The 144,179-nt window shown below is 43.2% G+C and overlaps 1 protein-coding gene across 1 annotated transcript; it reads left to right on the forward strand.

Annotated features, from left to right (window-relative positions):
* Window positions 1–13,579: 13,579 nt before the first annotated feature.
* LOC126235012 (protein Wnt-8b-like) lies at window positions 13,580–105,820 on the forward strand. The gene is made up of 7 exons (XM_049943747.1): window positions 13,580–13,833; window positions 45,406–45,573; window positions 59,376–59,533; window positions 79,201–79,400; window positions 85,513–85,652; window positions 102,563–102,696; window positions 105,606–105,820. Exons 1-7 carry the CDS (start codon window positions 13,580–13,582, stop codon window positions 105,818–105,820), a joined length of 1,269 nt encoding a protein of 422 aa, XP_049799704.1.
* Window positions 105,821–144,179: the final 38,359 nt, after the last annotated feature.

The following is a 144,179-nucleotide window of genomic DNA, read 5'->3' on the forward strand; positions in this document are numbered from 1 at the left end:
TCTTCAGGCCTCTATGCACTTCATGTATAGATGCCTGAAGATGACATTAACGAGGCGTCGAAAGTGCAGTCTATATAAAATTACATCTGAAAACATACGACAGTTTGACGATTTTTCTTTGGTAAATATTTGACCGCTCGCTATCCCGTATTCACGATGGATCAGCAGAGGTTGGGTTTCTTATTGTGGACCGAGTAAATGCAAAGGAATATCAGAACGATATTTTGAAAAAGATATAAACGATGCTTTCCTTTGTTCATAAAAAGGGTAAACTTGTCCGCAAACCGAAGATTGGTTTGATGACCACAGTGCTTTATCCTGCTGGAGGTAATGTGTCCTTGCCGTTCTCCGACGTGTGAAATCACTTTTCCAGCAAGCAACTGTTCTACATGTACTCCGAATCATGCCGAACTTTCCAGTTTGCACATACAGCAATCACTGGCAGAGATGACAGAATTGGTAACTGACAAAAAAAAGTTCCAGGACTGACTGGGAATCGACACCGACCTTTTTTTTTTTTTTTGCCAAAATTACCTCTTTCATTGATTACATGGAAGAGTCAAAACACTACTTTGTAGAAACGGAACACATCATGATATTCACTAGAAGAAAGACAAATCATACAAAAATTTAGCACTGTCTCTATTTTCATAATCAGTTCACCTTCGATCTATCCAAATCTTTTATTTTGTCTTTATTTATTTTTTACCAAAGGTAAAAATTTTTCTTTTGCGCTCCTGTATTACATCACAGTGAACTGATACGGTAACCCTACTATCGGGCGAAGTTTTTTTGGTATTTATTAATCTACCTTTATTCATCGAAGGATCATCTCACAATAGTGTAGAATTTTTCAAGGCAATACAGTGGAAATCAATAAGCCAAAATATACAGCAGATAGCATACGTAACACGCTTTGTGAAGATACGACAGGTAGTCTGTAGGAATATGACAGTCAAAAAGATTTATCCTTCTCGATTACCTTACAAAGAATAAGACAGTAACTGGAGAATATTTTTAAAGTCACCTGGACCAACCGGATGAAAAAATACGTGCTTCTTTGACAACGGAAAATTGATGGATTTGAAATACAAGAAACAGATATAACATACTATCAATACCGCAATTTCCAAATATGAAGAAAAAATGTGTGTGATAAACGTTTTCAGTCGATTGAATAAAGCGAGCGAAGTTGTGCAGTAAATTGCACAGATCCTCGCTTTCGAGAGGACTGCGGTTCATGATCCTATTCAGCCATCTTGAGTTAAGTTATTTGTATTATCCGTAAATCACTAAACGCAAATGCTTGGATGGGTCCATTGAACATGACACGGCCAATTTTCGTCCCCTTCATTTCGTAATACGAGACTGTTCTTCGCCGCTACTGATCTCAACGTCATCGGTACTTTATCACCTCACTTTTTTCTTCCAATGGCGAATTTACGGCAATTATGGGTGAATGTCTTGCAGACCTTCCAGTCACGTACCTGTAGTGTAGAATTAAGTCACTGGACAAACTTTAGGCAATGTTGGAAAATAATTATAATTTTCTACAGCCAAAGCGAGAAAATTTCACTCTGTGTTCGAAATTTGTTTTTACCTAGTTGCTTGTATTTACGTTGCGAAAGCTTTTTATTTTGTGCACTCGTGGTTAGTTTTTCGTCTGCTTCGTGTCATGTTTTCCTTTGTTAAAAGTGCTACAAATAACTCGGTTTGAATTTAGTTTCGCCGTTGACGAGATGTTGGTCCTCACTACGTAGGCCCTCCCACAGTCTGTTATTGGCCGTCGAGAAGAGTCGGGACCCACTCCCGTTATTCCTGCGACCGCCCGTAACAGATGTGTTGTTTCTCAACAGTTTGCAGTCCCTAGGCCTCCTCTTGTCCCGTGTCCTTTTGTTGCTGCTGGATCCCAGGTGTTGTTATCTAAACAAGGTCCCCGGCGCAGAATACAAAGGCTCTCTGTTGATGCCTGCCGAGGCGGGAGTCAGAAGACTCGAGCGCTATCTGCTCAATCGCCGCTGGGTGGCTTCCGAAACCAGCCAGGTAGGGCTAAGCGTTCTTCTAAATGGTTGTCCCGGTTGCTAAAAGCAGGGAATTCCGTTCTAGCACTTGAGACAAACTTAAACCTGCTGCTCGGCTCTAAGGTTTGCTGCGGTGATCCTTCCAAATCTCCAAGCGTAATTCCGCTTATCCTGATATCGAAGGACTGCTCATCTGCAGACGCAAGTTCCTCTCCTATTGGGTCGATCCAACTGTCAGCAATCATCGCCGAAATACTTCTCAAGGCAGTGACGTCTGTTCCTTATTTAATCAAGTACAAGAAAACCTTATTTGAAACAAAACAGCAACCAACAACTTTTTATACAGCTTAATCAATGCAAAGACGCCTTTCTGGTTTCCACCTATATTCAGGTGGTGTAATAGATCTGTATCTTCACTAGTATCACGTTTACGTTGACTGCATTTTGAACCCTGCAGGTGACATTTTTTCTATTACTTGCGGCTCCTTGTTCCACATTTATATGCATAACTTACTGTAATTCGCTCTATCGGTATATCAGTAACTCTAAACATGTGTGTGGTACACACACACACACACACACACACACACACACACACATATATATATATATATATATATATATATATATATATATATATATATCCATTGATCGTGACCGGGCCAAATATCGCACGAAATAAGCGCCAAACGAAAGAACTACAAAGAACTAAACTTGTCTAACATGAAGGGGGAAACCAGATGGCGCTATGGTAGGCCCGCTAGATGGCGCTGCCATAGGTCAAACGGATATCAACTGCGTTTTTTTAAATAGGAACCCCCATTTTTTATTACGTATACGTGTAGTGCGTAAAGAAACATGAATGTTCTAGTTGGACCACATTTTTCGCTTTGTGATAGATGGCGCTGTAATAGTCACAAACGTATAGGTACGTGGTATCACGTAACATTCCGCCAGTGCGGACGGTATTTGCTTCGTGATACATTACCCGTGTTAAAATGGACCGTTTACCAATTGCGGAAAAAGTAGATATCGTGTTGATGTATGGCTATTGTGATCAAAATGCCCAACAGGCGTGCGCTATGAATGCTGTTCGGTATCCTGGACGACATCATCCAAGTGTCCGGACCGTTCGCCGGATAGTTACGTTATTTAAGGAAACAGTAAGTGTTCAGTCACATGTGGAACGTCAACCACGACCTGCAACAAATGAATATGCCCAAGTAGGTGTTTTAGCTGCTGTCGCGGCTAATCCGCAATCAGTAGCAAACAAATTGCGCCAGGATCGGGAATCTCAAAAACGTCGGTGTTGAGAATGCTACATCAACATCGATTGCACCCATACCATATTTCTATGCACCAGGAATTGCATGGTGGCGACTTTGAACCTCGTGTACAGTTTTGCCACTGGGCACAAGAGAAATTACGGGTCGATGGCAGATTTTTTTACGCGTTCCATTTAGCGGCGAAGCGTCATTCACCAATAGCGGTAACGTAAACCGGCATAATATGCACTATTGGGCAACGAAAAATCCACGATGGCTGCGACAAGTGGAACATCAGCGACCTTGGCGGGCTAATGTATGGTGTGGCATTATGGGAGGAAGGATAATTGGACCCCATTTTATCGATGGCAATCTAAATGGTGCAATGTATGCTGATTTCCTACGTAATGTTCTACCGATGTTACTACAAGATGTTTCACTGCATGACAGAATGGCGATGTACTTCCAACATGGTGGATGTCCGGCACATAGCTCGGTTGAAGCGGTATTGAATAACATATTTCATGACAGGTGGATTGGTCGTCGTTCACCAGATCTGACGTCCGCGGATTTCTTTCTGTGGGGAAAGTTGAAGGATATTTGCTATCGTGATCCACCGACAACGCCTGACAACATGCGTCAGCGCATTGTCAATGCATGTGCGAATGTTACGGAAGGCGAACTACTCGCTGTTTAGAGGAATGTCGTTACACGTATTGCCAAATGCACTGAGGTTCACGGACATCATTTTGAGCATTTATTGCATTAATGTGTTATTTACAGGTAATCACGCCCTAACAGCATGCGTTATCAGAAATGATAAATTCACAAAGTTACATGTATCACATTGGAACAACCGAAATAAAATGTTCAAACGTACCTACGTTCTGTATTTTAATTTAAAAAACCTACCTATTACCAACTGTTCGTCTAAAATTGTGAGCTATATGTTTGTGACTATCACAAAGCGAAAAAAGTGGTCCAACTAAATCATTCATATTTCTTTACGTACTACACGAATATGTAATAAAAAATGGGGGTTCCTATTTTAAAAAACGCAGTTGACATCCGTTTGACCTATGGTAGCGCCATCTAGCGGGCCAACCATGGCGCTATCTGGTTTCCCCCTTCAAGCTAGACAAGTTTCGTTCTTTGTAGTTTTTTCATTTGACGCTTATTTCGTGAGATATTTGGCCCGGTCACGATCAATGGACAACCCTGCATATATATAGACCACCAAAACTAATGCCCCCGAATATTTTATGTAACAACTCTTAAAGCTTTTTAAATAAACATTCCACATTCTTAATCTTCATTCCTACATATTTACAGCTCTCTGCCGCTAGAGGACTCAGAACTGTAGCATGTAGCATTGCGGTGTGCAACGTAACTATTTAGTTGCGTGAGTGTGCTGTAATTGAGTTTCGGATTCGGAAAGTTCATCCACATGTGGAGCACCCTCCGCTTCAGCATGACAATGCCAGACCACACACCAGCACTGCGACATCTGCAATCATGCGATGCCTCGGCTTCACTGTAATCGATCATCCTCTATACAGTCCCGTCTTGGTCTCTTCCCTCTTTCCATTTGTCTCCAAAATTTAAAGAACACTTCGAGGGCTTCACTTTGATTGTGATGGAACAGTGTAAGCGGAGATGAGGTTGTGGCTCCGTCAACGAAGTCAAACGTTCTACAATGACGGCATCAACAAACTGGTCTCTCGTTGGAAGAAATGTGTTCGTCGTCAGGGTGACTACGCTGAGAAACAAATATGTAGACATGAATAATAAAGATGTGGAATTTTAATAATGTTTGTTCTATTTAAAAAGCTTCAATAGTTTTCACATAAAGAAGTCTGAGGCATTATTTTTCAGCGTGCCTTCGCACATGCGACAGACGGGGAGCAGTTTTCGAAAACGTTTTAGAGAACACATGGGTGCTTTTAGACTGAGTCGTTTAGACTAATGATCTGTGGTTTCTTGAAATTACTGCAGCCAGTCGCCTTTTGTTTTGTTCTTCGATTTTTATCATCATCATCATCATCATTAGCGAATCATCATCAGATAAATATTTAGTAATTTCAAGAAACCTTTATTCATCACCGTCGAAGTGATAATAATAATGAGCGTATGGCATTGGTAGCCGGGAGTCCCCTCGCGGGGCGGTTCGGCCGCCGCTCCACAAATTCTTTAACGCCACTACAGCGACTTGCGAGTGAATGAGGATGAAATGATGATGAAATACACACAACATTCAGTCATCTCGGGACAGAGAAAATCCCTGACCCCGCCGGGAATCGAACCCGGGACCCGTGCGCGGGAAGCGAGAACGCTACCGCAAGACCACGAGCGGTGGACTGTCGAAGTGATAATCATCGATAATGGATAAAAGCTTTAATTATCTGTGCACAGTCATGCTGGATACCGGAGACAACATGCGTAAAGTAAATAACGAAGCGAAAGGTAAAACAGTTCATTTACCAGAGAAACTCGAAATTTAGTTACATTCAGATAGACGAATGACAGCATTAACAACGAAACGTATTTTACCAGCCGCAGTTTCTCTGCGACTTTGTCCAACGTCCTACTGGTAGTACCATCATCTGCGTGAGCATGTTTATAGTCTCTGAGGTCATAGTAATCACTAAATGCCGTGTATGTCTTTGACGTGTTTACGTTGCACTTATGTATCGGTGTGGACTGAATTATGGTTACTTCATGAACACGATGTACAACAAAGTACAGAAACCTACACGGCGTGAAGTGGTGGTGATTATTTATATACTATTTTCACATGTTCTTGTGAATTATTTTATTATTATATACTTTGATTCACAAAAGCTCCTTTTCAGATGGGCCCACAGTATTTATTAGGTCAGTGAGTAATATACCGAATATTTTCTCGTTTTGTGCTGCACAATTTGATTAGCTCGTTATTTGTATACGACAAGTCTCGTTTCGGCACTTTGTCATTTTCAAGTAATCGTTTTTATGCATCGAAGTATAGTGTCTTGGAGTGTCTATGGAGACTGATTCCCAGTTTCCGTGCTGTTGAGGCTTGACAAAACATGAAACGTTCGCAGTGAAATGAAGCTGTGCTCACGGGGCTCGAAATGTCACAATGCGTAAGAAAATATTAAAGAGCAGTTGGAACAGCACTTGCCCGCGAAAGACAAGGATCCCGAGTTCGAATCTCGGTCCGGCACACAGTTTTAATCTGCCAGGAAGTTTCATACGTATCCACGTTGCTTTTACATGTTCTGTAATGACATCTACGCATTTTACATTGGGAAGTAAACTTTGTTTGTTCTTATCTCTTGGAATCCCACGAAGAACTTCCTTGAGCCGTCTATCATCCATTCGCCAAGCCGCATGTCCCGCCCATCACCATTGCATACATTTTCATTACAGCCATAATTATTCCATTCTAGTTTGTTCGCTGACCAGTTGTTCATTTTCCTGTCTCGCCTAGTAATTGCCCGCATCTCGTGGTCGTGCGGTAGCGTTCTCGCTTCTCACGCCCGGGTTCCCGGGTTCGAGTCCCGGCGGGGTCAGGGATTTTCTCTGCCTCGTGATGGCTGGGTGTTGTGCGCTGTCCTTAGGTTAGTTAGGTTTACGTAGTTCTAAGTTCTAGGGGACTGATGACCATAGATGTTAAGTCCCATAGTGCTCAGAGCCAACCAACCTAGTAATTCCCGCACGCATCTGCCCACTGCTCGCTGAGCAACGTGAGTTTTTGAATAAACTGTAACACACACTGACTGTAAACTTTCCTTTTCAGTCACGTTGGAAGCTTCATTTTGAAAACTCTGTTTAACAAAAGCACTCCAACCCATTTTTATTCTTTTTGTTTTGATGTCCAGCCTGTCGAAGTCCTCAACTGCCGGAAATATAAGAACTGACGAACTCTTTTTATGAGTTCATTGTTGACTTATACTATTTCCGTTTCAATTACGTTCGATGTTCATTATTTTCGCGTCATTATAACCGATTGTCAAGCCTTCTCTCAGATTTACTCTTTGCGTTCTTTCATTCGTTTTCTGAAAGTATTTATGTGGAGTGTAGACTTGTACAGAAGCGTAAATACAGCATGGGAAAATAAAACTGACCCACAAAATATGTCACGCACCTTAAGACGGGCGACAGCCTAACTTACACCATCCATCCCGAATGCACATGATGTTAGTTGGGTTGCCAGTCTTAAGGCACATGAAATACACCAAAAAAAAAAAGAGACCCACCTCGAAGAAAATATTCTATTGGGACGGAAATCGGCAGATGTGACCTACAGCCGGCCGGGGTGGTCGAGCGGTTCTAGGCGCTACAGTCTGGAACTGCCCGACCGCTACGGTCGCAGGTTCGAATCCTGCCTCGGGCATGGATGTGTGTGATGTCCTTAGGTTAAGTTAGGTTTAAGTAGTTCTAAGTTCTAGGGGACTGATGACCTTAGAAGTTAAGTCCCATAGTGCTCAGAGCCATTTGAACCATTTTTTTTATGTGACCTACATGTACAGAAAAACAAGTCTTCCTGAGCGACATCGTGCCAAATTCTGTAGGGTTTGGCAAGCACCAAGACAAGCCGTAGAAACTCTTGCCTTTTGTGGCCGGGCGTTGTCTTGCTGAAACGTATCCCAAAATGTCTTGCGATGAAGGGAAAGAAAACTGGGCAGAGAATATCGTCCACGTGCTGCTGTGCTGCAAGGCTGCCACGGATGACAAACAAAGGGGTCCGGCTATAAAAAGAAACGGAACCCCAGAAGATCGCTTCTGCTTGTCAGGCTGTATGGCAGGCGACAGTCAGGTTGGTTTCTCACCGCTGTGCGGGGCTACTCCAGACGTCTTCGTTGGTCACCGGGGCTCAGTTCGAAGGCGGACTCACCACTGAAGACAATTCTACTCCAGTCAATGAGATTCCAGTCTGAATGTGCCCGTCACCACTGCAAATTGGTTTGTTGGTGTACAGAGTTCAGTGGTAGAAGGCGCAAGGAGTGCCGTCAGCACAGCCCCCTTTCTGGTAGCCGCCTACTAATGGTCCTTATGGTCACTGAAGCACCAGCTGCACATCGGATCGATGATAATGATGAATCCGGGGCTCTGAGGGACTCTGTGACGACTGCTCGGTCCTCGCGTTCTATCGTCTCTCTAGGTCGACCGCTTCCTTTTTGGCGCTGTCAACATTATCGAATAGCAGCAACGCTCCTATTCAAATGTCGAGCGATTCGCCGATTACTCCGGTCGTCTTCTTGAACCCAACTACACGTCCTCTCTCAAATGCTGATATCTGCATAGTATATTGTTCACGAGCCTGTCTGCAAGGCGTAACTACTGTTCAGCCGAGTGAAGGCTTTATGTCGTGGTATCGACATGTCTCCTCTTTACTAGTGAAATTGAGCTGCAGCGTCACAGATTCATCCATCGACCGCCAAGATTGACAGTTTTGCGTCGATACAGGTATGAATATCAATTTGCAACCAGTTTGCATAACTCCTTCGTGGTAAGTCGTTTTTGTGTGTGTGTGTATCTCAGAGCGTATTTTCTGAGCCAGTTTTATTTGCCCGCCACATACATTATTACAGCTTAGCTGAGTGGTAATGTACTTGCCTTCCATGCAGCGGGCCCGGGTTCGATTCCCTACCGTGTTCTCCGCTCGTGGACTGAGTGCTGTGTTGTCCTCATCCCATCCTCATCACCTGCACACAAGTCGCCCGATGTGGTGTCGACTGAAATAAGAAGTGCATTCGGCGACCGAACTTCTCCGGATGGGGCCTCCTGGCCAACAATGCTATACGCTCATTTCATTTTTTTCTCAAAGCAAAAAGCTCTCTCTAAATCTTCTGCATGCTGGTAAAGTGGTTCTTCATCTCATTGTTCTATTATATTAATTCATTCATCGTTTGAGAATAGTTTGTTCTGCTGTATCCGCATGAAAGCTAGCTTGTTCTTTTGACCTGTTGATGATAATTTTAGAGTAAGTCTTGCACATTAATGAAATGAGGCTGATATGTCCGCAGTTTTGAGTCTTGTCTGTCTCCTTCGTTGTGAAGTAGAACACGTTGTTGTTATTTGCAATGTTATTGGTAGAGGGAATCGGTGAACACATTACTTTTACTACAAAATTTATTTTAGTCAAATGCTTACGTAAACTGTTTAATGCTTAAACTGGTTTCGGCTGACTAGTCGTTATCAATAGTTCATAAATGCTTCTTGTCCGATAGCTGCGTCAGAGCATGCTAAGAATCAACATATCAATGAAATTCCTTCTTGAAGACTGAAGTAGGTGTGCTAGTGAGGGGGAAGCAAAGAACACGTCTACAAGAAGAATAGCGGAAGTGGTCCAGAAAACTGCCGTTCATTCTCACTGACGTCCATCTGTTGTAGAATGCTGGGAGATATTTTGGTTTCGAACATAATGAGGTACCACGAACGGAATTACCTCAGCCATGCCAAACAACGTGGATTCCGAAAACATCGATTATCCGAAATTCAACTTGCGTTTTTCTCAAATGCCATCCTGAAAGTAATTAGATGGATGCAGTACGTCTGTTCCGGAAAGCATTTAGCTCGGTATCACTCCAACATTTAGTAACATCATATGGGGTATCGAAGAAGATAGGCAACTCGACTCAGGATTTAGTGGTAGGTGATGATGACGATGATGTTTGGTTTGTGGGGAGCTCAACTGCGCGGTAATCAGCGCCCGTACAAAGTCCCAATTTTTTCACAGTCCAGTTTTTTTCACAGTCCAGTCTAGCCACTGTCACGAATGATGAGAATCATGATGAAATGATGTGGACAACACAAACACCCAGTCCCCGCGCAGTGAAAAATCCCCAACCTGGCCGGGTATCGAAGCCGGGACCCCGTGATCCAGAGGTAGAAGCGCTAGCCACTAGACCACGTGCTGCGGACTTTCTTGCTAGGGAGGACGTGGAATGTTATCTTGCATGCAGAATCATTGACAGAAGTAGAAGTAACTTCATGCTTGCTCCAGGGAAATGTATTACAACCCGTGCTGTTTATGTTGTACATTATTGATTTGGAAGATAGTATTAATAGTATCCTCAAACGCCGGCCGGTGTGGCCGAGCGGTTCTAGGCGCTTCATTCTGGAACCGCGGTTCCAGGTTCGAATCCTGCCTCGGGCATGGATGTGTGTGATGCCCTTAGGTTAGTTAGGTTTAAGTAGTTCTAAGTTCTAGTGGACTGATGACCTCAGATGTCTCATAGTGCTCAGAGCCATTTGAACCATTTATCCTCAAACTGTTAGCAGATGATGCAGTTATCTATAGTGAAATACCACTGTACTAAACGAATAAAAGTTGCACAAGCATCAAGTGATATGTTTATTTTATTTTTTTTATTTCACGTACTCCGTTACTAACATTACATTTTACTCAGAAATATCACATATTGCAGAGATAGCCAACTTGCTTTAAATGGTTAGAAACGTGAAATACTGCGCTTCACAAAACGCAATAAATTGTATGCTTGACTACAACGGCAGTGCGTCACCAGCAGATTCAGTCAGCTCGTACAGACACCCGGGTGTAACAGTTTGTGAGCAATCACATAGGCTGAGTCGCAGGCAGAGCAGGTGGAAGAGGTTGCCTTATAGGCAGGATACTGCGAAAATGGAGTCAGTCTGGAAAGAAGGCTACAAACAGATCAATTGTACGCCTCAAGTTTGTGGTACCCTTACCAAATAGGACTAACACGATATCTTATAACTAAATAAAGAAGGATGACACGAATGGCCACACGTTGTTTGGCAGACGCTTGAGGATGCATCTTCATCTATGTGGCTACTCCGCAATTTACGCTTAAGTGCTTGGCGGTGAGTTCATCGAATCGCTTTCAGACTATTTCTCTGTCGTTCCAGTCTCTAACAGCAGGTGGGAAAAACGAAACTTAAATCTTTCTGTGAGCGCTCTGATTTCTCTTATTTTATTGGGATGCAATTGTCTCTGTGTAGGTGGGAGTCAACATTGTTAAATATTTCCGCTTTCGGTGGAGAAAGTCGGTGATCAAAATTTCGTAAAAAGATCTCGCCACAACCAAAAACGCCTTTGTTTTAATGATTGCCACCCCGACTCGCGTATCATATCTGACGCACTCTCTCACCTTTTTCGCGATAATGCAGAAGGGTTTGCTCCTTTTTGAACTTTTTCGAAAATCTCTGTGAATGCTATCTGGTAAGGAACTCATACAGCACAGCAGTAGTGAAGAAGGGGACGGACATGTGTAGAGTAAGCAGTTTCTTTTAAGTGTTCCATCAATTAAAGGCAGCCTTTGGTTCGCCTTCCGCAGAATATTTTCCAAGCAACTATCCCAATTCAAGTTGTTCGTAATTGTAATCCCTAGATGTTTAGTAGGATTTACAGCCTTAAAATGTGCGTGATTTATCGTGTAATCAAAATCTGCAGGCCGTTTATCCCGTGAAAACCTAGTTATAAAGTTCCAAGAACCAGTATTAAGTGGAGAATCTAGAGATGTTACTCTGTTCTCTACCTATAGTTTCCGTGGGGACCGGGAAGATAAAATCACACTAACCACAGCATCCGCAGAGACATTTAAGTAGTCATCAGTCCCGCGTTCCGAACGCTATTGGAAGGGAAAGAAACCGTAACATGTGGTACCATGCTAAGAAGCCTCTGACATGCACTTCACAGTGGTGTGCGGAGTGTGTACGCACATGTAGATATAGATGGGTTGTTGTTGTTGTGGTCTTCAGTCCATACACTGGTTTGATGCAGCTCTCCGTGCTACTCTGTCCCGTGCAAGCTTCTTCAATTCCCAGTACCTAATGCAACCTACATCCTTCTGAATCTGCTTAGTGTATTCATCTCTTGGTCTCCCTCTACGATTTTTACCCTCCATGCTGCCCTGCAATTCTAAATTGCTGATCCCTTGATGCCTCAGAACATGTCCTACCAACCGATCCATTTTCTAGTCAAGTTGTGCCACAAACTCCTCTACTCCCCTATTCTATTCAATACTTCCTCATTAGTTATGTGATCTATCCATTTAATCTCCAGCATTCTTCTGTAGCACCACATTTCGAAAGCTTCTACTCTCTTCTTGTCTAAACTATTTATCGTCCATGATTCACTTCCATACATCGCTACTCTCTATACAAATACTTTTCAGAAAAGACTTCCTAACACCTAAATCTATACTCGATGTTAACAAATTTCTCTTCTTCAGAAACGCTTTCCTTGCCATTGCCAGTCTACATTTTATATCTTCTCTACTTCGACCATCATGAGTTATTCTGCTCCCCAAATAGCAAAACTCCTTTACCACTTTAAGTGTCTCATTTCCTAATCTAATTTCCTCAGCATCACCCGACTTAATTCAACTACATTCCATTATCCTCGTTTTTCTTTTGTTGATGTTCATCTTATATCCTCCTTTCAAGACACTATTCATTCCGTTCAACTGCTCTTCCAAGTCCTGTGCTCTCTCTGACAGAATTACAATGCCATCGGCGAACCTCAAAGTTTTTATTTCTTCTCCGTGGATTTTAATACCTACTCCGAATTTTTCTTTTGTTTCCTTCACTGCTTGCTCAATATGCAGACTGAATAAAATCAGGGATAGGCTACAACCCTGTCTCACTCCCTTCCCAACCACTGCTTCTCTTTCAAGGCCCTCGACTCTTATAGCTGCCGTCTAGTTTCTGTAGAAGTTGTAAATAGCCTTTCGCTCCCTATATTTGACCCCTGCCACCTTCAGAGTTTGAAAGAGAGTATTACAGTCAACATTGTCAAAAGCTTTCTCTAAGTCTACGAATGCTAGGAACGTAGGTTTACCTTTCCTTTGTCTAAGATAAGTCGTAGCATCAGTATTGCCTCACGAGTTCCAATATTTCTACGGAATCGAAACTGATATTCTCCGCGGTCGGATTCTACCAGTTTTTCCATTCGTCTGTAAAGAATTCGTGTTAGTATTTTTCAGTCGTGACTTATTAAACTGATAGTTCGTTAATTTTCAGATCTGTCAACACCTGCTGTCTTTGGGATTGGAATTATTATATTCTCCTTGAAGTCTGAGGGTATTTCGCCCGTCTTATACATCTTGTTCACCAGATGGTAGAGTTTTGTGAGGGCTGGCTCTCCCAAGGCTATCAGTAGCTCTAATGGTTGTTGTCTACTCCCGGGTATTCCACTGAAATTAAATTACTTAGGAGGAAAAATGCGTACTCACACGTGTTATAGCAAAAGTCAGATTTAAAACGTGCACGTGTCAGACATGCGTAGTAGGACCAGGCTGTAAACAGGCAGAGGGTGTTGGTATGGCAGCTCGAGTGCGCGCCCTGAAGAGTTCACGGGCGCGCTTGTCGGCCTGGTCATCAAAGGCGGGGCTGCGTGGCGTGTCGGCGCGGCCGTCGGGGCCTTCACGTTTATGGTGGGCAGTGGGACGGCGCCGGAACTGCCGCGGCTCCCTGGTCTTCCCGGAAGTCGCTGTTTACAGCTCTCCTGCAGGAAGGCCGCTCGGGACGGGCGCTGCGGGCAGTCCGGACAAAGGAAGACTCCACGAAGGCCAAGAGTGATGCAAGGCTTCACGCCTCTTCCGACAAATAACAAAAACCAGCGGAAAGTATTTGTTGTCGTTGTGGTCGTCGGATCGAAGACAAGATTTGATGCTGCTCTCCACATTACTCTATCCTGAGGAAGTCTCTTCATCTCTGAAAAACAAAAATAAATAAATAAATAAAAAAATGGAAATTTGTGGTAAGTTCTATGGGACCAAACTGCTGAGGTATTGGTCCCTAGGCTTACGCACTAAATATTCTAACTAACTTACTAACTTACGCTTACACACCCATGCCCAAAGGAGGACCTGAACCTCCGACGGGAGAGAGAGGTGGGGGGGGGGGGGGGCGCGCGAACCGTGTGGAGGCGTCCCTGACCGCACGGCTACCCCGCGCGGCCTTCATCTCTGCATAACTACTGCAACCTACGTACATTTCAATTTGCTTACCGTATTTAAGCCTTAACCTCCCTCCACACTTTTTACACCGCCTTCCCCCCCTCCCCTCCCCCCCCCCCTCCCACACACACACAAACACACACTTCCTTCCATTACCAAATTGACAAGTTCTTGATGCCTCAGCAATTGTTGTCAACCGATCCCTTGTTTTAATCAATTTGTGCCATACATTTCGTTCTTCTCCAGTTTGATTCAGTACCTCCTCCTCTGTTATTCGATCTACCTATGTAATCTTCTGCATCCTTCTACAGCACCGCCGGCCGGAGTGGCCGAGCTGTTCTAGGCGCTGCAGTCTGGAACCGCGTGACCAGTACGGTCGCAGGTTCGAATCCTACCTCGGGCATGGATGAGTGTGATAGGTTAGTTAGGTTTAAATAGTTCTAAGTCCTAGGGGACTCATGACCTCAGACGTTAAGTCCCATAGTGCTCAGAACCATTTTTCTATAGCACCACATTTCAAAAGCTCCTTTTTACCCATTGTCTGAACTGCTTATCGTCCACGATTCACTTCCACACAATGTTACAATTTGATGAAATACCTTCAGAAAAGACTTAATAACACATAGATTTATATTCGATGTTAACAAATTCCACTTTCTCAGAAACGCTGTTCTTAACATTGCCAGTCTACATTTTACATCCTCTCCGCTTCGGCGATAATCTGTTATTTTACTACACAAGAAGTTTGAATAAAAACGACTCCAATCACAATTTCTTCGTGTTTTATTAAACTGCACGGTGCTTTGCGGAACCTGTGGATCCATCTTCGGTACAAATCATTTATATGTGATTTACATTTGCTCTTGTGTGAGGTGAAATGTATTTTGCTGTTATGAGAGAACTAGATTTTAGGTATGGTATTTCGCGAATCGAGTGCGGAAGTATATGAGAAACAGCGGGAAAAGCGTGAAAGACTTATCGAACAAACAAAGAAGAACGTTTTTGACCTTTTGTGGTCGGCATACGTTCGTTTATTCATTATACTGTGAAGAAATCAACGTATCGCGATTTCAGGCATAGGACTAGTCGTTAAGATTCCGATCAATCGCATCTGACCACCACAAGGGAGCATCTGCGTACTGGGGCCAGCATGCTTTGATTCATTCATTGTATGTTGAATAAACCAACGCCTTGCTGACCTCAAAGTGTTAAAAATGTTCTTCCTCGTTCGTTCGGTAAGTTTTTCTCTGTTGTTTTTTCCCACTGTTTCTCACATATTTCAGCACTCTGTTTACGAAATAAAAAACCTAACATCTAACTTTTTCAAAACGGGACAATGCATTTTGTCTCACTCAAGAGAAAATGTAAATCATGTATTAGACGTTTGCAAGTGAAGGTCGACCCACAGATTCCGAAACGCACTGTATATTTTAGTAAAACACGAAAAAATTGTCGCTGGAGGCGTTTTTATTCAAACGTCCTGTTTGTTGAATACGCTCACGTTCACAGCTGCAGAAAATGAATAAAATTAAATTTTTATTTTACTGCCCAAGTAGCAGTACTAATGTACTACTCTTAGTGTCTGATTTCCTAATCTGATTCCTTCAGCATCGCTTGATTTAACTCGACTACATTCAATTATCATTGTTGTGCTTTAGTTGCTGTTCATCTTACATCCTTCTTTCAAAGCACTATTCATGTCATGCAACTCCTTTTCTAAATCCTTTGGCCTTTGGTGTCACTGGCGGAATTAGAACATCAGCACAAAACATCAAATTTGTGTTTCTCCAACCTGTACGTCATTAATTCCACCTCTTTTTTTAAAATTTCGGTTACTGCTTGCTTAATGTACTGGAAGTCCTGCGACAGTATTATAATGAGGTCTCTCATTGTATGAGCACTCCTCATACGTTTTAAAAAGTAAAAGTTCCAATCACTTTCGGTGCTATCACATTTTTTTAGTCTTTATGTTTAACATTTTCCCTTGTATTCTGTATCTCTTAGGATTTTCCGTGATTGTATTCAGTATATGATAAACAGTCATAGTACTTTTCCTTTCGATTGTACATCATGTGTGACGCTGTTCGCTGAAGTATCTATACTCGAAGTGCACGTTTAAATGTAGATTTGCCTGTAACTGGCTGGTTACGTCAGTTCACAGGTCGAAGGAAGCCGGGGGGGGGGGGGGGGGGGGGAGGAGGGAAATAACTCGAAATGGACGACGCTAAGTGAAGCACTATAGCTCTCACACTAACCTTCGAGTTGAGGACAGCTTTACTTTTTTCATTTTTGGAGTCTTACTAATAATGCTACCTCTATATTGTTTGATATCATTCTATTAATCATTGTTAATTGTCGGCGAAGAGATGTTCAGATGTCGTTTGTGCTTCAGTGTGTAAATCTGTGGATTACAGTGCCGTGACAGAAGCATGGACAGGTCTTGTTCTGATGGATCTCGGACAATTTTTCATTTGTCGGTAATTTCTCGGTGACCGTGACATACCATTAAGATTTAACAGAAGAAGCTGGAATAACATTTTTAAAGTTTCTCTAGATCGTGTTCTACTTGAGTCTTTGATATTTCTTTTCGGTGTAGTTACTTCCAGCGTTTGCAGTCAAAATATTGTAAATTTCGCTTTCTGTGACCTGCCTCATTACGTCTATCGTTAATCGGTGAACCCTTGTTAAATTGCCTGATATACCTATATAAAATGTTTATCAGTGGTGTAATAGATCCTGGGGATAATGTCAGATATTAGAATTTTTTTTTTGCCTTAGCGTTCTAAAATCTTTTCTTATGCGGTTTCGGAGCAGTATTCAAGATTCCCATATTTTTGAGGTACAGTTAGCTATTTGCCAGCTGTTCATAAATGTGCAAGACCACCCATATTACTTACCATGCTTGCGACTGACATCTCTATGGTATTTACTTTGAACACTAATTTCAATTTTCTGTACGCAATGATTTTCAAAGAGGGCCTTATTTGGTTTGGTATTTCTTTCCACATGCAAGTTATCATCTAATCTAGAAAAGGCGTTAAGGTATACGCAGAGTAATCCTTACACTAATCCATGATGTGGGTTTCAACGATATCTTCTCTGCCGACTGAAACGTCGAAACGGATCTCACGACTCGCATTCACACCTTATATTCCGCTCTTATGTTTCTCCTACATTCCAAACTTTTCCTGCGCGCCTTGTTGGACTACAGACCTGTATTCCTGTGTCACTTTTGAGGTATAATTTTAGCCTGGAAATAACCGCGTCCATGCTTGATTCGGCAAGAAGTGGTCTTGTAAACATCGATCGAACGCCGTGAAAGGTATGCTTTCGGACGAGGTAATGTCTATATGTGTGGCGTGGTGTATCTTCAGGTGGTTCAAATGGCTCTGAGCACTATGGGACTTAACATCTATGGTCATTAGTCCCCTAGAACTTAGAACTACTTAAACCTAACTAACCTAAGGACATCACACAACACCCAGTCATCACGAGGCAGAGAAAATCCCTGACCCATCTTCAGGTGGATGTAAAAGCTTCGTATCTACCCATATGGAACTCTGACAATGCTGAACTATTGAGAACGACACGCTTGACACTTATGCTCTGCTTTACACCAATGAAGTACAAGATCATCTCACTCTACACAAAGATATCTTTCACCAGTACTGGGCTCAGCTGCCGGACGAATGTATTCAACGTGAACAATTTAGCGCATTGAATAATCAGTTCCTGAATGAAACAGAACATTTTTTAAATACTAATGGGAGGCGCCCGCTACTCTCAATCGTTGACTCTTGCCCACCTGCGGGCAGATTTGCAGCAATAATAACATCAAATTTGCATGAAGTTTGGAAACAGTCTAACTAAAAGAAATCATTTCGCTTGTATGCTGAATTATTTATCATCTTTATCAGCTCCTTAATGACATTACTCATGCTATGCTTGGTTGGTATGTCCATTTAATAGACATATAGACCAAATTCTTTGTGTGGGAGACTGTTTCCTTGTTTTTCTTGTATGCAGTCGTTTCTTTTTGATGATTGTTTTTCTTTTTGATGATTTTCCTTTGAGTTTGAAAATCATTATATGAGGTGACTTATACAGTGTCCTTAATATTATCAACACTATATCTCCTTCTACTTGTCACATAATTTTTTTCATTTATCTGTCCTACAAGTTCATTAGTCGGCGCCAGAATCGCACTTCCGCACAACTATTCTTTATTTCCCATATTCACTTGCAGTTCAGGAAAAACTTATCTCACCAATTCTTTTTTAATGTGAACAATGTTAGCGAATTCACGTAACTCGTGCCATTACTCAGTGGCTTAAGCTGCTTCGCTGTATCGAAGCATCTTAAAATCACTTAATAATGCCAAGACCTCCGGTCAAGATTGCATAGCAGTCAGGTTCTTTTCAGAGGCTGCTGACACAATAGCTCCATACTTAGCAATCAATACAACCGCTCGCTGTAAAAAGATCCGTACCCGAAGACGGAAAGTTCCACAAGTCATACCAATACCCTTAGAAAGGAAACAGGAGTAATCCGCTGGATTACAGACGCAGGTATCTAAAGTCGATTTGTAGTAGGATTTTGGAACGTATACTGTGTTCGAACATTATGAGTTACACCGAAGAAAACGGTTTACTGACAAACAGCCAACACGGATTGTAAAAGTACCGTTCTTGTGAAACACAAGTAATTCATTACTCTCACGACGTTATGAGTGCTATCTTTAGGGGATGTTAGACGGATTCCATATTTTTAGTTTTCCAGAAGTGTTCTAACATCGTTCCTCACAACCGACTTCTAATCAAATTGCATGCGTCTCAGTTGTGCGACTGGCCTCGTGATTTCCTGTCAGAGAGGTCACAGTACGTAGTAATCGACGGTAAATCATGGAGTAAACCAGAAGTGATATGCGGCGTTCTCCAAGGAAGTGTTACAGTCCCTCTGCTATTCTTGATGTACATAAATGATTAGGAGACAATCTGATCAGCCCTCTTAGGTTGTCTGCAGATGATGCCGTCTTTTTCCGCCTTGTAAAGTCGTCAGTCATCAAAAACAATATCAAAATGATTTAGAAAAAATATCTGTATGGTGTGAAAAGTGGCAGTTGACTCTAAATAGTGAAAAGTGTGAAGTCATCCATATGAGTAAGGAATCGGCTAAGTTTCGGTTACACGATAAATCACACAAATCTAAAAGCTGTAAATTCAACTAAATGCTTAAGGATTACAATTACGAATAACTTAAACTGGAACGATCAGATAGATAATGTTGCGAGTAAAACAAACCGAAGATTGCGATTTATTGCCGGCCGCGGTGGCCGCGCGGTTCTAGGCGCTTCAGTTCGGAACTACGCGGCTGCGACGGTCGCAGGTTCGCATGCTGCCTCGGTCATGGCTGTGTGTGATGTCCTTAGGTTAGTTAGGTTTAAGTAGTTCTAAGTCTAGGGGACTGATGACCTTATCTGTTAAGTTCCACAGTGCGTAGAGCCATTTGAACCATTTTTGCGATTTATTGGCGGAAAGAAAGTGCGTCTGGTCTACTAAAGAGACTGCTTACCCCACGCTTGTCCGCCCTATTCTGGAGTATTGCTGTACAGTATGGAATCCGCATCAGACAGGATTGACGTAGGACGTCGAAAAAGTTCAAGGAAGGGTAGTTCGTTTGGTACTATGAGGAAATAGGGGAGAGAGTGCCACGGATGTGATACGCGAGTTGGGGTAGCAATCAGTAAAACAAAGGTGTTTTTCGTTGCGGCAGGATCTTCTCGTGAAATTTCAATCACCAATTTTCTGCTCAGAGTGCGAAGATATTTTGTTTGCGGTCACCTACATAGCAAGGAATGATCATCATAAAAAGTATGGGAAATCAGAGCTCGCATGGAAAGATTAAAAGTGTTCGTTTTTTCCTCTCGCTATTCGAGAGTGGAACGGTAGAGAAAGAGCTTGAAGGTCATTCCATGAACCCTCTGCCAGGCACTTAATGGTAAATTGCAGACTAATCACGTCGATGTATACATAATATAATCATGCAGTTAACATCCCTATCAATACCATCTTCACCGATTTTGAGAAGACCATCCGCATATTGTTTTGATTCTCTGTCTCTGTGAAGTTGTATGCACATATTTGTTGTTAAACTAAATTTTTTAACATGCTGCCATAAGGTTGACTTCTTTAAACATGCATTTACTTTAACTGCCGGTGTGCATTAGTTATTATGGGCAGAGTCTGTCTAAAACCGTCGGCCAATAATTGCACAACCAAAAAATATTTGTAGCGAGAAGAATCACAAAGAAAACACAACAAATTGTTAAATAACTGCTTAGTTTGTGACTATACTATCAAAACTAAATTAAATAGGAGGCAGAAAATTACAAAATATCTACTACCTACTACAAAAAGGATGTCTGTTTCAAGAAATTAATTTGGGCACTAAAATAAAATGTAGATTTTCTGAAAAATCAAAGTAACAATTGCAGATAGTATTCTTATATTTTTTGGCGTGTTTTGAATTCCACGTATTCTAATAAATTATAGAATTGGCCACTGAGATATCTTTTACTTTATTTCTGAAAATTTTTGAATTTTCGGTTCCCTGTGAGACGTCCGCTAGCGACCTATTACAAACTTTGGCACCAGAATATAATACTCCATTCTGAACTCTAGACATGGATTGATGTCTACAGTGTTTTCAGAAACAGTCCGAAACCCTTGTTAGACTGTCGCAGGTTAGGTTGTGCTGAGGAATAATTGTTAAGAAAAAAAATTATATAATTTGTGCCTTTTCCGTGTTAATTAGCATTGAAGGCAGCCAATCTGGCCCGTTGTGTGCGCAGGTTCAAGTGACCTGCCAGCCTTAAGTAATGTCAGTTGTTCTCATAGCGTAGATGATAGCGCACGAGACTGATCAGCCTTTCGCTAGAGTTCGATCCTCGATACCGTTCCATGTCCCATTTTTGTACCGCTCTGTTGTTCGGTTTTAGTAAACCGAACGAAGCACACCTTTGGCGACACCGCCTCAGATGGGAGCTTGAATTTGCGTGCCCAACGGCCTTGTTGGCTAACTTCAATGCTAATTAACTTGGAAACGGCTCAACGTATCGAATTTTTTTCTTAACAATTATTCCTCAGCACAACCTGACCTGCTACACTCTTACAAGTTTTTCGGACTGTCTCTGATCACCTTGTACGTGAAAAGTTTTTCTTTCAGTAATATGGTAGAGAACTGTACAGTTTACCTTGAATTCACTCTTGTTGTGAATCACATATTCTATTAGGAAGTAAATGTATTACCAGACACGTATGAGAATCCCTACATCCCCGAAGACATTGCTGCAAGATATTCCTTTTCAGCTTAAAGTACACTACCAAAAAAGACTATGTCGCAGTACAATATTGAGAGAAAGTACGCTAGCGTTTCCTTATTCAGGTCAAAATGACAGCTTTCTAAGTACAAAGAGGCAGAACTAATAATTTTGGTTTAAGCCTGCAACTACTTTTTTTACATACTTCATAATATGGGCAGCTACAGCCGTTGAAATTCATGGTAAATTGAACTTGAATAAAACCGCGAACAGCTGTTAACTGATGATTAATTCAGGACCGGTTTCATTGCGTGAAAGAAGCATCTTCAGGTGGTTCTACACTGAGAGGAAAGCGTCCTTATAATCTATGTACTTAAAAAATTAATTATAACAGCCAATAAAGTACACCTAAATAAAAATACTTAGATTAGTGTCACATAGATTAGTAGATGGAGACGCCCACAACGGTTGTTAGTCACAGAATCCAACCCCATGAAGAGGGAAAGTAATCAATAAATATCAATCGGCAGAGAATTGGAGCGAATAGTGCAGGAGATGAGGCAATATGGCAAAAATAACCTCAGTTACTGTAATAAATATGATTATAATGTAATACAAGAAGCATAAAACATAGCATCAGTGGAGCGTCTGTCTGAGAAACGTAACCCATTAACCAGCCCCATTACTACAAAGATAACCCCCACCCCACCCCAAGAAGGAAAAACCTATATGACTAAGAATCGGGAAGAGAGAAGTTAATTAAGCTGACGGACCTACATGTGCAAATTGAATGCAGATGAAGGACTGAAGGTATTAAATACCTTACAAAGTTGTAAACCTTGTTTTACCAATAACGGGGACCCCATTCATAATGGCAGACCTAGGAACCAGAAGAACAGATTAATGAACTGTGGTGTCACCGCTAGACACCACACTTGCTAGGTGGTAACTTAAATCGGCCGCGGTCCTGTAGTACATGTCGGACCCGCGTGTCGCCACTGTGTATTCGCAAACCTAGCGCCACCACATGGCAGGTCAGAAGACACGGACTTGACCTCGCCCCAGTTGTACGGACGACATAGCTTGCGACTAGACCTACCAAGTATTCCTCTCATTTGCCGAGAGACAGATTAAATAGCCTTCAGCTAGTCCATCGCTACTACCTAGCAAGGCGCCATGTGTATCATTGCTAATTGCTTACTACTATGCAAGAGATGTATTTCAACAAGAACAAGACTACATTAAAGTTAAGTATATTAAAATCTCTCTTCTTTTCTTTATAGTTTTCATCCAGTCTCCTGTTTCAGAATTTACGCCCGTCTGCGTTAGTTTCGCGTGCACCTAGCCACTCATTGTGTCGAGACCTTAGGGAATCGACACAACATGAACCGTCTAACATAACTAGAATGTTCAAATAGTCAAGTACACGAAATTTACGTACCCTGAATTTTTCTTCAGAATTATAGTTTCCCTGTTTGCTGTACGTTGAACTGCTCCTGTTTTTCCCATTAGAGAACTATAAGCATCTGCCTTCTTATCTCTGTTATTGTAATCATTGGTCTCAAGTTTCGACGAGCAAGTGTGACTCCTATATGTATCAATAAATTCAGTAATGAACTCCCACAAGCACTGACTGGTATGAAAGATTTTATAATTTAAGGAGTACACTAAGAGAAACATTATAGTGAACAAACAGCTGACTCAGACACATTTCAGACGCCAGCTTTCTGGCGACCTCGTGTCCACACACCATGCTTTGTCTGCCACAGACATGATTTGCACCCACAGATTTGAGCAGTTTTGCTCAAACCTTGAACTGCCGGGTTTGCGCAATCTCATATCTGCTCATATCTCCTGTCCACACAATACGATCTATGTGCGCAGATGCGAGTGCATAGGCAGATCGTTGTGTGTGGACTTCTCTTTTGGGGGAAAAACGTAGTTGTCTTTTGATTTTTTTGCTGTCACGTGCACTCAAAACTAGTGACTAAGAGGCAAAATTTTTTCTGTTCTGGTACAGGTCGCCTGTGATGAACCGCTTCCGCAGCGCTTTCGAGCACGCACACCCACAACCGCGAAATGCCGACACATCATCTCGGGAGGTAAGTACTGTGGCCACCGCAGCAACAGGCTCTCTGCCAGCCTACTTCATTTGTTTCTAAACAGCAGCAACGTTGACATTATTAAATACCTTTAAGTTTTTAGAAAGTGCAGTAATCTGAAAGAATGGCCCAAATAACCGTAAACCTATACAGCAGTAAGTGATAAAGATAACAGAAGACGCTGGACTCGCCAACTTGTGGGTTTTATGGCTGCAACATGGGGCATTCACCTCCTTATCGGCATACTCGAGTCGAAATTATTGTTGCTTCGAAACTGGGATACTGCAATAGTTGTGCACCAGACTGTGTTGGCAGCTCAAGGCCGCCTGATCAAGGATGGACTAGTGGCATTCATGTAATTCCCACATATTGAACTCAATATGGGACCTTCCGCAGCTCAAGATACTGACCACAAGGAGGGAGAATGGAGTGTGACGCCGGCGAGAGTGGCCGGGCGGTTCTAGGCGCTACAGTCTGGAACCGCGCGACCGCTACGGTCGCAGGTTCGAATCCTGCCTCGGGCATGGATGTGTGTGATATCCTTAGGTTAGTTAGGTTTAAGTAGTTCTAAGTTCTAGGGGATTGATGACCTCAGCAGTTAAGTCCCTTAGTGCTCAGAGCCATTTGAACCATTTTTTGGGGTGTGACGTCGTATTGCTAACGAGCCTAAATCTGCACACTGGTGTGCAAAACTTGAGGGCGAAAGTAACTTTCGAATGATGTGTCGCCCCCAACTAAACCCGACGAAATTTCAAATATACGTAGAAAGAACTGCTTCGGTATAGTACATAAGGTAAGTAAAAGAAATACGCAATGAGACGAACAGAAATGACACTTTTATTCAACGATAATAATTACACTGAACTAACTGCGATTTATGGTGTTCCCCCGGGCATTAAGAAAGGCGGGAAATCGTTCTTAATAGGATGTGTGAACACCACGGGTAGCAGTGCTCCCTTGCTGAACACAAGGTTGATAAGAAGTTCTAGTGATAGGGCGTTCCATTCCTCGTCCTGCGCGGTTGGTCGTTGGAGCATGTGGAAGTGCTGCAATACATCTGCCCAACATATTCCACACGTTCTCAATTGGATTTAGGTGGGGGAATGGACAGGCCAGTCCATTCGCCGAATATCCTCTCGATCCAAGAGTTACTCCACCTGTGCTGTTCGAAGCGGACGCACATTCCCAACCATAAGAATCCGGATAACTGCGAGTGGGACTCGCGCACCGAGGATTCTGTACAAACCAAATTATGTATGCACGGTGAATATTAATAAAACCGACAAACTGCAGGGACGGGTTCTTGACTGGAAATGGAGGAAGAAAGGTCCTACGAACATGTGTCTGGAAATGCATCGTCGCCACAGTAGATGGCGCTGACGAATGAAAGATCCTCTGATCACGAGCCATGTGTTTCTTGTGTCTTCCAGGACTTGTGTTTGATGCAGCCTGTTGTAAACAGCAGAATGGTCCACTTTTCACGTTGGGAACAAGCTGAGACGGTGTTTGTGTATGGTCAAGCAGAGAGAAACGGTCGAGAGGCAGCACGGCTATACCCAAAACAAGTACCCTCACGGACACCAACAACATCACACGACATTTCAAGCTCTTTTTGGGCGCTTGTGTCAACATGGGTCCTTTCAGACAGACGAACGTGCAGGGAGTCTGTGGACTGTGCGTACACCAGATATGGACGATCGGGTTCTACAGGATATTGAGACGAACCCTAGTACAAGCTCTAGGCAAGTGACCCGCCAACATGCTTTAAACCAAAGTACTATTACGTGTACTATCGCTATCACCTACATCCTATGGAGGCCATCTTGGACATCTGTTGTAACGATGCAATGCAGCTCTGTGCTGTGTTCCAGGACGATCTGTCCATTTCGGACGCATGTTCAGAGGACCTTTTTTTCTCCACTTACAGTCATGTATCCGACCATGTGGCATTATTAATGTTCACGCTGTGTAGATACTTCATCCATCCTGCTAATCAAGAATCTCGACGATTTTTGCCTATCATCGATATCTATATTTTCAGGATATCGAGACGCGCGGGGTAGCCGCACAGTCCACGGCGCCTTGTCACGGTTCGTGCGGCTCCCCCCGTTGGAAGTTCGAGTCCGCCGTCGGGCATGGGTGTTTGTTTTGTCCATAGCGTAAGTTAGCTTAAGTTAGATTAAATAGTGTGCAAGCTTAGGGACCGATGACCCTAGCAGTTTGGTCCCATAAGACCTTACCACAAATTTCCGAAATTTTCTAGGATATCGCACCGGGGAACAAGACTTAGAATAACAAAAAAATTTTCGTTTGATATGATTACAAAATCTTTTTGGATTTTTTTCCCTTTACTTTTGCTGTGAAACATAGCTTCTTGCCAAAATTCATGATTCTAGGCCAACGAGAAGTACCCTTTGAGTTTTGATGTGTGTGTTTGCGATGATAAAAACGTGTGAGATAAGTGGCTGTATCTTTTGATTGCATTGACGTAGAAGTTTACATTTATATACCGCCAAGAGAACATAGTTCCTAGATGTGATAAAAATTTCAACATGATACGTCCATCCGGTCCCGAGAAAAAGGGGTCTTACCAGACGCTCGAACAGACAGGCAGTCGGATAACAAATGACGAAAAAAATTTTTTTCGTATGATATAATTTTAGATTGACCATTTTCGGATTTTTTTCCTTTAGTTCTACTATGAAACCTTGCTTCTTGCCGAATTTCGTGATTATAGGTCAACTAGAAGTACTCTATAGGTTTTGATGAGTGTGTTTGTGAATATTAAAATATGTGAACTAAATGGCGGTGGCTTTTGACTGCGTTGGCATAGAAGCTTCAATATTTTACAGCGCCAATGGACCGTAGACCTTACTAATACAGCTTGATACCTCAACCGAGTATTACAATTGTGAGCATTAAGATATGTGACCTAAATGGCCGTTCTTTTTGACTGCGTTGGCTTAGAAGCTTCAATATTCTACAGCGCCAAAGGACCGTAGACCTTAGTGATATAAAACTTGATACCTCGACCGGCTCTTGAGGAAAAAGGTTTTTAACAGTCTGACAGACAGACAGACGGACGACGAAGTATTTATCAGTATTTATCGATTGAGGTACGGAATCCTAAAAATGCAGTCAGGGACGAATGGAACCCTGGAAAGACGCACATGGGAAAGGAGTACAGTGCCACTATAACGTTGGCGGCGACTGTGCCGCGTTCAAAGATTTGGAGGGCAGTACGCCCATGCAACATTATGCCTCCCCACACCATAACACATGGACTACCAAAACGATCATGATCGACAATGGTGGACGTACCTTCATATGGCGAGAGGTAGAAACACGTAATGCACCCGGGAACATTGTCGAACATGGTTGTTTTGGTGGTCCAGTAGTAGACATAATGTTGCATGGGCTTACTGGTCTCCAACTCTTCGAGCACAAATGCCAAAGGAAAAGATATATGGTCGATAGAAATTTGACGAAGCACTCAAAGATCCTACTGGGAACCTGAGAAAGACAATAAGTTCATTGGATGCTTGCATCAGACGCGAAATGAGTGAATTGGAACAAATAAATCCACTAAGTTTCCTAAGTGCTATCTATCTAGCTGCAGAAACGCGAAGCAATCGCTAACGTAAATCTGTCCTGTAGCCAGCGTGTAGCCCCCCTTCAGCTTATATTGGTCACCGGTAATTAGGGTTCTGCTTTTAAATTCCCTCCTCAGCTGCAATGAGAAGCTAGCAAAAGCTTCAGTCGACATATGTGCAAAGTTTTGGACTTATGCTAAGGAAAGCTGGAGCTGCAGTTCAATGTTTAGTGTACTAACTCCACACACTTCACGTTTACGTACAAATTGAGTGAGGCGTGGTAAAAATTGCTGTTTTGAAGAACGCGCCGCAGCGCGTGATGTGAAGCAGTCGCCCTCCGTTTCTGGCGGTGGCGCCGCGGTGGCAATCGCAGCTTTGGTGTCTCCCTCTGGTGGGAAAGGGGAAAGGTTGGCTGTTCACATGCATTTAAGGGGCGCTATGAGCTCGCCAGTCGGTCAGTCTGGTTCAAAATGGCTCTGAGCACTATGGGACTTACCTGCTGTGGTCATCAGTCGCCTAGAACTTAGAACTACTTAAATCTAACTAACCTAAGGACATCACACACATCCATGCCCGAGGCAGGATTCGAACCTGCGACGTACCGGTCGCGCAGTTCCAGACTGTAGCGCCTAGAACTGCTCGGCCACTCCGGCCAGGGGTCAGTCTCTCGTCCCCAGTTTGCTAGTCTGTCTCTCGTCCGCATTTGTTAGGCAGTTAGTGTCTGTCTGTCGTTCGGGGTGCTAGTATGTCTGTCGGTCGGATCAACCTTTAAAGCTGGCAAAATGAGAGTCTTTCCACTCCACCAGCAAGAGAACTCAGCGAGTGGTCGCCCGGTTGTGTTGGGGGAGGAGACCAAACTGCGAGGTCATCGGTCTCATCGGATTAGGGAGGAAGTCGGCCGTGCCCTTCTCAAAGGAACCAGCCCGCCATTTGCCTGAAAAGATTTAGGGAAATCACGGAAAACCTAAATCAGGATGGCCGGACGCGGGATTGAACCGTCGTCCTTCCGAATGCGAGTCCAGTGTGCTAACCACTGCGCCACCTCGCTCGGTTGGTCACCCGGTCGGGGCTTAGTTCCTGCATCTGAGTCTGCGTGTTAGGCCGCCAGTCTGCTCGAGTTTGCTCAGGCAATGGTCATTGGCGGTTGGATCGATCGGTTGGCCGGTCGCGCACTGAGACACAAGATGACTTGTCCGTCTTGAGCGTCGGCGCATGTGAGGTCGCCACGTGAGTCCAGTGGGCCGCGGCGTATAGCGAGGGGTAGTGACTTCACGGTCGACACGAGAGCAACAGGAGTCAACCCACATCAGTCTGGCCGGTGCGAGCTGCGACGCCGTGAGACGGGAGATCGGCGCGCCTTCCTGCGTCCGTTGAAGCGGCTGGCAGCGGACGGTTCGGGAGAGCGATTTGGGGGTACTGCGCCAGGTCTTCTAGAGAAATCGCAGTTTATTAGAAGTTAAGTGATTGGTGATATCTTGTTTGATTTACTCTTGTTAAATTCTACTTGTTTGATTGGCGACACCATGGAGTGCTGTGTGCACTACGACCATATATGTTAAAATAAAAGGAAGGTCAGCGTTGGCCGTAATACTGATGTTTTATTGATAGCAGAATCGAATTTCGGTCACATAGTGATCATCTTCAGTGCTGTACAAATTAAACTCAGACACTGGTATCAAGTTATCAATAACCAAAACTGAGAAGCGATCTCAATTACTGATCAGTTACTCAAAGAGTAGTAGCAAGAACGCTAACCATGCTCTGCTACCAGTTATGAACCCTGATTTATTTTCAAAGAATATTCTTAAGAATTTATTTTATTTACTAGCGATTCATCAAGAACATTAACACATTTAATCACACTACGTAAGCATGGAAGTAGTTGCCAGGGAGTAACTGATGAAATCATAACCAAATGCCTTTTAACAAATGGGAATTTTATTCACTTTAATAGTGCCTAAAACATTTTTTAAAAGAAACAGATTTAAAATTATAATCAGAAAGCACCCTCTAAATATCAAAGTTACAATTTATTCAGAGGCAGAAAGAAACAAGTTTTGACTGTATGAGCTTTCGGGCAGAGAACCTTGCCGCTCCCTTTTGACGCGGCCATAGTTAAGACCGGTCACAACAGCCTCTGAAAGACTACACTGGTGCAAATCTGCAACACACCAGATAACTTTAAACTAAGAGTTTTAACAAGTTACACAAGTACACAAACTATGCTAACCCCCCCCCCCCCCCGTAGGAGGGATGGAAATGATACAAAACACTAACAATTAAAATATTAACCTTGCCACCGAAGGTGCAACAGATTTTAATTTCTAAGAAAAGTGTTACAGTGAAAGGGTGGCAACTTCATATACTAAAATGATCATTTAAATAAAAGCCCATGAAATGCAATCTTTTATAAAATTCTACAAGGTTGGCCAAACAATAGTTAAGATGCTCTACAGTACACAGATACCGCCTCTCAAGATCATAGGCAATAATATCAAAGTTTCCAAAGATTAAAACATATTTCAGGTTTTAGGCCGTTACACTCCAAGCAATAAATTCGTTAACACACCAAATCCGACAAACATGACAGAGGCAGCTACTAACGTACGGTAGATTGATAGGGAGATTACCGAACAACCCGAACCGCAGGTTGCTCTAACCCGCCCCTACTCCACAAGGGAAAAACGGACCACCTAATTTATAAACAACCACCTTCCTGCGGGTGAGCAAACGGAGAAGAATGGTGGGACGACCCCAAAGCAAAACGGCTGGTGACCTCACCAAGAAAACAAGTAGAATTTAACAAGAGTAAATCAAACAAGATATCACCAATTACTTAACTTCTAATAAACTGCGATTTCTCTAGAAGACCTGGCGCAGCACCCCCAAATCGCTCTCCCGAACCGTCCGCTGCCAGCCGCTTCAACGGACGCAGGAAGGCGCGCCGATCTCCCGTCTCACGGCGTCGCAGCTCGCACCGGCAGACTGATGTCGTGGGTTGACTCCTGTTGCTCTCGTGTCGACCGCGAAGTCACTACCCCTCGCTATACGCCGCGGCCCACTGGACTCACGTGGCGACCTCACATGCGCCGATGCTCAAGACGGACAAGTCATCTTGTGTCTCAGACCGCGACCGGCCAACCGATCGATCCAACCGCCAATGACCATTGCCTGAGCAAACTCGAGCAGACTGGCGGCCTAACACGCAGACTCAGATGCAGGAACTAAGCCCCGACCGGCCGACCACTCGCTGAGTTCTCTTACTGGTGGAGTGGAAAGACTCTCATTTTGATCCGAACGACAGACATACTAGCACTCCGAACGACAGACAGACACTAATTGCCTAACAAATGCGGACGAGAGACAGACTAGCAAGCTGGGGACGAGAGACTGACCCAGACTGACTGACTGGCGAGTTTTTTTTTTTTTTTCCTTTATTGTAATTTTAATCACCTATACAGGCGGGCTGGCAGCAGCACATTACGCTGCTCTTCAGCCTTAAGTGGAAACAATAACATGACATAGAGGTGATACAGACAATACAAAAAACGGCGGGCAAAAAATGGAGATACAAAAAAAAAACAATAAACATGAAGCCGTTCACGTTGGACGATAAAAACACTAACACTTGTGGACACGGCGCACAAAACACGGAGAACGGCGATGGCACATGTGAACAGTGGAGTCGTAACTGCACGAAACACAAAACGAAGCACACACACGAGATACTGATGTCGATGATCTCCGGCGCGCGAATGTTCACTATGCGTGTGCGAGTCCGGGGACCTGCCAAGAGAGGAGGAGGAGGAAGGGGAGTGGGAGAGCGAGAGGGGAGAGCAGAGATGCCACGGGCAGGGGAGAAAGGGGGGAGGGAGGAAGGGGGAGGGGAAACCCGGGGGAAGAGGGGTGGAGGGAGGGGGCGTGGGAAAAGGAAAGAGAAGGGAAGGGAAGGGAAGAGAAGGGAGGGAGGGTGCCCAAAGGAAAGGACACCGGAAGTGGGGGGTGGGGCAGGGTCAAAGTTGATAGGAGGGGTAGATGGAGGGGAGGAGGACATCATCAGGGAGGGGGAGCTGGGGGAAGCCACCTTGGGAGAGGGTAAGGAGGGTGGAGAGATGGAGACCGGGTGGGACATGCAAAAGAATGGCCCTGACTAACATTAAACTATACCTTTCACAAATCACTTACCTCACAAAAATCTTCGCTGCTCAAGCTACTGCAATACAGCGAGCGCCACTACTGCCAGCTAAATAAAAGATTCAAACTACGGAAGGCACTAACTACTGATAGGGATAGTTAGCAAATGAAAGATATTAATAGAGAAAAAACAATGTATTTACCTTGATATCATCATATATAAAGCAGTTCATGACAAATTTCAAAACTCCGCCATCTCTCTCCCCACATCCACCACTGCTGGCGGCTCACCTCCAACTGCCCAACGCTACGCGCTGCTCACAGCCAGCTGCCTAACACTACAATGGCGAGTATTACAACAATGCAAAGCAGCCACAGACTGCACACAGCACAGCCAGTGATTTTCATACAGAGGTGGCGTTACTAATAAAAAAACCTAAACAGCCTACTTACATAGCCCCCATGCTCCCCACAAAAAATTTTACAAATTTTGTTGGGCACTGGCCAATACATATTTGTTAAAATTTTTTTTCACAATTACAATAGCAAAGAAATCAAATGCACACACTTATTGATACAATGTTGGTCAAAAGCTAAAATTTTCTCACAGTCCATAAAGACAGTCCTGATCGTTGATCACACTAAAATTGCCGTGTTTTTCTCAAAGTCTGAGCAGTAAAAGACAATGCACACAGACGTAGTGGATTTCCATGCAGTCTTGAAGAAGTAGTGTTGTCCTTCCAACGGAAAGACAGTGCTGACTCGACATGCAGACAGGTAATGGGCCACAACAGAGCAAACCCACAGCGGAGTCAGTCGAAGTTTTGAAGAGTATTGGTGGGTAGGTCATCACAGAGCAGACCCACTGCAGTCCTGGTAGAGATTATGGTATTGGTGGGCCACCAGAGGTGCAGACCCACTGCAGTCCTTGTAGAAATAATGGTCCTGGTGAGTTAGCAAAGACGCAGACCCACTGTAGTCCTTGTAGAGATAAAGGTACTGGTGGGTCATCAAAGATGCAGACCCACTGTAGTCCTTGTAGAGATGGCCAGCAGCCATCTGCTGCGACTGTGCAGGTGCACAATCACCATCGAAGAGTCTTGCGGATAATGTAGCAAGTCCATAACCACCACTTGTGCACTCACAAAGTTTTTGAATTGTCCTGAGAACCAGCAATGCTGTTAACCAGTCCCTTGCTGAATTATTAACACACGTGCAAACACTAACAGTCCCTACTTTTCACATATTGTCCATATACTATGACCAATAGAAACGTGTGCAGTGAAATGTAACTTACAAGTTACCCAATTTGACGAACCGGTGTCAATTACAATTTTATAACATAAGAATACAATTACAAAGATATAAAATACATCATTAAGGAACATAACAATACAGATAACACTTGCAGTAATACAGGCTTTACAAAAGAATAAAAATGTATACATCAGTGTTACATAAATAATGACATAAGCACATACATAAAAGATCAGAATAACCCTCGAAACATCAACTTCACACATGAGCAACAAAACAGAACAGATAAATAATGTCTAACATCTCTACAAAGAAAATAACACATTATTAATGCCAATTATATTTGAGGATAACAGCATTCCTCATCATAGTGAATGTAGCTTAGTATTAGAAGAAGAAAAAAATTCTATGAAACTACACAGAGACAGGAAGAAAACAAATACACAAGGGTACACAAACACATAGTGGGATAACACAAAAGGAAAGGACAGGGTTTGTTTTCAGTGTATCATTTGGTACTGCAGTCCAACGCAAAACTTCATTCTGTAGACCTTTCGTCTTATTTCAACCTTTGCTTCCACCAAAAAAAATCCTATTCAAGCATGCTTTCTGTATATATATGTTCACATATTTCTTACCTCATTATTTATTTTCCATTATCTTACTTCATCATTTATTTCCAAGAAAATCCTACCTAAACCTCTTGTCCCTAAAACCTACTTTTTTGTTCATATCGTCTTTCAAAATACTGTTTTGGCCAAACCATTTTCTTATAGATTTTCAATGTATTTCTTCCAATTCATCACAACTTGTTCTCTTATATAGTCTACCCCCTCTTAAGCTAACTTAAATCTACTGAGCTCAGATATATATACCAAGGGACGAGGCAATGCAGCATCACATAAAACAATTAATATAAACAGCAATAAAAAAAACGCAGATTTGCGAAGCAAGCAGCATTAAGAAATTAGCAAAGCAGTTGTAATATTACAACTAATCTAAGGCAATGTGCAGCAAACAATAAAAATAAATCATTAGTAAAACTGGCTTAACAGCGTAATACAAAGTCAAATTCAGTAACATTATGCCTGGCAAACAGCAGAAGCAAAAGCAATAAATTATATCTAAACATGACAACGCTCAAGCAGAAAAATACTACAGTAAAGACAACAATGCAGATAAGGGAAATGTATAATCACATCTTAATGTCTAAGTAATTAAAGTGGTGCACCACAAGAAGTTATTCTACCAAAAAAAATTACCCAGTAGTTGAAAAGAAAATTCCGTATGCAATTCCTGTGAAGGGAAATATCTTTTTATGCTCCTTCGTTTTTTTGAATAGATCATAAAATTATTTACTGGATCTGGAGACAGAAAATATTTATATTAGTACATCTATAAAATTTTATTTTAACCAGTGCTGCAGTGCAGCTAGAAACTAGATATTAAACAAAATGAGTAAATAAATACATAAACCAAGCCATATGGCATTTCTCTCAATTCTCGTAGATAGACACTTGTCCTAATCAGGTGTGCAGATGTAAGAATGTTTCCAAGTTATTATTAGCGTCTCGTATTTACGATGCTTTCTACAAAGGAACGTCAATAGCGAGGATAATGGCCTCCCCTTTTTTTTTCTACCTGTGCCACTGGAAGGCTAATGGCTTTTTTTTTTTTTTTCGGGCCGCTGTCGCCCAGGTGGGTGCCCGCGACACATAACTTTCGTACGGAAATATTTACGACAGCAGTTTCCGTTACAGTGGCAGTCTTATATAAAAAAAAATTCACAGGTTGAGAATTTGCGTTACCAATCTGTAGAAACAAAATCCTATAAATATAAGTGTCCAAAAAAAATATTCGTCAGCATTGTGATACAGTCACGCATTTACACAAATTTCATAACTCTTAAAGTACGATTCTTGGTTTCCAACATACTTCTTCACAAGTCAGAGGCCCTAAATCACTATTCATTACTCCTTACCTTATTACACATATACAAATTCGTCGACGCTTCTTCAATACTTCATCATAAGATACATAGCATAATCAAATTCCTCATATAGCATCAGCTTCTTTATCATAAACATACCGCAACAGCGTAATACACATCGTCATCATAACATCATAAAACCTCAGCCAAATCTCAAAATCGTCGTAGCTTCCTGGAATAATTTCAAAACCCTAAAAAATATTCTCTGCTCATTTCAATAGTGTCATCTACCTCAAACGTACCTTAAAAATCATGATCTCATACCAAATACATCATTCAAAGCTCTCATAGTATCACAATGGTTCCGAAAAAATATGAACAGTTTACAAAGTACAGACAAAATACAATTTCATAAGTGTGAAGGTATCCAACTGTGTAATTGCGTAAACATCTGTCACTGACGTAGTAAGAAAAAATGTTTGTCTCTCAGTTAAATGATCTGATAGCTGTGTAATTCTGTGTTAGAGAAATATGGTACCGATGTGTAAAGTTGTATAAGCAAATACCATATTAGCTAGGGCTCCTTGTGCGTGCCAAACACATGGTACACAAAGTAAGCGTGTACCCCCCTGAGGATTAATGTAATTATACCTTCAGGTGTTACAGATTACAGCAATGGGGTATTGTAGCGCTAAACTGTGCGTCATGTTGTAAGATAATCTCTGTGGAACTGTCATAGTTATCGTTCTCTGTAAGCAAAGTTCTGCAGAAGTCAATGTACTTACCTCATGATAAACAAAAGTGAAATGCTTTGCGTATAGATATCTTAGTTATTACGTTTATTGTTGTGATGAAGAAAGTACTGTGCTGTGACGTATTGTTGTGCCACGGACAAGGCTGTCTCATTGTAGCTATACCACAAAAGTTAAATACTAAAACATGTTTTTCTTTCCATAAGAATTCAGACAGCTGTGCAGATATAAAACAGATACACCGCAAAAGCAACATTGTAAAGTGTCACTCATTAGTAGCGTCGTGATAAAACCGTGTAGTTGTCACATAAACTAACCACTGTGTCGTCTGGTATCTCACAGAAAGTACTTTAAATCCCGAATGTATTTTCAAGTAAACCAAAATTAAAATCTCATTAGTAGTACTGGTAAATGTTCTAAGTATGTGAGCCCTATAGTCGTTACGTAATCGTGCAACTAACAAGCAAGAATGTACAAATACAACAACACTGTGTCGTCTATTCACAATAACAATGCATTCGTAATTTTTGTTGAAATAAGTTCTGTTGGTTCTTGACTGGATATTTAACTTCAAACATTGTTGCATGTTAACAGTTTCTTAAGTCTGACAAAGCATACTAGAAATGTGAAGTGAAAAGTTTTATGGCAAAGACAAAGTTAAAAAGCAGATTATTTTTCAATAAACGGTTTTACATGTGATATGTGGTGTAAACCTTTACTCTTCCTAGTGCACAGAGTTTCAACTTCAAAGCAATTATCATGTTGTATACATCGGTAAAGAATGCTAAAATTTTTCTCAAGGCTAGCGTCTTATATTATTTTTCTCGGAGCCAGCGGGCGCACGCGGCTGCCTGCTGTGCGAGTCATTGTCTGTCTCTTTGTTGGCGCGCGTCGTTATTGGGGTTTGGAGACCTAACTTCTACAAATTCACCGTGACGAGAGGGCCCTGCCCTGTTTAAATCCCGCCAGTTCTGATGCAATTCAGGTCTGTCGTTACGATCACATCGTCTGTCGTCATGTCGGTAGTTTACATAGTTTCTTTCTTGTCGGTCATGTGGTGGAGAATTTCTTCCTGAATCGTACCTGCGCTCTGAACTGTTGCGTCTGAAGTTATTCTGTCTCCCTTGATAATAATAATTGTTTTGGTTCCCATATTGTCTGTTTCTCTGATTGTCTCTGTGATAGTCATTACCGCGGAGAGGTGATCTTTCCCTGTAATTATTACTACTCTGCCAACGGTTGTTATACGGGTGGTGTCTGTTTCGGTCACGATTTGTGTTGTGAGAATAGCCTTGTCGCGTCCAGTTATTATTTCTTTCATCGCGGAATTGCGACGGATGTGATCTGTAATTGTTGTGCTCCTGCGTTCCGCGATTGTCAGTGTCAATTTCCAGTTCTTGTAACAGTCCCTGAAAAGCTTCAATGTCGTCTTTGCAACGTCCTGCTAAAATAATATGCCGTAAATGTTCAGGTAATTTGATTAAGCAAATTCGGATGAGTTCTGAGGGGCTGTATGGGTCTGAAAGATACTGATTCTTACGCAACATGTCTTCAAAATATTTCATAATACTGGAAAATTCAGATTGTTCGAAACGTTTCATCATTATGATGCTATGTTTTACTCGGTCTTGTGTGGCTTGAGACCAATATGCTGAGAGGAAGGCATGATAAAAATCTCCTTCACTGTGACAATCATGAATGACCGATCGCATTCTTACAGCTGGTTCATTCTCTAAGTAGCCACACATAAATTCTAATCTGTGCTCTAACGACCAGTTGGGAGGAAAACAATGAGAGAATTGATGGAGCCATGCTTGTGGATGAATGTCATTGCCAGAATTCTTAAATGTTTTGAATTTACGTGTAGTAATGAACAGCTTATAGTCAAAATCCTCGTGTCGACGAGTCGCATATCGGTCATTGTTACGTTGTTTCTGTGATTCCATCTCAAAATTCGGTGTGCCTTGCCAATTTCTTTCATAATTTCCGAAATGCGCTGTGTTATTATTTTGTGGTTGTTCCATATTTCTAAGTCCCTCTTCCTGTATTGGAGCGTGAGTGTCCTCTGAAATACGTAATTCTTGTATTACCTGTGTCAGCTGATCTTGTACTTCCCGGATTTCTACTTGGTGTTGCGTATTAATTTGATTCAGATTTTGTTTCAGTTTCCTAATTTGTTCGCTCTCTTCTGTGTCATTAAAGACTACCGGTTTTGTGTCATTCAGATTATCATTTACCTTCGTAGATAAATTATTTAGCTGATCCGAAAGTTCAACTACTTTCTCTGATAATGTACTAATTTCCTCCATGTGTCTTTCTACTGTGTCCTTTAAGTTTTCCTGGGTTTTTGCAAGTTGCATAACCGAATTGGTAGATGCAACTGAGTCAATTTTTGCTTGCAAGGTCTCATGATTTTCATGAACAATAATTTGCAGTTCTTTTATGGCTGCTTCGTGATTCTGTAATGCATTTTCATGCCGCGAAAAAATAGGTTGAAAATGCTCACAAATTTGTGTTTTTACATCATTACAGACTTTTTGACATTTCGATTCAATGTTATGTAACTCGGTAGTTAAATCTTCACGTGTTTGTTCAAGCTTATTTTCCACTAACTTTTGAAGCTTTTGTTCCATTGCGTCTAACTGTTGCTGTGTTTGTCTCTGGTGTTGTTCCATTGTGTCTAATTTTTCAAGCTTTTGCTGTGTTTGTCTCTGATTTTGTTCCATTGTGTCTAATTTTCGAAGATTTTGTCCCATTGCGTCTAACTGTTGCTGTGTTTGACTCTGATTTTGTTTCATTTGCTGCATTAATTGCAATAATAATGTGTTAGTGTCTGGAATCTGTTCCTCTACACTTTTCGGCAGTGCATTTGCACCGGCAACATTCACATTTTGACAAGCAGAAAATGTGTCTTGACTCATTTGAGAAAACGGTGAGGACCCAAAACCTGAATCTACAGTATTTGCAAAATTGTGTCCTGTCATTCCCGATTCCTGAGGCGAGCTGTTGCCGACCGATCGATCGATAATGCTTCCCTCTACACTAATTGTTTCACTGTCCACGCCATTGTTTGCTGCCCGCTCCATTTCCCTATGCACAATTACCAAATTATTACTTTGAACATCAGTTAATTCATTACTCGGTGGCGCTAACACACTGCTTTCGTTTTCGCTGTCATTTCTCAATTTACTTTGGAGCCTAGTGTTACGTTTTTCACACGCCATTATTGTCACAATATTTCACACGACAACACAGAAAAACACAATTTGAAGAGCAAAAATAGGGGAACACATTAACATAGCACTGAAAATAATATTTAGTTAATTGCAAGCGCAGCTGCGAAATACTTGCTACAAATCTACATGCATGCCACAACTGTTTTACTGTACAACAATGAAAGACTGCAACTACAAAGGAAATTCTCTACAATTACGCGCTAGCAATGAACAAAAGCTACACTAATTACACAAACTACAAGAAAAAATCAGAAGATTCCAGTGAGGTATCCTCGGCTAAGTGTCGACATATGAAACGTCCCCTTTGAAGAATTATACACGACTGTGCTTAAACTGACACACAGTATTTTTAGCGCAACGCAATCTGACTTTCAAAATTCCCTACAAAAGAATGGCCCTGACTAACATTAAACTATACCTTTCACAAATCACTTACCTCACAAAAATCTTCGCTGCTCAAGCTACTGCAATACAGCGAGCGCCACTACTGCCAGCTAAATAAAAGATTCAAACTATGGAAGGCACTAACTACTGATAGGGATAGTTAGCAAATGAAAGATATTAATAGAGAACAAACAATGTATTTACCTTGATATCATCATATATAAAGCAGTTCATGACAAATTTCAAAACTCCGCCATCTCTCTCCCCACATCCACCACTGCTGGCGGCTCACCTCCAACTGCCCAACGCTACGCGCTGTTCACAACCAGCTGCCTAACACTACAATGGCGAGTATTACAACAATGCAAAGCAGCCACAGACTGCACACAGCACAGCCAGTGATTTTCATACAGAGGTGGCGTTACTAATAAAAAAACCTAAACAGCCTACTTACAAAGTGTTGCTTGACTGAGAGTGCTACTCATACATTCATTTACCAAGTATTTCTAGCCTTAAATAATAAAATATCGCCAGCTGGTATTTCTTGTGACCTTTCCCGAAGTCTTTAGATTGCGTGGATCATATTATACTCTTGGGAAACCTAAGTTTTATGAAATTGATGGCTTTAGACACAGCTTGTTTGAATCATACCTATGAAACAAAATGCAAAGCATCGCGGTGAATAAGTCAAACAATATTGGAAAGGTAGAAAATTTTATTGGCTGAGGAGAAATCACTTAAGGAGGTCCCAAAGGTTTCGATTTTGGGTCCACTCCTATTCTTTATATACGTGAAAGACCTCCCACTTCACATTCAAAAACCGGAATTGGTAATTATTGCAGGCGACGCTAGTGTTATAATAAATCCCATTAGACAGAAAGCAACAGAAGAGATCGTTAATGATGTTTTTGAACTAGTTGTTAAGTGGACTTCTGAAAGTGGATTCTCTCTAAATTTTGAGAAAATAGACTATACTCAGTTCTGTAAAGCAAATAGTCGTACCAACAATTGATGTAGCACATGAACAGAAGTCAGTAAATAGGGTAGAATGCTCCAAATTGTTATATTAGTGAAAACTTGAAAAGGAGGAATCATACTACTGAGCTTCTCAAACAATTAGGTTTATCTACTTTTGTTCGTTGTGTAATCGCTTTTCTTGGGAACAAACTAATCAACCTCCTCACATATTTTGCAATTGTCCTGTTGTTTAGCTGCACAGTCAGAAGAGATACACTGTCGGAAAAAAATCGCAACACGAAGAAGATTTGTGCGGCATAAACGAAAATTGGTTGGTGTGTTTCCACAACTTAAAGATGATATGTACTCAAATTTCACGTCAGTCATATACGACTGGCCCTGTCACTATGACGGTTCAAATCAGGTTTGCCGTAAATACTCGCTGTAACGGTCGGGAGGGTTAGTTACCTTTGAGATTGGACGCGGTGAGCTGTACTTAGTCAAGAACGCCTTTAAGACGACAAAGACACCATTATCAACACCTCACTGAATTAAAACGAGGTCGTGTAAGAAGTAGTATGATCCTTCTGCGATGCTGAAGAGACACTTGGCAGGAATGTAGCCACTGTACATGATTGCTGGCAGCAGTGGTCACGAGAATGTACGGTCACAAGAAGACTGGGCTCGAACGGGCCGGTGGCACTGCCGAGAGGGAAGACCATCCTGATAGGCTTATGGCTCTGGCGCATCGCACTGCATCTGCAGCAGCAATCTGACAAGGGAACCTCCCCATCGCAACCCCCTCAGATTTGGTTATAAGTTGGCACAGTGGATAGGCCTTGAAAAACTGAACACAGATCAATCGAGAAAACAGGAAGAAGTTGTGTGGAACTATGAAAAAAATAAGCAAAATATGCATACTGAGTAGTCCAAGGCAAGATAGGCAATTTCAACGACGGTATGAGCTTAGGAGCGCCGTGGTCCCGTGGTTAGCGTGAGCAGCTGCGGAGCGAGAGGTCCTTGGTTCAAATCTTCCCTCGAGAGAAAAGTTTAATTTTTTATTTTCAGACAATTATTATCTGACAAACTCTTATGTTTCCATCACTTTTTGGGAGTGATTATCACATACACAAGAAAAACTAAATCGGGCAAGGTAGAAGAATCTTTTTACCCATTCGCCAAGTGCGCAAGCTAGGTGGGTCGACAACATATTCCTGTCATGTGATGCACAGGCCGTCACCAGTGTCGTATAGAATATATCAGACGTGTTTTCCTGTGGAGGAATCGGTTGACCCATGACCTTGCGATCAAATGTTTTCGGTTCCCATTGGAGAGGCACGTCCTTTCGTCTACTAATCGCACGGTTTTGCGGTGCTGTCGCAAAACAGACACTAAACTTATTACAGTGAACAGAGACGTCAATGAACGAACGGACAGATCATAATTTCGCGATTATAAAAAAATTAAAATTTTCACTCAAGGGAAGACTTGGACCGAGGACCCCTCGTTCCGCAGCTGCTCACTCTAACCACGGGACTACGGCGCTCCTGTGCACACATCATCCTTGATGTTACCTATCTTGCGCATGGACTACTCAGTTTGTATATTTTGCATATTTTTTTCATAGTTCCACACAACTTCTTCCTGTTCTGTCGATTGATCTGTGTTCAGTTTTTCAAGGCCTATCCACTGTGCCAACTTATAACTAAATCTGAGGGGGGTGCGATGGGGAGGTTCCCTTGTGAGTAGCAGTTGCCAGCACAGTGACACGACGAAAGTGACACAACGAACTGTTACAAATCGGTTACTTCAAGGACAGCTCCGAGCCAGACGCCCTGCAGCGTGCATTACGGCGACCCCAAACCACCGGCATTTGGAACTTCAGTGATGCCAGGCGAGGCTTCACTTGAGGGCACGATGGAGGTCTGTTGTGTTTTCTCATGAAAGCCGGTTCAGTCTCGGTGCCATTGATGGCTGTGTGTTGGTTAGAAGGAGACAAATTTAGGGCCTACGACGAACCTGTCAGCATGCTAGACACACTGGACCAACCCCTGGAGTTATGGTCTGGGGTGGTTATCCCAGACACCCTGACTACAAATTTTAACGTCAGTCTGGTGAATCGACCTGTTGTGCTGCCATTCGTGAGCTGCCATTTATTCAAGGCAAACGCGATGTTTATCATTTATTCTGAACATTTCCACAAAGAACGATAAACCATTTTATTCGACAATGAACTCGAAGTTTTCACCAATCGGAGATATAATGTCTTTACTTAGGAGTGCTGTATTTTGGCAAACCGCTATGAAGTAGTCACGCTCCAGTCTCCCTTCACCCTCTAAGGTAATTTTACACACTTCTTCTTTCAGTCCGATTTTGAGCCGAGGAAGTGATCGGGAGTGGACGAGCGCTAATTTTTTGGGACGCCATGATTATTACTGAAAGAGCTTTGGGAATAATAGATCTCTTTTCAACAGAAAAGCTAGAACAATTTTTGCTGGTTAAAATTCAAAGCATGTGGAATTGTTAAACACTACACTTTCCCAAATTTCCTCTTTTAAGTATGCATCTGTCACTTCTTGCATTGTAAGAAAGATCGTTTTCAGTATTGGTTCAAATGGCTCTGAGCACTATGGGACTCAACTGCTGAGGTCATAAGTCCCCTAGAACTTAGAACTACTTAAACCTAACTAACCTAAGGACATCACACACATCCATGCCCGAGGCAGGATTCGAACCTGCGACCGTAGCAGTCACGCGGCTCCGGATTGAGCGCCTAGAACCGCTAGACCACCGCGGCCGGCGTTTTCAGTATTAAAGAATGTCTTCACATGCCAAATGCATGTGCTTAAATGAGGAGAATTTGGGTTGTTAATAATTTACCAAATGGCGTTTAGTGCCTGTAGTCTCCAGAGAGATGTTCGTCTCGTCTTTGATGCAGCTCTTTTCATTTAAGCAGAGGGGCTGCGTCTTTAAGGGATTGGAATCTGTCAGGAAAAGAAGGTATTCAGGAGGAATGGGCTGTTGGGTATAGTAGGGGGCCAGCCACAGCATTTGCCTGATTGAAAGTAGGTAGCCACAGGAAACCATTTTCAAGATTGCAAGCGAATGGATTAAAACTACCTCGCCTCCCGAATCCAGGGACTACCAGTTCAGCGGCTCTACATGCAGAGCTACCCGAAGTCGATGGAGAATTCGGGAAGCCGTTGTGGCCGTGCGGTTCTAGGCGCTTCAGTCTGGAACCGCGTGACCGCTACGGTCGCAAGTTCGAATCCTGCCTCGGGCAGCAGCTCGTGGTCGTGCGGTAGCGTTCTCGCTTCCCGCGCCCGGGTTCCCGGGTTCGATTCCCGGCGGGGTCAGGGATTTTCTCTGCCTCGTGATGATTGGGTGTTGTGTGATGTCCTTAGGTTAGTTAGGTTTAAGTAGTTCTAGTTCTAGGAGACTGATGACCATAGATGTTAAGTCCCATAGTGCTCAGAGCCATTTGAACCAACCTGCCTCGGGCATGGATGTATGTGATGTCCTTAGGTTAGTTAGGTTTAAGTAGTTCTAAGTTCTAGGGGAGTGATGACCAAAGATGTTAAGTCCCATAGTGCTCAGAGCCAGCCAATTCGGAAAACCTGGTTGTTGTAAGTTGTTTTAAAGCAACAAAAAATGCATTACAACAGAAGATTGATTTCTGACATTTCATGTCTTTCCTTTAATTGTGTATTATTTTGGCTTCAGTTATTATAGTATTACAAGAGCGTAAATAGATATTGGACGAAAGTGGGAGAGAGGGACGCAGAGCGCAGTTGGCTCGGACGAATTCAGGGAGCCAGCCGAAAAAAAAACTTTTAGACACGAACTATAGAATGTGCTTCCATCACAGACCCCTTCCATTACCCACAATCTCTTCTCCACCATTATTTCATAACTGAGTACCGACCGGGTGACCAGATTGGACAATATTTTGTCATTTGGGCTACTAAGGATAGGATATCGAGCAATTTTTTTTTTAATGGAACCGTCGCAGTTTGGGCGATGTTTTTGTTCATTAACGCGATTTTTGAGCTACAGAGACAAATCCCAGCGGATTTCTATGCCCTGATTTTAGTTTAATCTTATTTGTAATTATGATATTTACCGCTTCGCAGCCTTGGTAAATACTAAAATATTGCAACCCCAAATAACGACTCACGTAACTAACGAGAAGGTACTGAACGGAATTGGGGAGAAGAGGAATTTGTGGCACAACTTGACTAGAAGAAGGGATAGGTTGGTAGGACATGTTCTGAGGCATCAAGGGATCACCAATTATTAGTATTGGAGGGCAGGGTGAAGGGTAAAAATCGTAGAGGGAGACCAAGAGATGAATACACTAAGCAGATTCAGAAGGACGTATATTGCAGTAGGTACTTTGAGATGAAGAAGCTTGCGCAGGATAGGGTAGCATGGAGAGCTGAATCAAACCAGTCTCTGGACTGAAGACCACAACAACAACAACAACAGATAGTTAATTAGGCTGTTATAGTAGAACGTACATATTTTTAATTTACCATAACGCTAGCGGACGAATCAAAGTCAGTTTTTCTCTTCTTCTTGGCAGAAAGTTATCCAAAGTTGGAAACTATCACAATCGGAAAGAGCACAAAAAAATAAACGGTATCAAATTCAAAAATGGTTCAAATGGCTCTGAGCGCTAAGGGACTTAACATCTGAGGTCATCAGTCCCCTAGACTTAGAAACTACTTAAAACTAAGTAACCTAAGGACATCACACACATCCATGCCCGAGGCAGATTCGAACCTGTGACCGTAGCGGTCGAGCGGTTCTGGACTGAAGCGCCTAGAACCGCTCGGCCACAATGAACGGTAGAACTTATATTAAATTGAACAGCAAGAGAGAACTGAACTGATTAAGAAAACAATAGCTGAACTCAAGCAAGGCCAACAAATGGTCTTCGCTAAAACGTGATTGGGCGATAGCCCATCACTTTTACGTTGTATGATTGAAAATCAAAATATCTTTCAATTTGACAACACGGCAGTTAGGTCACCCGTAATTTCATTTCGGTGATACGACGTCTCGTATGCATCTTCAGGGCATCTTGGCATCTTTAGGGTCCAAATTCTTTGACATGTTTCGAATTGTGTTCGAAAATTTGTTGTGTCAAAATGTTCCTGAAAATGTGCATTTTAGCATAAACTGTGTATTTGTACATAAACATGCTCCAGAACCACACACCCAGTACTGGAAACAGTAAGCTACTTTTCGATTTATCACAGTTTTATAAACTTATGTTTCATGATGTGGCATTTTGTGATATAACAATGTGATTTTGCACGGCCCAGCATTAAACGAAATGAAAAGTTGATGTAGAGCGTCAAAGCACCTGAATATGAGCCCCTGGAGCTCGAAGAGCATTATACATTTGAATCAAAACAGTTTTTCTTGCTTTTTTACGGGATTTATCAAACCACCTTCTCACTGTCTCGGCCTTCTGCAGTCACAGTGCGTACGGGTGTGAGCACGCTGTTGTGCTGCAGGCGAGACGCCTTTACAGCAGTGCGTGTGTTTGTGTGTGTGCAGGAGCGGCCGCCGCTGAGCCTGCAGCTGGCGGAGAGCGTGTCTCTGGGGGCGCGGCTCGCGCTCTCACACTGCCAGCAGCTGTTCCGCTGGAGGCCCTGGAACTGCCCGGCCGCCGACTTCAGCCTGTGAGTAGCGCACGCCCACGACGCCCTCTCACTCACCCTCGCTATCTGTAATATCTCAGTAGTACCTGCGTAATAGGTATTTAAGAATATCGCGTTGTACCAAATAGTGTTACGCAACTAAATCAGCACCTGAAGAACTGAAACTTATGAACACAAAGACGGAAGGGACTATTTTGATGAAAGAGAAATAACGTCAGCCACATGACAGCACTGAAATAATTCGATGGTGACAAATGAAAATTTGTTCTGGACTGGGGATCGACCTCGGATTTCCCACTTTACGCAGGTGCTCGCCTTTACCGTTTGGCTATCCAAGCTTATTTTCCATCAAACTCATATTCCCAAAGCTGTGAGGCGCCTGTCGTGAAGCGCCGGGGGCCAAATGTCTGCCGGCCGCATATTTCAAACGCCCGCGGATACTCTCGAAACGCGGCAGGGCCAAGAGGTCAGCAAGCAAACCATCAGAGGGCGCCGCCAGTGGCCACGCCAAAATGGCAATCGTTGTGCACAGCTAGAGCATCGGCGTGCGCCGATCGGGAGTATGTTCTGCTTCCGCGACCTAGTAAGTTCAAATGGTCCAAATGGCTCTGAGAACTACGGGACCACATCTGAGGTCATCAGTCCCCCGCGACCTAGCCAAGCAGGCAGTCGGAAACATGTAGTACTCCACATATCGAGGATTTAAGCTCGTGCCGCCGGCCGTGGTGGCCGAGCGGTTCTAGGCGCTTCAGTCCGGAACCGTGCGACTGCTACGGTCACAGGTTCGAATCCTGCCTCGGGCAGATGTGTGTGATGTCCTTAGCTTAGTTAGGCTTAAGTAGTTCTAAGTTCTAGGGGACTGATGACCTCAGATGTTAAGTCCCATAGTGCTCAGAGCCGTTCGTCTAAGCTCGTGCAGGAGCAGCAGAAAGAGTGACATCACCAGCGCGCAACCGATGAACTTCGCCAGAGTCGCCGTCACTGTCGCATTCAGTCCGCTATCCTCCTCTGCTCCGCAACCAGGACTCTGCCGGCTCAGTGCGTCTGGACTTTGTCATCGATTCGGTGATTGTAACAAGGAACATAAACTTTTTCATGACTCATGCTCTGCACAGAGCGTTCACGACGAGTGTGCTTCACAGTGGCTTGTCGGAACTTTACCTTTTGTTCTAACAATTATATCATCCAGCAAGGGATTTCATTATTTGTTTTCCAATAATTGACGTTTTGAAAGACTGCGTTGTTTACTACAGTGTTCAAGAATAGTTCTGCTTGCTACAGTAAATTTCTGAAAAAATGTTTAATTTCTATGATGTTTATTGATTAATTTTGAAAGACACTTAAAGAAGCATTTTTTGTGGTGTTGTTAATATTTAGCTAAAGGCTCAGAGCTGTGGGCATTTAGCGTAGCTGATACCTCACAACAAGAGTTGGGATAATTTTAAGGAAAAACACATGGAAGGTGGACCCACATATTTCGTCATTTGTTGTTTCATGGAATACACTTTATTGCCTAACAACAATCATTATGATAACAAATTAAAAACCTTGTCAAAAAAATAACAGTGCTCACAAGAACAGGATCAATTAATTAATAAGAAACTGTAACAATTTACACCAGTAAGAACAAGGCTTGGAAACAGGAACATACATTCCCCAAATACAAGTAAGAAGTCACACCAACTAGGTGTGGCTGCAAATGGATTCCACAAACTGAATTTTACCAGTAAAATTAATTAGAAATGAGTGCCACTAAATGTTCTAACAATTCCCGTGCATGGATAACACCTTAAACAAATAGTCAACGCCCACCCAAAATACGGAAAGGATGACAAGTCACACCACTGATTGTGGCTGTTTGAAAGCCCTTAACAATCTATAACACTTAATAAAATCCGTTAAGCAATAAAATATACCATATCCCAAAATACAAGATAAGCTGTGAAGGCATACAATTTAAAATGTGACTCCCAGCTGGTTCACACCAGCAGAAAAATTGACAATTACTCTTAAATAAATATACAGTTCCCCCAAAATACAAGAAAAGCTGGCAAATACAGCAGGCGGCTATCACATCCGACAGGCAACAAGCAGGCAAATTTTACAATGAATGGCGTTAGCTAATGGCTGTGGATAGAAGGGAAAAACTCAACAGTTCATACTCGTAACTAAAAGGCTTTAAAACCTAACAGGCTCCGGAACTAGCAACAATATTGGAAGGTTTAAACGAATAGATAAAACGTAGGTATAGTGTTGAGGAATTTCGGGCTTGCAGGACACTCTTCAAAGCTTATGTGCTTGCTGAATTCACAATATTGAATAGATCAGGAGTTCTGGATTAACTGGCGACACTCCCTGTGCCACGTATCAAACGATCAAATTTACTTAACTTGAGCCAACACGAGGCAGCTGGTAGAGAAGTCAAATTGCGGGCCAACCTGGACGTTGTGCAGCGATGGAAGTGTCGCCGCAGTAGAAAGAAAACACGTCTCTGCTCCAGGCTCAGTGAACAGGAACGCTTAGTCCACTGCTAAACCTACCCTGCCAACATACATCAGAAGGGAACAGGAATCTTCCCAAATAAGGCTACAGACGAGAATGTCTAGGATGTAGGTAATATTAACTTCCTCCAAAAGCGACTATACATACAAGTTGCAAGGTTAACAATCCTTAAAATTAATTGAAAATTAACTAACTGAAATATCAGCGCCTGCAAGTCTGGTTACCAGGGCATACTCATCTATAAAAGGGTGCCTTGCCTTCGACACAGACTATGTTACAATTTCAATTCCATCAACCCAATTTGTAATAGAGAACACTCATACACTTGCACGGAATATAGCCTGGTGCAACAAACCGTCATCAGTTACACTGACCGATGACCACGCGCACAATCACTCGGAGACGCGTTAATAAGACAGGTCAAGTTCCACATTAACACAGACGTGGCCTTAGGATTCCAAGCAGGGTCGTTATTGCCTCCAATCCGTACAGGCGGTCTTCGAGGTGCGGTAAAATTTAAGCTTGGAGAATTGGCCGGGAACTTGCCGACCAGGTTGCACGTGGCGTCCACTGCTCTTCCCGCAACTCACCGCTATCGATCCTTAATCCAGCCAGCAAGGCTGGCCTTCAACCGATTTAACCACTCACAGCCTCTGGGAATCCATACTCGACAGCCGGAGTCCCCAAACCAACAACTTGCCAGCCACGCGCCCTCCAGCTAACTGCCAGTATCAGGGCCCGCCAAAAACCCGTAACACACGCCTTGACCAAAGACCCTAGCTCCCGACATATGATCAGGTTCGATATCTGCAGCACAAATAATCAGTGGTGCCAGCAGAACTCCGTGCCCGCCAAGATTAAAGCCACTACGGCTCAATAGTGGTGTCAATAAAGATTTTTTCAGTTTAGATTCCATGTATCAGTTACGTCGGACATGTATCCGACTTGTCTCCCACTGATTCCGTAGCGTACACCCTCCCTCCGTCCCCCCGCCCCCCCCCCCTCCCCGCAATCCACCATTATCATCGTTCATATTACTTAACATGATTCCTGCAGTGACGTGCCATTAAGGTGTATGTATGCTACGGAAGTGTACTATGAACCACTTCGGATAGTGGCCTTTGAATTGCTTCATTGCCCTCGTGCGGCCGGAGTCGGTATTTCCCTTTCATCATATATAGATGATACGTGTATACTGTGTACACCTGCAGAATCATGAATGTGTGGTATCTGTTCTTTCAGATACATCCGAAAGAACACGTACCACACTATTTTTTAACCCTGCTGTTGTCTTTGGGTTCTTATGACTTAGAAAGGAGTTTGTTCTTCCATAACGTTTTTATGTGTGAACTTTAGCCCTCCAAAGTTGATGGCTATGTTTTCCTATACATTCTACATAGCTTGAGCATCAAATAGAAATATCCGTTCTTCTCCTGAATTGTTATACTTGTGTCCCTTACGTTTACATGACACGTCTGTTTAGAATTTCACAGCATGTACAAACATTCGTATAAAATTTTATATCTGTGTCTGAGATATATGCATAATGGTTTTTTTTGTAACAATGCTGCTCTTTGCTTGCTTATTGTTGAAATGTATGACGTTACACAACAATGTAGGTCGGTTATTACGTTCACATTGTCAAAGCAGTATCGCTACCAGTGATGTTTCTTCAACTGTTTGGTGCGGACGCAGTTCAGGTATCTAGCTTTCTAATTCCTGTGCGGCTACCATGACAGAACGATTTCCTTCTGACGAGCAGTTGGAAGTATTAGTAAATGCATCTGGCTGTGAGGAAAATGTTTCTCGAGAAGAAAATCACACCAGTAACGACAGCTTCTGAATCATAAGTCAGTTCAGATACTGATACCTGACGTGACAGTGTGCAAGCGGTGCAGGTGGCTCAGACAAAAGACAAACATACTGTAGCATGCGGAACTCATAACTTTTTCCAGAACTTGGTCCAGTGTAACTGATATAAAATCGTCTTTTCAAGCCCTTTTGAGCGATAATATTCAGAATACTATGATGGAAATGACTAATATTGAGACTCAAAAAGTTCATATTGATAGCTGGGAAGAATTAAATCAAAGTATGCTTGCAGCCTGCATTATTTTGTTATTACTGAGTCGTGCATGTACACTGAAGCTCCAAAGAAACTGGTAAAGGCATGCGTATTCAAATACAGAGATATTTAAAGGGCAGATACGGCACTGCGGTCGCCAGCGCCTATATAAGACAAAAAGTGTCTGTCGCAGTTGTTAGATCGGTTACTGCTGCTACATTGGCAGGTTATCAAGATGTAAGTGAGTTTGAACGTGGTGTTACAGTCAGCGCACGAGCGATGGCACACAGTATCTCCGACGTAGCGATGAGTTGGGCATTTTCCCGCACGACCATTTCACGAGTGTTCTGTGAATATAAGGAATCAGCAAAACTTCAAATCTCCGACATTGCTGCAGTCGGAAACAGATCCTGCAAGAACGGGGCCAACGACGACTGAAGAGAATCGTTCAACCTGACAGAAGTGAAACCCTTCCGCAAATTGCTGCAGATTTCAGTGCTGGGCCATCAGCAAGTGTCAGCGTGCGAATCATCCGAAGAAACATTATAGGTATGGAGTTTCGGAGCCGAAGGCCCGCTCGTGTACCCTTGATGACTGCACGACACCAAGCTTTACGCCTCTCCTAGGCCAGTCAAGACAAGCATTGGACTGTTGATGACTGGAAACATATTGCCTGGTCAGACATGGACTGACCAAAAAAGTGAAGCACCCAGAACACATGGTCGGATGTCAATGTGACTCTGTATATGTACATACCTTTGGTGAGACCATAAATAAATGATTAGAGTTGCAATTGAGAGGTAGAATAGCTTGTTTAGTGTTGTTACCGGGCCTGGTACGGTATATAAAGGCCATGTCCAGCATCGTATATTGAGTGACCACTGTGTTACAACCCCCCGAGCTCAGGGGTTGAAATAAGTCAGAACGTTCGAGAGGTATAGTTTGGGAGAGAGGGATGACTCACGCTGAAGCCTGCAGAGAAACACAGGCAAGAGTGTAACGACTTTATTGCATCGAAGGAAGCCGGCTTGCGTTGAACTCGGCGATGGCGCTACGCAATGTACGTGGGCCAGCGCCAACGCATATGCCAGAATCTGCAGCGACAGCATCTGGTTGCCCAGCCTTGCGGATGTAGCGTTCCTGCTCTCGCCACGGCTTAAGTGGCCCGGAACACAGCTGACTGCTCCCTCAAGCAGACTCGTGGACCCCATGTAGAGCGCGAGAGGGAAGCAACTGATCGCTGTCTTTCTGGTGAGCATTAGCAGAGCAGCTCGGTCAGTGTCCGCAGACAGCTCTGCACCCGAGAGGCCGCGAGTTCACGCCACAGCCCCACCCCTGCGGATGGCAGCTTGCAGTCCACCGGACGATGTCACCCAGAGAGCGGAGGCCAGCAGCCCTCTCGCTCCTCGTGCCGGTGCAGCTCGAAGGTACGACGCGCTCCGCCACAGCAATGAAGCGTCCGTGCAGTGGAGGTTGGAGGTAGCTTCAGTGGACCGGTTGGCTGGTGATATCCATCACCAAAATGTCGTCGTGCTTGGCCTGTAACTTACATAATCGTCATTCTCTCTAGTTCTAGGCGTGGCCAAAATGGAGACATGGCTGCCTCCGGGCTCACTTATTTACACGCCTTATCCCTAAGCCTCTGACGAAGTTCCTCTGGAGGGAACAAGTGGAGTGCCCTTTAATAATTCCAACGTCATTAATTCCTCAGCTCGCTTCGGCCCCTACTCACTCAGATGTTTAGGACGGATGGAAGGGACGGAGCATCTAGTGACATTATACTGAGTGCACTATCCGAAAATTACCCCGAGCAATTAAACAGAGAACCGACACGTGGAGATAACATCTTGGACCTACTGATAACAAACAGACCCGAACTTTTCGACTCTGTAAGTGCAGAACAGGGAATCAGTGATCATAAGGCCGTTGCAGCATTCCTGAATATGGAAGTTAATAGGAATATAAAAAAAAGGGAGGAAGGTTTATCTCTTTAGCATGAGTAATAGAAGGCAGATTTCAGACTACCTAACAGATCAAAACGAAAATTTCTGTTCCGACACTGACAATGTTGAGTGTTTATGGAAAAAGTTTAAGGCAATCGTAAAATGCGTTTTAGACAGGTACGTGCCGAGTAAAACTGTGAGGGACGGGAAAAACCCACCGTGGTTCAACAACAAAGTTAGGAAAATACTGCGAAAGTAAAGAGATCTTCACTCCAAGTTTAAACGCAGCCAAAACCTCTCAGACAAACAGAAGCTAAACGATGTCAAAGTTAGCGTAAGGAGGGCTATGCGTGAAGCGTTCAGTGAATTCGAAAGTAAAATTCTGTGTACCGACTTGACAGAAAATCCTAGGAAGTTCTGGTCTTACGTTAAATCAGTAAGTGGCTCGAAACAGCATATCCAGACACTCCGGGATGATGATGGCATTGAAACAGAGGATGACACGCGTAAAGCTGAAATACTAAACACCTTTTTCCAAAGCTGTTTCACAGAGGAAGACCGCACTGCAGTTCCTTCTCTACATCCTCGCACAATCGAAAAAATGACTGACATCGAAATAAGTGTCCAAGGAATAGAAAAGCAACTGGAATCACTCAACAGAGGAAAGTCCACTGGACCTGACGGGATACCAATTCGATTCTACACAGAGTATGCGAAAGAACTTGCCCCCCTTCTAACAGCCGTGTACCGCAAGTCTCTAGAGGAACGGAAGGTTCCAAATGATTGGAACAGAGCACAGGTAGTCCCAGTCTTCAAGAAGGGTCGTCGAGCAGATGCGCAGAACTATTGACCTATATCTCTGACGTCGAACTGTTGTAGAATTTTAGAACATGTTTTTTGCTCGAGTATCATGTCGTTTTTGGAAACCCAGAATCTACTATGTAGGAATCAACATGGATTCCAGAAACAGCGATCGTGTGAGACCCAACTCGCTTTATTTGTTCATGAGACCTAGAAAATATTAGATACAGGCTCCCAGGTAGATGCTATTTTCCTTGACTTCCGGAAGGCGTTCGATACAGTTCCGCACTGTCGCCTGATAAACAAAGTAAGAGCCTACGGAATATCAGACCAGCTGTGTGGCTGGATTGAAGAGTTTTTAGCAAACAGAACACAGCATGTTGTTATCAGTGGAGAGACGTCTACAGACGTTAAGGTAACCTCTGGCGTGCCACAGGGGAGTGTTATGGGACCATTGCTTTTCACAATATATATAAATGACCTAGTAGATAGTGTCGGAAGTTCCATGCGACTTTTCGCGGATGATGCTGTAGTATACAGAGAAGTTGCAGCATTAGAAAATTGTAGCGAAATGCAGGAAGATCTGCAGCGGATAGGCACTTGGTGCAGGGAGTGGCAACTGACCCTTAACATAGACAAATGTAATGTATTGCGAATACATAGAAAGAAGGATCCTTTATCGTATGATTATATGATAGCGGAACAAACACTCGTAGCAGTTACTTCCGTAAAATATCTGGGAGTATGCGTGCGGAACGATTTGAAGTGGAATGATCATATAAAATTAATGGTTGGTAAGGCGGGTACCAGGTTGAGATTCATTGGGAGAGTCCTTAGAAAATGTAGTCCATTAACATAGGAGGTGGCTTACAAAACACTCGTTCGACCTATACTTGAGTATTGCTCATCAGTGTGGGATCCGTACCAGATCAGGTTGACGGAGGAGATAGAGAAGATCCAAAGAAGAGCGGCGCGTTTCGTCACAGGGTTATTTGGTAACCGTGATAGCGTTACGGAGATGTTTAGCAAACTCAAGTGGCAGACTCTGCAAGAGAGGCGCTCTGCATCGCGGTGTAGCTTGCTGTCCAGGTTTCGAGAGGGTGCGTTTCTGAATGAGGTATCGAATATATTGCTTCCCCCTACTTATACCTCCCGAGGAGATCACGAATATAAAATTAGAGAGATTCGAGCGCGCACGGAGGCTTTCAGACAGTCGTTCTTCCCCGCGAACCATACGCGACTGGAACAGAAAAGGGAGGTAATGACAGTGGCACGTAAAGTGCCCTCCGCCACACACCGTTGGGTGGCTTGCGGAGTATAAATGTAGATGTAGATGTAGATGTCAGCAGGTACTGTTGTAACTTTAACAGATAGGTTCTTCACAGCATGTCTGTACCATGCACTGCCCTGTTCATTTCACATCATGTGACCGCAGGGCCATGCCTTCTACCCTGCAAGCGATGTCGTAAACCTGCCTCGTAGAATCGTTTGCAAAATATCAACATCGCCCGCACCTGCGATCCGATGTGCTAGCTATAGCTGGAAGCCAATACCTGTACGAAATTGACAAGAATTCCCCCAAATCCACGCCTGTACTTATTCGTGGTGCAACAACTGTGAAGGAAATGAAGATGTCAATGAGACAGCGTTATCAGCAGTTGTCAGAGTTTGATATGAGCCTTATTGTGGGCTCCATTGAGATGCCTAGTCGAATTGTGCAACATCCAAATTTGTTGGGTGTTTGGATGTAGCAGTGGTCTGATGTTGGATGGCATGGGAATTTGAGGGCAGGCACACTCGTCGTCGAGGTTCTGCTCGACCACACGTGACCACCCTACAAGACGATTGCCGCACTGTACACCAAACACATCGTAACCTTGGCAGCTGCCCCTGCCAGCCGAGAACAACAAATGGACTCCCTGCAGTAATTAGACTGTCGTTAACAGCAAACACAAATGGCTGCGTTTGGAATAATGCCATGACCAGGAAGTATGGACTGCTGATGAACAGCGTTAGATTGCGTAGAGCAATGAATCGTGTTTCTGCACTACCATCGTTTACCACCATTGGGGAGTATGGTAGCGATATGGGGAGAAGTCGCATTTTTGCTGCGTTTTGGAGGGAGACAACGGTGCTACTGCAAACAGCATGGTCTGGAGAGCCATTGGGTGTGCCTTCATATGACGGTTGGTACTGATTAAGGGTACTTTGACAGCACCCGTGGTACATCACGAATATCCTGCAGCCTCATGTGTTATCTCTCATGCAACAGTATCGTGGCGAAATTTTTCAACAGGACATTGCTCCTGTACATATGGCACTTATCTCCACGAACTGCTTGCGTGATACAACGGAAAAACAGCCAAAGTTGCACGTTTTACTTTTAATTACTTGATGAGTAGTTTTGGGTTGGTACCCATTTTCAAATTATCCACATAGTCAAAATGGTATTTCCCAATATATAAAAACCGCGCCAAGACAACAAACATGTACGTATAAAAGAGTGCGAATCGACAGTTACAGATATGAGATGTTGAGGTGCTCCCAGGATCAGCAAGATCCCCAGATCTCTCTCCAATAGAACAAGTATGGCACAAACTGTTCCAGTGGCTGTGGCCAGGATCTCAGGGACTAGTTGAGGCAGCTGTGGGCCAGTTTGCTTCAGGAGTGGATCCAATGGCTTTGTGATACACCACACTTCCCAACTGAGTGAGTGCTTGCATCAAGGCCAAAGGAAGTGCAATGTCATACTGAGAAATGGGATCATACTGCCAAGTTCTTCGTAGATTTGACTCGATTTTGTAATAAGTAGAAAATAACGTCACATACCTCCTCAACCTGTGAAGTTTCGTTTCCGACTGCCCTTCAAGAAGCTTCATTCTTTTTGCCAGGCGGTGTGCTATGCTTGCTGTCATTCCTCTCTGGGTCTGTGTCCTACAGTTGTCCAGATGTTTTTCTTTTTTCCTGACGTTGCGTCATCAAAAGAGAAGGTCATACTGTTGTGTCGGCTACTGTGGGAGTTAGAACTGACACAAACAAGGAAGGAGAGAAGTTGCGATTGCTGGTGGCTGGAATCCAAAATGATCTGTGCATAATACTGCCTGTTTTTATTTCTAAAAAGGAAAGACACATCAGTTAATTTCTTGTTATAAGGTGACAATATGTGCTTCCTGTGCCTCCTACATGCAATTACTTTTACACACTATTACTACTCGTAGAACGCAGGCTAAGTATCATCTTCCTATTACTCAGTACTGATGCTCTCGAAGTCTGCGACCGAACTGGTCCCGACCAACGATGGGCGGTTGGTTAACTCAGTGTTGACAGAGGGTGCAGAACTCTGTCATCCTGGAGATGTGGTGCTGACCGCTCTTTCCATTAGCGCGCGGCTTTATATATATAGGCTGAAGAGATCAACCTTGATGACTTATTCTTCTAGGATGGGATGTAAGGATAAAAGGAGAATACTTTATTTATTACACATTCAGTTAGGCTTGGGCACTCAATGGGTCCATTAGCCTGCTGTCTTTGGTGATGTCTATCTCCTGTGGAGGGTGAGATGTGTCTAGGCTGTTATGTGTGACTGCTTCCTCGTGTTATGACAGATTGCCTGTGGGGGGTGAAACGTTATGGACTTCAGTACTCGATACTTGTGCCATCTTGCATGGTTTACCGTTCCTACCGATTCTAATTGTCGAACTTCGTCCCTAAGGGCATAGATTTTGTCAAAAACCCATAGAGCCTTTTCATGGACCTTCTCTTGTATAGTGGTCTCGTGGAGTGCGGTGCGGATGTCGACGTTTCGTGTCCGCCATGGAGCTCCTGTGATCCATCGGTAGCTAATGTTTTGCAGCGTTTGGAGTTTGTTGTAGTTGGAGACGCACGTAGTTCCCCACGAGGTGGAGCCATATAACATTGTGGGTTCCACCGTTGCCTTATACAATTGGAGTTTAGTCTTAGGGTTCAGATCCTTACTGTTCAGGAACGGAATCAATGACCTGGCCATCTTCTGGGCTGCCGTCTTCTTGTCGTCAATATGCTGCGTAAAGAGTAATTTTTTGTCAAGGAGACACCGAGGTACTTCACTCCCGGCGACCATGGGATAAATTGATCAGCTATGTGGAGTCTGTCGTTCAGAACTGGTTTCCTCCGTGTGAACATAACGGCTGCCATCTTCGTCGGGTTGATCGTTATTTTGGAACGCCCGGCGTTCCATTACAGCAAGTAGCCGTTGCATCCTAGCGATTAGCTGGTCCAAGTCTCTGATCTACCGCATAAAAACTCGCCGTAACAAGGGGGAGTGATGTGATGTCATTTATATATATAAGTTGAAAAGCAGAGGCGAAATGACAGAGCCCTGCGGAATTCCTGCGGAGATCGGTTTCATTCCGGAGTTTTTATAGTCGACTCGGACATATAGTTTCCTGTCCTGCAGAAAGCTGCCTATGAGTCCAATGTAACAATCCGCAATATGGGTAGTGCGCGCGCGGCTCAGCTCCTCCCTGATGCCGTTTCGCGGCGCTGCGCTGCGCGGTGTGCAGTCGACGCTTCAGGATCGCATGTTGTTGTTGTGGTCTTCAGTCCTGAGACTGGTTTGATGCAGCTCTCCATGCTACTCTATTCTGTGCAAGCTTCTTCATCTCCCAGTACCTACTGCAGCCTACATCCTTCTGAATCTGCTTCGTGTATTAATCTCTTGGTCTCCCTCTACGATTTTTACCCTCCACGCTGCCCTCCAGTACTAAATTGGTGATCCCTCGATGTCTCAGAACATGTCCTACCAACCGATCCCTTCTTCTAGTCAAGTTGTGCCACAAGCTCCTCTTCTCCCCAATTCTATTCAATACCTCCTCATTAGTTATGTGATCTACCCATCTAATCTTCAGCACTCTTCTGTAGCACCACATTTCGAAAGCTTCTATTCTCTTCTTGTCTAAACTATTTATCGTCCACGTTTCACTTCCATACATGGCTACACTCCATACAAATACTTTCAGAAACTGCTTCCTGACATTTAAATCTAACCTCGATGTTAACAAATTTTTCTTCTTCAGAAATGCTTTCCTTGCCATTGCCAGTCAACATTTTATGTCCTCTCTACTTCGACCATCATCAGTTATTTTGCTCCCTAAATAGCAGAACTCCTTTACTACTTTAAGTATCTCATTTCCTAATCTAATTCCCTCAGCATCACCAGACCTCATTCGACTACATTCCATTATCCCCGTTTATCTTTTGTTGATGTTCATCTTATATCCTCCTTTTAAGACACTGTTCATTCCGTTCAACTGCTCTTCCAAGTCCTTTGCTGTCTCTGACAGAATTACAATGTCATCGGCGAAACTCAAAGTTTTTATTTCTTCTCCATGGATTTTAATACCTACTCCGAACTTTTCTTTTGTTTCCTTTATTGCTTGCTCAATATACAGATTGAATAACATCGGGGATAGGCTACAACCCTGTCTCACTCCCTTCCCAACCACTGCTTCCCTTTCATACCCCTCGACTCGTATGACTGCCATCTGGTTTCTGTACAAATTTTAAATAGCTTTTCGCTCCCTATATTTTACCCCTGCCACCTTCAGAATTTGAAAGAGAGTATTCCAGTTAACATTGCCAAAAGCTTTCTCTAAGTCTACAAATGCTAGAAACGTAGGTTTGCCTGTCCTTACTCTTTCTTCTAAGATAAGTCGTAGGGTCAGTATTGCCTCACGTGTTCCAACATTTCTACGGAATCCAAACTGATCTTCCCCGAGGTCAGCTTCTACCAGTTTTTCCATTCGTCTGTAAACAATTCGCGTTAGTATTTTGGATCCGTGACTTATTATAGTTCGGTAATTTTCACACCTGTCAACATCTGCTTTCTTTGGGATTGGAATTATTATATTCTTCTTGAAGTCTGAGGGAATTTCGCCTGTCTCATACATCTTGCTCACCAGATGGTAGAGTTTTGTCAGGACTGGCTCTCCCAAGGCTGTCAGTAGTTCTAATGGAATGTTGTCTACTCCAGGGGCCTTGTTTCGACTCGGGACTTTCAGTGCTATGTCAGACTCTTCACGCAGTATCAAATCTCCCACTTCATCTTCATCTACATCCTCTTCCATTTCCATAATATTGTCCTCAAGTACATCGCCCTTGTATAGACGCTCTATATACTCCTTCCACCTTTCTGCTTTCCCTTCTCTGCTTAGAACTGGGTTTCCATCAAAGCTCTTGATATTTATGCAAGTGGTTCTCCTTTCTCCAAAGGTCTCTTTAATTTTCCTGTAGGCGGTATCTATCTTACCCCTAGTGAGATAAGCCTCTGCATCCTTACATTTGTCCTCTAGCCATCCCTGCTTAGCCATTTTGTACTTCCTGTCGATCTCATTTTCATAGTCCAATACTGACCCAACATTCCGAGTTGTGTACTTGGCAATGCCGTATAGTTGAGAAGCAGGAGTGAGGGTTTCTTTTTCCTCTTCGGTGTATTTGGCGGCTTGCTGTGAGCTGTGTGTGGTGTTCGGTCCCAGGAGGGCGCAGCGGCGCGTGACGCGGGAGGCGGCGCTGGTGTCGGCGCTGACGGCGGCCGGCGTGGCGCACAGCGTCACCAGGAACTGCTCGCGCGGCGAGGTGCCGGGCTGCGGCTGCGACGACCGCCTGCCGCAGGGGCTCTCCTACCGCCACACAGGTACTTTTTTTTCCTTTATTGTTATTTTGAAACCTCATACATGGCAGGCCGGCAGCGGCAAAAACCACGCCGCTCTTCGGCCACAGACAGTACAATCAATACAAGTGGAGACATCAAAAAACAAAACAACACGGTGGTTAGACAAGCGTAGACACACAAATTTAAAAGACATGAAGTCGTTCACAGGTGCAGCGTCCAAATAAAAACGTTCAGCACTCGGACACTAACAGAGATGACAGAAATTGCACACGTGAACGAAGGAGCACAAATGACGAAACACTGAATCACTAACACGATGGCACACACAAAACACTGGCGACGATCTCCGGCGAGCGAATGTTCTCTTTATGTGTACGAGTCCGGGGACCTGACAAAATGGAAAAAGGTGGGGGAGGAGGGAGAGGGGAGGGTGTAGATGCCAGTGGCGGAAGAGATGGGAGGGGGAGGAAAGAAGGTAGGGAGGTAGGGAAAGCCTAGGGGGAGGAGGGGGGGGGCGGAAGGGGGAAAAGGGAGAGAGGGTACCCTAAGGAAAAAACACAGGGTGTGGAAGGGGAGGATCAAAGTTGGTAGGAGGGGTAGATGGAAGGTTCAAATGGTTCAAATGGCTCTGAGCACTATGGGACTTAACATCTTAGGTCATCAGTCCCCTAGAATTTAGAACTACTTAAACCTAACTAACCTAAGCACATCAGACACATCCATGCCCGAGGCAGGATTCGAACCTACGACCGTAGCAGTCACGCGGTTCCGGACTGAAGCGCCTAGAACCGCACGCCCACTGCAGCCGGCTAGATGGAAGGGATGGGATCATCAGGGAGGGGGAGTTGGTGGAAGCCACCTTGAGCGAGGGTATGGAGAGTGGAGAGATGGGGGGAGCAGGCGGGAATACGGGCGCGGCAGCAGACGGAGGTGGGAGAGGATGGGAGAACTAGCGGCTGAGGGGGATCGAGTTTACGGGTGGTGTAGAGGATCTGTATCCGTTCGAGGAAAAGGAGGAGGTGCGGGAACGGAATGAGGTCATAGAGGATCCGCGTGGGGAAGGGGAGACGGATGCGATAGGCGAGGTGGAGCGCATAGCGGTCTAGGATTTGAAGGGATTTGTAAAAGGTAGGAGGGGCGGAGATCCAGGCAGGGTGGGCGTAGCAGAGGATAGGGCGGATGAGGGATTTATAGGTGTGGGGGATGGTGGAGGGGCCGCACAGGTACCGTGCCTATAGCGCTATATACCATAGTCGGCGCCGCGGCGGCCTAATGCCGCGCTTTTACATGCAACACAACTTGCGCAAGACGAAAACAATATTTTGGTAACCGATTTTCGCTGTCCTGTTTATATGTAATGCCAGAACTGAAATTTTCAGCCCCATCAGGTGTCAGCTTTCCGAGCATCAATGGTTTCACACGTATGGCAACTTATCTGTAAATCATCTGTCCCAATCTACACTCTGCAATGCAGTTAAGGGATCACTTTCTCGAAACCTTGTAATTGTCTCCCATTGTGATGCAGAAGTCTGAAAAAATGCATGTGAGGTGTAAGGTGGCTTAATGACTTCAAACTGGCACCAAATTTCACCACAATTCCGCCCAGCGCCCCAGTGGACGTTACTTTTGGAAGGTAATCACCACTGCCGTATTCACCATTAATGCAATGAGTGCATTGCATGCTGTCTTAAGTATATGACTCGTTAACTTACAAATGTTCGTTATAAGTCATTCGTAATAATTAAATTACAATATAATATCTATTTCACAGTCCGTATTTCCTTTCCTCTGAACGAACAGCTAGTTCCTGTGCTGTGCAATAGATGACGCGCCTTTGAGGCGCTTCTGAATTAGTTCCTGAAACATACATTGATCAGCCAGAACATTACGACCACTGACCTGCTATCGGGAGGACGACGGTTCAATCCCGTCTCCAGCCATCCTGATTTAGGTTTTCCGTGATTTCCCTAAATCGTTTCAGGCAAATGTCGGGATGGTTCCTTTGAAGGGGCACGGCCGATTTCCTTCCCCATCCTTCCCTAACCCGAGCTTGCGCTCCGTCTCTAATGACCTCGTTGTCGACGAGACGTTAAAACAACACTAACCTAACCTAACCTAACCTGCTATCGATTTAAACCCGTCTAGGCGAGGAATGAGTGCTAGTCAGAAACACACGCACGGCGCATGCAGTATCAATGGACATGCTGTCCGTTTGTAGAATGGGGAAGGCACGCGATCTATCTGAGTTTGACCGAGGGTGGATTGTGATGGCCCGGAGGTTCGGCACGGAAACTCCACTACTTGTCGGGTGTTCTAGGAGCGCTGTGGTGAGCGTCTACAACACGTGGCGATACCAAGGTGAAACCATGTCCAAATGTCGTGGAGTCGGGCGGCCACCTTTCATTACAGATGTCGGACGTCATAGTCTGAGCGGACTGATAAAACAGGACAGGCGGCGAACTGCGGCGGAACTAACATCAGACTCTAATGCTGGCCAGAGTACACGTGTGTCTGAACACACAGTGCACCAAACACTCAAACCATGCGCTTCCACAGCTGGCGAGCCATACATCTGCCAACGTTACCACCACGACATCGGCAACTACGACTGAAATGGGCACGTGACCATCAGCACTGGATGTTGCCGCAGTGGCAGAGTGCTGCATGGTATGATGAATCCCTATACCTTCTTCACCATGCCGATGGGAGGGCGCGAATCCGTCGTTTTCGACGGGAGCAGCTCCTTGACACCTGTACAGAAACTTTGCACGAAGATTTCATCTTGATTTTTACAGCCGGCCGGTGTGTCCGAGCGGTTCTAGGCACTTCAGTCCGGACCCGCGCTTCTGCTACGGTCACAGGTTTGAATCCTGCCTCGGGCATGGGTGTGTGTGATGTCCTTAGGTTAGTTAGGTTTAAGTGGTTCTAAATCTAGGGGACTGATGACGTCAGATGTCCCGTAGTGCTTAGAGCCATTTGAACTATTTTATATTTTTACATAAAAAAGTTGGGTATTCGCCAATGTGTAAACTCTTTTGTGGTCTTGTTTGTTGCTCACGAAGGACAATTCCACCTGGAACAGTAAAGATATTGATTATTTGGATCTTAATGACCGCCACATTGAAATTTAAAGGTTTGAAAAATCAGAATCTCATCTCCAAGCCGGGGATAAATCTGGTTAAAATGGGATTAATTTGTAATTAGTGGAACAAAAACGTGCAATCATTTTAAGGCACAACGTAGCAGTGAAACAGAACCGAAAATTATGTTAGAGATTGATAGTAGCCACGTGCGTTTTAGGACAAAATAATCGTCATTTTGAGGACAGGAAAGGCTAAGACTTCATCAATCGAGGCAGTTAAGTAGAGTTAATTCATCTCTTGGCTTTCACGAGAAATTCCCCCTTATCTACAGCCTCTGTGTGTCATTGGATTATGTCCGGCCATTCAGAATGAGTTAATTCAGAGCATACATAGCGTTGCACTCTCCGAAACAAAAACTCGAATGAAAGAAGCGACATTTCTTGCTATTTTACTGGATGAGACATTAAGATGTCAGGATGTCATAAATCTTTCTCAACACACACACACACACTGAAATAGTTGTAGGGTTTAGTGACGTCAGCAGTAGTAGATCGGCAGAGGTCTTAGCAAAGGTGGCAACAGACCGTCGTGAAGAATTTCAATGTAAATCTAAGCTGGTCGCGCAAACGTGTGACAGAGCGGGCATCATTGCGGCGCATTTAAACGGTGTGCAAACACAAGTTAGAGAAGTAATTCTACATGCAATATTTGTACACTGTTGTGCCACAAGTTGAATTTGATTTAACCACAAGTACTATCGTGGATGAGAGCACGTAGAGTGCTTGCGTTAATCTTATTGCTTTTGTAAGTTTTTTGTCCATTCCTCGAAAAGAACAAGCTTATTAGAGCCAATAGTGGAGAAAAGATTTCCAAAACTTGTACCAACAAGATGGAGTTATTCAAGTCGCTTGGTCCAAACTGTGGCAGATCATGGACTTTAAGATTTGTATGAGCACAAGCAGGAAAATCCACAATATTGGGGCACAAATGCTATTAATGAAGCACGTGGATTTCTCATGCTGTTTCGAGATTTTCATTTGATGTTCCTTTTGTGTCTGTTCGAAAAACTGTTTTCACTGAAAGACGTTACATTTAACATTGTGCAGTCAAAATGCTTAGATATTAAATTTTGCAGTAAAAAAGTGGAAGACTTGAAAGAAAAGATGTGCGCTAAGAGATACAATGGCTTTGAGAAAATGTGATGCAAGGCTGAAGGCATATCGGATACTCCAAACAAGAGAAGAAATGAAAACTGCATAGAAACAGTTGTATAGGATGATTACAGGAGTATGTACCTTGAGATATTAGATATTATAACCATGCAGTTAAACGTCAGATTTGATTCCTTGTCTGACTGAATGTTTACTTAAATATTTGACTCAAAGAAGCTCTCAAGATTTCCACATGTGTTCCCCAAGCAAGTGTTCGAAAAATTAAGGTCAATGGTGCAAATGGCTCTGAGCACTATGGGACTTAACTTCTAAGGTCATCAGTCCCCTAGAACTTAGAACTACTTAAACCTAACTAACCTAAGGACATCACACACATCCATGCCCGAGGCAGGATTCGAACCTGCGACCGTAGAGGTCGCGCGGTTCCAAACTGTAGCGCCTAGAACCGCCCGGCCACACTGGCCGGCTAAGGTCAATGTATGTGAAGCTTTTTGGTATTGTTAGGTTAAAGTCTGAAGTGAGTGCCATGTTTACATTACATCTCGAAGCCAAGTCTGTGAAGGAATTCCTGTTTCAAAATGAACTACACGCTGAACTTTCGGAGCTCTATAAACCCTGTGCACTGAATTTAACCATACCGAGTACATCACCATCATCATCAGAAAGATCGTTTAACGCACTGAAAAGAATAAAGACCTCCAATACGAGCGCTCGAGGACAAAGCCGTCTGTCCGTAATCTCCATCATTTCCATAACAAAGGGTCTGTTGATCCAGATGAAAGTTCGAAACTAATGCTGCGACGGCGTTACTGAGAAGCTGTACAAGAAGAACGGGAGAGCGGAGTTACGCTACCGATAAAAATATGGCGACTTAGCAACGTCACGTATACAGAGCACACAACTTGGCAACATTTTCAGGATACAGCACTGGTCTTCATACCCCTTGTGACGCACACTTCACCCCTTCCTTTGACGTCTCTTGCTGATCACAATCGTGACGTGCAGCGTTGAAATTACGTTGTTGTCTTACGGGAGGGAACATTTCACACACACCGCCGCCCAGAATTGACACGAAAATGTCTCAGGGAGTGGCATAATGGACGAAATTTTAAAAATCTAACTGTGTAGTCCTAGCCGCCTGTAGGCAGGTGACCCCTCGACACCCATCCGATTCCACATGCCAATTAGCGGGCGCCTAGGTCTCCGTCACAGGTTCTCACAACAGGCACATTTTTAAAATTCACAATAAAGGTGTGCGGATGCCACCGAGTGTGTTTTTCAACTGAGGGGGTTTTATAAGGAACGTTTGCCGTTTTATTCACGCATGTACAGGGTTATTACAAATGATTGAAGCGATTTCACAGCTCTAATATAACTTTATTATCTGAGATATTTTCACAATGCTTTGCACACACATACAAAAACTCAAAAAGTTTTTTTAGGCATTCAAAAATGTTCGATATGTGCCCCTTTAGTGATTCGGCAGACATCAAGCCGATAATCAAGTTCCTCCCACACTCGGCGCAGCATGTCCCCATCAATGAGTTCGAAAGCATCGTTGATGCGAGCTCGCAGTTCTGGGACGTTTCTTGGTAGAGGAGACTTAAACACTGAATCTTTCACATAACCCCACAGAAAGAAATCGCATGGGGTTGTCGGGAGAGCGTGGAGGCCATGACATGAATTGCTGATCATGATCTCCACCACGACCGATCCATCGGTTTTCCAATCTCCTGTTTAAGAAATGCCGAACATCATGATGGAAGTGCGGTGGAGCACCATCCAACACGTTAACTTTTGGTGAATTGCGAATTTGCTGCACGAATGCGTGAGGATTCTCTACCGCCCAGATTTGCACATTGTGTCTGTTCACTTCACCATTAAGAAAAAATGTTGCTTCATCACTGAAAACAAGTTTTGCACTGAACGCATCCTCTTCCATGAGCTGTTGCAACCGCGCCGAAAATTCAAAGCGTTTGACTTTGTCTTCGGGTGTCAGGGCCTGTAGCAATTGTAAACGGTAAGGCTTCTGATTTAGCCTTTTCCGTAAGATTTTCCAAACCGTCGGCTGTGGTACGTTTAGCTCCCTGCTTGCTTTATTCGTCGACTTCCGCGGGCTACGCGTGAAACTTGCCCGCACGCGTTCAACCGTTTCTTCGCTCACTGCAGGCCGACCCGTTGATTTCGCCTTACAGAGGCATCCAGAAGCTTTAAACTGCGCATACCATCGCCGAATGGAGTTAGCAGTTGGTGGATCTTTGTTGGACTTCGTCCTGAAGTGTCGTTGCACTGTTATGACTGACTGATGTGAGTGCATTTCAAGCACGACATACGCTTTCTCGGCTCCTGTCGCCATTTTGTCTCACTGCGCTCTCGAGCGCTCTGGCGGCAGAAACCTGAAGTGCGGCTTCAGCCGAACAAAACTTTATGAGTTTCTCTACGTATCTGTAGTGTGTCGTGACCATATGTCAATGAATGGAGCTACAGTGAATTTATGAAATCGCTTCAATCATTTGTAATAGCCCTGTATCAATGTCCCAATCCCCCCCTTCCGATGATCACTCCACAGCCGGGCGTGAAACTGGACGATTGAAAATGCATAAGTACCCTTTCGTCGAATGGTTGTGAACGGTCCCTAGTGGTTCCGACCCGCACACGAGAAATTAAGGTCACACTGCACTCCAAAGTTGTGCAGTCACGTTCAATGTGAATGGATCCCCACTGTGTGAAGGGTGGAAATATCCGGGATTTTCAGCAGTGTCAAAACTTCTTAAGAACGTCAGCCTGCAGCTCATCGTACTGCGAAATGCATTTCCGACCGCAAAACGTGCGCCAGTCAACGCCCCAAGGGAAGTAGTGGTTTCGATGACGCCCGTTACGCCACCCCTTGACGTCTTTTGTCTGCCCCGATAGCTGAGTGGTCAGCGCGGCGGTGTGTCACGCCAAGGGGCCCGAGTTCGATTCCCAGCTGGGTCGCAGATTTTCTCCGCTCAGGGACTGGGAGTTGTGTTGTCCTCATTATCATTTCATCATCATCAGTGGAAGGCAACGGGAAACCACCACTGGAATCACTTCCCCAGACGCTCATGCGGTGGACCTCTTTGATGAGGCTTCCCTCATGACCAGACCTGCCGTAAGGCAGAACACAAAGTTTTTAACGTCTTTTCGTGTCGATTATGAGTGGCCGGTGTGTCTTAAGTGTTGGCACAAATAAGAAATGCTCGTGATTTCAACGCTGTGCGTCACGTTTCTGATCTCCACCGCAGAGGCATTAGTCGAAAGGGTGAAATGTGGGTAACACGAAGTGTCATGACCTTCCCAACGTGTGACACGTCGACGGTGGCGTCGGGCCGGATTGTGGTGCAAGCATGACACCATTAACCCACCTTACAAGGCGCATGAACTTCTGAGCTCCTGCTTTTCTTCCCATGAGTCGACACCTTACCGTGTGAAGCGTCGCCAGGCCCGAGTGTGATGTCGCAGGAAGCCACGCTTTTACACCATTACAGAGGAAGCTTGTAGGCACATTATGGGCTTTCAAAGAAGTGATGCTTTAACTGTGTTGCGCACAGTAGATTCGGACAGATAATTAACACATGAATTACAATACATGTGAAACAGCTGACCCTCGGACTTGGTCATACTTCATGAGGTTGGAAATATCACTTCTGCTCTTAGGTGTGAACATGACAGAGAAAATCGTTTTGCCTTAATATGCAAATAACACAGATTTCAAAATTAATGTCGCCAAGGGAAAGTGTAACGTCCCCTTAGAAAAATTATGAATGACTGTGCTGGTAAACTTCTACGTTATTTGATTTTCAAACAACTGAGCAAAACTGAACGTACTCAGACATTTCTCTCTTTACTTATTCTGATCATCACTAAACTGACACACAATATTTTAGCGCAACGCAATCTGACTTTCAATAATACCCACAAAAGAATGGCCCTGACTAACAATAACCTATACCTTTCATGAATCACTTACCTCACAAAAATCTTCGTTACTCGAACTACGGCAATACAGCAAGCGCCAATACTGCCAGTTAAATAAAATATTCTAAGTACTGGAGGCACTAACTACTGATAGGCATAGTTAGCAAATAAAAGATTTTGATAGAAAACAAACAATGTATTTACCTTAATAGTGTTCAGAAGTCATAATATATATATCAGTTCATGACGTCCAGATTTACAAATTTCCTTTATCTGACGTACACACGTCCACATCGTCCGCTCTCAAAACTCTGCCATCTCTCTCCCCACATCCACCACTGCTGCGCCGGCCGTTGTGGCCGTGCGGTTCTAGGCGCTTCAGTCTGGAACCGCGTGACCGCTACGGTCGCAGGTTCGAATCCTGCCTCGGGCATGGACGTGATGTCCTTAGGTTAGTTAGGTTTAAGTAGTTCTAAGTTCTAGGGGACTGATGACCTCAGAAGTTAAGACCCATAGTGCTCAGAGCCATTTGAGCCACCACTGTTGGCGGCTCACCTCCAACTGCACAAAGCTAGGCGCTGTTCACATCCAACTACCCAACACTACAATAGCCAATATTCCAACAATGCCAACCAGCCACAGACTGCACACAGTACAGTCAGTGATTTTCATACAGAACGCTACATGGCGTTGTTGTTGTGGTCTTCAGTCCTGAGACCGGTTTGATGCAGCTCTCCATGCTACCCTATCCTGTGCAAGTTTCTTCATTTCACAATACTTACTGCAACCTAAATCCTTCTGAATCTGGTTAGTGTATTCATCTCTTGATCTCCCTCTACGATGTTTACCCTCCACGCTGCCCTCCAATTCTAAATCTGTGATCCCTTGATGCCTCAGAACATGTCTTACCAACCGGTCACTTCTTCTTGTCAAGTTGTGTCACAAACTCCTCTTCTCCCCAATTCTATTCAATACCTCATCATTAGTTATGTGCTCTACCCATCCAATCTTCAGCATTCTTCTGTAGCACCACATTTCGAAAGCTTCTATTCTCTTCTTGTCTAAAATATTTATCGTCCATGTTTCACTTCCATAGATGGCTACACTCCATACAAATACTTTCAGAAAAGACTTCCTGTCACTTAAATCTATACTCGATGTTAACAAATTTCTCTTCTTCAGAAACGCTTTACTTGCCATTGCCAGTCTACTTTTTATATCCTCTTTACTTCGACCATCATCAGTTATTTTGCTCCCCAAATACCAAAACTCCTCTACTACTTTAAGTGTCTCATTTCCTAATCTAATTCCCGCAGCATCACCCGACTTAATTCGACTACATTCCATTATCCTCGTTTTGCTTTTGTTGATGTTCATCTTATATCCTCCTTTCAAGACACTGTCCATTCCGTTCAACTGCTCTTCCAAGTCCTTTGCTGTCTCTGATGGAATTACAATGTCATCGGCGAACCTCAAAGTTTTTACTTCTTCTCCATGGATTTTAATAACTAATCCGAATTTATCTTTTTTTTCCTTTACTGCTTGTTCAATATTCGGATCGAATAACATCGGTGAGAGGCTACAATCCTGTCTCACTCCCTTCCCAGCCACTGCTTCCCTTTCATGTCCCTCGACTCTTATAACTGCCATCTGGTTTCTGTACAAATTGTAAATAGCCTTTCGCTCCCTGTATTTTACCCCTGCCACATTTAGAATTTGAAGGAGAGTATTCCAGTCAACATTGTCAAAAGCTTTCTCTAAGTCTACAAATGCTAGAAACGTAGGTTTGCCTTTCCTTAATCTTTCTTCTAAGATAAGTCGTAAGGTCAGTATTGCCTCACGTGTTCCAATATTTCTACGGAATCCAAACTGATCTTCCCCAAGGTCAGCTTCTACTAGTTTTTCCATTCGTCTGTAAAGAATTCGCTTTAGTATTTTGCAGCTGTGGCTGATTAAACTGACTGTTCAGTAATTTTCACATCTGCCAACACCTGCTTTCTTTGGAATTGGAATTATTATATTCTTCTTGAAGTCTGAGGTTATTTCGCCTGTCTCATACATCTTGCTCACCAGATAGTACAGTTTTGTCAGGACTGGCTCTCCCAAGGCCGTCAGTAGTTCTAATGGAATGTTGTCCACTCCAGGGGCCTTGTTTCGACTCAGGTCTTTCAGTGCTCTGTCAGACTCTTCACTCAGTATTGTCTCTCCCATTTCGCCTTCATCTACATTCTCTTCCATTTCCAGAATATTGTCCTCAAGTACGTCGCCCTTGTATAGACCCTCTATATACTCCTTCCACCTTTCTGCTTTCCCTTCTTTGCGTAGAACTGGGTTTCCATCTAAGCTCTTGATATTCATACAAGTGGTTCTCTTTTCTCCAAAGGTCTCTTTAATTGTCCTGTAGGCAGTATCTATCTTACCCCTAGTGAGTTAAGCCTCTACATCCTTACTTTTGTCCTCTAGCCATCCCTGCTTAGCCATTTTGCACTTCCTGTCGATCTCATTTTTGAGACTTATACATTCCTTTTTGCCTGCTTCATTTACTGCATTTTTATATTTTCTCCTTTCATCAATTAAATTCAATATTTTTTTCTGTTGCCCAAGGATTTCTACTAGCCCTCGTCTTTTTACCTACTTGATCCTCTGCTGCCTTCACTACTTTATCCCTCAAAGCTACCCATTCTTCTTCTACTGTATTTCTTTCCCCCATTCCTGTCAATTGTTCCCTTATTCTCTCCCTGAAACTCTATATAACCTCTGGTTCTTTCAGTTTATCCAGGTCCCATCTTTTTAAATTCCCACCTTTTGGCAGTTTCTTCAGTTTTAATCTACAGTTCATAACCAATAGATTGTGGTCAGAGTCCACATCTGCCCCTGGAAATGTATTACAATTTAAAACCTGGTTCCTAAATCTCTGTCTTCCCATTATATAATCTATATGAAACCTTTTAGTATCTCCAGGCTTCTTCCATGTATACAACCTTCTTTTATGATTCTTGAACCAAATGTTAGCTATGATTAAGTTGTGCTCTGTGTAAAATGCTACCAGGCGGCTTCCTCTTTCATTTCTTAGCCCCAATCCATATCACCTACTACGTTTCATTCTCTCCCTTTTCCTACTACCGAATTCCAGTCACCCATGACTATTAAATTTTCATCTCCCTTCACTATCTGAATAATTTGTTTTATTTCATCATACATTTCTGCAATTTCTTCGTCATCTGCAGAGCTAGTTGGCATATAAACTTGTACTACTGTAGTAGGCGTGGGCTCCGTGTCTATCTTGGCCACAATAAGGCGTTCACTATGCTGTTTCCAGTAGCTTACCCGTACTCCTATTTTTTTTATTCATTATTAAACCTACTCCTGCATTACTCCTATTTGATTTTGTGTTTATAGCCCTGTATTCGCCTGACCAAAAGTCTTGTTCCTGCTGCCACCGAACTTCACTAAATCCCACTAATATCTAACTTTAACCTATCCATTTCCCTTTTTAAATTTTCTAACCTACCTGCCCGATTAAGGGATCTGACATTCCACGCTCCGATCCGCAGGACGCCAGTTTTCTTTCTTCTGATAACGACGTCCTCTTGAGTAGTCCTCACCTGGAGATCCGAATGGGGGACTATTTTACCTCCGGAATATTTTACCCAAGAGGAAGCCATCATCATTTAACCATACAGCATAGCTACATGCCCTCGGGAAAAAATTGTGGCTGTAGTTTCCCCTTGCTTTCAGCCGTTCGCAGTACCAGCACAGCAAGGCTGTTTTGGTTAGTGTGACAAGGCCAGATCAGTCAATCATCCAGACTGTTGCCCCTGCAACTACTGAAAAGGCTGCTGCCCCTCTTCAGGAACCAATCGTTTGTCTGGCCTCTCAACAGATACCCCTCCGTTGTGGTTGCACCTACGGTACGGCCATCTGTATCACTGAGGCACGCAAGCCTCCCCACCAACGGTAAGGTGCATAGTTCTAGGGGGGAGGGGGGGGGTTCATGGCGTTACCAACACAAAAACTTAAACATCCTACTTACAAAAGCTCATGAAATCCTAGCACAAGTTCGTGTGTAGTACTTACGGTAGCAATAAGTTTAATGTAGCTTCTATTCGTTGTAAGATTCAACGAAAACAATGAAAGACATTATGCTAGATTTTCGGATAAAAATACAATTAACCTAGTATTTTTATGAGCTCAAAACGCTAGTCTTATGAAATGTTTGTATGTATGTTTTTGTAGGAATTGTACAGTATGTATAATTTTGTTTTTGCAACTATAGACAGAGTCCACATAATGGCAGCGGCAACGTTGGCCTGGCGCAGTTCGCATTGAGATGTCGGCGAGTACAGATGAGTGGCGTTTCAGTCAAGATTAAAGTGTCTAAAATCTTCCAGGCAACAAGTCTAGGGACTTGCAGAATATCTGCAGGAGTTTGAGAACTTGGAGAAATTTTTGACAGATTCACTCGTGGACTTAAACTTTGAACAGCAGAGCAGGCTTTGAACAGCAGAGCAGTGTTAGACTTGTGAAGTTTCTGAATACGTTCGTGATCTTTGATAAGGTATCCACAGTTGGTTTTTGAAATCAAATTTTGAATATTTAATGTGGTGTGCTAAGTCTTGAACTTCTATAAATCATCCGCATTGTCCTTTCAACAAAACTACCAAAAACAGAAATCCGAGGCCTGCTAAAACTATGACCTATTTGACTGTGGGTACCCTCTTCCTTCTGCTGTTTGTCTGGCCACTAACGGTGGACATTTTTAACATCAAACCTAACTATGAGCTTCACTGAAGACGGTACTACATATGTGATCAGTATTTACATGTAAAACCAACACATAGTAAATAGTTTTCGATCCTTTAACTGTGGATATAATTTTTGTGCGGATCTATATTTTGTAATAAATATGATACTGCAATTTCTAATCTTTAGGTTCCTGTTTTTATATCACATATAAATTCCATACATTTTACTTAATAACTTGAAAAATTCTTAAAACAATTAAACATGGTCTTCAGCAAGACGTTTTCAAACTCAAATTCATGTAAGTATGTGCAAGCTTGCTACTTTCTTTTATAATCTGGGCTTTAATAAATATGGCAAAGGTAATGTTAATCAGAACACAGGGAGGAGTTGTGAACTAAACAACAAAAGTTTTATTCATTCTTAACATCACAAGACAAAAGAAATAAAAGAAACGTCACACAAACATTTTCATTTGACAAACGCTTTCACCAATATGGGGACTATGGTGGACAAAGTGATCAGTTGGGGATCGACACATGACATTAACCAGAATACTAATCGCTTTATCTGACTTCATACACATGAATCCGGGGTATGGCATAAAAACTAAGTTACCATCAAGCATCTATACCCTACTATTCCAAAGAAAAATATGGTTCGAAAGAACAGTGTGCTGAGAAGCAGATATTGAAGCCCTATGCCTAGCTGCGAATACTTCACTCTTTTGCTGGTCAGGGCGACACACCACGATGCGTTCGGCGACTGAAGTCATGGACAGCAGCAGTCTGTTATTAATGGTGCGCTCCTGGAAAATGCAAGTACGCGGTCTCGCATTCGGCTATTTCGGAACGCAGGTACTTCCCTATGAGCCTCGGAAACCCCAGTGGAGTCCAGTGTGCAGGTGGACCCGTTTTCTGGTCCGCCAAACCAATTTGACTCCGTCCCATGACGGAATATGTCAAATGCTTAGACGGCCGACTCAAGACAAATACACCCACGCTTCACTCGTTGTGTGCGTGTTGCTAGAAGCAGTACCTCTGATGGTTCAGAAGGTGACTGGCACAGGCTCTAAGTGGCACATTAGCAAATGACGCAAGTCTCACCATTTAGGTAGAGACATGCAGTTCTTTACTAGCGAAGGGCCGGTACAAGAGTGACCACTTTTCTTTCTCTCCACTTTCCTCGCCAGCTCAGTAGCAAAGCAGATTCACATCTTAGACTACTCCTACTTTAGTACAAGCCAATCACGAGCTGGAGCGCGGCATTCGAAGCTGGGAGAGCGCCCCTTGCTCCGCATACACCGATTTGACCAATCAGAGACTTTAAAGTTAATTGGGAGAAAAGGAAGAAAGATTCAGCTTCGCGGCCTCTTTCCCACGCGTTTACGTTTTGCTAACAACATGACCAGGATGGAACCACAGCCCTCTGTAAAAAGATCGTTATCTCCCCTGTTGCGTCCTTTTTGATTTTTCCAAAGAACGGCCATGAACTCGCTAAAAGTCTCGTGCCTTCACAAATATGTTTTGTAACAGATTCTGGACATCTGGGCCCCAGTGACCTGTCCCACAACTATTTGCAGAAAACTCACAGTCGTCTCATCGACTTCCTGCCTAACTAGGGCCCATCCTCTGCTTTATTGCCGGTCTTCAAAAGCGCTGCCCATTGCAGCAGCGACTTCTCAGCGCTAATCAGCCTACCTGGACACAACTGGCGACCTACCAGCGCCATCCAACATGTCTGCACAATGAGACCACGGAACTCGCCTGTCCAGGTTAAAAAAAATGGTTCAAATGGCTGCCTGAGCACTATGGGACTTAACTGCTGAGGTCATCAGTCCCCTATAACTTAGAACTACTTAAACCTAACTAACCTAAGGACATCACACACATCCATACCGCAGGCAAGATTCGAACCTGCGACCGTAGTGGTCGCGCGTTTCCAGACTGTAGCGCCTAGAACCGCTCGGCCATCTCGGCCGGCAGGAGGGGAGGAGGAGGAGTGGAAAAGATAAAAGTCGAGGACCCGATGGAGGGAGAGGACACAGAAAAAGGGGGAGGGGGGCAGAGCGGACGCGAGAAGGATTGGAGAAGTCAGTGGAGGGGAAAGCAAAAGGACTCGGGGGAGAGAAGGGAGTCAAAGAATGAGGATCAGAGTTGATCGGAGGGAGAGAGGGCAACAGCGTCTGTTTCAAGAGTCAGGTTAAATTGATAAACTTGTTGGCACGTAGAATGACGAGGTTTTTTTTTTGGTCATCAGTCTACTGACTGGTTTGATGCGGCCCGCCACGAATTCCTTTCCTGTGCTAACCTCTTCATCGCAGAGTAGCACTTGCAACCTACGTCCTCAATTATTTGCTTGACGTATTCCAATCTCTGTCTTCCTCTACAGTTTTTGCCCTCTACAGCTCCCTCTAGTACCATGGAAGTCATTCCCTCATGTCTTAGCAGATGTCCTATCATCCTGTCCCTTCTCCTTATCAGTGTTTTCCACATATTCCTTTCCTCTCCGATTCTGCGTAGAACCTCCTCATTCCTTACCTTATCAGTCCACCTAATTTTCAACATTCGTCTATAGCACCACATCTCAAATGCTTCGATTCTCTTCTCTTCCGGTTTTCCCACAGTCCATGTTTCACTACCATACAATGCTGTACTCCAGACGTACATCCTCAGAAATTTCTTCCTCAAATTAAGGCCGGTATTTGATATTAGTAGACTTCTCTTGGCCAGAAATGCCTTTTTTGCCATAGCGAGTCTGCTTTTGATGTCCTCCTTGCTCCGTCCGTCATTGATTATTTTACTGCCTAGGTAGCAGAATTCCTTAACTTCATTGACTTCGTGACCATCAATCCTGATGTTAAGTTTCTCGCTGTTCTCATTTCTACTACTTCTCATTACCTTCGTCTTTCTCCGATTTACTCTCAAACCATACTGTGTACTCATTAGACTGTTCATTCCGTTCAGCAGATCATTTAATTCTTCTTCACTTTCACTCAGGATAGCAATGTCATCAGCGAATCGTATCACTGATATCCTTTCACCTTGTATTTTGATTCCACTCCTGAACCTTTCTTTTATTTCCATCATTGCTTCCTCGATGTACAGATTGAAGAGTAGGGGCGAAAGGCTACAGCCTTGTCTTACATCCTTCTTAATACGAGCACTTCGTTCTTGATCGTCCACTCTTATTATTCCCTCTTGGTTGTTGTACATATTGTATATGACCCGTCTCTCCCTATAGCTTACCTCTACTTTTTTCGGAATCTCGAACAGCTTGCACCATTTTATATTGTCGAACGCTTTTTCCAGGTCGACAAATCCTATGAAAGTGTCTTGATTTTTCTTTAGCCTTGCTTCCATTATTAGCCGTAACGTCAGAATTGCCTCTCTCGTCCCTTTACTTTTCCTAAAGCCAAATTGATCGTCACCTAGCGCATTCTCAATTTTCTTTTCCATTCTTCTGTATATTATTCTTGTAAGCAGCTTCGATGCATGAGCTGTTAAGCTGATTGTGCGATAATTCTCGCACTTGTCAGCTCTTGCCGTCTTCGGAATTGTGTGGATGACGCTTTTCCGAAAGTCAGATGGTATATCGCCAGACTCATATATTCTACACACCAAAGTGAATAGTCGTTTTGTTGCCACTTCCCCCAATGATTTTAGAAATTCTGATGGAATGTTATCTATCCCTTCTGCCTTATTTGACCGTAAGTCCTCCAAAGCTCTTTTAAATTCCGATTCTAATACTGGATCCCCTATCTCTTCTACAGTAAATCGACTCCTGTTTCTTCTTCTATCACATCAGACAAATCTTCACCCTCATAGAGGCTTTCAATGTATTCTTTCCACCTATCATGCATGGCTGTCTTTTGTACAACGCACCATGTTGAGCAAGGCGGGTGACCTTGAAACGGACTTACTTAGTCGCTGACGAGGCTGCTGGCTGCTGCGCAGGATCGCGCTCTAGTTTTAACAGAGCGCGATCCGCTGGAAAGAGTACTTCCTGTTTCCGGCCAACGCCTCTCCTCTGCATTTAACAGTGGAATTCCCGTTGCACTCTTAATGTTACCACCGTTGCTTTTAATGTCACCAAAGGTTGTTTTGACTTTCCTGTATGCTGAGTCTGTCCTTCCGACAATCATATCTTTTTCGATGTCTTCACATTTTTCCTGCAGCCATTTCGTCTTAGCTTCCCTGCACTTCCTATTTATTTCATTCCTCAGCGATTTGTATTTCTGTATTCCTGATTTTCCCGGAACATGTTTGTACTTCCTCCTTTCATCAATCAACTGAAGAATTTCTTCTGTTACCCATGGTTTCTTCGCAGCTACCTTCTTTGTACCTATGTTTTCCTTCCCAACTTCTGTGATGGCCCTTTTTAGAGATGTCCATTCCTCTTCAACTGTAGTACCTACTGCGCTATTCCTTATTGCTGTATCTATAGCGTTAGAGAACTTCAAACGTATCTCGTCATTCCTTAGTACTTCCGTATCCCACTTCTTTGCGTATTGATTCTTCCTGACTAATGTCTTGAACTTCAGCCTACTCTTCATCACTACTATATTGTGATCTGAGTCTATATCTGCTCCTGGGTACGCCTTACAATCCAGTATCTGATTTCGGAATCTCTGCCTGACCATGATGTAATCTAATTGAAATCTTCCAGTATCTCCCGGCCTTTTCCAAGCATACCTCCTCCTCTTGTGATTCTTGAACAGGGTATTCGCTATTACTAGCTGAAACTTGTTACAGAACTCAATTAGTCTTTCTCCTCTTTCATTCCTTATCCCAAGCCCATATTCTCCTGTAACCTTTTCTTCTACTCCTTCCCCTACAACTGCATTCCAGTCGCCCATGACTATTAGATTTTCGTCCCCCTTCACATACTGCATTACCCTTTCAATATCCTCATACACCTTCTCTATCTGTTCATCTTCAGCTTGCGACGTCGGCATGTATACCTGAACTATCGTTGTCGGTGTTGGTCTGCTGTCGATTCTGATTAGAACAACCTGGTCACTGAACTGTTCACAGTAACACACCCTCTGCCCTACCTTCCTATTCATAACGAATCCTACACCTGTTATACCATTTTCTGCTGCTGTTGATATTACCCGATACTCATCTGACCAGAAATCCTTGTCTTCCTTTCACTTCACTTCACTGACCCCTACTATATCTAGATTGAGCCTTTGCATTTCCCTTTTCAGATTTTCTAGTTTCCCTACCACGTTCAAGCTTCTGACATTCCACGCCCCGACTCGTAGAACGTTATCCTTTCGTTGATTATTCAATCTTTTTCTCATGGTAACCTCCCCCTTGGCAGTCCCCTCCCGGAGATCCGAATGGGGGACTATTCCGGAATCTTTTGCCAATGGAGAGATCATCATGACACTTCTTCAATTACAGGCCACATGTCCTGTGGATACACGTTACGTGTCTTTAATGCAGTGGTTTCCATTACCTTCTGCATCCCCATGTCGTTGATCATTGCTGATTCTTCCGCCTTTAGGGGCAATTTCCCACCCCTAGGACAAGAGAGTGCCCTGAACCTCTATCCGCTCCTCCGCCCTCTTTGACAAGGCCGTTGGCAGAATGAGGCTGACTTCTTATGCCGGAAGTCTTCGGCCGCCAATGCTGATTATTTATCAAAATTTAGCCAGTGGCGGGGATCGAACACGTTTTGATTATGAATCAAAGACGCTACCCCTAGACCACGAGGTAGTGGCGGAATTAAAGGTGTGAGGACGGGGCGTGAGTCGTGCTTGGGTAATTCAGTTGGTAGAGCACTTGCCCGCGAAAAGCAAAGGTCCCGAGTTCGAGTCTCGGTCCGGCACACAGTTTTAATCTGCCAGGAAGTTTTGTGGAACGTGTACAAGCTTGTCTGACAAGTCCATTCCTAGAAAAAGAGAGAATTTGACAAGAAAGTTTTATCGTGTACGGTGGCCTGTAGCCTGAGACGAAATGTGTAACTTACGAGAGGCTTTCAATAAGTGAGGCAATACTTTGTTTTTCTCGGTCAGTTTAGGTTGGAAAAATGCGGAGTTTGTTGTGAGGAATCGTGGAATATTCCCGCTTTAGCCCCTACACTGTCATGAAGTACCGATAGATGGCGGCGCTATTCATAGCCTTCAAAATGGCTTCTGTAATGGAGGTGCATTCCAAGCAGAGAGATGTCATTGAGTTTCTTTTGGTGGAAAACCAGCATCGCAGATATGCACAGGCGCTTGCAGAATGTCTACAGAGTCCTGGCAGTGAACAAAAACACAGTGAGTAGTCGGGCGAGGAGTCTGTTATCATAGCAAGTAGGTCGTGTGAACCTGTCCGATCTTCCACGTGCTGGCCGGCCGGACACAGCTGTGACTCCTGCAATATTCGAACGTGTGGACACTCTCAATGAAGGACGAATGGTGCAGTAGGGGGATTATCACGATGTTATTGATGCAGCAAAATATTGGCTCCGACGTCGACCAGTAGAGTGGTATCATGAGGGCGTACAGGCCCTTTCAGTAAGGTAGCGTAAGGCTGTCGCATTGAACAGAGATTATGTTGAAAAATAGGGTTTTGTAGCCAGGAGAGTGGGGAATAACACGGTGTATTGGGAACCTGAATAAAACCAACCCGCTTTCAAGAAAAAATGTGTTGCGTTACTTAGTAAACGAGCCTCGTACTTTCTGGTCCCTGCGTATGTGATTAGTGTGAAATGCATCTGGACACTGGCGAGTTAGGATGACGGGCGGTGTTGGCAGGGAGCGGAGACGTCGAGCAGGAGGAGCGTCAGCTGCCGGCTGGCGAGAGTCAACCTGAGGAGTTCGCCTGGCAGTGGGGCGGCTGCAGCGAGGCGCCGCTGTACGGCCAGGCGGTGGCCAGCAGGTTCCTGGACGGCAGCGACCAGCCCATGGACGCCACCGCCTTCGCGCGCCGACACAACCACCGCGTCGGCATCGAAGTGAGTGTCTACTTTCCGATTTGCTCTCAGCCATTTGTTTTGGTCGCTATTCGGAATCTATAGTAGACCGTCACTTCCTATTATTCATACGATCTTCTATAGTTATTAAGGATCTAAGCTGCAGTGAATTTCTTTATTAATTTTCTGATCTTTAATTACTACATGTTTTAAATCAATGCCATTTTATTTGTAAGCTATTTCCTATTAGGTTCTTAATATACTCTTAAGACAAAAGAAAAAAACCAAAGAAAACGACGCACTACGAAGGAATTATCCGAATAGGGCGGAAATCAGTAGATGTAATCTACATGTACAGAAGAATAAATGATTTCTTCCAGGAGTGCTAGTTCTGAAAGGTTCGCAGGAGAGCTTCTGTGAAGTTTAGAAGGTAGAAGACGAGGTACTGGCGGAATTAAAGTTGTGAAGACGGGGCGTGAGTCGCGCTTGGGTAGCTCAGTTGGTAGAGCACTTGCTCGCGAAAGGCAAAGGTGCCGAGTTCGAATCTCCGTCCGGCACACAGTTTTAATCTGCCAGGAAGTTTCATAAATGATTACAATTTCAGAAAATTTGGATGTCCAACTAAGAGAAAGAGCTTCACAAATAAAGCAAGACAGTAACGTGTTGTTCTATGTCCATCCTTCTGATTGGAGGTTTGACGGACTTGGGCCGTTCACTTATGTAATAAAATGGAACACCTACAGCAGTCCTTACGATGTTGTTTATTATACGGCTACCATTTTCGATGCTTTAGTGCACTATCTTCAGGCCTGCAGTACCCCATCAGCGTCAGTTAAGGCCTGAAGATGGTGCACTAAAGCACCGAACCTGGTAACTGTATAATAAATAACATCGTAAGCACGACTGTAGGTGTTCCATTTTATTACATAATAACGTCTTGCTCCACCTCTGCCGCTTATTCAAGTAGTTATTCGGTTTGGGATTGACTGACAGAGTTTCTGGATATCCTCCTGAAGGACATCGTGTCAAATTCTGTTCAATTAGCACGTCAAATCGTCAAAATCCCGAGCTGTTTCTACGACCCTGCCCGTAATGCTCCAAAAGTTCTCAGTTGGAGAGAGATCCGGCGATCTTGCTAGCCAGCGTAGGATTCGGCAAGCACAAAGACAAGCAGGAGAAACTATCGCCGTATGTAGGCGAGAACTGTGTCCCTGAAATGCAAGCCCAGGCTAGCTTGCCACGGAGTGCAGCGAAACGGGACCTAGAACGTTGTCGACGTTCCGCTGCGCTCTGAGGGTGTCGCGTATGTCAACCAAAAGACACCCCACACCATCACTGCTTAGTTGTCTGGCCGTGTGGCCGACGACAGGGCGTGTCCAGACCCGTCATCGGTCTGGAATCTCTTTGACTGCAGTGGAATTGTCTTCTGTGGTGAATTCCGCTTCGAAATGAGCCCCGGTGACCAGCGAAGAAGTGTCTGGAGACGCCCTGGAAAGCTATGGGATAGTTATAAACTTCCTGGTAGATTAAAACTGTGTGCCGGACCGAGACTCGAAGTCGGGACCTTTGCCTTTCGCGGGCAAGTGCTCTACCTTCTGAGCCACCCAAGCACGACTCACGCCCCGTCCTTTCTTTCAGGAGTGCTAGTTCTGCTTGGTTCGCAGGAGAGCTTCTGTAAAGTTTGGAAGGTAGGAGACAAGATACTGGCAGAAGTAAAGCTGTGAGGACGGGGCGTTAGTCGTGCTTGGGTAGCTCAGATGGTAGACCACTTGCCCGCGAAAGGTCCCGAGTTTGACTCGGTCCGGTACACAGTTTTAATCTGCCAGGAAGTTTCATATCAGCGCACACTCCGCTGCAGAGTGAAAATCTCATTATGGGATAGTAACTTGACAAACGCCAGCAAAACGGCCCGACAACAAGGATAGATGGTCTAGGGTGTCATTCCTTTTTCACAGCGGGCCCCCTTTGGTTTTCATCAGCAGCACACTAGGTTTCATTGCAGGCGTTTATATTTTACACTAAAACTGAATTCAAAGCGATTTCTTAGCTTCCAAATCTCACTAAGAGAGAACTTTATACTGCATCAGACCAAGAACGCAATTTTCTGGAGTGCATTGACAAGGGCTATAAAACTCCAATAGCTCACGGCGCACTATAAATAAAGACAATCAATGGATTGGTGCCACACACACAGAACCAACAAAGGGGGAAAATATATATATTTCCAGCTTCACACTAATAGCAACCATGCCTGTGATGAGTTGTTCGTGTAGCTAAAGAGTACATTCACGTATACAAAAGACCAATGACTTTAATACCGTAACATTTTCTTCTGTTAATGTATAATAATCCTCCGGCAGAACTACCAGAATTCCAAGCTTAGACACAAAGATACATTCAGTAGATATTAACGTTATTTCAGAATAATACTGTACTGTGCATGCGTGAACCGAATGTAATAATTGTGTATTTATTCTGACAAAAATTATATTGACATCATCCAGCACCAGCCACAGGTTCTCATTATCAGTTCGTTGGACACTGCCGGACAAGAAACAAGGAAGCACCTGGAAGGGAAGGAGGAAACTACATGAAACTTCACGGGTTGAGAGGGTGCGTGATGTCGTTTCGGTGATTACACCAAATTTACAAATAACTTGCCAGTATGAACCCACTTATCAGTATGACGTTGCACCCCCTCTGGCCTGTAAGTGTGCACTGATCCGATTGGGATGAGTGAGAGTCACAAAAATGGTTCAAACGGGTCTGAGCACTATGGTACTTAACATCTAGAACTTAGAACTACTTAAACCCTAACAAACCTAAGGACATCACACACAGCCATGCCCAAGGCAGGATTCGAACCTGCGACCGTAGCGGTCGCGCGTTTCCGGACTGAAGCACCTAGAACGGCTCGCCTATCGCGGCCGGCTGAATGTCACAAAAAAGTCGTATTCTCTCCTGAGGCAAGCTGGCCCACAGCTGTTGTAACTGGTCCTTGGTACACATGATACTGGCATTGGGACGAAGTTGACGTCGCAATTGGTCCCACACGTTATATCAGAAACAGATCTGGGGAACTTGCTCATCACGGGAGAACCTTAACATCACGGACATATCATAGGGACTTGTACTATAAGAAGACGAGGATTGTTCTGTTGAAAAATGGTATCGCGAAATTGTCACATGAGAAGTAACACATGAGGACGCACATCCGTGACGTTCCGATTTGGCCTCAGAGTTTCTTCAGTCAGTACCAGCCGTGACCTCTCTAAAACATTGGAGGAATGAAATGTCTCCACAGGTCACTGCAATGCTCGCGACAATAGTCATCTGGGGTAGAGCAGAACTGCGGCTCATGGCTGAACACAATGCGACGCCATTCATCAGCAATCCGTACTTCCTGGTCATGGTGCCACTGCAAACACAGCTGTTTGTGTTATGGTGTAAACGGCAGCCTAAGCATGGGACAGTAATTACCGAGGGCAGCTGCTGCTACTCTCCGACCAATGGTGCGCAATGACACAGAGTGTTGCAGGGAGTCCATTACTTTTTTCCGGATGGCAGGTTATGACGTGCTTGGTGCGCAATACGGCGATCCTCCTTTGGTCAGACGTGCTCCACCGGAGGCCGGCCGGTGTGGCTGAGCGCTTCTAGGCGCTTCAGTCTAGAACCACGCGACCACTACGGTCGCAGGTTTGAATCCTGCCTCGGGCATGGATGTGTGTGATATCCTTAGGTTAGCTAGGTTTAAGTAGTTCAAAGTTCTAGGGGACTGATGACCTCAGATGATAAGTCCCAGAGTGCTCAGAGCCATTTGAACCATTTTGCTCCACCGGGACCTTGGCGACGAGTATGCTTGCCATCACGGTCCCACGCAGTCCAGCTTCGGACCACTGTCATCTACCAATACGCAACAACTCTCGGTACTGCACCATGAGACCAACTGGCCAAATGGAGACACACAATGAGTCTCCTCTCTGTGCATATTAGTTGGTGATTGCAATCTTTCAGTGTCTCATACGAGTACTCGGCATCCCCATGTCCTTCACTCAACATCTGACGCTGCTCCTGCCCCTTATATAGGGCAATTCAGCTGCCCCTACCTTCAAAAAATACGAGCGAGATTTTCATATTCTCCCGCTCGCTACGCTACAGCAAAAATTGACAAGATCTTCTTTGTAGGAATTAATGTAGTGAAACTTGTACCGGTATAAGTTTTCGCTAGAGACCGCAGTTTTCAGGAAAAACATACAAAAGTGGCCTTCAAACACACCCCTTCCATAATCAGCCCTCACCAGTCAGAGTTTCTAGTACGTTGTTCATGGTACACCTTCCTACCATAGTACAAAAATGGCGACTTCACGAATTATTTTCCACATTCGACCTTTTTTGGCCTTAATTGAATGGACTTAGTCGAGAACTTGCAAACTGTAAAACTGACGTATACATAAATTTTACCTAACAATTTTGTGAATTTTGTCGGCATAAAATGAACAATTACACCGTTGCATTTACCACGCCTTCCGACTAAGGAACTATTGTGCTTGTAAGCGTTAAATCTGGATTAGCGTAACGTTTACAAAAGTCGTTTTCCTTCATTGCCCTCAAGAGCACGTTTAAATCCATTATGTTCACGAAACAGCCGACTATGCTGATGACATAATAACCCAGTCAACAGAGACCAAAAAAGATCGAATATTGGGAGTCTTGTAGTCGGAATGTCTTATATAGCGGTGGAAGGGAGAGCCATGTACAACATACTAGAAATCCTGACTGGTGAGGGACGAGTGCGGTGGTGGCAGTGCATTTGAAGGTCACTTTTGTACACTTTTCTTGAATAACTCGAATGCTGTGGCCTCCAGCGGAAATGTATCCCAGTCAAAAATTTAACTACATCAAATTTCCTCCAAAAATGTCCTGTTCGTTTTTCTGTAGGACAAGTAGTTTGCGCATAGTTAGTGGGAGAATACGAAAATCTCGGGCGCGGCTTTTGGAGACCTGATGTAACATTGCGGGTTGCATGAAACGACATCGGTAGGGGCAACTGAATCACCCTGTATACCGTACCAGGTCTGGTATGAACGCCACTAATGCCTTCTGCTGGACTCGCATTCGGGAAGACGACGGTTCAATCCCGCGTCCGGCCATCCTGATTTAGGTTTTCCGTGATTTCCCTTAATCGCTTCAGGCAAATGCCGAGATAGTTCCTTTGGTTTTTTGGTTAGGCAAAGTAGGTTGTCTTTCCAGCAAAAACCATGTACAAGATATGTTACCGTTCCAGTGTCTTACCTACTACGTAATGCCAACGGCCTTGCCGCAGTGGTCACAACGGTTCCCTTCAGATAACCAAAGTTAAGCGCTGTCGGGCTGCGCTAGCACTTGGATGGGCGACCATCCGGTCTGCCGAGCGCTGTTGGCAAGCGCGGTGCACTCAGCCCCTGTGAGGCAAACTGAGGAGCTACTTGATTGAGAGGTAGCGGCTCCGGTCTCGGAAACTGACATACGGCCGGGAGAGCAGTGTGCTGACCTCATGCTCCTCCTTATCGGCATCCAGAGACGCCTATGGTCTGAGGATGACACGGCGGCCGGTCGGTTCCTCTGGGTCCGTCGGGGCTTGTGGACGGAGTTTACGTTTTACGTTATATATATATATATATATATATATATATATATATATATATATATATATATCCACTGCCCGCATCTCGTGGTCGTGCGGTAGCATTCTCGCTTCCCACGCCCGGCTTCCCGGGTTCGATTCCCGGCGGGGTCAGGGATTTTCTCCGCCTCGTGATGGCTGGGTGTTGTGTGCTGTCCTTAGGTTAGTTAGGATTAAGTAGTTCTAAGTTCTAGGGGACTTATGACCACAGCAGTTAAGTCCCATAGTGCTCAGAGCCATTTTTTTATATGTCCACTGCAATAACAATACGATTGTTCCAGTTGTAATGGTGACCGCTAGATCCTATATTGTAGGTGCCACCTGAATGTTATCATGATGATCGTGGCTGGCAGCAAATCGGATGAAGAAGTTCTAAGTAGCATATGCGGTGGATTAAAAAAATTAGTTTCTTTGATAAACTGAAGTATGTGTTTTCCCGGTGACGCTGTGGGCGGGAATCGCCTGAGTGAGCGTCGTGTCGTGTTGTGGCAGGTGGTGCGAGGCAGCATGGAGACGCGGTGCAAGTGCCACGGCACGTCGGGTTCGTGCAGCGTGCAGACGTGCTGGCGGCTGCTGCGGCCCTTCCACCACGTGGCGGCCCGCCTAGAGCGCCTCTACCACGACGCCATCCGGTGAGTGACTTTCTCCGCCAGCCCTGACGCGTAGCCAGGACAATCCACAACAAAGCTTATGATCGGGTATCGTGACGCTGATTTCACTGTAACGTGAAATGTGTGCTAATAAAATCTCTACATCTACATCTCCTCTGGCTTTAAGCCGAGTAACATGGTTGAAGTCCAACTAGCCACTGCCTGAATAGTGCTCGGCCACTGTCAGCTGGTCACTAACTGTCTGAATCTCGGCAACTCGATCTGGAATATTGTTCCCTCGTTTTACGCTGGAGTACACGAAAATATATCTTTCTTCAAAACAAAATTTCGCTTAGCATTTTTGACTGTTCTTTCTTTTCTGTTTTGTACTATAATAAACATACTAGCAACCACAGTCGTTAAGATGACATCATGGTCACTAATTCGTGTCACTGTACTGACGTTGTTGATAAGGTCAAGCCTGGTTATAGGTACCAGGCCCAAAATATTTTAATTGTGGATGGGCTATCAAAGTAACTGCTCAAGGCAGTTTTTGGAAACCGTGTCCAAAAGTACTTCGCAAGACTGCCCGTCTGTGCCCTGCAATGAATCCATAGTCGTCCCAGTGTATACTCGGTAGGTTAAAGTTACTTTCTACTAATATTGCATGGGAGCCCGCCCGGTTGGCCGTGCGGTCTAACACACGGCTTCCCGGGCGGGAAGGAGTGCCTGGTCCCCGGCACGAATCCGCCCTGCGGATTTGTGTCGAGGTCCGGTGAACCGGTCAGTCTGTGAATGGTTTTTAGGCGGTTTTCCATGTGCCTCGGCGAATGCTGGCTGGTTCCCCTTATTCCGCCTCAGTTACACTATGTCGGTGATTGCTGCGCAAACAAGTTCTCCACGTATGCGTACACCACCATTACTCTACCACGCAAACATAGGGGTTACACTCGTCTGGTGTGAGACGTTCCCTGGGGGATCCATCGGGGACCGAACCGCACAATAACCCTTATGTTCGGTGTGGGGCGGCGGAGGGGTGAAGTGGACTGCGATAGTCGTCGTGGGGTTGTGGACCACTGCGGCTGCGGTGGGGACGGAGCCTCTCCGTCGTTTCTAGGTCCCTGGTTAACATACAATACAATATTGCATGGTCTTGATATTTCCGCACTACTTCCTTTGAATAACTAAAACTCATCAATAATAAAATCCGCTACAGTTCAAAAGTTAATTATTTGTAAAAAGTGCAACCCAGTTTTAGGACGTACGTCCCATATTCAGGTGCATATTAAAACGTGAGTTTACAAAAGATCCATAACTGAGGTTAAAATAGGTGATGATGAATAACAGTTGTGGATGTCCCGTCAAGAGAAACGTTACTCTAATACTATCGCAGCGGAAGCAGGAGGCCGATAAAAGCATGCAACAATTGACCTGTAATACGTAACCACATAACTTCACACTCAAATTTGGCCTGAATATTTTTGTCAACAGCAATGAAGACTCCCCTCCTATGGCGTCTAATCTCTCTTTTCGATATGCGTTCCATTGATCTCAGAGGTTTTCACTTCGGGTAAAGGGCAGCTCTCGGTCCTGAAAATAATTTGAGCTCGAAAAATTTCCTGGGGGGCAGTAAAATCGGGAACTTTGTTATGAATAATTTTCTGATAAAATATTGACAGTCGAAGTGTCATTACTCTGCATGCAGTTTGATTTCGCTACCTACGTTTCATCTGGCGAGTGTTCATCAGAGTACCTCCAATGTTTTCACGGCAACTGGGCGAGATCGAGTTTCATTCGCTGACGGCAGCGATTGCTGTCGGATTTGAAACTGATCGTCGTTGACACTGCATGACAGTTTTGCCACGTCCCTGTCAGTGTCCTTTCAGAACCACTGGTCTTACACCGTGTAACTAGGCTGCGAGTGCGACACCATTCCTGGTTGACACGTTGGACAGTCTACATTGAAGAATCAAGAAATGGGCAGCTTCATTCACGGTGTGATCATGGGCACGTCGAAACATGATAGTCCTTTCTGTCACGTCTCCACATCCACCCATCTGTCTGCGCTGATTCCATGCAACCGACTGGCACGTACACAAAATCTCACTGCTACGATTTATGTCAGAGGTTTACTCGGTACTAGTTCCACACAGTTTATTTAACGGTCGTGTCACATTAATGAAACTATCGCCTTTGTTCAGCATCAACGTGCAATAACCATTTACAGACGGCAGATGCCAGCACTAGCAGTGGAGGGTATATGAATTCTGTTGAGGGGACACAGAAGACAGTCATTGTCATAATGCGGAAACAGGGCAGTTTATCTAAGGTACAAAAGGGCATGATTATTGGCTGGGAGCATTTCTGAAATGGCCAAGTTTGTAAACTCTTCATGTGTTGCCATGGTTAAACTATACTGCACATGGGAAAATGTCAGAATCCAAAATTGGTGCTGACGTAACTGTGGTATTGGTCGTAGATAACAGGGATGAATGGCAGCTGTGGCGATGTGTAGGGACGAATAGATGTGCAATTGTTGAGCAATTGACTTTCCAGATGGACCAAGGGGCTATCAACAATGTCTCCTCAACGACCATTCAGCGAAAGTTCCTGCGTATGGGCCTCCGTAGCTGGCGCCTGATTCATGCATCTATGCTGACAGTTGTTCAGTTGTATCAAAGGCTGGAATTTGCACGCCAATATCACAACTGAACGTCCACTGAGTGGTGACAGGTTTCTTTTTCGGATGAATCACGTTTTATGCTGCAACGGAGAGATGGGCATTGGCGAAACACCCTGAAAGCAAACAACCTGCATGCGTTATGGCCTTGGGAATGTTTTTGTGCAGTCAGTGATCTCATCATTCTGGAAGAAACAGTGGATCAACACAAGTATGCTTCTATCCTTGGGGACCATGTACAGCCCTATAAGCAGTTTGTTTCTCCTCAGCACGATGGCACCTACCAGGAGGACAATGCAGTTTGTCACACAGCTCTCAGTGTACGTGTGTTGTTTGAAGAGCACTAGGACAAGCTTACCATACTCCCCTGGCCACCCAATTCCCCAGATTTAAGGGGCTCCAGGAAGTCCTATCCATCCAATGTTAAAATGGTGCTTATAAATGGCGTATTTTCTCAGAAAGGATTTGAGCTAGGAAGTTGAAATTTTTACAGTTTATTTATTGGAGTGTTGGCTACAACTTAACACAGGGATTTTCAAAATTTTGAATTCAGTTGTTAGAGATTCATTTTTCCTGTTGTAATGAAAATTCATTATGTTTATGCCATTTTTTGTTTATAAATTCAACAATATGCAGGTTTATGGGAAAAGGCTGTGTTAATCTATGCAGAAGGGAGTTTGTAACATTTGCTGAAAATCTGAAGCAGATTGGTTTGATAGATCCTGAGAAAACATGTAATTTGTATGATAAAATAAAACTATTGGGAATCGGCAAAGTCTGGATTACCTTTTTAGTATATTCCAGGTCCATAGGATGGCTTACCTTTATCTTCTGCAAACCACTCCTCCAGCTTCCTCTCTGTCCTCCTCCTGTTTACTCTGGCTTATGTTTCTAGGCTATTTACAGCCCTGTCAACAGCCTGAAGATGTTCTGTATCTAAAGCAAGTGTCGTTCGTACAATGTCAAAACCTATCTTCATTCTCATATTTCAAAATACTTTGCACCTTCAACACTGCACCATTGAAAGTAGCAACAACATCATACACACCAAAGTGAGGTGTTTCTGTTCCAGCAACCACAGTCTAGGGTATTCTTGACCATATAGCACTATTTACACTGTCATTAGGGTTTTGAGCTTTTCCATGAACACACTTTTTGGGCAGTTCAGATGCTGCTAAGTCTCTTAAAATAGGTTTTGTCACCTACATTACCTCATCAGGTAGACTGTTTGTGAGTGTACATTTCACCATTTAGCAATCGCTTGTTGCACTTACACCAACTGTTTTCTCCTTTGGGACACAATTAATGATGGGGACTTTCATTGGTTGAAAAAGTATGAAAACAAGGAGCCCAAACTGCCTTCTTCATTTCATTGACACTTTGTGTATTTTGCAGAATAGTCATTCCATAATAGTTCCGTCGCACCCCCCCCCCCCCCCCCCCAAAGAACCATGGACCTTGCCGTTTGTGGGGAGGCTTGCGTGCCTCAGGGATACAGATAGCTGTATCATAGGTGCAACCACAACGGAGGGGTATCTGTTGGGAGGACAGACAAATGTGTGGTTCCTGAAGAGGTGCAGCAGCCTTTTCAGTAGTTGCAAGGGCAACAGTCTGGATGATTGACTGATCTGACCTTGTAACACTAAACAAAACGGCCTTTCTGTGCTAGTACTGTGAATGGCTGAAAGCAAGGGGAAACTACAGCCGTAATTTTTTCCCGAGGGCATGCAGCTTTACTGTATGGTTCAATGATGATGGCGTCCTCTTGGGTAAAATATTCCGGAGGTAAAATAGTCCCCCATTCTGTTCTCCGGGCGGGGACTACTCAGGAGGACGTCTTATCAGTAGAAAGAAAACTGGCGTTCTACGGATCGGAGCGTGGAATGTCAGATCCCTTAATCGAGCAGGTAGGTTAGAAAATTTAAAAAGGGAAATGGATAGGTTAAAGTTAGATACAGTAGGAAATAGTGAAGTTCAGTGGCAGGAGGAGCAAGACTTTTGGTCAGGTGAATACAGGGTTATAAATACAAAATCAAATAGGGGTAATGCAGGAGTAGGTTTAATAATGAATAAAAAAATAGGAGTGCGGGTAAGCTACTACAAAAAGCATAGTGAACGCCTTATTGTGGCCAAGATAGACACGAAGCGCACGCCTACTACAGTAGTACAAGTTTATATGCCAACTAGCTCTGCAGATGATGAAGAAATTGATGAAATGTATGGTGAAAGAAAAGAAATTATTCAGATAGTGAAGGGAGACGAAAATTTAATAGTCATGGGTGACTGGAATTCGAGAGTAGGAAAAGTGAGAGAAGGAAACGTAGTAGGTGAATATGGATTGGGGCTAAGAAATGAAGGAGGAAGCCGCCTGGTAGAATTTTGCACAGAGCACATCTTAATCATAGGTAACATTTGGTTCAAGAATCACGTAAGAAGGTTGTAGACATGGAAGAAGCCTGGAGATACTGACAGGTTTCATATAGATTATATAATGGTAAGACAGAGATTTAGGATCCAGGTTTTAAATTGTAAGACATTTCCAGGGGCAGATGTGGACTCTGACCACAATCTATTGGTTATGAACTGTAGACTGAAACTGAAGAAACTGCAAAAAGTTGGGAATTTAAGGAGATGGGACCTGGATAAACTGACTAAACCAGAGGTTGTACAGAGTTTCAGGCAGAGCATAAGGGAACAATTGACAGGAATGGGGGAAAGAAATACAGTAGAAGAAGAATAGGTAGCTTTGAGAGATGAAGTAGTGAAGGCAGCAGAGGATCAAGTAGGTAAAAAGATGAGGGCTAGTAGAAATCCTTGGGTAACAGAAGAAATATTGAGTTTAATTGATGAATGGAGAAAATATAAAAATGCAGTAAATGAAGCAGGCAAAAAGGAATACAAACGTCTCAAAAATGAGATCGACAGGAAGTGCAAAATGGCTAAGCAGGGATGGCTAGAGGACAAATGTAAGGATGTAAAGGCGTATATCACTAGGGGTAAGATAAATACTGCCTACAGGAAAATTAGAGACCTTTGGAGGAAAGAGAACCATTTATATGAATATCAAGAGCTCAGATGGAAAGCCAGTTCTAAGCAAAGAAGGGAAAGCAGAAAGGTGGAAGGAGTATATAGAGGGTCTATACAAGGGCGATGTACTTGAGGACAATATTATGGAAATGGAAGAGGATGTAGATGAAGATGAAATGGGAGATACGATACTGCGTGAAGAGTTTGACAGAGCACTGAAAGACCTAAGTCGAAACACGGCCCCGGGAGTAGATAACATTCCATTAGAACTACTGATAGCCTGGGGGGAGCCAGTCCTGACAAAACTCTTCCCTCTGGTGAGCAAGATGTATGAGACAGTTGAAATACCGCCAGACTTCAAGAAGAAGATAGTAATTCCAATCCCAAAGAAAGCAGGTGTTGCCAGATGTGAAAGTTACCGAACTATCAGTTTAATAAGTGACAGCTGCAAAATACTAATGCGAATTCTTTAGAGACGAATGGAAAAACTGGTAGAAGCTGACCTGGGGGAAGATCAGTTTGGATTCCATAGAAATATTGGAACACGTGTGGAAATACTGACCCTACGTCTTCTCTTAGAAGCTAGATTAAGGAAAGGAAAACCTACATTTCTAGCAATTGTAGACTTAGAGAAAGCTTTTGACAATGTTGATTGGAATACTCTCTTTCAAATTCTGAAGGTGGCAGGGGTAAAATACAGGGAGCGAAAGGCTATTTACAATTTGTACAGAAACCAGATGGCAGTTATAAGAGTCGAGGGACATGAAAGGGAAGCAGTGGTTGGGAAGGGAGTGAGACAGGGTTGTAGCCTCTCCCCGATGCTATTCAATCTGTATATTGAGCAAGCAGTGAAGGAAACAAAAGAAAAGTTCGGAGTAGGTTTTAAAATCCATGGAGAAGAAATAAAGACTTTGAGGTTCGCCGATGACATTGTAATTCTGTCAGAGACAGCAAAGGACTTAGAAGAGCAGTTGAACGGAATGGATAGTGTCTTGAAAGGCGGATATAAGATTAACATCAATAAAAGGAAAACGAGAATAATGGAATGTAGTCGAATTAAGTCGGGTGATGCTGAGGGAATTAGATTAGGAAATGAGACACTTAAAGTAGTAAAGGAGTTTTGCTATTTGGGGAGCAAAATAACTGGTGATAGTCAAAGTAGAGAAGATGTAAAATGTAGACTGGCAATGGCAAGGAAAACGTTTCTGAAGAAGAAAAATTTGTTAACATCGAGTATAGATTTAAGTGTTAGGAAGTCATTTCTGAAAGTATTTGTATGGAGTGTAGCCATGTATGGAAGTGAAACATGGACGATAACTAGTTTGGACAATAAGAGAATAGAAGCTTTCAAAATTTGGTGCTACAGAAGAATGCTGAAGAGTAGATGGGAAGATCACATAACTAATGAGGAGGTATTGAATAGAATTGGGGAGAAAAGGAGTTTGTGGCATAACTTGACTAGAATAAGGGATAGGTTGGTAGGACATGTTATGAGGCATCAAGGGATCACCAATTTAGTACTGGAGGGCAGCGTGGAGGGTAAAAATCGTAGAGGGAGACCAAGAGATGAATACACTAAGCAGATTCAGAAGGATATAGGTTGCAGTAGGTACTGGGAGATGAAGAAGCTTGCACAGGATAGAGTAGCATGGAGAGCTGCATCAAACCAGTCTCAGGACAAGAGCACAACAACAACAACAACAATAGTTCTGTATTTTGTCAATTACACTATCAGTTAACCTTCTCTTCCTATCCAACCCTTTACCATCACTGTGGTTTGTTTTACAAAGCTTTCAGTCACTGAAATCTTGATCCGATTTGTTTCTGTACATGTTCATTACACTCAAATTACTCCATTAGAACCATCATCATAGGGCTTCAGTTCATGAATATGTTTGAAACTTTTGAATAACTGTCACCAAAGTAATTCACATATTGCCCTTTATCACATGCAACAGAACATTGAAATATACTTGTAGCACCAACCACCTCCATTCCTCCACTACTGACACTGTAGTTAGCTGTGTGATTATTTTCATGTGTACCTTTATTTTTTTTGTGAACACCTACAAAATTTAGATGTTACTGTTACATCTAAACCTTTCCTTGTATACATACTGGTGGAAGATGCTACACCATGAAGAGACATATGTCTCCTTTATGCCAGGTACCATCAAACATTGCAATCAAGTCTCTATTACCACTGTTTTCTATTACTGCCTCTTCTGCAGATTTCGTCATAGATTGTATACAGATATCTTGTATTTTAGACCCCTTAAATCTATTATATTTCATAATCTTGGTTGGGGGATTTGGAAGAGTCATCATGCCACAGAAAACTGCACCTGCACTAGCATCCTTACCAGTTGTATGCAAGGCATTAACGAATGTGGTGTTCATAGATTTTGCTACTATTTTCTTCATTTGGAGTTACTGCAACCCTCTTCCAAAAGATGCTCATGTATGAAGACTTGCTACAATTCAGTTCCATTTCACTGGCAAGTCCTAAGTGATTTTTTATAGAGAGTTCCAGACTGACTTCACTACACTGAATACATCTTACATAGTTTGCAAAAATTCCGTTGAGAACAGACATACCAAATATTTCATTCACATCTTATTTGCCCATAAAAAATTCATACATTTTACTAATGGAACCAAGCTTCCTCTGTGAAGTACTTTCTTTCTCACTTTCGTTGCAGTGGGAAGGTGTACCAGCAAGGTTAGGTTCACACACTTGGTTATCGTCTTTATTATTATGGTAATAACACCTACCTTTAACTTCCCAAGATTTCACCTTTTCTTTAAAAGACTTCAGAGGATTTCTAGTCATTTTAAATTTACCCATGATTATCCTTCAATAAAACAGAGACTTCCATTAACAGAATTCACTACAAATATTTTCAGGATGATAAGAGAGCAAATAAACATGAAACACACAACACTCAAGTAAGCAATGTATATCAAATTATCACAGGTTAACCACAACACTTATTTTGTAACACTTATTTTCTCCCATATCACTAAAATGTACACGATGATCATGTAGATTCATGGGTGCAACATCTGACAGCAGTTCAACAGTGCCGCAGTGGGTCACGACCACACAGAAAATGTTTCAAAAGTATTTTTAAAGTAATTGTATTCTTCTGAACTGAATAAATTACGTATCAGTTCAAATTGGAAAGTCTGTAGATTTTTAAAATTGCAAAAAAGTAAAAATTGAACATTTCATGTTTTTGAACCTTTCCGGAGCCCCTTAAACCCAATCGAAAATCTGTGGGACCAACTCAACTGGTGTGGTCATGCAGTGAGCGGATCCTCAACTGTGGAACCTAGTGCAGCTGGCCAAGGCACTGGGGCCTTCATGGCTCCACATCACTGTCAGTACCTTCCAGAAGCTCATTCTCTCTTTCTGCATGTCTCGCAGTGGTTTGGCATAGCAAAAAGGGGCTAATCAGGGTTTTGGCACTTAGTCACATTAATATCACTGGACAGTGTATATGCACTGTACTGGCAATGTTTTCTGTACTTAATCACTGTCCTATCAGTTTTTCCTAAATCTAAATACAGAAAAACATGAATAAAATGACACTTTATATATGACAAGTCAGCGCATTTTGTAACAACATTTTGATGTATCTTATTACCTCCCTTTTTTCTTGTACCTCTGTCCTGCATCAGCGCAGCATTTGCATGTTTATTAACTGATTTAACATGGTTAGTTTAAGGGGTGGCTAGACGCCCTTCCTCTTGCCATCCAGTTCTGAATCTGGAGACACATTTAATGGTGTATATCTTCAGGAAGGAACAATAAGACAGTAGGACAAAGAATCAAGAGCTCTGATTAAAAATGGTGTAACACAGGGATGTAGTGTTTTGTCCCTACTGTTAATCTATATGTCAAAGAAGCAATGATGAAAATAAAAGAAAGGTTCAAGAGAGTGATTAATATTCAAGGTGAAAGGACGTCAGTAATAAAATTCGCTGATGGTATTGCTATTCTTAGTGAAAGTGCAGAAGAATTATAGGATTTGTTGAATGGAAGGAACAGCCTAATGAGAACAGAATATGAAGTGAGAGTAAATCAGAGAAAGATGAAAGTAATGAGAAGTAGCAGAAATGAGAACTGCGAGAAACTTAATATCAGAGTTGGTGATCACAAAGTAGATGAAGTTAAGGAATTCTGCTACCTAGGCAGCAAAGTAACAGATGATGGATATAGAAAGGAGGACGTAAAAAGAAGAGTAGCACTGGCAAACAGGGCATTCCTCATGAAGAGAAATCTACTAGTATCAAACATAGCCCTTAATCTTAGGAAGAAATTTTGAGAATGTGTATTTGGAGTGCAGCATTGTATGACAGTGAAACAATTGAGATGTAGTGCTACAGACAAATGTTGAAAATTAGGTGGACTGATATGGTAAGAAATGAAGAGGTTCTTTGTAGAATCGGTAAGGAAAGCAATAAATAGAAAACATTGACAAGATGGAGGGACAGGATGATATACATCTGTTAAGACATCAGGGATTAACTTCCATGGTACTTGAGGGAGCTGTAGAGTGTAAAAAATGTAGAGGAAGACAGAGGTTGGAATAAATCCATGTTGAGGATTTAACTTGCAATTGTTATTCAGAGATGAAAAGGTTGGCACCCTTTGTGGAAAATTTCTGGCATTGAAAGTGCTTTTTACTTGACGCCCATGGGACTTCGGGACTCTGTGTTATTCAGTAGTTGATGAAGATGGCTGAGAGTGAGCAAATACCAGTGCATATACATGGGTTTCACACACTGCAGCTTAGTCAGCCATTGGTTTTACAATGGACATCAAGCAAGAGCAGTGCATTGTCTATCTCAACCTCCACCATGCGAACTCGGTATGGCCATGAATGGTCTCAGGTGTTCCAAGAACTTTCTCAGGTTTTCATGTCAGTAAACAACTACTAGGATATAAAGGCAAAACCAAGCTTTAAGAGAAGTTAGGATTGAGACAAACCTTCAGTTTGAGAAAGAAACCAAAAAACAGGGCTCGCTCTGCCTCCACACCTTCTACATCACCTGGCAGTATCCCCTCACTCTCTCCAATGTCGGAGCACTCCAGGATCGCCCATGCACCATACATGCCGGTATACATGCTGCAACAAATCAATTAGGACAAGCCTCCTCCGCTGCCGCATTCACCACGACCACTGCATCCGGCTCGTTCATACTGCTGGTACCACAAGATTTTCGGCGATAGTGCCAAGAAGTGCCGATTACCTTGCCAGCACCCAAACGCCGACCGCAGGACCTAAAAGATGCCGAGTCCTGCGGGGAGCCTCACAGGCATCCCCATATGTTGCACTCCATCCACTCGTCCACCTGGCCAAGTGGTCGTTTGTACGTGACTGACATTTCGTCATGGCTCATTTTCCTAGTCGACACTGGTGCTGATGTGTCTATCATACCTACATTGATGGCTCCCCCATCTTTTCACTGATGAAGTCACTTCTACGAGCTGTCAATGCATCAGTGTTAAAAAACCTCAGGCTCTGTCAAAGTTATGGTGTACCTATCTCCTTCTCTGTGTTTTCCGTGGACTTTCTACATTGCCGACATCGATGAACCAATTCTCGGTATGGATTTTTTGTCCCCTTACAATCTCTCTCCGAACATAGTTCAGGGCTCAATGCTACACCAACCCACTAACACTCAGATACTGTGCTCCCGCACTTATGTCCCACGTTCTGTTTTCCTCACGACATGTGAGTTGGTATGCGAGTGCTCTGCCCTTGCGGGCAATATTGTGACCTTTGTCACTAACCTACTGTCAGAATATGACTCAGTGGCTCAACTCCACCGGGAACACGATGAGCTGAAACAATGAATAGCACACACTTACAACGAGCTTGTCGTGGCTTGTACCTCGCTGCTGAAATTGCAGTCCACAGTCCCACCACCTAATCATGTTTCTCCAGCAGACACCAGCTTGGACACTCATCAGGTTAGTCCAAAAACATTAATTGTGTGTGACGACTCGCATCCGGTAGACTCCGCATCCCTGATGCGCTCACCACATTCACTGCCATATGTGTCAGACAGTGCTTCTAATAAAAGTCGCAAGGACTTAATGACAAATTTCATTAAGGAATAAATATATTGGGAAGCAGAAGTTAGTATCCCTAGTTCCCTAAACAGGCCTCTAGAGATATGACTTATCGACGCCACACAAACGTTGCAATAAAAAGCAAATAAATAGCAATCTCAGAAAGATTGGCTAATAAAATATTTGTGAACATTAATCACTGGTTCCTACCCAATTCTTTGTCACTAAACATGCAGTTCAGAACTCGTAAGGGGTGTCCCACAAGTATATGCCTAACATATGATGACAAGCAGGTAGAAAAAGTGGCAACTGGGAGGAACACACCACAGAACTGCTGAAGTGTCTAAACAAATTGCTATTTGCAATGCGAATTCTGTCAAACATAGGGTATATAAAAATGAAAAAGCTGGCACACTGTGCTTACTTTCATTCCATAATGTCATATGGTATTGTTTTTTGGGGTAATTCATCAAGCCAAGATAAAGTTTTCCAGGCACGAAAACATGCAATAAGAGTTATATGTGGCGTGAACTCAGTAACATCCTGCAGAGGCCTGTTTAGGGAACTAGGGATACTAACTACTGCTTCCTAATTTATTTATTCCTTAATGAAATTTGTCGTTAAAAATGTGTAATTTTTTCAAACCAACAGCTCAGAACATGAAATCAATACTAGAAATAAGAATAATCTTCACAAGGATTTAAAGTCACTTGTTCTTGTACAAAAAGGTGTGCATTATTCAGGAACACACATTTTCAATAGCTTGCCAGTAGCCATAAAAAGCTTAACAACCAATGAAATTCAGTTTAAGAGAAGCCTAAAGAATTTGTTGGTGGCCAACTCCTTCTACTCCATTGATGAATTTCTCAGTAGAACCAACTGATTTTGTGTGTTCATTGTAAACAAGTATTGTAGTAGTTCTATTGTATGTTTATTATATTATAAATAAATAAAACCTTTTTTTTAAATTTTAAATTCAGTGCATTAATGCCATCTTACTAAATGAGTGATGTAAAATGACCCTTTCATTAAAAAAAAGATGATCATTCCACTTGGGACCTGTGGTAGGTACATTAGCTTATTTGTTTTAGTTGTAAATATTTGTCATGTATTCTTGTTTTTCTGACATGTTCTTCATCCTGGAGGACCTCCTCACTACAGATCAATTGGAATGAAAGTAAATCTAATCTAATCAATTACCACTTGCCTATGTTATGTTATGTTATGTTAACCGGGGACCTAGAAACGATGGAGAGGCTCCATCCGTGCCGCAGCCGCAGTGGTCCCCAACCCCACAACGACTACCGCAGTCCACTTCACCCTTCCACTGCCTCACACCGAACTCAGGTTTATTGTGTGGTTCAGCCCCCAGTGGACCCCCCAGGAAATGTCTCACACCAGACGAGTGTAACCCCTATGGTTGCGTGGTAGAGTAATGGTGGTGTATGTGTACATGGAGAACTTGTTTGCGTAGCTATCGCCGCAGAATAAGGGGAACCAGCCCGCATTTGCCGAGGCAGATGGAAAACCGCCTAAAAACCATTTACAGACTGGCCAACTCACTGGACCTCGACACAAATCCGCCAGGCGTATTCGTGTTGGGGACCGGCGCTCCTTCCCGCCCGGAAAGCACACTTGCCCATGGTTGAATAGTACGACATGGGATCTCATGGAATCTTAACTACACGACATGGATTTAATTAATTTGATAATTTTAGTAATTCAATACCTCATGGAACCATGCATAGTTTCTTGAATCATGTCCACTTTGGTCTGCTGACTAAGTTCTATGTAGTGCTAGTGTCCATATTATATTCCTTTACTCATCCCTACCACCTGATCACCTGATGTGCTTTAGCTAGTTGTTCTGTCCCAAACTCTTCTATCTCTGTTAAATGTATGCAAAACTGGGTGTCTACTGTCACTCTAAAATTATTGTAAGCTTTATATAGGCCCTATTCTTTAGCAGTTTATTTTGATATATCTTCTATTGCCATCAGCAGTCCCACCAGTACCATGGGGTGTAATGCTGTATAGTCAGCCGACAATGAAGCAAATCACTAGTGAGTTTTGTGCTGGGCAACATCAACAGATGAGAGGTCATACCACCCAGAACAAACCCCTTTCTTTGGGGCAGGGAAGGCACTCATGTACCTGTGCTCACTGCATGTCACAGAACAAAGAGATTAGTATGGTTGGAAGTATATCACCATTACACATTTGAAGAGTTGAAAAAAGATAGCCTAAACTTACGATTTAGTACACATATAGGTACAGATGGATGGCAAGTTACAAATATGTCAAAAAATTCAAGAGGAGATGCATCCTATTTCCCAGTAAGGAATAGTTGAAGCAAGTGGTGGAGATTTTCTCATTCAGGTGTGTTCCCACCAACTGAAACGAGTCTCTTGTTTTGTCTATCATTGTCTCTCATTGGTGAACACTACAGGAAACTACTTTCAGATCATTTAGAGCTGTTTAATTGCTACAACACATTTTAGGGAACCTACACATCCAAGACAATGCTCAACCAAATTTTTCCCAAATTTTGTCAGTTTGATAAAAGCTTAACAGGCATGAGGGTTCTTGTGACTCCTCACTCTTCCTGAATCTGCTAATCTCAATACTACTGAGCACTTCCTGTATTCCAGCTCTGTAAACTATGTGCCTTGGACACAAAATTCCAGTTGCAGTTAGATTTAAAATGATATCATTAAAGAATCTCACCTGATTTCCCTTAAGGAGTTTATGCACCCCAGTGGAATTTGAAATGACTGAATAAACTTATCTGAAGAATACTGCATTTTGTGATGGAGTCTGGTATTGAATTTACTTATACAAGTGACTTCACTCGTTCGTGAGAATATTTCCCAATTACAGGTAACCACAGACCATCACATATCAGATTCGCCAAGCTAGTTCAGACTGCTGTTGTGGAATATCACCACAGACACTTTCCTAGTTGTTATGAATTATGAAGATTGGTTCAAAAATGGTTCAAATGGCTCTGAGCACTATGGGACTTCACTGCAATGATCATCAGTCCCCTAGACTTAGAACTATTTAAACCTAACTAACCTAAGGACATCACACACATTCATGCCCGAGGCAGGATTCAAACCTGTGACTGTTATGAAGATTGTCATGAAGTTTTTGGTGAATGGTTGAGATACCTCTTTCATCTTTGCATGCAGCTCTCATGTACAAAACATATACAAGGACCAAATGAGATGATTAAATGATCTACTTATGAATAAAAATGGCTGTCAATTAATATTGGTTACTTACTACTTCATATATTAATTCATTTATATTTGTCCCTTATTACATGAAATATATTTGGCTACTTGCCCTTTGTGACATCTTCAGTCTTTCATGGCTTCATGAGTTTTGGTGGAGCTACCACAATACAATGACCATAAGATGATAGTTTCTGAAAATAGTTTTCTGCTGATTGTGCCTCACTGATGCACAAAATCTAAAACCTGTATCTGAAAACATTTAATACAACATTTATCTTTGCACAAGTGTTCATACAGAATGTATTTAATTCTTACCATAATTGTCCATTAATAACTTTTGCTATTTTTAATTGTAATTTGTGTTCTTATAGTAAAGCATCAGGACACCTCATAACAAAGTATAAGCATAAGACTGAAACGAAATGTATTCGAACTGTGGCAGTATATTAGACAGATTCTTCACAGACATGATCTGATGATAATTTACAATGTGGAAAGTGATATCAGTTAATCCTATAATCCAGCTGCACTTTTGTATTGCTGCCTTGTCAGCCAAGAGGCTGATTTATGTGCCACTCAGACTGTCATTCTGACACTTGAGATATGAAAGGAAGGTTATAAATTGTTAATGGCTGAAATATTAAATATATTACGAAGCATTATCTCTTATTATTAACTGCAGTTTTTTTTTTTTTTTTTTTTTTTTTTTGAATCACACGGCAAATTTACTCATGTACTTGAATATGTATGGTAATAGCTGTTTGTTTCAGAGACACTAAAAATCTGTGGTTTAGTTTTAGTAAATCTGAATGTGCTGAAACAGTGGTAGAGATCACAGAAAAATTAAGTGGTAGCATAATATATGCAAAACACTGTTAGGTAAAATTTGCTAACTCATTGTGGGAAGCTTAACATTATTATGTATTTCATCTGACATTTTTAAAGTTTAAAATTTACACAATGTAAGATATTTCACAGCCATTTTATGTTAATACAAAGTTAATGCTTTCATGAGTTTGGTAATATCATGGTGTACTTTAATGCAATATTGCTCTGTCTATATCTCAAGCTATACGATTATGAGCATTAATAAAAAATTAGAAAATATTATGTAGCTAAAATCCTGGCACTGAAGCTTCTCAGTTTTGCTCAATGACAAATAGAATGACTGTGCATCCAAGTATTGCAACACCAGACAGTAGTTACAAGCATTACATTAAATCATAGATAGGGCTATTAGTCTTGCAAGAACCATCTACATTTCTTCACAAGAGGAAGCTATGCTGTCACAACAGTTTTTACTTAATTTCATACTGGTTCTCTTCTGTAACATCACATTACTAATCTGTAACTAAAAGTCAGATAACACAATTATCTACATTATGCAGTTATATATGAAGCACAAATATATTTCTAATGAATACAAGTCAGTTTTTTCACTGTATTTTATAGTCTGGCAGTCAGTAGCCAAGGTAAAAGACTTCACTTGGTGGCAACATAAAAAGTGTGGAATCATGACCAAATACATGACCTATTTCTCAAAACTATCTCACATTCTCATGTCCCTACCTTACATTTTAAAACTGTGTTCTTCTAAAGTTAGTCTCTCTATTCATAATGTCCCTGTTTGGATCTATTTCTAGTAATTATTAAATAAATTACATACATTACATTACATAATCAAAAGATTCAATATGTATGCACATTTTGTACATTCTTGATTAGTAATTATCTAAAAATATGTACAATTGGATTCAAAACAGAGTTATAAAGAAGGTACACTGTTGACTCACAATTTGTTAATTGGTGACGAAAGTAATTTTCTACTCTGTTCAATTCATGTGGCAAGATGGGCAACAGTCTTTGTCTGTATGTTGTTATTATTTTTTGTTTCAAAGGCTTTCTTTTGTTTTTGCAGGATTAATTATGATGAGCAGCTGGGAAGCATTGCACTGGGAAATTCTGCCACCATGGACCATCCTGATGTGTCACCAGAACAGCTCATTTACATTGAACAGTCACCAAATTACTGTCTTCCAAACAGAACATCAGGTACATTTCTACATTTATAAATCAAGCCATCAGTCAGCACTAGTAAGCATCACATATACGCTAATTATGTGCTTTAGAACAGCCTTGAAGTATCCAGCTTCACCAGAAACAATGTACTTACAGTTTACTGAGCGAGGTGGCGCAGTGGTTAGCACACTGGACTCGCATTCGGGAGGACGACGGTCCAATCCCGTCTCCGGCCATCCTGATTTAGGTTTTCCATGATTTCCCTAAATCGCTTCAGGCAAATGCCGGGATGGTTCCTTTGAAAGGGCACGGCCGATTTCCTTCCCCATCCTTCCCTCACCCGAGCTTGCGCTCCGTCTCTAATGACCTCGTTGTCGACGGGACGTTAAACACTAATCTCCTCCTCCTCCGTTTACAGTTTACTTGGAAATATATTACATATGAAAAAGTTTCAGCAATTAGATAGTACATAGAACTTTGTGCAAATATAAGACTTTAACTATAGAAAAAACAATCATAGTTATCCAAAATTGCGCCAACCAAGGTGCCTCAGTGGTTAGAACACCGGACTCAATTTTGGGAGGATGGCAGTTCAAATCTGCATCCAGCCATCCTGATTTAGGTTTTCCACGATTTCCGTAAATCACTTCAGGCAAATGCTGGGATGGTTCCTTTGAAAGGGCACGGCTGATTTCCTTCCCTGTCCTTCCCTAATCGATGGGACTGTAGACCTTGCTGTTTTGTCCCGTCCCCCAAAATTGATCAACCAACCAAAATATTGAAGTCTACAGAGAGAATGGTTGCAAATTTCTTGCTGTAGTTATCTCTGTACTCTGCCAGTGCCCCATATTCTGAACAAGGAATCAACATTTACTTTACAGAAGTAGTGGAGTATGTGCTGATTTGAAAGTTCCTAGCAGATTAAACCTCTGCACTGTACTGGGATTTGAACCCAGAACCTTTGTCTTTTGCGGGTAAATTACCGACTGAACTATTGAGGCACAGCTCACAATCTGCTCTCACAGCTACACTTCCACCAGTATCTCTCTTCTGCTTTGCAAACTTCACACAAGTTGTACCACATAACTTGTGAGACTAGCACTCCTTTTGGATTTCTAGGTTCAACACACAGTTTTAATCTACCAGGAACTTCTAATAGCTGCTATGCATTCATGGTAATGTCTACTGTTGAGAATGTCTAACATTAAGTGGGAGAATTACTGCACAACTGGCATGTTATAACTACATTTAACTGCAATTTTTTTCATATTTCACATAGAATTAGGCACCTGGTACATAAGCAGAGGTGTATGACAACAAATGACAATTTTCAGGTCCCTTACTTCCGTTTTGTCCCAAAGAGATTGTTTGTGACTCTCAGTTGGTGCTCAGTGGTATGTAAACCAAGTTTGACTAGGTTAATAAATGGTGAATTATGGTAAGGGATAGAGCAGAAAATTGAGTGTAAATCAACATCATGTTGCTCAAATAACTGTAACATGATTTTGATCTTCTGATATGTACAACTGAACAGATGAAAAATGTTTCATCTGACACTGGAAGAGTAATCCAGGATGAGATACAAATTGTCATCAATAATAATTAGCATAGTCCGTGGCTTTAATGGTGCATTGTACAACAGCCATAGACTGCAGAGAGCTTAAGAAGATTCCTCTTACAGCATAATATTTCTACCATTGATCCTGTACACATTGTGATATAAGCTGTTAAAAAACAGTTTTGCACCACCCTATGACTTACATAGTGCACATTTTTTGTATTGGAAACATGTTCCTCAATCTTCTTTTGACCACAGAAAATTCCACTTACTATGTACTACCTGTGTAGACCCTCTAATCTACTGTCCAGACCTATAGTCAGTATTGTGGTAACTGGTTTATCTTTTAAGATGATAATGGTAGAGCTCACCACACTCATCTTGTGCACAGTTCCTCCAGGAGGCAAGAATCAACAATCATAAATGAAATGGCTTACAGCATCTTCTGACAGAAAATTGACTGCACATGCTCAGGAGTAGTTGAACTATGCAGTGCATCATTGCGCAGAAGATCCACCATTGCATAATGGAAAAGGTTTGAGCAGTAACATCTCAACCACCTTTTGGACAGAATGCAGAGCAAGAAGCAGCTGTGTACTGAATATTGCCCAGCAACAGAATGTAGGCATACTCAGTATGACAATAGTGATGATTATAATGCTCAGTGTATTGTCATATGTCCAATATTATTATAAAAGTACTTATTTATAATAAAAGAAAAACAGAGCAAAGTTGGACCATTTATCAGCATATAAACTGCCACACTTGAGAAACACTATTTTACCCTTTTTTCAGCTGAATCAGTTCTGGGAATGTCCCATCCTTCAAAGGCCTTTTCTAGTCAGGAAGAAAGACAAGTGTAATATTAATTGGAAGAACAAAGTTTTCAGTACTAAAATGAAAAAAAGAGAAAAATAGTATTAATTCTGTAGGACTGCTAAAACAATCATTTTTGGAACTTCAGTACCTCAACAACACATACCTGCAGACAATTACAGGGCCAGGTAACATGTCTGTCACCTAAACTACATAATATAACAAATCTGGTGGATTAAATGTAACATTTGTATAACAGCTGTTTCTTAATAGATGAGTACCATTCGTTGTGTACTGTTAAAAGAAAATTATTTCATGTCTACATTGTTCTGAAAGCTGTATGTGACAACAAAACATCACTGGTGCCAATATGCATTTCTTCTGTCTTGGATCAAGCGTGTCAGAATACTGAAGATGCAGATGATTGTGGATACCAGAATCAGAATTGTGGATACCAGAACTGTTTGTATGCTTGAAGATGAAACAGTGAATTTGTATTTTTACTGATTAAATATTTATCTTGTGTGCTATACAACTATATGCAAGCATGTCTCTGTTTTCATTACAGGATGGCATGGAGTGAGGGGAAGATCATGTCCAAAAGAAGTTTTGGACTCTGGAGAAGTCAAAGACCACTGCCGAGACCTCTGTGCAGCATGTGGTTTTGCAGTGTCACAGGATGCCAGGATACAGACTGTACCTTGTCACTGTGATTTTCAATGGTGTTGCCGAATATCCTGCCAGACATGTACCAGCAATGTCAAGTACCATCACTGCAAATGACATCATGGACTAAATAACATCATACGCCAGTAAATGGCACATTGTGCCAGTATGGATATCTCATCTTCACCCCATAATCCATATGGATCCTGCAACTCAATAAATTATTGCGACTCATACCACTATACACAAGAACCATGGACACTGAGTGATTGTTCTGTTGCAGTGGAAATTTGTATATACTATGAGTTCAGTTCTCATTTTAAACTATTATTGTACTTTTATCATCTGCATTGCAAATGCAGTGTACTATTATTACTGTGTAGGAAGACTGTGTACATTAGATCTAGCAATGACAGCCGTTTTGTTGATGTGTGGCTTGAGAGCTTAGAAAACCAGGCATTTCCTATACTGTTGCTGTGATAGAAAGACTAATTTGTCAGCTTCATTTATACATGTGCTGTTACTGTCATCAAATATTGTTTGTGCTGACAACATGAGTGCATTATTATTATTTTTGACAGTATCTGTCATATCTATATATTACTGAGGTGATTGGTTCATTCCAACACATCAATATTTCTAAAAATATATTGTGCTGTTAATGTAGTATAGGCCGAAAGAGTAAGTATTACTGTAAGTGAATTCCAATATTTGTATGTAAAGTTAATGGATGTATGTCATTAAATTGTGTCAGCATTACAAATAAGGTCTTGCATTCTCAGTGCAACAGCTAAACTGAAGGCAAGGTATACAGAAACATTTATACATTGTAGATAAATGAAGTAAGTTCTTTGCTCTACTTCAAGATATAAGAAAAGACCAATAAGATGACGTAATTGTAAGTGCGTAGAAAACATATGACAACATGCAGGAGTAACACTGATGCATATAGCTTGAGCCCATAAATCATTATGCTTGGATCCTAAAGGAGGCCTTCATCCAGCAGTGGATGCTGTATGACTGATGATGATGATTTAGTTATGAGCACAGTCTTTGACCATAACAGTTTCATAAGTGCAGCAGACATTCAGACTGAGTAAAAATTGACTTCTGAGCTTTCATACATTAAAAACATTCACGAGAAAGTGCAGCAGAAGACAGAAGATGAAGTAAAAATTAAAGTATAAACGAAGAAAAACAGTCATCTACATCTAAAATCTGCAATATAAAGTGAGTGGCAAAGGGCACATTCTATTGTACCCATACACATATGGAACATGGTAGGAAGGATTGCATGTACACAGTATGAACTGTTGCTAGTCTAATTTTATCTATGTGGTCTCTGTGGGATGAATATGGATAAAGAATGCTTGCAGTTCTCACTTCGAAAGACAAATCATCAGGTTTTACGATCAAATTTTCATGAGCTATAAGATATGGTATCCTTCTTCAATGTTTGGTAGCTTTGATTTTTCAGAATCTATTTATACTCTCTTCTAGCCAGAAAGGTCTGTGACTATTTGTGTCTCACTTCTTTCATGCATTCTGTGTCTCCCATTAGTCTGACCTGATAAAGACTGCGTACACTGATATGCTGTGTACAACTGTTTTGTAAGGTAATTCTTTTACAGACAAACTGCAGTTTCCCACAATTAAGTTTATATGCCTGTCCCTCCTCATAACCTTAAATATTGTTAACGCTAGATATTTGTATGAAGTGACTGGTTTTAATTATGACTCATTAGTCATGTTTACAAAGCCTACAACTTTTTTATGTTTTATAAAGTGCAAAACTTTACATTTCCTTCCATTCAGGGCTAACTGTAACTCTTTGTACCAGTGTGTCAAAAATCTAACTCCATAGTATTTATGCTTCTACATTGGTGGAGTGTATGTCTAGGATCACTATTATTTCCCCTTTTCTCTGTTTCATTTTATGAATGGTATGTGACAGGAACAAAAATTGGTAAACCTATGCGGGAACTCTAATTTCTCTTTTTATCCACTTGTCATCCTCAAGATGTATCTAAGAAGAAGTAATACGTTGCCTTCCTCTTCTGAGATTGTACACTCATGGATGCCGTGTAGTTCACAGTAGTTTGTACACAATATAATAAATGTCAATAGATGTTTTAGTACCAAACCTTCCACAATGCACAACACCTCTCATGTATTTTCTGCCACTGGAATTTGATGAGTATCCCCAAAACGCTCTCCTAGCTTGTTCAATCAACCCACAATGAAACATTCTGCTCTTTTTTGGATCTGCTCTCTCTCTTCTGTTAACCCTACTTGCTGTGGATTGCAAGCTGATCAGCAGCTCTCGATAGGAAATATATTATGTAAACTGCTCCAATCAGGAAAGAATTATTCTTCCTTAGGATGCTTTCAATTAATTTCAGCCTGGTACCTGATTTTTCCTGTAACTAGTTTTATGAGGCTGTTACACTTAAGTCTCTCCAGAAGGTAACTCCATCTCTTCTACGAAAACCTGACATTGCAACTTTTACTACCTATTCAATCATCAGTTATGACATGAAGAGTAATTTGAAGCAACAGATTGACAAGTCACTCTCTGCATCTGGGCAAATGTTTGTATATCTACTTTTTTTTAGTCAGGAACTTGAACACCTATGAGTTTTGACATCACTGCTGTGAGTCACCACTAAAGAATTTCTGATGAATGAAAGAACATTGGCACACAGCTTTCACCTTTATTTTTTTAAGCCTAGGAGGAAATTAATGCTTTTGTGGAAATTTCTCCTCTGCATAATGCAGACTAACATATTGGTATTTTTCCAAATTTTAGGAAGTTACTTCAGTTCCAATGACACTTTCTTCTTTTGAATTGACTCTCATCATTATTTTATGAATAAAAGGTTGTTGTTGTTGTTTTAGAATAACACCATCAAAGAGGAGCATCTGTGGCCTGTCTGTATGTGCAGTTCAAATCATTTTGAAAGGCTACATTAAAGAAGAGAATCCTTCTTGTTCATGGACGCTACACTTCCTGCTGAGAAAGTAAGGCACACTGGTGTTCACTATGAAAAAATAAATAAATAAAAATCAAAAACGCAAAAAATTAAAGGAATGTTTTTTGCTGTATGAATAATACTGTCAATGATAACAAGAAACAAAAACTGAATTTGTTGCTACAATTTACTAACAAAGTTGCAAAACTGGAAGCAGAAACCAACCAATGAGAGTGCATATCTCACAGTATGAAACTTCCATTTTATTAAGAACAGAATGGTTGCTGTTTGCTTGACTGTAATAGAAGTACTGTAGTGCTCAACAGCCACTCGACAGTAACTCTCTTTAAATTGCAGATATACTTAAAACAATAATCCAAGTCTGAGACCTGACTTGATTCTTACATTAAACTATTGCCGATGATTTCAATAAAAACTTTTTGTGACTATTTAGGTACTGTTAAGTGTCAAAAAACTTAGGCATGTGCCACATAGCTCTGATCTTTGCTTCTCTCTGAGGCACTGACTGAGCAGAAAGGACGATAACATTTATAAATGCAAAACACGTGCTACTGTGGGATGATGTATGTGACTTGCTACAAGACAGCACTTGGGGAAGAAATATGTAGATGTGTACATGTGCAATGGAAACTGTTTCCAAGAAGTAAAATCTACATGAATGTATTGCAAAACATTTGTAGTTCACTTTATATTGTTCATTGCTATTTATTGCTTCATAAAATGCATTTTACTACTGCAATGCTTTGTGTTGTAGTAATATACCTTACTGCATAGCTAGAATTGAATAACTGAACAATTTTTCTGTTACATGGTAGATGTTCAAGCTCAGATGATAACATTTCCTAACATACTAGCTGGATAAGCATGAAGTTCAGCCAGTTCTCTTCACATAAACAAATAAGAGTGCAACAACAGATCAGATCTTATATTGCTTAACATGTAATGTGAGCTCATTTTTTGAAGTGCTGCCTGAGGCAAACATCATACTAAATGTGTGAAAAACTTTCCTGCAACCAACAGTGAGATTTAAACAGAATTAAAACTCAAGTGCAACTGGTGGAAGTAGAGCTGTGAGGACAGAGCATGAGTCATGCTTGGGTAGCTCAGGTGGCAGAGCACTTCCCCATGAAAAGCACGAGTCTCGGTCTGTTTCAATCTGCCAGGAAGTTTCATATCAGCACACACTCCGCTGCAGAGTGAAAATCTCATTCTGCAAACAAAAATTGCTTAACGACTATAAGTAAATACAATATATTGTTCCATTTGTCACTGAAACTCAAGAGCAAGCATTTCACTGTTGCTGTAATCTAAGCTAGTGGCTTTGTGATGACTGTTATATAAAAGGGACCATGGCAAATTCACTAGCTCAGGTAACATTTCAAACTCCCCTAAGCAAACAATGACATCAATAGGCCTAACAATATGAGAAGATGTTGTTACTCTAAAATGATTTAAATTACAGGAAGCAGGAAACACACAACATTCATACTCATAGAAAACCAACATTGCACCCACTTACTGACTGCCAAGCAAATCACAAAGCTCAAGACCCTGAGTTGATCCTCACAAGCCTCCCTAAACACATTCTCCTACCTGCTACAACCTACCTGACATGTATCTTCAACACATTTGAAGATGACTAAGTTTTCTATGAGCATAAATCATTAACATTCTTATACCTAATAAAAACCATTGTCTCCCAAAAACTCCTATCAACTTTCCATAGTAACACACCCTAGCAAAATAATAATCCTTGAATGACTCCCCAAATTACTGAATGATAACTGCACTGAAGTGCCAAAGAAGCTGGTATAAGCATGTGTATTCAAATACAAAGATATGTAAACAGGCAGAATATGGTGCTATGGTTGGCAATACCTATATAAGACAATAAGTGTCTGACAGAGTTGTTAGATTGGCTGCTGCTGCTGCAATGGTAGGTTATCAAGATTTAAGTGAGTCTGAATGTGGTGTTATAGTTGATGCATGAGTGATGGGATACAGCATCTCCAAGGTAGCGATGAAGTGGGGAGTTTCCCACATGACATCTTCATGAGTGTACTGTGAATATCAGGAATGTGATTGAACATCAAATCTCTGACATTGCTGTGACCGGAAAAAGATCCGCAAATTGCTGTAGATTTCAATGCTGGGCCATTAACAAGTGTCAGTATGTGGACCATTCATTGATATGGACTTTTGGAGTGGAAGGCCCACTCATGTACCCTTGATGACTGGATGACACAAAGCTTCATACCTTGCCTGGGGCCGTCAACACCGACGTTGGACTGTTGATGACTGGAAACATGTTGCCTGGCTGGATGAGTCTTGTTTCAAATTGTATTGAGCAGATGGACGTGTACAGATATGGAGACAACCTCATGAATACACAGACCCTGCATGTCAGCAGGGGACTGTTCACACTGGTGGAGGCTCTGTAATGGAGTGGGGTGTGTGCAGTTGGAGTCATATGGGACCCCTGATATGTCTAGATATGACTCTGACAGGTGACACATACACAAGCATCCTGTCTGATGACTCATCCATTTATGTCCAATGTGCATCCCAATGGACTTGGGCAATTCCAGCAGGAGAATGCGATACCCCACATGCTCAGAATTCCTAGAGAGTGGCTCCCGGAAAAATCTTCTGAGTTTGAATACTTCCACTGGCCATCAACTTCCCAGACATGAATGTTATTGAACATATCTGTGATGCCTTGCAAAGTGCTGTTCAGAAGATATCTCCACCCCCTTGAACCCTTAGGGCTTTATGAACAGCCCTGCAGGATTCATGGTCGAGTCAATGCCACATTGTGTTGAGGCACTTCTGCATGTTTCTGGGTGCACTACATGATATTAGGCATTTGTACCAGTTTCTTTGGCTCTTCAGTGTATATGCTGCTGTCAAAACATTTTGGTTTCCACTTTGAGCATTGTTCTTTCTTCTTTGTCATCATAAATGCATTTGATGGTGACTTTTCTGTTATGTTATATACAATTTACGCAAGCTTGAGTGCCCTGGGCATATCATCTGGATTGTGAGGTCTTTTTTTCCGAGTGGTGGTCCTTTGTCAAAAGCAGAATACAGTTGAGCCAGTCATAACTAATTATGAGTACATCTTTCTTGCAAGAGCATTCTACTTCCCAAACTTGAAGTATCAAAGATTAGTAACAGGTTAATGACAACCATGTAAATGCAGTGGCTACATGCAACTATATCACTAATGAGTCAACATTAACTAATTAAAAACTCCCCTTTTCCTGATATCCAAGCAGATCTGTCATACTCTCCCCTCAGAACATGTCAATGTTAATGACGAAAGCATTGCCCATTTTCTTACAAACACAACACAGGAGATGAACAAGCTACAACAATGTGGAATTTTGGTCAACCCTATCTGGGTTTCAGTATGCTTAGGCATTCAATGAAATGAGTACATGTACCTCCTTGCAATGGACACAAAGCACAATGACATTTCCTTAACCCTGACTTCCATGTGTCTGACACTATTCCTAGTGAAATCATGCAATATGTGGAAAGAAGAGTGGGGAGAAACATCATGGCACAGAGGCAGCCAGAATTATAATTTGTAACCTGTTCCCCAGAAAAGCATGATTTACAAACTGGGGAAGCAGTAGGCATCACCTAACAGCTATCGTGAACACTTTCATCATGGTAACTCCCTTGTAATTACCCCCGAACAGTCATGCCCAGTGACTATCACAGAATAGTCGTGCCCAGTGATCTAGTGGAAAAAATTCATGACTACAAACTGATATTGATTGGTGACTCCATAGTATCCTGTGCACTACGACCAGATAATGGGTATACTTGGAAGGATAGACAGCATTGGTCGTATATTTTTGTTTATTATCGCAAATGAAGATGGTCACTAAGTGACCGAAAATCGATTTTGCGATAATAAACAAAAATATACGACCAATGCTGTCTATCCTTCCAAGTATACAAACTGATATGTTGCAGGATCAAACTCCAGCTGGACCATGCAAATTTCATTCAGTCTTTAATCTAATTTTCATCTCTTAATGATGTGGAGAGTCACCATTAATGGTAAGTGTTCTGGATTCCACTTTAAACTGTAGATCCCCTTTTCTTTGTTGGATAATTGTGGTAGACTGGGGACAAACAAGTTGCCCAAGTGGCATCCAGTCAAAAGACTTGCACCTGGCCATTGAGCCACACAAAGTTATCATTACCACACAACAGTCATTAGAGATTTACCTACTTGTTATCTATCATCATATAATCAGAAGAACAGGCACCAATTTGTGATTGGTTAATTTGTACCTTTCTTCTTGCATCAGAAAGTAGCTACAGCTTACAGGATCACTGTATAATTTTTAAGAAATTACCAGTATACGCTATGAGTGTCTATTTTTTCAGTGTGGACTATATTATAGCTACAGATCATTTAATTGTTATCTATCATCATACAATCAGGAGAACAAGCAGCAATTTGCAGTTACTTAATTTGTACCTTTCTTTAACTTTTTCTCTATCAATAATCAAAGTCTCCTTTTTGTACCTCCTCCAAGAAACTTCTCACAATCATAGGCTATATGAATTAGGACTCTGGTGCCACTATGTACAGTATCTGATCAAAAGTAACTGACTACTAGATGTATAGAAGGAGGCGACAAATGCTGTGTTGTGAAAAGAGCATGTGAGGGTTTACATATAGGAACTCCCGGTATCTCGATCTTGGTTCACAACCATGCCATATGGAGCACTGCACATTTATCAGGCCATCAGCTCATTTTCTTATTGCGTAATGTAAAGTCTTCCTACTTTTTTCGTTTTTCAATAGACAGAGGCTGGTGTCATCGCGTTGTGTTCCTGTATATGACTTTTTGGACGTATTGAACTTTCTGAATTTCATTGTAAATATGTTGCTCATTCTGCTTCACATTTGCTAGTGTTTGTTATATTGAGTGGAATAAATGATTCCATATATGTTTATGTTCATATAAAACTGAATCTGGTCTCATTGTGTGGTGTTCTGTGGACTTACATATATTTGTACCTTCACACAAATCCATGTGTGAACTGCCAAATTTAAAAGTATTTTAAGTGTACTGCTCGTATTCTACTTTATTTTGTTCACATATATTTTTCATTCTTTCTCGCATTTAATGGACAGCCCCCACATTACCTGCTTTTGCTCATCTGTATTACATCTTGTGATGCAGTGACAATATAACTCTGCTTTGAATGGTGTTGCTTATCGCCAATGAATATGCTTTTATTCTTGAAAAGTCAACTAGTTGACTGCAAATCAAGGTTTCCCCTGAATGGAATGGTGAATTTCACCACATGGTAAACACTTTGTGTGTTTCTTTACTTCCTCATCTAGAGTTGACATTCTGTTTGTTGACTTGGGGCAAAAAGTAACAAGATCATTCAAAGGGAGGGAAAAAATTTCATTCTTGCTCTATGACACAGCTTGGGATGGTATCGAATTCAATCAGTGAGCAAAATGAAGAACAAACACTGCAGTAGAAAAGCTATTTGTCACTCTTTATTGTACTCAGTGACCAGAGAACTGTAGCTTCATCGTAACTCTAACATATTCATGATGAGGAGACTTGCAAGGAATTACATCACATTCACTGCTTCATCCACAATAACTGAGGTAAAATTCGATTCACTTTTTTCCCTTTCTTATTTTATTCGTGGGTGAATGTCAAACAGGGGCAGTCAAGTCATTCTGTGTTGGATTTGACACTCCTGTAAACACAGAAGAACGTGCTAAATTATGTTTCATCTTTTCGTCGTATTCACTGAGAAGTATGAGTTCAATAGCCCATAACTGCGTTTGTTCAGATTTTGCTTAGTAGCGTCTTCTGACAGCCACTTGTTGCTTTCGTGAAACTGTGGATTGAAAAGCCTGTTTGCCAGCCGCTGGTGTTCGAGCGGTTCTGGCGCTACAGTCTGGAACCTTGCTCTATGACACAGCTTGGGATGGTATCGAATTCAATCAGTGAGCAAAATGAAGAACAAACACTGCAGTAGAAAAGCTATTTGTCACTCTTTATTGTACTCAGTGACCAGAGAACTGCAGCTTCATCGCAACTCTAACATATTCATGATGAGGAGACTTGCAAGGAATTACATCACATTCACTGCTTCATCCACAATAACTGAGGTAAAATTCGATTCACTTTTTTTTCCCTTTCTTATTTTATTCGTGGGTGAATGTCAAACAGGGGCAGTCAAGTCATTCTGTGTTGGATTTGACACTCCTGTAAACACAGAAGAACGTGCTAAATTATGTTTCATCTTTTCGTCGTATTCACTGAGAAGTATGAGTTCAATAGCCCATAACTGCGTTTGTTCAGATTTTGCTTAGTAGCGCCTTCTGACAGCCACTTGTTGCTTTCGTGAAACTGCGGATTGAAAAGCCTGTTGTCATGTCTTCTGCAATCCTGCCGGAGAAGGAGGCATAAAATATAACGTAGACTTCAAACCACGTGTTATTCTGGCAAATCTTTACATCGTTGATGAAATTGACACAAAGATGTCTCTACTTGAATTTTCATCGTCATCAAATGGTAAATCTGTAACATTCTTATTTTTGCCCCTAACTGTCGACTGAGTCGTTTGCGGGCCGCCGACCTGGCTCACTTGCAACGGTTGCAGCTGAGGCGCAGCGGTGCAGGATCGGAACCAGTTGTCAAATACGGTCAAGGTCGCGTCGCGTAATGAGAGGTCGTGTAGCGGTGCCGCGCTGAGTTCGTCATTTCCAGCGCACACCCCACCGTGGACTACTTGTCACATAGAACTGGACCAGACGGCGGCAGGACGATCGTAATTGACCTTTCAAACTTTATCATCGCCAACCATCTGAAGTACGCTGCAGGATAAAGGGAAATTCACATTGGATGTCACAGAACGGGAATAGGTGCAGATCCAAGAGACGTTGAGAAGGGGATGGGGAGGGGGGAGGGGATAGAATGTATTGGAAGTCACTGCCCCACCTTTACGAAAAAAAAAAAGCTTTTGCTGAAAGCCTTAATATTTTTACGTATATAAACTTTCAAATTTCTCAACCAAGTTTTGGAGAATAAAGCAGCATCAAATCTAATAGTCTCGAAAATACAGGGGAACAATAGAAAGTAAGCTATGTTTCACACAGCAGTGAAGGTGATACAGAAACCCACTGACAAAATTTCGGAGGATGTTCACGGATATATTCAGAGTATTTTGGTACACAATGAGGTGACAAAAGTCATGGAATACCTCTTAACATCGTGTTGGACCTACTTTTGTCCAGCAGCTCGACATGGCATCGACTCAACAAGTTGAGCCATGCTGCCTCTTTATCCATCCATAGCTGCAAAAGCGTTGCCGGTGCTAGATTTTGAAAGTACATGTATTTGTGGTGATATCTATGTTAAGGTCTAAAAAGTTCATGGATTTTTCACCAAGCTCCATGGTGAATTGTATGTTTTTGTGTTGTGAATTTAGATGTTCTAGTAACGTGTTCAGTTGTCTGTTGGTACCTGTCTACATACATAGTACATCATCTACATATCTGTACCAGTATTTAATATTGTTACTGAGTAGTTATCTGAAGATGGCCTAATAAGCCGAAAACTAGTTCATACAAATAAAAATCAGTAGAGCAAAAAACCGCCTAAGTGTTATTCAACCCTCAAAATGAAGATCGCCTGAACGATGTACCAGTAGCATGACACTTGCAAAGAAAAGCAGAAAATATTTAATTTTGATTTGTCTTAACATGGAAAACGTAATGCACAATAACCGCTTTCAATTCCATGCTCAGAAAGTCTGCTATTTAAAGAGGAGAGAGACAGAGAAAGAGAGAGATAGAAGCTTTCAATAGTAAGTACATGCTTGTAACGGTACACAGTTATTTAACGTACGTTTACTTCAAAATATACAGGGTAAATGGTTCATTTTACTGACGTAGTAACTGTAAAAAATGCAAACAGCTCTGGTCACAGGTATTAAAAAACATGAAAAATAATTCCAATATCATGCTGCAAGTTTAAAAGCTAAATGCATGTGCATGGAATAAAATTTACTTATATCCTGATAAAATGAAGCTTACCTAAACACAATAATCAACCTTTATTCAAGGCTTATTGGCTGTTGAAAATGTGTAGCTATGAAAAAAACATTTCTCTGTGAGGCGCTGACCAGGTACACGAGTGTATCTCCAGTCATTCTCGTGTATTCACATACTTTTCTAGGCGATTTCCTCAATTGAGAAAATAAATGATGAAATTCTCCGTGAAGGAGTCTCTGATGGTAAATTCTACTCGTAGCACTTCTCTTTCTCCTAGTATTTCGTAGCCAAGGTCAATTTTGACAGCAAACTACCCAGCAACAACTTTCTGCAGTTTATTTGCGCCATTTTGAAAGTCTGCTGACTGGCTTTGCTTGTCAGCCGAGGTTTCCGCTCGAATCTGTCTCTCGCTTGCATGACACCTCAAGCGGGCCGACGACTATCGCTGTTGTAGCTGTATGTAGTGCGCCCAGATGCTGCGTGATGTTCGCTTTTGTCGTCCATGTAGGACACGGTCTAAGGCCCAGACGGCAGGTGCGCCACCTCTGCCCAAGACAACTGGCCTTGTTCAGAGCTGAGCCGTGCCGAGCTGCGAGCACTAGCCAACTGACGGTAAGTCTACCATCCACTGGTGACAGCTCCATGCACGGGGACTCTGCGTGTCTACTGCCAATTCAGCTGCTTATTGCGAAGTGCATGATAGTAGTTCCAGTTTCCACCACTGTTGTGCTGTTGTGATGGCGCTGCAGCCGCCCTCTCTAAAGCTCACTTGACTGAAGTTAAAAAGACAGTAAACATGAAAAGTGCAAGCAGCATGTGCATACTTTAGCTCATATTGAAAAACTCTGTTAAGTGCAAAATGACCAATAACCCTCACTCCATGGAGCACTGTGTTATTTCAAACAAACGTGTCGTAGAGAAATTAAAAATTAGGCGATGCACACTTGTCCTCTCAGAGAGCTCATGTACACGGTATTGAAGCAGAAAGAAACAGGTTCAGATACTATGGTTTCAAAAATCTCCACAATTTTTTTTCCCTTTATTGTCATTTCATTCTCCTGGACCCATGTGGGTTGTCAATGGATACAATTCCCCGCTCTTTAGCCAAATGTTTGTAAAATTTTTAGAACATACTATAAAACTGTACTCGGTGGTACAAAAACAAATGGTTTAGACCAGGCGTCTCCAAACTATAGCCCACAGACCAGATCCAGCCAGCAATGTCAGTCATCTGGCCTGCCGACTGTACTTCAAATTGCTTCAAAAAACTTGTGGAACATGAGAGATTGTGAAACTGTAGTGGATGCAGTCAGAATGTGGGGTATTAAAACTCGTCCGAGCTTTTCACATGATTTATTATTTCAACTGCACAGCATCGTTGACCTCGGTCCGCGTAACAGGCCCTGCATTGCTGAGGTAGTATCCCCCCCAAAAAAATGGTTCAAATGGCTCTGAGCACTATGGGACTTAACATCTGTGGTCATCAGTCCCCTAGAACTTAGAACTACTTAAACCTAACTAACCTAAGGACATCACACACATCCATGCCCGAGGCAGGATTCGAACCTGCGACCGTAGCAGTCAAGCGTTTCCGGACTGAGCGCCTGAACCGCGAGACCACCGCGGCCGGCGGTAGTATCCCCAGAGGCCTGTGCAATGCACGGTGTCGAGCCGGCCTTGTACGCCAGCTGCAGACTTCCAATTACATCAGGATGGCTGCATTAGCAGCCGACTCAGCGGCCACTGTCCCATTTGACTCCGCACTGCTCCGCCGGGAGCCGTAGCCAGCCACGCTGCTGCTTCTTCCTCGGCTGGTGTAGCTGGGAATGCGACGGCAATGACCGCTCCCGTTCCGGCGTCCGAACCTGCGGCCCTCACCTTGTAAGTCTCTGGCATGTGTCGGGAGCCGAAATGACTGTCCGCTGTAGCGACCCGAAGAGTGGCCCGCCCTGGCTGGCTGCGCACCCTGCGTTGGCCTCAGAGGGTCGAACCAACGGCCCGCCGTGGACTGGGACGCTGTCGCCCCATCTGTTGCTGCGTGTAGCCCGGCAGTGTGACACGCGCTGCCGTCCAGGAGAGCTGCCACACTTGAATCCCCAGTGTTGGCCTTAGAGGGTCGAACCAGTGACCCTCCGTGAAATGGGACGCTGGCGCCCCATCTGCTTCCATGCGTCGCCGGTAGTGTGACACACCCCACCGTCCAGGAGAGCTGCCACACTTGGATGAATCTCGTTAGAAAACCACACCTATTTATGCTCGGCTTCGCGGCTCTGTTTCGCTAACGCATCACTCCGAGTCATGTACGCCCCACACCACGGTTGCGCAAGTGGGCCCCTTCTTCCTATAGCTTGCGACATGCGAACCGCTGCGTTTACGCTTTTCAGCTGTTCGATGGCCCCTGTGTCCTCCATTCCACTTCACAACCGCTGGTCAGCGTAACTTACTGCAATCCAGCTCGCACCTGGCTGTAACTTGTGCTCAGAATATCGCACAAAACTAACTTTCCCTATCCCAAACGGTGGTGCCGCTACAATACAATTTAAATTTAAGTACTATGTCTACAGTACTAGGAGATCGTCAGACGTGCAGAGTCCTCCTCGCATTTGTTACGTTCAATGGTCGGGACTCAGATGGAAGATGAGCAAACTCCGGACGCTCTGTTCACACACTGCATCATAAGTTCTCTGTGAGAAAGCCTGAGGTATTTCTTGTGTGTGAAAACCGATCTTTTCTACTGTGAATTTAGTTTGGGGACATGCACTCAGTCAACCCATTTCCACCCTTTTCGTGAAGAAACTGATTCCGAATTCTGTGACTTTCCTTATTACGCAGCAATGAGGTGATTCAGCTGCGGTGAAGTGCTGTTTCATTTTCACAAGCTCTGAAACGGAACAGGTGTTTGTGCCACTGAAATAGATAGAGTTGATCGACAGCTGTTAAGGTTGTAATATTTGGTCGACAACACAATCAACATGAATGATCGGAACTTAAACCGTTAAGGAAGCGAATAACTTTGTGAACTCTACAGACTCATCAAAGGATTTCGGAGAAAACTGGAAGTAGAAACCTATTCTCATTTTCCCTGTTTCGAAAACTTTTTTGCTACAATACCCGAAGACGTCAGTCTTAATTTTTCGAAAAAAATTATTCGCGACTTGAGGAAACGCTTTAGAGAGATTTTCTGATCTGAGAGTGGCATTCTTTTGTTCCACAATTCATTTGAATTGTAACTTTGATGATGCGCCAGTTGGACTATATTTGGTACTCACTGATGTGCAAAGCAAATGTCTTGTTAGAAAAGAAGCACAGAGGAGGAAAACTTGGTGAATTTGATGTCTAGTTTCCGAAACTGAAGAAATTTGCCGCTGGTGTCGCATCAGTGTTTGGAATAGTTTCTGTGAGCAAACATATTCAATAGGCAGCACATCGAACAAGATTGACTCATGAACATACGAAAGCAACACTCTTGATGAATGCAACAATACCAAACCAAACACTGATGATATTTTGAAAGACAAACGTCAGTTTCACAAACCTCATTAACGTGTTTTGTTGCTTAGTTTATGAGATTCGGATGCGTGCACACTGGGCCTGATGTAACTATCTTTTCGCTAACGGCGCTTCCTTTGACAACTTATTTTAGTCCTTGTTTTCATACGGAATGCTAAACGTACTTTTTCCTCTTCTTTTCAAATAGTTTTCGTCCTGGGTTACAAGTACTGTGCAGAATGACGATGCGGCACGCGCTCGTCATTCTGTCAGCCGGCCCGCTGTGCAAAAAGTTTGCCGACCTGTAGTTTCGATAATGGAAAGAGAGCAGGACAGTTTAATAAATTAAAAGGCTGAGTCTTCGATTAATTAAAATATATACACAGATGAACGGAAAAATTAATATTTCACACAATATAAAAGACAGGTGACCAAGAGCAGAAAAGAAAAAAAAGGCCAATGTATTGCTTGATTAAAACAGGTACATAGAAGACTGAGCGTGATGAATGGATGCAGAGTGCGTTGGATAAGGCTGCAGGGAATTATAACACTCTGTGTACTGCGTAGGAGGGATTTGTGTGGTGGATGTGTGGAGGAGTGATTTGAGGTATTCTAGAGGGGATTCCGAATCAAGCCGTAAGATGTGAGTGAGGGGCGGGGGGGGGGGGGGGAGGGGGTGAAGAGAGAACCCTGACAAGGGGAGGAGGGGTGGGGTTCTCGTAGAATGGCTATATTTCAGGGCGGATTTCATAGTCGGGCAAAGGGAGGCGACTAAAGTTTCGGAGGTGTAGTGTCGAGGGAGTGTAGTGGTAGAGACACGGCAGAGTATCAGGATCAGAGAGCAGGGCGGTAACTAATATCGAAACTGCGGGTAACGTAGGATTCTTATAGGTGTTCAAGGTGTAGGAATAGGATGGGGAATTTTATAAGTTGGTAGAGGATTCGCGTAGCGGAAGGTAAGTGGATACGAAAGGCTAGGTGGGTTGCTTGGCGTTCGAGGATCTGTAGGCCGTGATAAAAAGAGTGGAAGTCCACGCCACATTTGCGTAGCAGAGGATGCGTCGGATAAGGGATTTATAGGTTTGGTAGATCGTGGAACACAAGGCTGTTAAATATGTGAATTTATTTGCACCAGGAATACATCAAATACGTATATTTGAGAATTAAACACGTTTATGTGAGGCGACAAGTCGAATCATAACCATAAAAAATTAGGCAAATACACTATGTGGTCAAAAGTATATGGACACCTGGCTGAAAATGACTTACAAGTTCGTGGCGCTCTTCATCGGTGACGCTGGAATTCAATACGGTGTTGGTCCACCCTTAGCCTTGATGACAGCTTCCACTCTAGCAAGCATACGTTCAATCAGGTGCTGGAAGGTTTCTTGGGGAATGGTAGCCCATTCTTCACGCAGTGTTTCACTGAGGAGAGGTGTCCATGTTGGTCGGTGAGGCCTGGCACGAAGTCGGCATTCCAAAAAATCCCAGAAGTGTTCTATAGGATGCAGGTCAGGACTCTGTGCAGGACAGTCCATTACAGAGATGTTATTGTCGTGTAACAATTCCGCCATAGGCCGTGTAATATGAACAGGTGCTCGATCGTGTTGAAAGATGCAGTCGCCATTCCCGAATTACTTTTCAACAGTAGAAAGCAAGAAGGTGCTTAAAACATAAATGTAGGACTGTGCTGTGATGGTGCCACGAAAAACAACAAGGGGTGCAAGCCCCCACCAAGAAAAACACCACCACACCATAATACCACCACCTCCGAATTTTACTGTTGGCACTACACACGCTGGCAGATACCGTGCATTCGCCATACCCACACCCTGCAATCGGATCGCCACACTGTGTACCGTGATTCGTCACTCCTCACAACGTTTTTCCACTGTTCAATCGTCCAATGTTTACATTCCTTACGCCAAGCGAGGCGTCGTTTGGCATCTACCGGCATGATGTGTGGCTTATGAGCAGCTGCTCGCCCATGATATCCAAGTTTTCCCACCTTCCGCCTAACTGTCATAGTACTTGCAGTTCATCCTGATGCAGTTTGGAATTCCTGTGTGATGGTCTGGATAGATGTCTGTCTATTACACCTTACGACCCTTTTCAACTGTCGGCGGTCTCTGTCAGTCAACAGACGAGGTCGGCCTCTACGCTTTTGTGCTGTACGTGTCCCTTCACGTTTCCACTTCACTATCACATCGGAAACAGTGGACGTTGGGATGTTTAGGAATGTGAAAATCTCGCGTACACACGTGTGACAGAAGTGACACTCAATCACCTGACCACGTTGAAGTCCGTGAGTTCCGCAGAGCGCCCCATTCTGCTTTCTCACTTTGTCTAATGACTACTGAGTTCGCTGATATGGATTACCTGGCAGTAGGTGGCAGCACAATGCACCAAATATGAAAAACGTATGTTTTTGGGAGTGTCCGGGTACTTTTGATGACATAATGTACGTATGTGGGGAAGAACGGTATATTTACGAGAGCAGCGGTCTGTAACCATTTTGCGTCAACTGATGACAGATGACCAGTAGCCATCACCATTGAGAAATTAAGGGAGCAACACTTAATAATACTTAAAAAGCATTGCTTACAATGTCTTACGTTGCTGTCTCTCTGGCAGGATTAAATATTTAATTACAGCACTTGGGGCATTTGAAATAATTTCCACATTAATGCGCGACTCTCAGACACAACATGAAACGGAGTTGCAGCAGAGGACTGTATATTAGTTCAGGGAATGCACTATCGGTCCTCCTCGAAGCTTAACAACTAGCCGAAGAACAGCTTTCTAAAAACCTCTGTTACACATAACGGAGCTCAGACTGTCAAGTCATTCTGATAGCAAGGCAGCGGACGTATTTACGACGGCGTTTATTTACAGGTGAACAACTCATATATAACGGCTGGTTTTTTTACGCCGCCTGACCGCCGAAACTTTCTCACGAGTATTCCGCTGTCAATTCTACCACTACGATGTCATCTGCGTTATCATTGAACGATGATCACATGGGCGTTACCACAGTGCCCACCCAACAGCAGGTGACCTCACCTCCCAAGTGTTTGTGAAGTGACCTCGAAGTCCGCTAAGGGTGCCCACTGCCTTACTGTGTCTCTACCCTCATTCTGTTTACAGTGCCGTCCGCAAACAAATGACGTATATGTTATTGTTCCTACCTTTAGCCATCATTCTCTTGAGACACTTGCCACTATTAAATGCTATTTTACATTACGTCGATCTTCTCTTTTCTAAATACTTCACACACCTCAATAGACCGTTTTATAGTATCCATACTTATCGTCTCCGATAGTTTTACCATTCTCCTTTGCCACAATAACTAGTTTTGACTGTATGACTAATAGTTCTTCATTTCGTACATTTGTTTGTCCAACAGATTTTTTCACATCTTTTTGAACCAACAAAGTACAAATGTTACAAAAAATGGTTCAAATGGCTCTGAGCACTATGGGACTCAACATCTTAGGTCATAAGTCCCCTAGAACTTAGAACTACTTAAACCTAACTAACCTAAGGACATCACACACACCCATGCCCGAGGCAGGATTCGAACCTGCGACCGTAGCAGCCCCGCGGTTCCGTACTGCAGCGCTAGAACCGCAAGACCACCGCGGCCGGCAAATGTTACAAATGCGCCTAATTTTCACACTGTCTCTGTTTCATAACTGAATAGTGGTGCACGTCAGACGGGAAGCTTTTATTTTCAATGCCAACACCTGACACCAATGTCGGCGCTTTTTTTTAAAACGAGCGTTCTTCGTTTATGTAACTACTTCAGAGATCTCACTCACTTTCTCAGTTGTGTGTGAACTCGCTTTTTTTTAAATACACTACTGGCCATTAAAATTGCTACTCCAAGAAGACATGCAGATGATAAACGGGTATTCATTGGACAAATATATTATATTAGAACTGACATATGATTACATTTTCACGCAATTTGGGTGCATAGATCTTGAGAAATCAGTACCCAGAACAACTACCTCTGGCCGTAATAACGGCCTTGATACGTCTGGGCATTGAATCAAACAGAGCTTGGATGGCGTGTACAGGTACAGCTGCCCATGCAGCTTCAACACGACACCACAGTTCATCAAGAGTAGTGACTGGCGTATTGTGACGAGCCAGTTGCTCGGCCACCATTGACCAGACGTTTTCAATTGGTGAGAGATCTGTAAAATGTGCTGGCCAGGGCAGCAATTTAACATTTTCTGTATCCAGAAATGCCCGTAAAGTACCTGCAACATGCGGTCGTGCATTCTCCTGCTGAAATGTATGGTTTCGCAGGGATCGAATGAAGGGTAGAGCCACGGGTTGTAACACATCTGAAATGTAACATCCACTGTTCAAAGTGCTTTCAACGCGAACAAGAGGTGACAGAGACGTGTAACCAATGGCACCCCATACCATCACGCCGGGTGATACGCCAGTATGGCGATGACGAATACACGCTTCCAATGTGCGTTCCCCACGATGTCGCCAAACACGAATGTGACCATCATGATGCTGTACACAGAACCTGGATTCATCCGAAAAAATGACGTTTTGCAACTCGTGCACCCAGGTTCGTCGTTGAGTACAGCCTCGCAGGCGCTCCTGTCCGTGATGCAGCGTCAAGTGTAACCGCAGACACGGTCTCCGAGCTGATTGTCCATCCTGCTACAAACGTCGTCGAACTGTTCGTGCACATGGTTGTTGTCTTGCACACGTCCCCATCTGTTGACTCAGGGATCGAGACGTGGGTGCACGATCCGTTACAGCCATGCGGATAAGATGCCTGTCATCTCGACTGCTAGTGATACGAGGCCGTTGGTATCCAGCACGCGTTCCGTATTACCCTCCTGAACCCACCGATTCCATATTCTGCTAACAGTCATTGGATCTCGACCAACGCGAGCAGCAATGTCGCGATACGATAAACCACAATCGCGATAGGCTACAATCCGACCTTTATCAAAGTCGGAATCGTGATGGTACGCATGTCTCCTCCTTGCACGAGGCATCACGACAACGTTTCACCAGGCAACGCCGGTCAACTGCTGTTTGTGTATGAGAAATCGGTTGGAAACTTTCCTCATGTCAGCACGTCGTAGGTGTCGCCACCGGCGCCAACCTTGTGTGAATGCTCTGAAAAGCTAATCATTTGCATATCGCAGCATCTTCTTCCTGTAGGTTAAATTTCGCGTCTGTAGCACGCCATCTTCGTGGTGTAGCAATTTTAATGGCCGGTAGTGTAGAAGAATGTTTTCTCGTCTTGTAACGTGTCCCCTCCAAATTCTCCCTTCAGTGTTTCCCACAATTATATTTATATTAGTATATTTACTCCTTCATCCGAATTTATTTTGAAACTTTTAACCATACCGCATTTAATATTCATTCTGCGAGATCTCTTTTTTTCCATAACGCCAGTAGCATGTGCGAAGCTTAATATTGTAATGTGACCCCTCCATCACTTTTATGAGTTTGAATTTTAATTATTTATTTTGTCTCCTTAGAACCTTATTAATCTTAAATATCAAGAACTACAATATCTTATTTCAGTCTGCCCTATTCAAAATTTTCTCTAAATCAAGGAACGCTATGGAACTTTCCTGAGTCCCTTGCTTCCTATTACTTTACCAATCCAAACCACAGGGACGAACGATTTGCCTATTTCCAGAGATGTTTAAGCTTTAACAGTTTCGGAATAGCTGCTCGCCATCAGTTACTTTAATGGCACTTGGTGATATTAACGCCGCAGTCGATAGTGCGAAGAACCATTCTCACTCTGGTTGGAAAGAAACGGTTCAGTATTTGGAAATACCTTCCGCTACTTTCGGGAACCGATTTCCTGACGTATGACTGCGCATCAGTTAAATACTGTACTATTTTTAACACAAGAAATATTTAATGTCTTTGTGATTATGTTCAGCTGCTCTTCCAGGTCCTTTGCTGTTTCTGACAGAATTACAATGTCATCGGCGAACCTCAAAGTTTTTATTTCTTCTCCATGGATTTTAATACCTACTCCGAATTTTTCTTTTGTTTCCTTTACTGCTTGCTCAATATACAGATTGAATAACATGGGAGAGAGGCTACAACCCTGTCTCACTCCCTTCCCAACCACTGCTTCCCTTTCATACCCCTCGACTCTTATAACTGCCATCTGGTTTCTGTACAAATTGTAAATAGCCTTTTGCTCCTTGTATTTTAGCCCTGCCAACTTCAGAATTTGAAAGAGAGTATTCCAGTCTACATTGTCAAAAGCTTTCTCTAAGTCTACAAATGCTAGAAACGTAGGTTTGTCTTTCCTTAATATTTCTTTTAAGATAAGTCGTAGGGTCAGTATTGCCTCACGTGTTCCAACATTTCTACGGAATCCAAACTGATCTTCCCTGAGGTCGGCTTCTATCAGTTTTTCCATTCGTCTGTAAAGAATTCGCGTTAGTATTTTGCAGCTGTCACTTATTAAACTGATAGTTCGGTAATTTTCAAATCTCTCAACACCTGCCTTCTTTGGGATTGGAATTATTATATTCTTCCTGAGGTCTGAGGGTATTTCGCCTGTCTCATACATCTTGCTCACCAGATGGTAGAGTTTTGTCAGGACTGGCTCTCCCAAGGCCACCAGTAGTTCTGACGGAATGTTGTCTACTCTGGAGGCCTTGTTTCGACTTAGGTCTTTCAGTGCTCTATCAAACTCTTCACGCACTATCGTATCTACCATTTCATCTTCATCTACATCCTCTTCCATTTCCATAATATTGTCCTCAAGTACATCTCCCTTGTATAGACCCTCTATATACTCCTTCCACCTTTCTGCTTTCCCTTCTTTGCTTAGAATTGGGTTTCCATCTGAGCTCTTGATATTCATACAAGTGGTTCTCTTTTCCCCAAAGGTCTTTTTAATTTTCCTGTAGGCAGTATCTACCTTACCCCTAGTGAGATAAGCCTCTACATCCTTACATTTGTCCTCTAGCCATCCCTGCTTAGCCATTTTGCACTGCCTGTTGATATCATTTTTGAGACGTTTGTATTTCTTTTCGCCTGCTTCATTTACTGCATTTTTATATTTTCTCCTTTCATCAATTAAATTCAATATTTCTTCTGTTACCCAAGGATTTCTACTAGCCCTTGTCTTTTTACCTACTTGATCCTCTGCTGCCTTCACTACTTTATCCCTCAAAGCTACCCATTCTTCTTCTACTGTATTTCTTTTCCCCATTCCTGTCAATTGTTCCCTTACTCTCTCCCTGAAACTCTGTGTAACCTCTGGTTCTTTCAGTTTATCCTGGTCCCATCTCTTTAAATTCCCACCTTTTTGCAGTTTCTTCAGTTTCAGTCTACAGTTAATAACCAATAGATTGTGGTCAGAGTCCACATCTGCCCCTGGAAATGTCTTACAATTTAAAACCTGGTTCCTAAATCTCTGTCTTACCATTATATAATCTATCTGAAACCTTTTAGTATCTCCAGGCTTCTTCCATGTATACAACCATCTTTTATGATTCTTGAACCAAGTGTTAGCTATGATTAAGTTGTGCTCTGTGCAAAATGCTACCAGGCGGCTTCCTCTTTCATTTCTTAGCCCCAATCCATATTCACCTACTACGTTTCATTCTCTTCCTTTTCCTACTATCGAATTCCAGTCACCCATGACTATTAAATTTTCATCTCCCTTCACTATCTGAATAATTTGTTTTATTTCATCATACATTTCTTCAATTTCTTCGTCATCTGCAGAGCTAGTTGGCATATAAACTTGTACTACTGTAGTAGGCGTGGGCTCCGTGTCTATCTTGGCCACAATAAGGCGTTCACTATGCTGTTTGCAGTAGCTTACCCGCACTCCTATTTTTTTATTCATTATTAAACCGACTCCTGCATTACCCCTATTCGATTTTGTATTTATAACCCTGTATTTGCCTGACCAAAAGTCTTGTTCCTCCTGCCACCGAACTTCACTAAATCCCACTAATATCTAACTTTAACCTATCCATTTCCCTTTTTAAATTTTCTACCCTTCCTGTTCGATTAAGGGATCTGACATTCCACGCTCCGATCCGTAGAACGCCAGTTTTCTTTCTCCTGATAACGACGTCCTCCTGAGTAGTCCCCCCCCCCCCCCCTCGCAGATCCGAATGGGGGACTATTTTACCTCCGGAATGTTTTACCCAAGACGACGCCATCATCATTTAACCATACAGTAAAGCTGCATGCCCTCGGGAAAAATTGTGGCTGTAGTTTCCCCTTGCTTTTAGCCGTTCGCAGTACCAGCACAGCAATGCCATTTTGGTTAGTGTTACAAGGCCAGATCAGTCAATCATCCAGACTGTTGCCCCTGCAACTACTGAAAAGGCTGCTGCCCCTCTTCAGGAACCACACGTTTGTCTGGCCTCTCAACAGATACTTCTCCATTGGGATTGGACCTACGGTACGGCCATCTGTATTGCTGAGGCACGCAAGCCTCCCCACCAACCGCAAGGTCCATGGTTCTTGCTCAATATACACACTGAATAACATCTGAATGACAGCTGTCACTTTTTCCCCTCCTTTATTGTGAGGCAGCTGTCACGACCCTTCTCAGGTGATCTTTTATTCTTTTATTGTTATTTTAACGTCCGTGTTCATCAGGTACATTTTAGTGATGTGAGGTAAAGTATGTGTTGTGGCTAACCTGTGATGGTTCAATATATATCGCTGGTGTGATTGTCGATTGTTTCATGTTTATTTACTCTGTCGTTATCTCGAAAATATTCGTTATTAATTCTGTTTCTTGAGTCTCTGTTTTGTTGAAGTATAATAATGAGTAAAAGTAAAGTTATTAGAAATCCTCTGAAGGCTTTTAAGAAAAGGAGAAATGTTGGAAACCCAAAGGTATGTGTTATTACTGTAAACAATAAAGACGATGAAAATCCCCAACATAGTTTGTGTCCCAAAGAAGAAGACAGTTGGTGTAAATATAACAAAGGATTGCTAACTGGTGAAGTGTACACTCATAAGCATAGTCTGCCTCATGCAATAATGGAGGTGATAAAACCTATTTTCAGAGACTTATCAGCACCTGAACTGTTGAAAAAGTGTATTCACGGAAAAACTCAAAACCCCAATGAATGTGTAAATAGTGTTATATGGTCGAGAATCCCCAAGACTGTATTTGTTGGAATAGAAACACTTCACTTTGGTGTGTATGATGCTGTTGCGACTTTCAATGAAGGCAACATTGTAAGGTGCAAGGTATTTAGAAATATGGGAATGAAGATAGGTTCTAACATGGTACGAGCGATGCTTGCTTTAGACAAGGAACGCCTTCGGGCTGCAGACAGGGCTGTAAAGAGTCTAGAAATACAAGCAAGAGTAAACAGGAGGAGGAACAAGAGGAAGCTGGAGGAGGAGTTTGCAGTGGATGAAGATAATCCATCCTATGGACCTGGAATGCACTAAAAAGTTAATCCAATCTTTGTCGCTCGATTCCCAAAACTTTTATTTTCTCATACTAATTACATGTTTTCTAAGGATCTTCCAAACATATTTGTTTCAAACTTTCAGTAAATGTTACACAGTACCTTATGCATAATTTAACACAACCTTTTTCCAAAAAACTGTATATTTTTGAATATATAAATAAAAAACTGCAAAAAAATGTTGTGAATTTTCATTACAATTGAAAAAAAATCATCTTTAATAACTGAACTAAAATTTTGTAAAATCCCTGTGTTAAGTTGTAGCCCATATTCCAATAAATAATCTGTAAAAAGTTCAACTTCCTACCTCAAATACTTTGTGAGGAAAGATGTAATTTATAAGCGTTATTTTAACATTGCAAGTATAGGGCGTTCCGGGGCCCCTTAACATGTTATACAAAAGGTGGGCCGGCAGCGGCAATATTACGCCGCTCTTCGGCCACAGACAGTACAAATAGAAACAAGGAAGATACAGAAAAACAAAAATAATGGTGGACAAAAAAAACCAGTAGACACATAAGTAAAAAACAGGAGCCGTTCACAGGTGTAGTAAAAGAAAAAACGTTCAGCACTTGTACACGAACACTGATGACTGAAATGAGACACATGAATAATGGAGCATCAACGGTGAAACACTGAAGCACTAACACGACGGTACACACAAAGGAACGATGGCAAAGATCTCCAGCGCGTGAATGTTCACTTGACGTGTACGAGTCCAGGGACCGGCAAAGGGGAAAAGGTGGGGGAGGAAGGAGAAGGGAGGGGGTAGATGTCAGGGGCAGAGGTGATGGGAGGGGGACGAAAGAAAGTATGGGGGGGCTAGGGGAAGGAGGGGGGGGAGGAAGGGAGGAGGGAGAGAAGGCAGAGAGGGTGCCCTAAGGAAAAAAAACACAAGGTGTGGAAGGGGAGGATAGAAGTTGGTAGGAGGGGTAGAAGGAGGGGATGAGGGCATCATCAGGGAGGGAGAGTTGGTGGAAGCCACCTTGGTCAAGGGTATGGAGAGTGGAGAGATGGAGAGCAGGTGGGATGGAATACAGGCACAGCAGCAGATGGGAGTGGGAAAGGATGGGAGAGACAAGCGGGTAAGGGGGATCAAGTTTACGGGAGGTGTAGAGGATCCATATCCGTTTGAGGAGAAGGAGGAGGTGAGGGGAATAAGGTCATACAGGATCTGCGTGGGGGAGGGGAGATGGATGCAATAGGCGAGGTGGAGTGCATGACGTTCTAGGATTTGAAGGGATGTGTAAAAGGTTGGAGTGGCAGAGATCCATGCAGGGTGGGCATAGCAGAGGATAGGGCGGATGAGGGATTTATAGATGTGGAGGATGGTGGAGGGGTCCAGACCCCATGTGTGGCCAGAAAGGAGCTTGAGGAGACGGAGGCGCAGGAGCATGCCTTGGCTTGGATTGTCCAGAGATGGGGGATCCAGGAGAGGCGACGGTCAAGGGTGACGCCAAGGTACTTGAGGGTGGGGGTGAGGGTGATAGGACGGTCATAAATGGTGATATACAAGAAAGGGATGGTTTTTCCTACAATGATCGCCTGGGTCTTGGAAGGATTGACCTTGAGCAACCACCGGTTGCACCAAGTGGTGAACCGGTCAAGATGGGATTGGAGAAGGCGTTGGGAGCATTGCAAGGTGGGGGCGAGAGCAACAAAGGCGGTGTCATCGGAGTACTGGAGAATGTGGATGGGGGATGTCTGCTGTATACAGAAGGTAGAGAAGAGGGGAGAGAATGGAACCTTGGGGCACACCGGCAGAGGGGTAGAAGGTGTAGGAATCCGTCTTTTGGATGGTGACATAGCATGTACGATGGCAAAGAAAGGACTCTATCAGAGGGATGTAGTTGATACGAAGGGCGAAGGTTTGGAGCTTGAAGAGGAGACCGGAATGCCATACACGGTCGTAAGCACGCTCAAGGTCGAGAGAGAGGAAGATGGTGGATCGATGGGAGTTGAGCTGTGCAGTGAGGAGATGAGTGAGGTGAAGGAGAAGGTCATCGGTAGAGAAGGATGGCCGAAAGCTACACTGGGTAGCAGGAAGGAGGCAGTGCTGGCGGAGATGCTGGTGGATGCATCAGGTAAGGATGGATTCCAGGACCTTGCTGAAGACCGAGGTAAGGCTGATGGGATGGTAGGAGGAGACAGCGGATGGCAGTTTGTCGGGTTTAAGGAACATCAGGATACGGGAGGTTTTCCACAGGTTGGGGTAGTAGCCGGTGGACAAGACCACATTATATAGCGTGTCCAGGGTGGAGAGGAAGGAGGCGGGAGCTTCACGGAGGTGGCAATAGGTAACACGATCGTGACCAGGAGCGGTGTTGCGTTTTGTGCAGAGTGTAAGATGATATCCAGGGGCATTGAGTTCATCGTGTGTAATGTTATCCAAGTACTGGAAGCCAGGAGCGAGTGGAGGGACAGAGGTGTCAGTTCAATCGTGGGCATCCAGGAAGAGGGAGTAATCGAACTGGGGATCGTCAGGGAGGGTAAAGATATTGGAAAGGTAGGAGGCAAAGTGATTGGCCTTACTAAGGCTGTCAGGGTAGGGTTGGTCATCATGAGGGAGGGGGGGGGGGGGCAGGTTTAGATCCGGTAAGGCGGCGGAAGGCAGACCACTACTGGGATGAGCTGATAGGAAGTGTAGCATTAAGACGGGTGCATGTCTGTCGCCAGTCCCGGCGTTTCTTAGCTGCGAGCAAGTTCCTGACGTGTTGTTGTAGCTGCCGGTGGCATTGTAGTGTGTCCAGGTCAAGCATGTGAAGGAAGGCACGGTAGAGACAGCAGGATTCACGGAGGAGGAGGACGGCCAGTGTGGGTAAAGTGGGTTGGTGCGGGTGGATGGCGATGGTAGGGACATAGGCCACCTCGGCCTCAGACAAGGTCTGCTGGAGAAAGGAGGCGGCTTGAGTAACTTCATCGGAGTGGTGGTAGGTGACGGGGTGGCTATTGACCTGGGTAGAGAGGGTATCCTGGTAGGCATTCCACTCGACATGGGAATAAATGTATTTGGGGGAGGGTCGATACGATGATCAGGACAGAGGTGACGACTGTCTGAAACATTGAGGAGGACAGGGAGATGGACACTACCAGTAGGGTCAAGGACGTCCACTGCTATGTGGCCAAGGAGGTTAGGGGAGGAGAGGACGACATCTGGAGTGATATTGGATTCAGGGCAGGTGTGCTGGGGAATGGGAACGTGGTTGCCTTGGAGGGAGGAGAGGAACCCATGCCACCACCATAACTGGACGGCCGAACGACTATGGATGTTGAGGTCGGCGATGATCACAGAGGAGGAGAAGGTGTGGTCAATGTGGGAAACGAAGTCAAAAGGAATAGGGTTGTTAGGGCAGACATAGGTGGTGGCACAGGTAATGGTAAGGCTGCGGAAGAAGAGACTAAGGATCAGGTGTTCCATGGGATCGGGAAGGAGGGATTAGAGCCGAACAGGGATCTGGCGGTGGTGGTCGATGGCTACCCCACCACGCACTATCGGGAGGGGATTATCGGAACGGTGGAGGACGTAGGGTGATGTGTATACGGTATGCTGGAGCTGAAGAAAGGTTTCATTGAGGAGGAAGGCATCCACGCAGTGGGTTGTGAGGGTGTGCAGGAGGAGGATCTTATTGGCGGGAAGGGAACGGATGTTATTGAACAAGATACGGTGCTGTCACGCCATGACAGGGATTTAAACAAGGGCGTCGAGACAGGAGAATTTGAAGTGGGCTTGGTTATGGGAATAGGTGGCATAGGTGTTGAGTTGGAAGACAGATCGGGCGGCGAGGGATATCTGCTGGAGGATGTGGGGACACTGGAATGGGTGGACGTTCTGGAGGATGATGGTGACAAACCTGATGATGTCCTCAGCAGTGGGGGGGAGGAGGACGAAGGGAATTGCCAGGAGGGGCGGGGTTGTCCAGAGGGTGGACAGGGACGGTGAGTTCAGGAGTGGTGGGGGAGGGGTCGGGCCTTGCACTTCTGGGAGTAGGTAGGGTGAGGGAGGTTGCAGGTGTTGCAGGAAGGAGGAGACTGGAGATTGGGACACTGCCAGAGGATGTGCGCCTGTTTGCAGTTTGGGCAGACGGGGGCCTCGCATCACTCAGATGTTGGGTTTGTGTTATAATGCAGGCACCTCTGGCAGTGGAGGGGTTGAGGTGGGGATTGGGAGGGGTCGACTTCGTACCGGGCACCCTCCTACAGGAGAAGGTCGATGGAAGGGGCATGTTTGGAGAACACACGCATAAAGTGGGTGGGGCCGGCTGGGTTGAAAATCCAGCGTACCACCCATATTTCTAATTATGGGTGTGCTTTAAGCTCCGCCAACACCTCCCCCTCCGTGATCGTCAGACAGCCAAGTGATCACGGCGGTGAGGGTTGGCGGGCAATGAAGGGTTGCGGTTGGTGGGAGGGGGACGGGGAAGGAGCAGGGGTGAGGGAGGCATTGGGGCCAAAGCAGGTAATGGGGATTCTGTAGAGCATGTTGGAGTGAAGGGTGGGGTTAGGGGAGGTGATGAGAACGGAGTCTCGGTGGGGAGTGAGGAGGGTGATGGGGGCTCCGGTAAAGTGCTGGTGGAAGAGCAGGGCGAGGTTCCAGGCTTCGAGGAGTGTGGAATCCGGACAGGACAGGAGGTATTTGTAGGAGGAGGGGGAAGAGGAAGAGGAGGTGGTAGAAGGAACATGCAGGGAGATATCCATGGCATCCACGGGAGTGGGAGGAGGAAGAGGCTGGGATTTTTTGGGAACAGAGGAGGCGGGGGTGCCGCTGGGATGCTTAACTGCGACGGAAGGGTGAGAAGGGGCGTGGGGGACAGGAACAACCGGAAGATGGGAGGAGGTGGCAGGTCCCGGAGTGATTGCCGGAGATGGTGTGTGCAACGATGACGGCGATGGCGATGGCGATGGCGACGGCGACAGTTGTGTATGGGCCGTGGTTCTCTGGGCCACCACCCTGGCGGGGCCTGCAGGAAAGGTGGCAGCAGGTGAGGAAGGGGAGGGAAGGGATCAGAGGAGGAGACAAGGGGGAAGGAGCCGGGGACAGAGCGACAAAGAGCGCAGGAGGGTGAGAAGCGGGGGAATGGAATGGGGGAGGGGGGCACTGGGCACACCACGTAATCGTGGTGGCGGCGGCGGACGGCGAGGTAAAGATGATAGCGGTGGTGGTGGCAGTGGTGGTGGGCGTAGTCATGATTAGAAAAGGACAGGACTGGACAAAACGAAAGAAGAAAAGGAACTCACGGACGAAGACGGATGAAGACGCTGACTGGGGCGAAGCCCCACCCCGCTGCCGCCGGCGGGAGGGAGACAGGCCGGCCGGCTGGATGGCTCGCCGACTGGCTTGCTGGCTGGCCGGCTTCTGTGGGAGTAATTGTTCTGCTATAGCCGTACTGCCTCTCGACCGTTTCCATCTGCTTGGTCGCACAAAAAAACCATCTCGGCTTGTTGCTGACATAAAGACCGGATCATTCTGCTGCTTACAATACGCTGCATCAATCACACAGCTTGCAACGCACAAGGAACACGCGGCACGTGGTCATAGCGACTTGTATTCGTCAGTGCCATCTACCGTGGCAACGATAAATTTTCGGGCATATATGCACGGAACGTTTTCTTCTTCATTTCCAGTCAGGAATCCGTTTCTGTAGTTTGTCGGTTTTATTAATGTTCGTCCTGTATGTCTCCTGTGGAGAATACACGTTGGCTTTTAAGTGCAGAAGCTCGTCTTGCAGTCTGCTCTCGTCAACAATTTTGTGTGCTCAGTGAACCAAAGTTCGGTTAATACTCATCATCTGGGTCATATCCGGCGGTACCTCGAAAGAGCACCGCCCTTCGATGAGTGCATAGGCATTCATCGAAGTGTTAGGTGTTCCAGGACCGGCCGGGGGTCATACCCTTCCTCCATACCCCTAAAAGAATATAACATCGACATAAGTGACCGACTGGAACATCAATGTTGTGGGAAAAATTTAAACTGCTAGTTTTCAAGTTAAAATGAAATACAAAACTGTTGAGGCTTTCGTGGGCACTTTTTGGCGTACAGCTTGTTTGATTTCTTCTCGGGATGCAGTATCACAAATGAGGCTGAATCTCTGAGAATTCCAGCTATTCGTATCGGACAAAGTCAGAAACATTGAACCAGACGAAAATGAACAGGCAACACCGCAAAAATAAAATATGCTACGAACTCACGGTTTTATCAGAATACTCTTGCGTGGAGTGGTGCCCGTGTAATGGTTCCGCGCACACGGAACGTTCGTTTTCACCATTTTCCTCTGGTCGTGAGTGGCGATGAATAATGGATGATAGAGCTCCAGCCGCCACTCTGGGGGACCTATTGAGATAATTCGTATATAAGTATCAAGGGTAAGCATCAAAAGTATTCTGAAACTCAATGTGGTGACACTGTTTGCAGGAGGTAGTCGCTAAGTTCTCTGGGCCACTCGAAACAGAAACATAACTGGACAGCCCAGGTCCACTCAGCTATTGGGACTCCACCTGCGGGGAAGCGTACTGCGTGATACCTTGCTCAACAATTAACACTGCTGCAACACGCGAAGCACCTGACACTTTGGTTATCATGAAAGATATTCTTTTACAGTTACCATCCCTCCTTCTTGGCACACCATTCAGGCACCCTCTACGTCTTCAGTAGACCCCAGAGAAAGTGATATTTAAATCGGAAGAAATTGTTGCTGCGCGTGACGTTCAGTCGAAAAAAACAGGTAGATCTGGTGGTTCCGTAATAAGTTGTAATGAGTAGTAACCTTTACGGGTGCTGAGGAAGAAGGCTTCAAGACCACATAAATGTCTACATTCGGTTGCATCAAATGAATATCAACATTTACCGACATTATTGGCTTAAGAAAGCCCAATGGCTCCTGTTTAAAAAGACAGGTAAAATTATAGATGATGATGATGATTTGTGGTTTGCGGAGCGCTCAACTGCGCGGTCATCAGCTCCCGTACACGTTCCCAATCTGTACACAGTCCAAACTAGCCACTTTCATGAATGATGATGGAATGATGAGGACAACACAAACACCCAGTCCCCGGGCAGAGAAAATCCCCAGTCCGGCCGGGAATCGAACCCGGGACCCCGGTAAAATTATATATGCGGTAAATTAGAAGTTCAGAACAGGTTAGACGAAATGATCGCTTGAAGTACTTACTGACAGCTTATCTTTATTATACATAAATGCAATATACTATTTTTGAGAAGAGGATTAAACAGACAGTCATGCCGATTAAATTTGTAGGTGTAACGTTGTGGAGCGACATCAAGTATAAAGAACACATAACGTCAATTGCAGGAAGTGCAAGCCTGCGGCGATCTTTTTTATTTGTTATTTTTTATTTCAGTAGCTGGTACCATAGAGGCTGAAAAATATCTGCTGCCACTGGAATCTTAATCATGGAATTACTGTTCGTTGGCTAGTGGTCTTGCGTTTAGCGTTGCTGACTCTCGATCACTGGGCACCGGGTTCGATTCCCGGTCGGGTCGGGGTCTTCCCCACTCGAGACTGGGTGTGTGTGTTGTCTTCATCATCCATGCATCGTCATCGACGCGCAGGTGGTTGAAGTAACGTCATATAAAAAGCCTAAACCAAGCCGCTAAACTACCCAGAATATGTTACCGGCGAAAGATGCCACACGTACATTTTATTTCATCGTACTGTTTTCGAATAGACCACTGGTATTTTCCAGCCCGCAGGAACAGAAACGAACCAGCAGATATCGAGCTTGTCGGAATACTTTAATCCACACTAAGTCCCGACGATATTGTATCGATGAAGGAATTAAGCAGTTGGTTCAAAGTAATCGATGAATATCAGAAGGCGGAGATATACGCATGTACACTTTGATCGTCCGCAAAGTAACTGATGAAGAAGAACTGGTTTAACAATAAGCGCGTCAGAAGGCATCTTGTTCATGTTTTACAACGTTGGCTTAACAGTACAGCGTAGAATTTACTACATATTCCACTATCTACAAAGCACTTCAGTATAATGTATAAAGGGTTTCAAAGGACTACTGCTCCACTACGATCGTGTTTACAGGGAAGAGAACGTAAATTTGTTGTCGTTGTTGTTGTTGTTGTGGTCTTCAGTCCAGAGACCAGTTTGATGCAGCTCTCCATGCTACTCTATCCTGTGCAAGCTTCTTCATCTCGCAGTACCTACTGCAACCTACATCCTTCTGAATCTGTTTAGTGTATTCATTTCTTGGTCTCCCTCTACGATTTTTACCCTCCACGCTGCCCTCCAAAATTAAACTGGTGATTCCTTATTGCCTCAGAATATGTCCTACCAAGCGATCCCTTCTTCTAGTCAAGTTTTGCCACAAATTTCTCTTGTCCTCAATTCTGTTCAGTACCTCCTCATTAGTTACGTGATCTACCCATCTAGTCTTTAGCATTTTTCTATAGCACCACATTTTGAAAGCTTCTATTCTCTTCTTGTCTAAACTATTTGTCGTCCACGTTTCACTTCCATATGTGGCTATACTCCACACAAATACTTCCAGAAACGACTTCCTGCCACTTAAATCTATACTCGATGTTAACAAATTTCTCTTCTTCACAAACGATTTCCTTACCATAGCCAGGCTACATTTTATATCCTCTCTACTTCTACCATCATCAGTTATTTTTCTCCCCAAATAGCAACACTCATTTACTACTTTAAGCGTCTCATTTCTTAATCTAATTCCCTCAGCATCAGCCGATTTAATTCGACTACATTCCATTATCCTCGTTTTGCTTTTGTTGATGTTCATCTTATATCCTCCTTTCAAGACACTGTCCATTCCGTTCAGCTGCTCTTCCAGGTACTTTGCTGTCTCGGACAGAATTACAATGTCATCGGTGAACCTCAAAGTCTTTATTTCTTCTCCATGGATTTTAATACCTACTCCGAATTTTTCTTTTGTTTCCTTTATTGCTTGCTCAATATACAGATTGAATAACATCGGGGATAGGCTTCAACCCTGTCTCACTCCCTTCCCAACCACTGCGTCCCTTTCATGCCCCTCGACACTTATAAGTGCCATCTAGTTCCTGTAAAAATTGTAAATAGCCTTTCACTCCCTGTATTTTACCCCTGCCACCTTCAGAATTCGAAAGAGAGTATTTCAGTCAACATTGTCAAAAGCTTTCTCTAAGTCTACAAATGCTAGAAACATAGGTTTGCCTTTCGTTAATCTATTTTCTACGATAAGTCGTACGGTCAGTATTGCCTCACGTGTTCCAACATCTCTAAGGAATCCAAACTGATCTTCACCGAGGTCGGCTTCTACCAGTCTTTCCATTCGTCTGTAAAGAATTCGTTTTAGTATTTTGCAGCCATGGCTTATTAAACTGATAGTTCGGTAATGTTCACATCTGTCAACACCTGCTTTATTTGGGATTGGAATTATTATATTCTTCTTGAAGTCTGAGGGTATTTCGCCTCTCTCATACATCTTGCTCACCAGATGGTAGAGTTTTGTCGGGGCTTGCTCTCCCAAGGCTATCAGTAGTTCTAATGGAATGTTGTCGACTCCCAGGGCCTTGTTTCAACTTAGGTCTTTCAGTGCTCTGTCAAACACTTTAAGCAGTATCATTTCATCTTGATCTACATCCTCTTCCATTTCCATAATATTGTCCTCAAGAACATCGCCCTTGTATAGACCCTCTATACACTCCTTCCACTTTTCTGCTTTCCCTTCGTTGCTTAGAACTGGGTTTCCATCTGAGCTCTTGAAATTCATGCAGGTGGTTCTCTTTTCTCCAAAGGTCTCTTTAATTTTCCTGTAGGCAGTATCTATCTTACCCCTAGAGATATACGCCACTACATCCTTACATTTGTCCTCTAGCCATCCCTGCTTAGCCATTTTGCACTTCCTGTCGATCTCATTTTTCAGACGTTTGTAGTCCTTTTGGCCTGCTTCCTTTACTGCATTTTTGTATTTCCTCCTTTCATTAATTAAATTCAGTTTCTCTTCTGTTACCCAAGGATTTCTATTATCCTCGTCTTTTTACCTACTTGATCCTCTGATGCCTTCACTATTTCATCTCTCAAAGCTACCCATTCTTTTTCTACTGTATTTCTTTCCCCCATTCTTCTCAATCGTTCCCTAGTGCTCTCCCTGAAACTCTCTACAACCTCTGGTTCTGTCAGTTTATCCTGGTCCCATCTCCTTCAATTCCCACCTTTTTGGAGTTTCTTCAGTTTTAATTTACAGTTCATAACCAATAGATTGTGGTCAGAGTCCACATCTGCCTCTGTAAATGTCTTACAATTTAAAACCTGGTTCCTGAATCTCTGTCTTACCATTATATAATCTATCTGAAACCTTCCAGTATCTCCAGGCCTCTTGCATGTATACAACCTTCTTTCATGATTCTTGAACCAAGTGTTAGCTATGATTAAGTTATGCTCTGTGCAAAATTCTACCAGGCGGCTTCCTCTTTCATTCCTTACCCCCATTCCACATTCACCTACTACGTTTCCTTCTCTTCCTTTTCCTACTATCGAATTCCAGTTACCAATGACTGTTAAATTTTCGTATCACTTATCTGAATAATTTTTTTTATCTCATCATACATTTCATCAATCTCTTCGTCATCTGCGGAGCTAGTTGGCATATAAACTTGTGCTACTGTGGTAGGCGTGGGCTTCGTATCTGTCTTGGCCACAATAAGGCGTTCACTATGCTGTTTGTAGTAGCTTATCCGCATTCCTATTTTTTATTCATTTTTAAACCTACTTCTGCATTATCCCTATTTGATTTTGTATTTATAACCCTGTATTCACTTGACCAGAAGTCTTGTTCCTCCTGCCGCCGAACTTCACTAAAGCCCACTAATATCTAACTTTAACCTATCAATTTCCCTTTTTAAATTTTCTAACCTACCTGCCCGATTAAGGGATCTGACATTCCACACTCCGACCCGTAGAACGCCAGTTTTATTTCTGCTGATAACAACGTCCTCTTGAGTAGTCCCCGCCCGGAGATCCGAATGAGGGACTATTTTACCTCCGGAATATTTTACCCAAGAGGAAGCCATCATCATTTAACCATACAGTATAGCTACATGCCCTCGGGAAAAATTACGGCTGTAGTTTCTCATTGCTTTCAGCCGTTCGCAGTACCAGCACAGCAAGGCTGTTTTGGTTAGTGTGACAAGGCCAGATCAGTCAATCATCCAGACTGTTGCCCCTGCAACTACTGAAAAGGCTGCTGCCCCTCTTCAGGAACCACACGTTTGTCTGGCCTCTCAACAGATACCCATCTGTTGTGGTTGCACCTGCGGTACGGCTATCTGTATCGTTGAGGCACGCAAGTCTCCCCACCAACGGCAAGGTCCATGGCTCATGGAGGGGGGACGTAAATCTGTATGGTGCGAAAAAAAGTTAGAAATATCAGTTGAATTACGGTTACACGAAAAATCACACAAATTTAAAGGTTATCGACTCATCTAAATACTCACAAAGAAAACGTGCGGAGAAAGCTGGCCAAAGACTACGTTTTGTTGTCAGAACACTTAGAAAATGCAACATATCTACTAGAGAATAATTTTACAGTACGCTTGTTCGCTTCCTTCTGGAGTGCTGCTACTCGGTATGGGATCCCTATCAGAAAGTATTGACGGAGGACATCTAAAAGTTCAAAGAAGGGCAATTTGTTTTGTACTGTCACGATATAGGGGAGAGATTGCCGTGGATGTGATACGCGAGTTGTGGTAACAATCATTAAAGGAAAGGCATTTTTCGTTGCGGCGGGATCGTTTCACGAAATTTGAGCCACCAACCTTCTCCCCGAAATGAGAAAATATATTGTTGACTGTTAGTTAGAAATGAGCCTCGTAATAAGAGAGATAAGAGCTTGTATGAAAGGGTTAAGGCGTTCATTTTTCCAACGTGTTACTCGAGAGTGGAACGGTCGAGAAATAGTTTGAAGGTATTTCTATGAATCGTCCGTCAAACTCTTCAGTGTGAACTGCGGAGCAGTCATCTAGACGTAGATGAATGTTTTCTCGTCCACAGTTCTGGATGAAAAGACAGTCTTCCATCTGTTAAGTCAACCAGCACCCATTACGCCTACGTCCTAGTAACGTGAAGCTGGTATCATCCCTAAGACCAGTTTAATCATCGCAGCATTTTACTAGGCCTGGTGGTACTGGAGGTGGTAGGTTCTAACCCAACATTTCGACTAATCTACCCAAATCAGTTATGGGCGCTCTGAACCACATTGCAACTTGCCATTCTCATATTAACAAGTAATTGCTAGAAATTAAAGAGGTGATAACTTACAGACAAAAGTTAGTAAGTGTGTTGGTTATGGCGCTCTTCGTTGGCTTATTTCCGATACAGAGACATGGCTTAAGGTAGGTGACGGCAGAGTAAGGGGCATGGCTTAGGACTGAGGAGGGGAATAGTGGAATGGAGTAGGGAAAGGAGGAGGGAAGAGTGGGGGAGCGAAGGAAAGTGGGGAAGGGAGAATGCGAGGGGAAAAATTTGGTCTAGAATGCCTGTCGCTCCCATCAGATGGCCCCAAATGACTAGAAGTTCACAGGGGTAGAGAAATGTCCCCTGCCTGGCTACGTAACAGACGCAGTGCATAGTAATCTCAGTAGGGGGGCTGTCACTTCAGTGCTTCTGAACCAGCAAATTCTGTGGTTCTGCACACAATTAATACAACATGAACTACAATCTCCCATGATGCATACCCATTTTCATGTATACTTCAAGTGGGTATTGTTCTGGCGTAACTACAAGCGCCGGAACGAAGATGAAGAGCCGGCCGGAGTGACCGAGCGGTTCTAGGCGCTTCAGTATGGAACCGCGCGACACTTAACGGTCGCAGGTTCGAGTCCTGCCTTGGGCATGGCTGTGTGTGATGTCCTTAGGTTAGTTAGGTTTAAGTAGTTCTAAGTCTAGGGGACTGATGACCTCAGATGTTAAGTCCCAAAGTGCTCAGAGCCATTTGAACCATTTTTGAGGACCGAGCCGCGCCAGGAGCGGCCCCTGCTAGAAATGAATATAAGCGCTCCTCCTGCGAGCCTCGACCGCTCAGATCGTCTCCGTATACGGAATTAGTGGACAGGATTCGCAGAGCAGTATTAGTGACGTGTGTCAACTTCCAGGAACACTACACACAGCCAGGGACTTTAAATTATATTGCAAGTCGTCGCTCGTTTGCGTCTACTACTTGTAAATCTCAAAGTTAAGTATTGTCAATCTGTTTATTAGAAATAATACTACTAATGTTATTTGTTTGAATTGTTGTGTAGCATTCCGAGAACATGGCATCCTTTAGGCACCCTATAAGCGACGAGTGGGCAAGATCCAAAAGGTATGATGCTCACTTCATTCTTGAGCCCTTGACCGAATTCGGTCTGGGCAAAAATTAGATTAGCATACTACCTGACAGCACAGAGAAATGTATTTCGTTTTTGGAAAGGATTACCAGGAGTGTTACGCTGTGCTTCCTGGACTCACTAACAATCCTGAAAGCACCACTAAAGAAACTTTCTGAAACCATGTGTCAGAAGGACTTGCATCTCACTCGAATTGCACTTCCTAAGTTTCACCTAAGAAACATTCAAATGCCAAGCTTGGATAAATATTTCTTTATTTAAAAACAGCCGGTTTCGACAGACTATGTTGTCGTCTTTGAGTCTTAAAAAAATCTTTTCATAAATCGGAGATCGACTGTTAGTAACTGATCTATTCCGAGTAGATTGTTTCCGATGAAAACTGCTTTGTTCGTCATAAACCAAATTCTTAGTAATAAAAGTTGGTTCTGGTGCAACATAGTAGCCACCTTCGGCCAGAACATTAAGTTGCTTGAAATTATTCGCCCAGTCATCTATCTTTTTACTTATACTGGGTGGTTACCGTCAGCTACCCACAGAGGTCCAGAGTGGACTGCAATTATAGCATGGCAGCGAAACTTGGTTGATATTATAATGTGTTGATGCGGAACCGACTTACGGTGCAAAATTGGTTCAAATTTTGACCACCAGGTGCAAGTCTGGCGCTATGAATGTAAGAAAAAGGTGTGGATATGTTTCTTTATGTAATGCATTAGGAACAGGACGTGGGCAGAAAAGGTCAAACAAGTGAGAAAAGCCTAACAATATTATGAAAAGGATAGTTGCTGCTCACCATATAGCGAAGATGCTGAGTCGCACCTTGGTAGTCTGGCGTCAGCTGCCAGAGACTGTGCTCGTGGTACTCTGGCTTCAGTTGCCTGTGCGTGTGTGTGTGTCTATCTGTCTGTCGTCTATTTTTGACAAAGGCCTTGTTGGCCGAAAGCTTATTTTGTGACAGTCTCTTTGTTGTGCTTATCTGCGACTCAGCATCTCCGCTATATGGTGAGTAGCAACTATCCTTTTCATAATACTGTTACGTTACATCCTGGATTTTCCAATGTTTGAGAAATGTCTGAAATTGCTTTTATTATTAACCACCATATTTTGTTCA

This window comes from Schistocerca nitens, chromosome 2 (assembly GCF_023898315.1).
Source record: "Schistocerca nitens isolate TAMUIC-IGC-003100 chromosome 2, iqSchNite1.1, whole genome shotgun sequence".
In the NCBI taxonomy this organism is placed as follows: Eukaryota; Metazoa; Arthropoda; class Insecta; order Orthoptera; family Acrididae; genus Schistocerca; species Schistocerca nitens.

Excerpts from the sequence above, each read along its gene's own strand:
- LOC126235012 (XM_049943747.1), top strand. The coding sequence starts at position 13,580 with ATGGCAGCTCGAGTGCGCGCCCTGAAGAGTTCACGGGCGCGCTTGTCG. Across the intron at positions 45,574-59,375 it reads CCGGCCGCCGACTTCAGCCT|GAGGGCGCAGCGGCGCGTGA; the intron begins GTGAGTAGCGCA and ends GTTCGGTCCCAG. Across the intron at positions 85,653-102,562 it reads CTCTACCACGACGCCATCCG|GATTAATTATGATGAGCAGC; the intron begins GTGAGTGACTTT and ends TTGTTTTTGCAG.